Source organism: Onychomys torridus, chromosome 1, assembly GCF_903995425.1.
Source record: "Onychomys torridus chromosome 1, mOncTor1.1, whole genome shotgun sequence".
NCBI classification, from domain to species: domain Eukaryota; kingdom Metazoa; phylum Chordata; class Mammalia; order Rodentia; family Cricetidae; genus Onychomys; species Onychomys torridus.
The window spans coordinates 11093661-11231066 of NC_050443.1; the positions used below are offsets into that span (position 1 = coordinate 11093661).

Here is a 137406-nt window from a genome sequence, read left to right on the forward strand (position 1 = left end):
GTTAGTAGCCATTGATGATAATTTCTTTTTAACTTAAAAAATTTGAGATAGGGTCTCACCTAGCCCAGACTGGCTCCCAGTTCTCCGTGTAGCTAAGGACGACCTTGAACTTCAGATCCTTCTGCCTTCACCTCCCACGTGCTGGGACGATAGGCATGCACCACCTATGATTTATGCAATACTGAGGATTGTACCCAGGGCTTCATGCATGTTAGAAGAGCACTCTACCAAGTGAGCTAGTCTCAGCCCCTTGGTGATCTCTTTATGACAGCTGAAACCAGGCCCCCGTTCCTGCTCCCAGGAGACAGAAAACTGCAGCAGTGAATGGGATGACGCTGGTAACTACTGTTACACAGCAAAGAGCATTGTTTTGATTTTGCTATGTAGCTCAGGCTGGCATTTGAACCCATGGCAATCCTCCTCCTGCCTCAGACTTCTGAGTGCTGGGATCACAGGCACCTACTATCATGCCCAGCTAAGAGCAAACTTTTTCTTGCTATAAAACACTTTAGACCCAGACTTTAAGGGCCAAATGGTCTTAATTCTCAACTATGCCATTGCACATAAACAGTCAAGGACCATAAATAATCAGGAGTGTGGCTGCTTTATAATAGAGCATAATTTGATGAATATGAAAATGGGAATATTATGTAACTTTCATAGGAAACAATCTATTATTTTTCTTTTTTGCACCAGATGGATAATGTAGCAATGTAGTAGGTAGTAAGTCCAAGGTGGACGTCTCCCATAGTATAAGCTTCATCCTCACGCTTACCAGCCACATCAGTGTTTTCCTTTAGACTCTTCCAGCTGTAGGGCTGAGAATATGGCTTGTGATAGAATGCTTGCCTAACATGTATGAGGCCCTAGGTTGTATCCTCAGCAGCACACAAAAATATTGTAGCCAGTTCTCCCATTGTGCTGTAAGCCTGTATTTAAGACCTCCTCCCTCCAATAAACGGCATTCAGCATTCCAAAAAAAAAAAAAAAAAAAAGAAGGAGGGGGTCAAGATCATGATGGGGAAACCCACAGAGTCAGCTGACCGGTGCTAGTTGGAGCTCACTGACTCTGGACTGACAGCTCTGGAACCTGCATGGGACTGAACTAGACCCCGCTGTATGTGGGTGACAGTTGTGTGGCTCAATCTGTTTGTGGGGTCCCTGGCAGCAGGACCAGGACTTATCCCAGGTACATGAACTGGCTTTTTGGAGCCCATTCCCTGTGGTGGGATACCTTGCTCAGCCTTGATACAATGGGGAGGGGCTAGGCTCTTCTTCAATTTGGTATGCCAGACTTTGTTGACTACCATGGGAGGGAGGCCTTACCCACTCTGAGGAGTGGATGGGGGCAGAGTGGGAGGGAGGTGAGGAGGTGGGAAAAGGGGAGGGAGGGGGATCTGGGGTTGGTATGTAAAATGAAAAAAATTTTAATAAACATAAAAAAAAATATTGTAGCCAGGTATATGTACTGGAGAGGAAGGAGGTAGATTTACTGACAGTGAATTCCAGGATAATGGCTACATAGCAGGACCTTGTCTCAACACAAACAAAAGGAGAAAAAAAAAGGGGCTCAGGGTGTGGCTCAGTGGTAGAGCCCCTGCCTAGAGTCCCCCAGTGAGGGGCTGGGGTGTGGCTCAGTGGTAGAGCCCCTGCCTAGAACCCCCCAGTGAGGGGCTGGGGTGTGGCTCAGTGGTAGAGCCCCTGCCTAGAATCCCCCAGTGAGGGGCTGGGGGTATGGCTCAGTGGTAGAGCCCCTGCCTAGAGTCCCCCAGTGAGGGGCTGGGGTGTGGCTCAGTGGTAGAGCCCCTGCCTAGAATCCCCCAGTGAGAGGCTGGGGTGTGGCTCAGTGGTAGAGCCCCTGCCTAGAACCCCCCAGTGAGGGGCTGGGGTGTGACTCAGTGGTAGAGCCCCTGCCTAGAATCCCCCAGTGAGGGGCTGGGGTGTGACTCAGTGGTAGAACCCCTGCCTAGAATCCCCCAGTGAGGGGCTGGGGTGTGGCTCAGTGGTAGAGCCCCTGCCTAGAGTCCCCCAGTGAGGGGCTGGGGTGTGGCTCAGTGGTAGAGCCCCTGCCTAGAACCCCCCAGTGAGGGGCTGGGGCCACCCAGCAGTAGGAGAGCCCCTGCCTAGCATGCAAGAGCACCTAGGTTGGTTGCCCAGCATCAAGAAAGCAAGTCCCAAGCTGGGCATGGTGGTTCACACCAGTCTTGGGTCTGAGACAGTAGGACTGTGAATTCAAGAGCAAATCTGAGCACCAGGCAAGATGGCTCACACAGTAGTTTCAGCACTTGAAAGGAAGGGGATTGCTATGAATTCTAGGCTAGTCTCGGCTACCTAGAGCAAGACCCTGCCTCCAAAAATAAGCAGTCTCCCAAAAGAAGTTGTCATTTCAGGGTTCTGAATCAACTATTTTGTGCTCAAATCCTAGGTTTTCTGGACAGTTATATGACTCCAGGCAACTTATTTCCCGACTCTGGACTTGAGTTTCCCCAAACAGGATGTTGTGAGGGTTCACTAAGGACATAGTACAGTTGACCCTTGTCACAGCTCTTCCATGTGCCTGCACCATTCAAACCTCTAACTCCTTGTCGGGCTACATAGACCAGGCTAGCCTCTGCCTCCTGAGTGCTGAGATTAAAGGCGTGTGCCCCCCGTGCCCGGCTGTAACAACTGTGAATTTCTCATCTGGAGGTACAGATAAACACCAGCACAAACTTCAAATGGTTGTTGTGAACATGAAAACATCATTACATAATGGAACAGCGCTGGGTGCTGTTATCGAGGCTGAAGACAGCACAAGGAGCACGCACGGTGTTTCCTTTTTTCATTGTTTCAGTGTCAGGTAGCCCAGGCTGGTCTGACTCCATTCACAGTCAGTGAGGAGGACCTTGAACTCCTGATCCTACTGCCTCCACCTCCCAAGTGCTAGGATGACAGGTGTGTGCCACCATGCTAAGTTTTGTAGCCCAGGCTGGCCAAGAACTTCAAATCTGCCTGCATTGGCCTCTCAAAATGAAGTAAGGCCATTGTGCACAAGTTTCTAGGGTTCTGGGCAGATTGTGGGCTTCACAAAGCTGCTCTGGGATGATGTTGGTCCCTACTATGTATACCAGAATTGTCCTATGCTGTCTCTGCCGAGAGGGCTTGGGAGCTATTGACGGAATATTATATACCCACTCATCACCCCAGTAAGTGCTCTGGATATGTTCAGATGTCTGTGAAAGCAAATGGACATGGCAGTCATCAAGACAACCCTAGCCATGTCCTTACAAGTAAGTCTTGGTCCATTGAAGGAACAGTCACCTTGCCATGATATACCAGTGGCAGAGCTATCACAAGAACCTCAGACTTGAGAGTGAGAGGTGTCCTGGAAGAAACACCAATGCATCCTGGGGGTACTGGGGGACTTGGGTCCAGAAAAGGGGAGGCTGTGGGGACATGCAGAAACCCCCAAGATCTCACTACTAGGAGTCTTGTATTCTTCTGAGGAGACTGGGGAGCCACAGCAGGTGGAGTAGAATAGGAGCCTAGCAAGCAGAATGGGCACAACACCCACACTGCCCTGAGAGAAAGGACCCGACTTCCCTGCTTCACTCCACAGGGTAGGGAAGCAGGTAGAACCTGAAGGAACCTTGGGTTATCCTTAGTCCAGGGCCTCCTTGCAGCATGGACAACTGTCCAGTGTCTAGAAGATACAGTAAACACTCCAGTGGCTGCCACTTCTCTGGAGGAGGTAAACAGACCCAGCTCCAGGTACTGACAGCTCAGCTGGGTCCTTGAAGCCAACACTGTTTAGGAACACTGCAGTGGCACCCAAGAATGCACCGTCCCGTTGAAGCCCAGAAGGTGAACTGGTACAAGCCCCATTCAGGTGTTCCCAGTTACGAGTGTTGATGGCGATTGTCCCTCTTGGCAGTGGCCTCTATCAGCCAGCAGCAGCCTTATGGGAGTCTAAGGTGGAAGAAATCCCCTTGCAGGGCAGCCCCATGTGTTTGAGCCCGAGTGTCACGGGTGTGTGTGTGTGTGTGTGTGTGTGTGTGTGTGTGTGTGTGTGTGTGTGTGTGTGTGTAGACAACACTACACTCGGTTCCTCCCTCCTTTCTGCCTTGTGTGTGTTCTGGTGATCAGTTTAGACTGTGTGGCCTTGTGGCACAATGCAAACCCAGGTTGTCAGGGTTGCGCAGCAAATGCCTTCACCTTTAAGACAGGGCCGCTTGCAGCCCAGGTTAGTTTTGACTTATGAGCAGGGAACCACCGTGACTGGTTTATGCAGTACTGGGGATTAAACCCAGGGCATTGCTCATTCGAGGCAAGCAGTGTTTAAAATGCTAAGCAACAACCCATTCCCTGTCCTTTACCTCCAGGTCTCCCTCCCAGACCTGAGCCAGACCTGAGCCAGCTGCCCGTTCCAGGCAAGGAAGGCAGAGGAGGTGCTGTGGTTGAGCTTAAGTTAAACACCCATATGAATTTATTAAATCCAGACTGTGTTAAAGGGTGGCGGTCTGGGAGCGGGGTGGTCAGGGGATGAGGGACAAGATGATGGAGGACCACAGGCATCCCTCAGAGGAGCCCTGGCCCATTCCCCGCTTGGCCCACCCTCGGCGCCATATTGGCTTCACCATGATTCCCGATGGTGCTGGGCTGGCAGGGCGAGATGTCTGCAAACACACAGGAACAGACGGACAGACAAGACGACCGATGGTGCCTCCACATACATACAGCCAGCCCTGGCCTGCCTGGCCCCATCTCACACACTGGGCCCTGGCCCTAGGGGGCCTCCTGCCGCCCCAGCCCGAACTGTCCAGGAAGAGGGCGACAGGGAAGGGAGGTGAGGGGCCGGGGATGGGTGGTGGTGACCAGGAGCAGATGAGGAGGACCCGAGTAGCTAATCCTTTTTCTTGTCCTCTGCTGGCTTTGGAGGGGCTTCCTGGGGCTGGCTGACAGTGCAGGCCCCAGGAGTGGCTTTTGGGACTGTGGAGGCATCCTCTTGGGTGGCAGCCGTGCTGGACGCAGGTGTGAGAGCCCCTGCTGCAGTGGGCGCCTGGGCCCTAGATGCCCCTGCTGAGACATCCTCTCCACTCATACCGAACTCGTTCACACGGGTGGGGTCGACGCGGTAGATCCACCGTTGGTAGAGGTAGATGAAGAAAACCACATCTGGGGGAAGGGACTGTTGTGAGGACATGGCCCACCCACTGGAGAATGAGGCTCCTTCCTGCCCACTGCATCCCATGTCCCTGCATCCCCTGGGCCTCACCGTCCCGCAGGCAGCCAATCCGATACATGACAGGCATCTTGATGACAAAGGCGAACAAGTCATCAATGAAGGTGTTGAGGGCCTTGTAGGTGAGCATCCGCCATGGCAAGTGAGCCACAGACTTGAGCTTGTAGTTGATGAAGAGCTGGGGTGTCATGGTGATGAAACCTGAGGGAAGACAGGACTTCACCAGTCACCCCAGCTCACTCTGCCCCTCCAGCACAGCCTACCCCAGGCCTTGCGCTTGCTAGGCGAGCGCTCTACACTGAGCTCAATCCCACCCCGGCGTTTTCTTGCCAACAATTTTTGTTTTGTTTTGTTTTTTGAGACAGGGGCTTAGGCTATAGCCAGGAAGCCTTGACTTCAGAGAGTCTTCTACCTCAGCTCCCCAGGTTTAAGAGTGTCTAGGTGAGTCATCACACTCAGATCCTGTGTGGTCCCTCCTGGGGCCTCTAGGGACTCAGCCCCACCTAGGTGTACCCTTTCTTGTCTGCATTCCTCACTGTGAGTGCCTGGCTTCTCTTTGCAGTCTGGGGTCCCCGCAACACACACACTCCTCTCTCTGACCAGGGCAGAAGCCTCCTTAGGGCCTCCTACCCCATGCCTGCCCACACTGGACGGGCACTCCAGTGGCTCAAGTGGCTGTGCCTCCCTACTGGCCAGAGCCCCGGGCCAGAGCTGGCTGCAGTGCTCACTGTGGCACGAGAACAGGGGCCCTCGTGGCAGGGGAGAGGTGGCCTGCTCACCGAAGGTCAGCAGGAAGCCGTAGAGCATGCTGAGCACCCACGAGTACCAGCCCTTGTGCTCCAGGTACAGGAGGCTGTAGACGGCATAGCAGCCCAGCAGCGGGAAGAGGATCCACGACAGGTACCGGAACGCCATCTGTGGGGGCCACAGGACGGGCTGGGGCTGGCTCTGTAGGCCCTTGTCCTCATCCACCCACACCTGGTCCAGCAGGCTGGGCCAGGGGAATTTCCAGGTGGCTCTGGGAACTCTGGACTTGGCCAGGAGGTAGATGTGGCAGGCGGGGAACACAGGGCAAAGTGATACAGGCCTGGCAGTGACACCAGTAGGCAGGACCGATGGATGGCCCAGCCTCTCTCCTGAGTGTGGGTGCTTGGTGACCAACCCAGGGTCATGGGGTCACTCACATCATCATATACTTTGGTCGAAGACTCAATGTAGGTGGACTTGTCTTTGAAGGTTGGGCAGGGGAAGATTCCTGCCACTCTGTGCTCCCGGTCCAGCTGGAACGGGGAAGAAGGTCAAGGTCAGCTGGGACCTGGCTCCTGCCCTTCCCTAGCCAGAAATGGCCCCTGCCCTTCCTTACTCTTCCCAGTTCCCCTGCCCTAATATGACCCCAAAAAAATCCCCTGTTGCGAAAATCCCCTAGGTCCTGGGAGCCAGGCAGGCGTCGGGAAACCCCTAGAGACCTAGGCAGGGCCTGGCTGGGCAGGCGACCCCTTCCCACCCTACAAGTCACACAGCAATACAGTGCCCGACTCACCCGGACATCCATGACCTTGGTAATCTTCCAGAGGTCGATGAGGACCCCAATGAAGACGCTGACCTGCACCACGAAGTTGGTCTCGTTGTCTAGTATGTAGAGAAGAACCACAAAGGACTGGAAAACGCCAAAGAACACGGAGCGCACTGACAGGCCCTCCAGGGACTGACGGCTGTTCCAGAACTGGATGTCTGCAGAGGGTGTGGGCACAGGTGGTCAGCAACCAAAGCACAAGGCACACAGGACCTTCTCCATGTCACATGGGACAGAAACACCCTGCACTGTGGGTTGGTCCCTTCTTTTCTAGTGAGGACACTAAGGTGCGAAGGGTACAAGGCTAGCAACCCTGAGGTGTCCAGCCTTGCATGGTAGAACCTGGGCGGTCACCAGGTCAGTAACACGCAATGCCACCCTATCTCCCCTGGACAGGAAGATCCAGGGTACGTGCTTGGGGACCTTCTCTTCTGGCCTCCCACTCCAATTGTGGGCTATCCTTGGGGCATGGACAAATCCTGGTTTCTGGTCTCCATGTGGACACTTGGGGAACCCGAGTTGACAACATCCCTGTATATTTCCTGATCTCCCTGGCGTCCGGTTTCTAGAGGTCAAACTAGACCACAGGCACACAGGCCCCCTGGCATTTGTGACACAGGAGCATGGACCCTGGCCCACATGCCCAAACCTGGGGCTTAGCACAGCCCACTCACAAGGTCATCCATCCCCCAAATGGTGGGGAAGGGTCTGGAGGCCAAGTGGAGAGAACCCCTTCTTGGATCGGGGGGCACCTGGCACAGGGGCAAAGCCAAGCTCATGCCTGCTGTCATGACATGTGGCAGCACCTGCCCCTCACTCCTCTCGGGCAATGCTCTGTCAGTTTTGTTGTCTGGGGTTTGCTCTGTGGTGCTGGGGACAGAGCTAGCAGAGCACGGGGAAGCTCCCATGTAAGGCCTTCAGGAGAGGCCACACTGAGAAGCCTCCAGTTTGTCCACCATATTCCTCTGGATGGCAGCTTCCATTGTGCAGTGTCAGCATGATAGAGGTGCCCATCACTCCTGCCAATTCCAGGAGCTTCAGGGTACCTGCCACCCCCACACCGTGGGCCACAGGCCAGGAGGCTGACAGAGCAACTAGAACGGCTGTTCTAACAGAGCTGTGAGTTGCAGGCCAGCAGCAGCTTCATTCACTAAGCCTCTTTCTCCTCACCTGGAGGTGAACACAGTGATGGGCTGTTCCAGAGCTGGGTGGCTCCATGTTGGGGCCTCCCTGAGAGGCAGGGTACTGGGAGCAGCCCCGGGGCTTCCCTGTCTCTGGGCTTTGGAGTTCCCCGCCCTGCTTCCTGGTGTTACCACCCTGGCCCTGGCCCAGCAGCAGGCCCAGCCCCTCCCTCAGCTCTGTGCCTGGTCACTACCCCTCTCCAGCTGCGAGGCCTCTGGAGTGCAGGTGAGAGACCCCAGGCAGGGAGGAAACAGGAAGCAGACACTGCCTCTGCCAGGTGCCTTGATAGCCCGGCCCCATGCCTACCATTTTTGAAAGCCAGGAACTCAAAGACACTGTGGACGATGGAGACGATGATGGTGAGTGCCAGCAGATACGGGCTGGTCTCCAGCAGGGCCACCTGGGGAGGGGAGCTTATGAGCATTGCCCTGTCCTTGCTGTGGCATCTCGCTTCCAAGAACCATTCCCCACATGTCCCTTGGGGTCCCAGGCAGGACCTCTATAGACCTGCTCTAGGGCCACCAGAGACAGCGTTAAGGGCAAGAGGAAAGCAGGCCAGGGGAGGGCACTGGAGAGTGAGCTAACACTGGAGACAGAGATGGTGAGGTACGAGGGAGGAACAGGGAAGAACAGTGCGGAATGGCGTCCGCCTGTGGCCCAGCCCAGACAAGACAAGCCCAGCCCCAGAACACACGAGATGATGATAGAGGAGACACGAAGGGACTGAAAGGACACTGGGAGAAAGCAGAGGACTGAAGTCAGGGAGCCAGGTCACCAGGGTTGGGGGCCCACTTCCTGCCCACTGCTTGGAGGGGGGAGCCCAGGCAGTTGTGAAACCAGGTCTGGGGGAGCACTGGGTGGGAGTCTCCACTTCCCCTTGGCCCATGGCCACCCCACACACCTTCACTGAATCCTGTTCCTCGTCCGATTGTTCATACAGCTCATCACCTAAGAAGTTCCAAGGTGACTTGGTACTCTGTGCGGCATAGAGTTGCCAGCGCCACAGTGAAAGCGGGCAGAAAGAGACACGCAGTGGAAGGCTGGCCAGGCTCTCATTGATGGGGTAGTAGTCCTTCTGCAGGTTCCAGTAGTCATTGAAGTAGATGATGGGGTAGTAGTCGCCGCTCACGGCATCGAACTTCACATCTGTGGACACACAGGGTGGGTACTGCTCAGCCTGGCTGAGACACCATATAGCGTTTCTTGACTGCACCACTCACGAGGAGCAAAAGGCTCCTGAATCTCATGGAAAAAACGCAGTGGCAAAGGGTGTGGCCCTGAATGAAGGCCACTAAAGCTGTCTCTAGTACAGCTTACACTGGTGGCCATGTACCCCCAGCTCTACAGAGCGTGGTGAGAAACCAGGTGTGCACTGACACTCAGGGATAGGTCTGCAGCCTAACTCCCACCCACGGTGGCCAGGCCTTGGCTCATGAGGGCCGTGGGAGAGAGAGAACAGAGGCACAGTGCATCAGGAGAGTATACAACTACAAGGGTCTCAGATGGGGCCGGGGGAAGATAAGGCCACAGGCCTTGAGCTTTTGGCTGGGCTTACATTGGTCCAGCGGGGGTGGCACGCTGCCCTTCACCCATGGTGTGTGGTCATCCACAATGTTGATGGTGATGTTGGGGTGCCAATGTGAGATCACTTCCACAGGGCCATAGTCCTCAGCCCTCTGTGGGGAGACAGGAAATGTGGGGCTCAGGCAGGCGGCAGCCCCATAGCTGCCCTCCCAGGACAATGGGGCAGAAGAGCAGCCACCACAGCCACGGCTGGGAGGCTCATGAGATTGCCCATCACCTGACAGCAGACTGAGATCCACCCATCCTCCACCTTCTCACCAGAAGGCAGGAGATAGGTAGGCTGGTCATGTGCAGGAAAGCCCCCAGCCTAGAGAAAGCACCTTTGCCCCCCTTCTCATTGTGTGGCCCTACTCCACTCTGAAACCACGCCTCCTGCCCAAAACCATGGGGAAAGAAAGGTGAGCTCAGGTGCCTTCCAAGAAATGCCCTGGTTTGCTCAGCCCTCTATCTCCAGTGCCTGCTCTGTGCCAGCCACAGTGTCAATCTAGCCTCTCCATCTGCTGCCACTATAACTTGGAGCAAGGGTTCCTGTCTGAGACGGACTCCTGGCCAGATGCACCCCCTGTGCTAACCTTGTCTACAGTCTCCTGCTGTGCACCTGCCACATCCCTGGACTCCTTCCAGGGAAGGGCACAGAGGTGGCAGCCTCCTGGCCTAACCAAGGCTTGTTTGCAACTAGGTGACACCATGAGCCCCACCAGCCCCCTCTGCTTACCTTGATCATTTCGGGGTCAGCTTCTGTCTCTCCTGTTAGTAGGTTCTTGGTTTTCTGAAATCGCCTACGCTTGTATTTGTTGATCACTGTAGGCAGAGGAAGGTGGGTGAAGCCTGTGAATACTTAAGAGCCTGGATGCCAGAATGCTGTCCCATGGCAGCTGTGTCCTGGCTTCCTGCTACTGAAGACATCACTTGAGTAGCCCCAGCCACCCCCTAAATCTTGGGAACTACTACCCAACCTTTACAGAAAAGGACCACTTACAGTCACCTAGGCACAAAACAGAGCTTCCCTTCTCCAAAACTTGCCTGGTCGCCTCCTAGGCCAGCAGGGACACCTATCTGCTGGGACCCCACACCAGGCCATTTAGCCCTTCCTCAAGGCCCCTCCTGAACTGCAGTGCCACCTGTTTCTCTGAACAGCATTTCACTCTGCAATCAAGGCTGGCCTTAAGCTTGAACCACCACGCTGGCTCTGTCCTCTTCAAGGAGGCTCTGCAGTCCCTCTCCTGGACGGTGTAACTCCTCACAGCTCTCCATCTCTCTTTCTCTCTCTCTCTCTCTCTCTCTCTCTCTCTCTCTCTCTCTCTCTCACACACACACACACACACACACACACACACACACACACACACACACACCTGTCTCCTAGTTCACTCGTGTTCAGTGCCCTGGAAAGGCCACTGAGTACATGGCTACACATGGAGGAGTCAGAGAAGCATTCCAAAGAAGGCCTGGGGCCAGTGGGTAAGAAGCAAGCCTGAGAACTCTGACACTGTGAATCCCCAGCCACAAGTGGACTCACTTCCTCTTGCTAAGGTCAGGCAACCAGGGTTCCCGCCACCTTGCCCGAAATAAGAGCAAAGGGCTGACCACGCCCTCCCAACTTGGATGCCGCCAGCTCTGATTTATCTGAGAAGGAAAACTGGTGCCTTGCTGGACCTCGTGGTGCAAGCCAGTAATCCTAGTAGTTAATGGCTGGGAGGATCAGAGTAAGTCCAAGGCCAGCCCAAGCAGCTTAGTGAGACCTTCTCAAAATAAAAACCGCCTTTAATCTCAACATTCAAGAGGCAGAGGCAGGCAGAACTCTGTGAAGTTTAAGGTCAGCCTGGTGAGTTACAGGACAGCCAGCCAGGAAAACACAGAGACTCGGTCTCAAAGAATAATAACAGAAAACCAACAATTAACAAACAATTAAAACAATGATAAAATGGGCTTAAGATTGTCAGGGGTAGAATCCCCCAGTGAGGGGCTAGGGTGTGGCTCAGTGGTAGAGCCCCTGCCTAGAATCCCCCAGTGAGGGGCTGGGATGTGGCTCAATGGTAGAGCCCCTGACTAGAATCCCCCAGTGAGGGGCTGGGGTGTGGCTCAATGGTAGAGCCCCTGCCTAGAATCCCCCAGTGAGGGGCTGGGATGTGGCTCAGTGGTAGAGCCCCTGCCTAGCATCCCCCAGCGAGGGCCACTGTCACCTTCTTTCAGCAGTCCCATGCCCGACCTGCCCTTTCTTACTGTTTGCCTTCACTGAGGCAGTCTTGCTAAGAAGCCTAGGCTGGCTTCAAACTCAGCACTCTGCCTCAGCCCCTCAACTCCCTAGCTATGTTCCAGGCCTGCATCACACCTGGATTCACCTGCTCTCACAACAGGTTCCTGAGTGTCCCAGAGCCACTAACAGACGAGTGGGGCCAGTACTGTCTCATCAATGCCAATCCTCAGAGCATAGCGTTCACCCTACAGAACCGAGACTTTGCGTGTCACATTCCAGCCAGCGTCCACCAGGATCAGAAGGGAAACAACTTACTCCTGGACATGTGGACAGTAGCGAGCCGACGGTACAGGGCCTTCTGCCGGGGGTCTGGGTGGAAGCCACTCTTGGTGAAGTAGACATGGATATAGATGGAGCCATTCTGTTGTACACTCTGCAAAAGAAGGTAGCCAGTGGGTGAGAAACAGAAAATGCCAAGGCTGCTCATCACCTGCCTACAGCAGCTGCCACTTACTTCTGACTCTCCAGTAATATATTTCCCGAGGACTCAGGGCATAGAGTGCAGCTAACTGGTCCTGCCCCAAATGCTGGAGCAAGACAAACTGAAGGTCGGGTCCCAGCTGGACTGAACACTGAGAGCTGGCCCTGGCTTCCGTAAGCTCAGGCTTCCTTCACAGGACTCAGTGCCTCAGCTGTGGGATGCAGGCCATCCTGGCACTGCAGCTAGGCCTGCCCAGAGCACCCAGTCGAGGAACTTGCCCCTGGCTAGCCCTGCTCGAGCGCACCACCAAGCCATCTTGACACTCTGCCCCTGCACCGTGACAGGACCCTACCATGATCCTGCTTTGCTGATGAAACAGGCTGCAAGGGAGTCCCCAGGACTAGCTCACTGGTTCCCCCATCCTTTTCTGAACCTCAAGAAAGGGCCTGACCTTGAAAGTATAGCCAGTATTATCACTGGGGTCACAGAGACTGTGTCTGCTCAGTTCCAGCCACTCAGATGGGTGCGGCATCTCTCTTCCCCTATTCCCAAGCCTACTGGGCACAAAGGACAGGAGCTCTGCCATCCCGTGAGTTCCAGTTCTGCCTAGACAACTCAGCGTGCCCTTATCTCAACATGTAAAGTAAAAGAGGGGGGGTTGGGGATTTAGCTCAGTGGTAGAGCACTTGTCTAGCAAGCACAAGGCCCTGGGTTTGCTCCTCAGCTCTGAGAGGAAAAAAAAAAAAAAAAAAAAAAAAATGGGAGGCTGAGGTCAGGTAAGACAGCATATTCTTATAATCCATGTAGCTGGGATGTTGAGGCAGGAAGTTTAAGAGTTCAAAACCAGCTTCTGCTACACAGCAAGACTAGCTTGAACTACTCATGTAGTAGTTCAAAAATTAAAACCCACAGGCAGGGGACCTAGCTCACCTCTACAGTACTTACACGGTGTGTAAGACAGATGCTCTGGGCTCAACTGCCAACGATGAAGAAAGTTGCTGAATGTGTGTGTGCCTAGTCCTCTGCTAGACGGTGGTGGGACAGAGATTGTTAACTCAGTCTCACCCTCCTAGGTTTCAAGGCTTTGCAAGAAAGACCTATGCCAGACAGAAGACCCAGCCTGCCTAGCCTGAACTACAGAAGCCCAACAGGCTGTGAGACTGGAGAACATATTTAAACAAGCTAAGGAAGGCTTCCTGGAGGAGGCAGGCAACTAGATTCAGAGTCAGGGAGCCAAGCGAATCTCACACTAGCTGCTGACCTTGGGAAAGCCACCAAACCAAGCTACAGCTAACCCCAGTTTTGCCTATCACACAGACAGCAGACAACGGCAGTTACATGAGACAGTAACAGCTGCATTTTGTTCTGAGACAGGTCTTCCCATAATTCCCAGCCTGGTCTTGAACTCATGATAAATCTTCTGCCTCAGCTGTCCATGTTTCTGGGACTACAGGGGAGTGCTACCACCCCCAGCTGTAACTTCTCAATTTATGGGGGTACAGGGGGCCCTGGCACGGCAAATGTCCCATCATTATTTATTTGTATAACTTTGAAGCTATGCTGTTGGGCACCACTGTGCCGAGCAGGCCCTCAGGGACGGTTACTGATGGCTGGCTGGCTAAAGCTGGGATCACACACCACACTGGAGGTGGCTTTGGACCCAAGACAGGATGGGGTGGGGGTGGGGCTACCTGCGGGATGTCAAGCTCTGCAAAGTGCTCATAGCAGCCATCCGAGTTCTCTCCACTGGTCCAGTCACCGTACACCAGGTCATGCTGCTCCCAGAAGAGCGCCGAGGTGGCGTTGAAGTCTGTGAAATGCTCGTGCTCTGAGATGTACACATGCAGGTTCTGGGGAGAGCGGGGATGTAATGGGTGATGGATCTGCGGGCTGCACGTAGTGGAGACTGGGGAACTCAAGTTCTGCTTTTGTCATATGCTGGCTTGCCCCAGCCCGCCAAAAACAAACTGAAGCACGAGAGGAAGCAGGACCACCTCCTCAGAAGGGGAGGCACACTTGGTGAGCCCTCCCCGCTCGGCCCTCATCAGGATCTACTCTTCGGCATTGGCCTGGCCAACAGAGCCAAAGAGAACATGGACCTCAGAGGGGTTGACAGTGAGGGGTCTGGTGACTGTGCTGTTAGCTCAAGAACCTGGTTGATCCAGTCACCCTGTCACCCACAACCCAAGAGGCCAAACACGTTTCTGGAAGAAAACACGCAGGACCCTGTTGCAACAGGTGCACAACAAGCGGGAACACTGCTCATGAGCTCCCCAGAGTCCTGTTCTCTCAGCGTCTCTTGGGTGGCACGCGTCACCTACGCTGATGGGGTAGAGCATCCAAGTCCCACATGTCCACAGAGCTGAGAGGGCTGAGCCAGGAACTGTCCCGTCCTGCTGCCCTTAACACATCGCTCTCCCAGCCCCTCACGTGACTTCCCACCTAGCATTACCATTAGAGTGTCTTTGGGGAACAGGTTGCGGCTGGCGACACGTGGGGCTCCTCCAGGTCCTGCCTGGTCCTGAGGGGATGGCCCTCGGCGGAACCAGCTGCTGATGGCCCAGATGATGAAGATCCTGAGGAAGGAAACAGCGGCGGTAAGGCCCTATGCCGGCCTGCAGTGCACCAGCCTCCAAACCAGCCCAGCCCTGCTTGCTAAGGTCCGAGGCCGTTGAGAAGGGTGGTGAGGCTAGCGAAGGCAAGGTGCTCTCTGCAACACAGGCTCAAGAAGCCCCATGCAAGGAGGCTACCATCCACACAGGACCATCACCTTGACCCTCCAGGGCATCGTGTCATACACGGGCCATGGGGCTCAGCCACTCAGGCTCAAAGGTGGTACTCTAAGGTAGTCAGCTGCTCTGACCCTTAAGGAAGATCCAAAGATCTAGACTCTTCCCACTGTACTGAAAAAATCTTCAGTGCAATTACTTCCCATCCCAATGGCAGACTACAAAAGCTGCAGGTAGTGGGCTAGCTTTTTTAGCCACAGAAAACCAGTTTTGGCAGTGGTGGATTCCTTTTTGTGGTATTAAGAAATTGAACTAAGGCGTCTCACATGCTAGTCAAGTGCTCTACTGCTAAGCCACATCCCCAACACATCAGCCTTGCACCCAGCCCCTCACTGGGGGATTCTAGGCAGGGGCTCTACCACTGAGCCATACCCCAGCCCCTCACTGGGGGATTCTAGGCAGGGGCTCTACCACTGACCACACCCCAGCCCTCACTGGGGGATTCTAGGCAGGGGCTCCACCACTGAGCCACACCCCAGCCCCTCACTGGTGGGTTCTCAACTTTGGCAGTTAGCTGTATCCTCGGCGATTTTACTATTTTTCATTTGAGCCAGGTTCTTATTAAGGTGTTTGAGCTGGCCTTGAACTAGAGATTTCTTCACCTTGCATCACCTGGCCTGGGCAGTCAGACCTAGTTTGAACAACATTTTCAGACTCACTCTCCCAAGGAAAAGAACCAAAAAGGCTTGATAAAGCTAATTACCAACTGTGGTGCGCACCTGTGATTCGAACACTTGAGAAGTAGAGACAAGAGGAACAGGAGTTCAAAGTCATCCTTGACAACATGGTGAGCTCAAGGCCAGCCAGAGCTATGTGAGATACTGTGTACAATACAAAAACTGCTGTGGAATAATCCTTCTGTATGCTGTGAATATATATTACTCTCATTGGTTAATAAAAAACCAGCTGGGGGCTGGAGAGATGGCTCAGCGGTTAAGAGCATTGGCTGCTCTTCCAGAGGACCAGGTTCAATACCCAGCACCCATATGGCAACTCACAATTGTCTCTAACTCCAGTTCTAGGGGATTCTACACCTTCACACAGACATGAAAGCAAAATACCAATGCACATAAAATAAATAAATAAAAATAAAAAAGCTGGCCGGGTGGTGGTGGCGCTTGCCTGTAATCCCAGCACTCAGAAGGCAGAGACAGGTGGATCTCTGTGAGTTTGAGGCCAGCCTGGTCTACAGAGCTAGTCCAGGACAGCCTCCAAAGCTACAGAGAAACCCTGTCTCGAAAAACCAAAACAAAACAAAAAACAAACAAACAAAAGCCTCTGTGTGTTTATTTGGAATCTGGCGGTTGGGATAGGAAAACTCTGCCTACAAAGAACAACAACAACAAAAAAACCCAACAAAATAAAACACAACGGGTCAGACAGATGGTTGAGGAGCTGCCACAGACTCGCCTATGGCTATGTCTGTGAAGGACTGTCTTCATTATTAACAGATACAAGAGGGCCCACTGTGAGCAGTACCATCCCTAAGCTGGTGATCCTAGGCCATAAGAAAGTTATATCTAAGCATGTGAGTTAGCCAACAAGCAGTGTTCTTCTAGTTTCTGCTCCAGATCCCTGCCCTGACTTCCCTCAATGTAACTGAAGTATAAGCCAAATAAACCTCTTCTACCTTGAGGTGCTTTTATCAGGATATTTTATCTCAGCCACAGAAAAGTAACTAATACCTCTTATAACTCTAGAGCTGAAGGATGTCCTGCTTCAACTCCCAACTGCTCGGACTACAAGTGTACTGCCAACATCCACTCTCGGAGAGACTCAACCTTCTGTGAGCTTTGAAGTGGGCTGTGAAGAACCTGCACCTTCACCAAGTTGGAATGGCGTTACACTAATGAGCCCAGCACCCACACCATGAATGCTCTCCCCATGTTAGCTGCTCCAAGAGAGAAAGGCATGTGCTGCTCTCAGGGTGGAGCTCAGTGACAGAGGCTGTCCTGGTGTGCAAGGCCTTGGCCTTCAAACCCAGTGCTGCAAAAAACAAAAACCACTACACGGAAAAGTACTGTGAGTGAACGCTTGGTGGGTTGCTGTCTCCCAGCTGAGCCCCATTAGGGCAGGACTGGGCACAGGGACTTGCCTCTGCCTGCCGAAGCCAAGGAGCCCTAGAGTCCGGGGTCTCAGGGGCTGCAGCCCAGCTGAGCCACCTGCTCCCTGGTGCACAAAACTGACAAAGGTCTGGAACCAGTGCTCTCTGGGGACCCCTGCCACCTCCATGAGAAGCTCTCGCTTCAGTAACTACTCCGAAGGAGAGTTCGGGAGCAGCACGGCCCGCTCAGAGTCTGTGGGTTCTCAGCCCTCTATCCTTCTGTCCCCACGGGGAACAAGGCAGGCTGGAGAGATGGCTCAGAGGTGAATAGTACCGACTAGTCTTCCAGAGGTCCTGAGTTTCATAACCATCTGGACCTCTTCTGTGTACATAATAAATAAATCTTAAAAAAAAAAAAAAAAAAAGAGAGAGGCTGGAGAGATGGCTCAGAGGTTAAGAGCACTGACTGCTCTTCCAGAGGTCCTGAGTTCAATTCCCAGCATCCACATGGTGGCTCACAACCATCTGTAATGAGATCTGGTGCCCTCTTCTGGCTTGCAGGAATATATGCAAACAGAACACTGTAAATATAATAAATAAATCTTTAAAAAAAAAAAAAAAAGAAGGAAAATAAAAACATGCAATAAGCCAGGCGGTCGTGGTGCACGCCTGTAATCCCAGCACTCGGGAGGCAGAGGCAGGCGGATCTCTGAGTTCGAGGCCAGCCTGGGCTCCAAAGCTACAGAGAAACTCTTTGTCTCGAAAAAACAAAAAACAAAAAACCACCAACTCTTTCTCTCTGTCTGTCTGTCTGTCTCTCTCTCTCTCTCTCTCTTGGATAGGAGCTATAGTTCAGGAGATGGAACTAGTTTGGCATACCTAGGCTTTATATTCAATCCCCAGTACTGTCAAAAAGAAAAGCCAAGCCAGGAGAAGCGCGCGCGCACACACACACACTCACTATCTGTGAGTGAGAGTGGTCTCCCTCCACGCCTTCCCCTGCCCCACTCACTTTCTCAACTCCACTCCAGGACACACCAATGCAGGTGAAAGGTGAGTTTAAATCCATGAATATCACCCTACCACAGAGAGCCACGGTCACATAATCTGCTTCAGGAAGCTTTGTGCATTACTTAATTATCCCATAATCTTGGTTCTCATCTGTAAAACTGGCACCCAGGGCTAGAGCAATGACTCAGTGGTTAAGAGCACTGGCTACTCTTCCAGAGGACGTGAGTTCAAGTCCCAGCTCCCATAAGGTAGCTCACAACCATCCATAATCCCAGAGGATCTGACACCCTCATGTAGACATAAATAAAAGTAAGTTAAAAAAAAAAATCTGACCCAGGTGTGGTGATCCAGACCTTTCATCCTGGAGGCAGAGGCAGGTGGATGGAACTCTGAGTTCCAGACCAGGCAGTTACCAGGTGAGGTCCTGTCTCAGCAATAAAATAAAACTTCAACTCTAGGGCTTGTGCAGCCGATGGTTCAGGATGTAAAGTGTCTTCCTCTGCAAGCCTGGTGACCATGTAGGAGGAGAAACTAACTCTGGGAAGCTGTCCTCTGACCTCCACTCACCTCCACCACAGCGCACATCAGACACATCACATAGAAACAACACATGATGAAAAAACAGCCCGCCGCCAGCACTCAGGAGGCAGAGGCAGGCGGATCTCTTGTGAGTTTGAGGCCAGCCTGGTCTACAGAGCGAGTAGCAGGACAGGCTCCAAAGCTACACAGAGAAACCCTGTATCGAAAACCAAAAATAAAAAAAATAATAAAAACCACCTCTATGCCTAGCATATTTGGAGCCCTTAATTCCACCCACAGCAACACACACACACACACACACACACACACACACACACACACACACACGCCTTGAGATGGTCTGTGAGCAGCCACCCACACCCTCCTGCTGCCTGCTGCCACTAGTTCTGAGGAAGGAAATGAGCCTGCAGAGACTGGATCAGAGCCCCTCAGAGAAGGCAGCCTCAGGACCAATGCGCAGATTTCCAGATACAAACTCAATGAAAAGCACCGGGAGGGTGCAGGCCAGGCTGAGGAAATGAGGAACCCAAGTGAGCTGTCCTGTCCTGTCTGGTCGCTTGGAGCATGAAAGCAGTAAGTGAGCCAGAAATGATGGCACAGGTCCATGACCAGCACTCAGGGAGTGGAGGCAGGAGGACTACATCAGACATTGTCTGGATTGAGACAGAGGGAGAGGGAGAGAGGGAGGGGGAAGAGAGGGGAAGGGAGGGGGAAGGGGAAGAGGGAGGAACAAGGATGGGCATGTGGCTCAGGTGACAGAGTGTTTGCCTGGCATACAGAAAACTCTGGGTTTGTTCTCCAACACTGTATAAACTAGGGGGGAGGATGACAAGGAAGTATAATGGGGGCTAAATAGGATCAAAATACAATATATACATGTATGAAAATCTTATAGGCCGGGCGGTGGTGGTGCACGCCTTTAATCCCAGCATTCGGGAGGCAGAGCCAGGCGGATCTCTGCGAGTTCGAGGCCAGCCTGGGCTACCAAGTGAGTTCCAGAAAAGGCACAAAGCTACACAGAGAAACCCTGTCTTGAAAAACCAAAAGAAAAAAAAGAAAAAAATTATGGACAGACCACTATTATGTATAATTAATAAATGCTAATAAAATCTTTAACCTCAACACTTAGGAAACAGAGGCAGGGGGATCTCTAAGAGTGTGAGGCCAGTCTGGTCTATATAGTGAGTTCCAGACTTGTCTGTAAATAAATAATCAAATCTTTTTTTTGTTTTTTGTTTTTTTTTTTTTAAGATTTATATATTTATTATGTATACATCATATGTGACTACAGGCCAGAAGAGGGCACCAGATCTCATTACAGATGGTTGTGAGCCACCACGTGGGTGCTGGGAATTGAACTCAGGACCTCTGGAAGAACCTCCAGTGCTCTTAACCTCTGAGCCATCTCTCCAGCCCTTTTTTTTTTTTTGAAGCTGAGGGCCTTGCGTTTGCTAGGAAAAGCTCTCTACTGCTGAGCTAAATCCCCAACCTCCTTCTTTTCCCATTTTTGAGACAGGGTTTCTCTGTGTAGTTTTGGTGCCTGTCCTGGATCTCGCTCTGTAGACCAGGCTGGCCTCGAACACACAGAGATCCGCCTGCCTCTGCCTCCCGAGTGCTGGAATTAAAGGCCTGCACCACCATTGCCCAGCTGACTCCACATTTTCTTCCGACCTCTACATGCACACCATGGCACATATGCACATACACACACAATCAATCAAATGTGATCTTACAAAGATCTGCCTGCCCCTGTCTCCCAACAGCTGGGATTAAACTAATAAAAGGGGCCTAGCAGATGGCTCAGCAGGAGTGCTTCCCACCAAGCCTAAGAACCCAAGTTCAATACCTGGAATCTACATGGCAGAAAGAAAAAAAACTAATTCCCACAAGTTTCCTCTGACCTCTACACATGTGCTATGGTACATGTGCATCCACAACATGTATCCCCATGCAATGAATGAATGAAAGCGCAAATACACACACACACACACACACACACACACACACACACACACACACACACGAAATAAGAAAATCTGAAAGCACAGAGCAGAGAAGGGGAGAAAAAGAACAACTCAATACTGAATGAGAGATACAGCTCAACAGTTAAGGGCACTGGCTACTCCTGCAGAGGACCTGGGTTTGGTCTCCAGCACCACAAGATGGCTCATAACTATTCCTAACTCTAGTTCCAAGGGATCCTATGCCCTTTTCTGATCCCTGCAGGCACCAAGTGCACACACATGGTACCCACGGTACACATAGGCAAAACACTAATACATGTAACATAAATCTAAAAAAAAAAAAAAAAAAGACAAAGTTTCTCTGTGTAACAGCCAGGGCTGTTCTAGAACTCATGCTATATAGACCAGGCTGGCCTCAAACTCAGAGATCCACCTGCCTCTGCCTCCTAAGTGCTGGGATTAAAGGTATGCCTCACCATGGCCTGGAAACCTTTTAAAAAGAAAAAGGCAAGAAAGAAAAAGAAAAGAGAAGAGAAGAGAAGAGAACACTATGGGGACTGGCGAGACGGCTCAGTAGTCAAGAGCACTGGACGTGGGTCAGTTCCCAGCACCCCCATGGCAGCTCACAGCTGTCTGTGTAACTCCAGTTTCAGGGGATCCGACACCCTCACACAGACACAAACAAACATAATTAAAAATAAAAATAAAGCTGGCAGTGGTGGTGCATGCCTGTAATCCCAGCACTAGGGAGGCAGAGGCAGGTGGATCTCTGTGAGTTCAAGGCCAGCCTGGGCTACCAAGTGAGTTCCAGGACAGGCACCAAAACTACACAGGGAAACCCTATCTTGAAAAACCTAAAAAAATAAAAATTAAATTTAAAAATTAAAAAAAAAAAAAATCCTTTTAGAACCAAACATAGCCGGGCATAGAGATGTCTGCCTTTAATGAGATGGGGTGGAGGGTGATGCTGCTATATACTAACTGAAGCTCCCTGGCTCCTCTCAAAATTGTTGGTCAGTCCTCTATTCCAGACAACTGTGTTGCTCCTAATGTCTGTGAACATGGAGATCATCTGCTAGAGCTGCCTGAGCTCATACCTGTAATCCTGGCACTCAGGAGGCTGAGGCAGGAGGACAGTTATGTCTGTGGACTGCTAGAGTGAGACCCTGTTCCAAACCAACAACACACCTCTGCATCCCTACTACTCAGGGACTAAGCTTGTACTGTGCTCAGTCCCTGAGCAGCTGGGGTCCAGACGGACCACTGTAAGCAAGTTCCAGGCCAGCAGGGCTACATATTGAGACTCTCTCTAAATAACAAGACACAACACCTACTTTTACAGAGCCCCGGCTAACAAGAGATATTCCAAACTAAGTGAGAGGACACAGATGTGTGCTGTGCACTTCGGATGTCACTGCACAATAGGCCTGAGCAGCACTCACCAGCCGTGCCGTACACTGTGTTCTGCAAGGGCACAGACCATTTCTAAGTGCGAGGGAAAGTCTACTAAGACAGGTCCTCTGATGGCCTCTGTAAAATCTTCTCCCTTTCCGGTGCCCAGCAGGACTCCATCTCCCAAGATACAGAGTGGGTTTTCAGGCAGACTTTGCCCCAGGCTGGGCACCTCAGCATTTGGGAAGCTGAGGCAGGAGGATCAAAGGTTCAAGGACTTGGGCCAGGAGATGGCTCAGTGGGTAAAGAAAGGTGTGTACCATGAAGCTTGACCCCTTAGACCCACGTGGTAGAAGAAAAACTGACTCCAAGTTGCTCTCTGACATGCACATGTGCGCCATGTCACAGGCACACCTTCCCATGTCCTATAAAATTAGTAAATCAATGTAATAAAAGACTTCAAGCCAGGAGGCGGTGGCCCACACCTTTAATCTCAGCACTCAGGAGGCAGAGGCAAGCAGATCTCTTGTGAGTTCGAGGCCAGCCTGGTCTACAGATTGAGATTCAGGACAGGCTCCAAAGCTACACAGAGAAACCCTGTCTCAAAAAAAACAAAACAAAACAAAAAACCAAAAAAAAGTTCAAAGCTCTGCTTGGACTAAACAGCAAGTTCAAATCTAGCCTGGCAACTTAGTAAGACCCTGCCTTGAAATAAGGGGCTTGTGGTGTGGCTCAAGTACATACAAGGCCCTAGGTTCAACTCTTAATACTACCAAAAAGGATACCTTTCATCTCAGAACTCAGGAGGCAGAGGCAGGCAGATCTGTGAGTTCAAGGCCAGGCTGGTCTACAGAGTGAGCTCCAGGACAGCAAGAGCTATATAACAAAGACCCTGTCTGTCTCTAAACAAAACGGATCTACTTTAGATTTTTGGCTGAATGCTTTCCAGGAGGGCTCTTGAGGGCTCAGCAGCCAGCATTAAAGGTGGCTTCTGGGAAGAAACTATGAGAGGCTGGGGCTTATCCACAAGGTCCTTCTCTGGGCATGTAGGTCCCAAGGCCTCTGTGTGCATAACCTCTCCACCAATGCAGCAGTGTGCCATCCCTGGTCACCACTCCCTCTCCCCAGGTCTTGCTTTCTGCAGAGTGGGAGCCCCAAGCCCACCTGCTCACCTGAACAGCACGCCTTTGATGACCTGCCAGGCGTTGGGAGCTGGCTGGGGTGGGGGGTTCTGAGGCTGGGTCTCGGCTGGTGTGTCCCTCCCAATGCTGCCATTGCTGGTCACCTGTGGGGGGAACAAAGCGTAGGGTGAGGGGCTGATTTGGGTACCCTGAGCACAGAGGCTGAGCACACAGGGGCTTCGTCAATCTTCAGGGAAGGCACAACCAGGAGTGCCCAGGCAAAAGGGGCTCCAGAGGAAACTGTTCCCCAAGGACACCTGTCTTGGTGAGCCAAGACAGACCCCGCTATCAGCTCTGAGAAGCAGGCACTTAAGAGGGAACCTGTGGCCAGGCCTGCGGCTCAGGTGCTAAGGGCTCAATGACAGTACACTGGGGCAGGGACAGGGCAGCTGAGGGACAATCCAACAGTCCAAGCTGAGTGCTGTCCATGGAGGGCTGTCCTAGGATTCTGCAGGTGACATTAAAAGAGGTGGCTACCATGGAAGGCTGGGGCTGATTCACAAGGTCCTTCCTTGGGCATGTGGGTTCCGAGGCCCTGCTCTCCAGCTCTCCAGTGGCTACAGTCCAGCAGGAAAACAGACAGCCTGGCGCAGAACCTCCTCACTACATGAGCTGGTATACAAACATCCATCCCCATGCACCCAGCCCAACACCAAGGCTCAGAGAGGTTAAGACATTTGTCCGGGTTACTCAGGAGCAAGACAAGAGGGAGAAGGGATCAAGTGGGAATGATGTGGAAAGAACTGTCTGTCACCGGGCAGAGTAGCACATGCCTATAATCCCAGCACTTAAGAGGTAAAAGCAGAAGAACCAGGAGTTCAAAGCCAGCCTAGGCTATCTCAAAACAAGACCCTCTCTCAGAAGCCGAGGCACATCAGAGATATCTGGCAGCCAGGGGGCGTCCAGGCTTAGAAGCCTCTTTCTTTGGACACTGCTGGCTCCCCAGTCCTGTCCTTGTCAGCCTCTCCTGCCAGCTGCCCCACCCCCTATCAACCTTCAAAAGGCAGGACCTGAGGGCTGTAGAGATGCTCAGTAGGTCAGAGCACAGGCTACTCTTCCTGTGAACCCTGGTTCTCAGGTGGCTCACAACCACCCATAACTCCAGTTCCAGGGGATCACATACCCTTTTGTGACCTCCATGAGCACTAGGCACGCATGCAGTACAAATACATACATACATGCAGGCAAAGCGCTCAGATGCATAAAATGAAAAAAGTCAATCTTTAAAAAGAAGGTGGGGAAGCTGCACCACCATGAGCACTGTGGAGAATCAGCACCTGACCCGTACCTGTGAAGTCAACAGACACAGTGCCGTACTGTCCCTGGTCCACCCACACCCTCGGTCTCCAGGCTCCACTGCCCAGCCCTCTCCCCCAGGACCCTGAACTCCAGTCCTGCACATCTTTCCTATCACTCCCAGCCTTGGAGCAGAACAGGTGTCACCTGTTACTCTTATCCCCATCACCAGCAAGAGCCCTTCTTGTTATTACCCAAAGTGCACGACAGCACCGAGGTGGCAGGGAGGTTCAACTCTAGGGTTCAGTGGACCTCAGCTTCAGTCCTTGCCCCGGGGTTCTCGCCTGAGACACCTTAGGCATGTCCTGCCCTCTGCCCCAGGACAAACTTGTGAAAATACAAGTAGAATGAGTAGAAAAGCTTCCCTCGCCGGGGTGGTGGTGGCGCACGCCTGTAATCCCAGCACTCGGGAGGCCGAGCCAGGCGGATCTCTGTGAGTTCGAGGCCAGCCTGGGCTACAGAGCGAGACCCAAGCCAGGCACCAAAACTATAGAGAAACACTGTCTCAAAAAACAAAACAAGGGGCTGGAGAGATGAGGTTAAGAGCACTGGCTGCTCTTCCAGAGGTCCCGAGTTCAATTCCCAGCAACCACATGGTGGCTCACAGCCATCTGTAATGAGATCTGGTGCCCTCTTCTGGCCTGCAGGCCTACATGCAGAATGAACACTGTTTATATAATAAATAGAATAAATCCTAAAAAAAAAAAAAAAAAAAAAAAAAAAAAAAAAAAGAAAAAAAAGGGTTGGGGATTTAGCTCAGTGGTAGAGCACTTCGATCCTCAAAAGAAAAAGCTTCCCTCTCTAGGTTCCCAGACTGTTCTGCAAACCTACTGTGTGCCAGGCCCTGAGCTAGATGGCAGCCACTAAGCTGAGGGACTTGGTGGCCCAGGCTGCAGTGTCAAGACAGAAACACACCTGCAGAACAGCAAATAGTAAAGAAGCCATGTACAGGGCCACACGTCTGAAAAGCCAACACTCAGGAGGAAGAGGTCAAAGAATAAAAACAAAACTATCATCTAAGCACCTATCTATCATCTGTTTACCTCTACTCCTCTATCTTCTCCCTCCCTCCCTCCCTCTCTACCAACCTATGAGGCTTTCTCAAGGAACATATAGCAGTCCAGGGTCCAGCCCTTCCTGTGGTATACTCAATGCTCTCTCTAAAATATGTACCTAAGATGAACAGAAATACATTGTGGAGAAACAAGCAGGAGGACATGAGGTAGGAACCCACACAGACTGAGTCGACAACTCAGTGACCCCTAAGACTGGAGGGAAAGGTATGAGGGCCAGCAGGCCTGTCTAGCTACAAGGTGACAACCTTCCACCGGCCCTTACTGAGGAAGTTGAAGGAGGAACTCAGGTTTCCAGCAAGTCTGGATAGATTCAATCAGGAAGAGCGGTGGGGGCCAGGACAGGATTTGAAGTCACACCTGGCTGCTTCTCCCCACAGCAATCCAGCTGGGAAGCCACCCACAGACAAGCAGGCCAAAGTCACAAAGACCTTCCACGTGCTGCTGGGATGTGAGGAGATGAGCAGCTCTGAGCTACTGCCCACCAAGAATTCACTGAGCCCGGGGTGCCGGGGGGGGGGGGGGGGGGGGGCTCAAGACTCCCAAGCATGCACCAGACCCTGGGTCCCAATCCCAGGACTGGAGGGACAAGGAAGAGCCTTGAGTCATAAGACAGGAAAAGGCACATAGCTCACAACTGTCTGTAACCCCGGTTCTAGGGATCTAACACCCTCCTCTAGCCTACACATGAACCAGGGAACACACAAGTATGCAAGGAGGCTGGGCGGTGGTGGCGCATACCTGTAATCCCAGCACTCGGGAGGCAGAGGCAGGTGGATCTCATTGAGTTCTAGGCCAGCCTGGTCTCCAAAGCGAGTTCCAGGACAGGCGCAAAGTTACACAGAGAAACCCTGTCTCGAAAAACAAAACAAGTATGCAAGGAAATACTCATACACATGAAATTAAGTAAATATAAATATTTCTCTTTTTTTTTCTTCTTTTTTTGGGGGACAGGGTTGTTCTGTGTTTTTGGTTTTTTGAGACAGGGTTTCTCTGTGTAGTCCTGACTGTCCTAGAACTCACTTTGTAGCTCAGGCTGGCCTGGAACTCAGAGATCCACCTGCCTCTTTTTTCTATATGATTCTTTTATTCTATGAGGAGGTGGGGGCATATGCCACAGCATGTCTGTGGAAGTCAGAGGACAATCTGTGAGTCAGTTCTTTTGCCATGGGGTTCCAGGGGTCAAACTCAGGTGGTCTGCCTTAGCAATGTGTGCCTTTGCCCACTGTTCCACCTCACTGGGCTCTAAACAATTTTCAGGTGTGACTAGGCAATAGCAACAAGTACCCTTTTAAAACTTTTTTCCTTATGCATATGGGTGTTTTGCTTACGTGTATGTCCATGCATCATATGAATGCCCCATGCCTAAAGAAGCCAGATGAGGTCATCAGATCCTCTGGAACTGGACTTACAGATGGTTGTGAGCCACCAAGTGGGTGCTGGGAATCAAACCTAGTCCTCTGGAAGAGCAGCCAGTGCTCCTAACTGTTGAGTCACCAGAAAACTTCTTTCTCCTTCCTTCCTATCTATCTATCGCTAAACATTGCTTGTTTTTTTGTTGTTGTTTTTGTTTGAGAGAGGGTCTCTCTATGTAGCCCTGGCTGTCCTGGAACTCTCTATGTAGACTGGATTTCACTCTGTAGACTAGGTAGCCTCAAACTCAAGAGATCCTCCTGCCTCTGCCTCCTGAGTGCTGGGATTAAAGGATGTGTATCATACCCCTGGGTTTTGTTTTGTTTTTTAAGATCTTTATTTACTATGTATACAGTGTTCTATCTGCATGTCTGCCTGCACACCAGAAGAGGGCACCAGATCTCATTACAGATGGTTGTGAGCCACCATGTGGTTTCTGGGAATTGAACTCAGGACCTCTGGAAGAGCAACAAGTGCTCTTAACATCTGAGCCATCTCTCCAGCCCTGGGTTTTGTTCTTTAACTGTGTATGCACGCACGCACATGCACACACACGCACACACACACACACACACACACACGCACGCAGACACACACGCACACACACGCACGCACACACGCACGCACGCACGCACGCACGCACGCACGCACGGTATATGCATTTGAATGCAGGTGCCCCTGGAGGCTGCTGAACCTGAGCTGGAGTTATAGGCAGGGACTGTGAGTTGTCCACTCTGGATGGTGGGGACTGAACTGTGGTCTCTTGCAAAAGCAGTACCGTCTTCTTATTGGCTGAGCCAGCTCTCCAGTTCCTGAGAGATGTGCACTTCTGCAATCCCAGCACTCAGGAAGCAGATACAGGCAGATCTCTGCAGGTTTGAAGCCAACCTGGTCTACATGGTCAGTCAGAGCTACATAGAGAGCCCCTGTCTCAAAGAAGTAAACAGATGAGTAGTTAATTATCACTGTTGTATATGGTATGTGAAAGTGAACATGTATGTGACTTGCACAGAGTCTGAGTCTGAAAGACAAGTCTAGAGTTAACTCTCCCCAAGCCTTTATGTGGGCTCTAGAAACAAACACTGGTTGCCAGGCTTATATGGCCACCATCCTATCTATGGAACCATCTCCCCAGCCTCCCTAATCCAGTGTTTCTTTGTTTGTTTTTTTTTTTTTCGAGATAGGCTTTCTCCATGTAGTTTTGGTGCCTGTCCTGGAACTCACTTGGTAGCCCAGGCTGGCCTCAAACTCACAGAGATCCACCTGGCTCTGCCTCCAAGCGCTGGGATTAAAGGTGTGCGCCACCACCGCCCAACCCGATCCAGTGTTTTCAACTGCATCTAAACCAGGTGTGGCGGTGCATACCTGTATGCCAACTCTGAAGGAAAGGCTAGGGGACTGTCTTGAGTTTGAAGCCATCCTAGGTTACATACAAGTGCCTTTCTTTACAAAACAACAGTAAAGCTAGTTGGTGGTGTACGCCTTTAAACCCAGCGCTTGGGAGGCAAAGGCTGCCGGATCTCTGTGAGTTCAAGGCCAGCCTGGTCTACATAGTTCCAGAATAGCCTGAACTACATAATAGAGAGACCCTGTCTCAAAACAAACTAACAAAAACCAATAAACAGGGCTAGAGAGATGGTTGAGCAGAGGACTACTGGTTGCCAGTACCCACACGATGGCTCAGAACCATTCATAACCCATTCCAAAGGATCTGACATCTGCAGGCACCAGGCAAACATGTGGTGCATATGCATGCATGTAGGCAAAACACTCACACCCATAAAATAACTTCACCTAAAAAACAAACACGAAAACAAACTGCTTCTGTCCTGCACATTTCCAGACTATTTCCTGTCACATCCTCCTAACCAACACAATGCAGCAGCTACTTTCACAGGGTTTCCACCTCACTAGGAATGGAACATGAGGCATGCAGCTTACATGAAAACTATTCTATTCTAGGGACTTGGGCATTGAGATTCTGATACTGAAGAAGAGAATCCTGAAACCAACCCCTGTGGACACAAAGGGACAAACTGTGGCCTCACACTGCAGAATGTATCAAAAGTCACTACTCTCTCAGACAACTGTGAAGGCATCTAAGTTAGTCCTCAACAAAGAGGTGACCCTCCTGTGGCTCCCCTTGCCCTCAGACTCAAGGCCAAATCCCCACCAGAGCCTGGCATACCATGCCTCCCCACTTCTGTCTGTTCTCTCTCCCCCCACTACCTGTTTGGCCCCAAGGCTTAGCCAATCTGATGCCCTTCCTCACACCAGGTATCTTCTACCTCAGGGCCTTTGCATAAACTAATCCCATTCCATCAATGCTTTTCCTTTGCCTCTTTCAGGTTGTTGCTAAGGCGCTCCCTCCTGAGAAGTCTTCCTGAGACTATTTAAATGGCAGCTCTTCCACCTACCCATCACTCACTCCAAAGCACACCCAGCTGTCCAAGTCACCGCCATCTGAGGCCAGGTATACTTTTGTTACTGGGCCCCCCCCACAGTTCCCCACCTCTGACTGGGCACACAAGGTCCGGGAAAGCAGAGCCCATTTTGCCCTCAGCCGTGTCCCCGAGTCATAGGTCAGCTGAGGGAATGAGTGGCAGGGTTAGCCTATGCCGTGACACGGGCAGGGGAGGGTCCGGGGGAGGGTCCGCCTGCTCCATGCTAAGCCAGCAGGCTGGGGAAGAGTGAGAGAGAATGTGAACGCAGGAGGAAGGCACAGCTTCTGTTCTAGGCTCTGTGTGCCTGGGTTCCAAGACCCCTCCAGGAACCTTTGTACCTACCAGCCTAGGAAGCAGCTGTGACCATCAAGGCTGTACAGGACCATCCCTTCAAGGATCCACCATGACCACCCCAGACTCCAACTCAGCCTAGCCTCTGGCACAACCCCCATTCACTGCTGTGGAAGTGAGTCAGTGTGAAATACCTGCCAGGGATGGACTAGGGAGTGCAGCTCAGTGTGGAAGGTTTGCTATGTATGCAGGAACCCTGGGTTCCACTGCCTATACCATTAATAAAATAGAACAAACAGCCGGGCGGTGGTGGTGCACGCCTTTAATCCCAGCACTCAGGCAGAGGCAGGCGGATCTCTGAGTTCGAGGCCAGCCTGGGCTACACTGCTAGTTCTAGGACAGCCAGGACTGTTTCATAGAGAACCCTGACTCAAAAAACAACAAAAACAAACATAAACTTCCTCAAACTTAGCATCTCCTCTGTGCCCAGCCCTGAGCTGAGGGGGTTAGTGGTACAGTACTGACCAAGAAACTGGTGGGAAAGAGTCACAACGGAGTGGCTGGGCCAGTAGAGCCAGGCAAGGTCTGCAGTAGAGGCCACTCCACCAGGCAGCACAGGTGATTCTGCCTCCATCACCCTGCCCCCACCCCAAGAACATTTAGAAATTCCTAGAGACATTTTTGGTTGTCAAACTAAGAAGGCACATACATGCTACTGACAGTCTGCAAATATCAGGGGCAGTGCTAAGCATACTAAAGTGCATGGCACAGCCCCACATTGAAGGACTCACCTACTCAAAATGTCAATAACCAAGGTTAGTAAGCCTAGTCTAGGCCAGACAGTACTTGGGAGGCAGAGGCAGGCAGATCTCTTCGAGTTCAAGGCCAACCTGGTTTATAGAGTGAGTTCCAAGACAGGCTTTCCAAAGCTACAAAGAAACTCTGTCTTGAAAAACCAAAAAAACAAAACAACAAAAAAGCCTAGTCTTTTAATCCCAGCACTCGGGAGGCAGAGCCAGGTGGATCTTTGTGAATCCAAGGCCAGCCTGGGCTACAAAGCAACATCCAGGAAAGGCGCAAAGCTACACAGAGAAATGGGGGTGGGGTGGGGGGGGGGGGCTAGTCTAAGGTTAGGCATAGTGGGCACACTTTTAATCCCAGCACTTGGGAAACAGGGGCAGGCAGAAACTCTGAGTTCCAGCCCAGCCCATAAGACCCGGTCTCAAAAAGAGAAAAAGCCTGGTGGTGGTGGTACTCGCCTTTAGATCCAGAACTAAGGAGACAGAGGCAGGCAGAAGCAGATCTCAAGTTAAGAGGCCAGCCTGATCTACAGAGCAAGTTCCAGGACAGCCAGTACGACACAGAGAAACCCTGTCTCAAGGGGGGGGGGGGGGGGGGGTGGTGCTCACACAGAGAAACCTTGTTCTGAAGAACCAGAAAAGAAAAAGATAAAAAGAAAGCCTAGTCTAGTCCGAAAACAGTTCATGCCAGGTCTTGATCTGCTTGAAAGAAAGAGAGAGACAGACAGAAAGACAGAGAAAGAAAGAGAGAGAAAGGGAGGAAGGAAGGAAGGAGGAAGGAAGGAGGAAGGAAGTGTGTACTTTATCCTGGAGGCCAAAGGATGAGCACTAAAAGATTACCAGCTTGAGCTTGGATTAGTAACATGTGCCTGTCAGCCTAGTACTTGGGAGGCTGAAGCGAGTTCAGGGCCAGCCTGAACTTCCTAGGAAGACCCTGGCTCAGTAACAAACCAAAGATGTCGAGCAGAGATGGGAACCAGAGAGGTTCCAGGTGTGTCTGGAAGTGCAGCACACTACGGCTTGGTCTCTCATGCCACTGACACCCAATCATCGATAGAAACTGAGAGGAGCCAGGACCACAGTTCAGAGACTAGGTAGGAACTCCCTGCAGACCCAGTCAATGCATTCACTCTACCAACAATTCCCTGAGCAGCCTGCACCCCAGGTCGGGTTGGAAATGCCAGAAAGATTCAGTCTAGAGATGCTGGGCTCTACCTCACAATTTTCAGCGTGGTGTTTTCCCCCAAAGGAGTGTATCTGCCCCGCCTTGGAGATCCTGCAGCCCCTCATGCAGACTTCTGCCACTACTCTACTGTTAACGCTGCAGCTCCCACTCTCCCGACTGCAGGCACAAGGCCGGAGCCATCTTCACGGGCCACAAGGCTGGCCCTCCCACCCAACTCCTCCATTAACCACTGGGGAAATCAAGGCCCCAAGAAAGAAACTTGTCCAAGGTCACACCAAGTCAGCTTCACGCACGCGTCCCTTCCAGTCGGTACTCCTCAGCCCTGGGCTGCCTCCTACATGTCAGTGACATCCTGGTGGGTGGGTCGACAGCACCTTGCTGTCACTCCATCAATTCCCCCAGAAGCCTGCACGGAGCCTGAGTGAACTGGTGTGCTCCGAGGTCTCAGTTTAGTTTGAGTGGTAATGGGTTAGAAGGCAAATGCATCTGGACCAGCATCACTATTTGATCAGTTTAGGCTAAAAGCGTCCACCTCGGGACAGACCACCCACAGTCAGCTTTTTCTTGGAGCGGGTGCCAAAGTTAACCTGGGTGACCTTCTGCAAGTGCCTTCGTCTTGCTGTCCCTGGGATCCTTGTCTGTAAAATGGGTCTGTCGACCTCCGCAGCCCATGCCCTTTCTCGACCATAATTACCGTATTTCCCCAGAGCTGGAAAACTCCCAATCAACCAACCACTGCCCCGTATCTCAGGCACTGCAGAGTGGACCCGGAACACCAGACCACTCTAGGAATGGTACTGGAGCCTGGAATAGCAACAGCCGAGAACCTAGGACGCCTGGGTTTACAAGTCTGCGTCCCTCTGCTCCACTCTCTCCTCGGCTCGAGCTAGGAGTCTGGTGGACGCCCGGCGCGAGCCTGCAGGAGATGCTGGCGCGCAACAGGGCCGGGTTCCCGCCACCGACCGGCCTTCTGGGCGGCCGAGCGCTGCCTGGGCCCAATATTCAAGGTCCCTCTGGGGCATGGAGCCCCGGGTGCACCCGGTTCCTCCAAAAAGCACAGGACACTCCCCGCGGGAGTGCCCCCCGCTGGGGGAGAGCCCCCTCAGGCACCTCTCGGCCTCCGTACCTGACCAGAGCTGCCTCCCCCGGCCGCCACCACGGCGCTGCCGGCCCCGTCCGCCTCCTGCGCCGCCGCCATCTTCCCGCTCCGGGTCCCCGCCCCCGCCGCCAGCCCCGCCCCGTCCCCGACGACGCCAGCACGTTCGCGCGAGATTTCACACTTGGCCCGCCCGGCCCGGCTACCGTATCTGAATAAGCGCCTCAAGCCACGCCCCTTGAAAGGCCCAACCGGGCCACCGTACCGCGCTTCCGCCCTACCGTTCCAGCGCAGGGTATTTGTGTTTGTTTGTTTCTTGAAATCTAGCGGGGAGTGCTCTGAAGCGCTTTAAACTTCCTAGTCTAAAATGCTCTTCTCACAGGTTCTGTTTTTCACCCTGAGCCAAGTTGGCAGGTCTTTTCGGACTGTGGGGTCGTTCCTAGCAATCTGCCCCTCTTAGGCTCGCTGTTTCTTCGCGTAGACTACAGTCGCTGGTTCCTGAGCTTTCCGGCCACCGTAGGGAAGCAACCCTCTGGAGCCACGCCCCTCTCGGGAGGGAAGCCCATTATCGAGCCGTAGTTCTTGGACTCAGCCCGGTGTTCATTTCCTTGTCTGATGCGTTTTCCCTAATCTTAGCTTTCGTCATCAAGTCCCCCAAGGTGGTAGTTTCTCGGTGCATTCAGAGGCTCTATTTCAGGGTTCTTAACGACACCTGGAAATGAGACCCTAGCCACCTTTGGTCAGCTCGATGTGCTCTCTAATTGCGTCTGTGCTTTCCAGCAACCCTCGCCGCTTTGAACACCATTCCGTGGCTCAAACGAATTTATTTGTTTGTTTTGTTTTCTCAAGAGACAAGATTTCTTGTTTCCAGTATGTTTTCGATACAGGGGATTTCTCTGTGGCCCTGGCTACCTTGAAACTCTGTAGATCAAGCTGGCCTCGAACTCAGATTCTTATGCCTCTGCCTCCTGAGCGCCGGAATTAAAGGTGTGTGCCCCCACTACCTGGCACGAATTTCTTGCTCTCTCTCTCTCTTTCTGAAAGATAGGGTCTCATACTGTAGCTCAGGCTAGCTTGGAACTCACCATGGCCCAGGCTGGCCTCCACTCATGATCCTCCTGCCTCAGCCTCCGAAGTGCTAGGGATACAGATATGAACCATGATTTTAATAACCCTCCCTATTTATTCATTTTTCATTTATTTAGTTAGTTTTTTTGGTTTTTCGAGACAGGGTTTCTCAGTGTAGCCTTGACCATCCTGGAACTCACTTTGTAGACCAGGCTGGCCACGTACTCACAGAGATCCACCTGCCTCTGCCTCCCAAGTGCTGGGATTAAAGGCATGTGCCACCATTGCAGGGCAAAGTCTCTCAAATTTTATTAGCTACAAAGTCAGCAAATTATACTAGCTACAAAAATCTCTCAAATTTAGATTAGCTACTGTATCGGTGTGGGGTTCATGCTGGTCTGTGGAAAGAAGACGCAGGCACTCTTTTTATTATATTATTATTATCATTATTTTTATCAGCTCGATACAGTATAAATTCTTATCCTAATAGTAAAATGTTTCACTGATGTGGGCTGGAGAGATCGCTCAGAGGTTAAGAGCACCGACTGTTCTTCCTGAGGTCCTGAGTTCAATTCCCAGCAACCATCTGTAGTGAAATCTGGTGCCCTCTTCTGGCTTGCAGGAATACATGCAGGCCGAACACTGTAAACTTAATAAATACATACATTAAAAAAAATGTTTCGCTGATGCTTGCCCAGTAATTGAGTAAAACCAAAACTTATTATAAGTCACAGTCATCCTAGGGTCCCCCCTTGCTGTATATAGTCTCCCTGGTTCTGTGGGTTGCAGTCTAATTGTTCTTTGCTTTTTATCTAGAATCCATTTATGAGTGAGTACATACCATGTTTGTCCTTCTGGGTTTGGGTTACCTCACTCAGGATGATTTTTCTAGTTACATCCATTTGCCTGCAAACTTCATGATGTCATTGTTTTTCTCTGCTGAGTAGTACTCCATTGTGTATATGTACCACATTTTCTTAATCCATTCTTCAGTTGAAGGGCATCTAGGTTGTTTCCATGTTCTGGCTATTACAAATAATGCTGCTATGAACATAGTTGAGCATGTATCTTAGTGGTATGATTGAGCATTCCTTGGGTAGTTGCCCGAGAGTGGTATGGCTGGGTCTTGAGGTAGGTCGATTCCCAATTTTCTGAGAAACCGCCATACTGATTTCCACAGTGGTTGTACAAGTTTGCACTCCCACCAACAGTGGAGGAGTGTTCCCTTTGCTCTGCATCCTCTCCAACACAGACTGTCATTAGTGTTTTTGATCATAGCCATTCTGACAGGTGTAAGGTGGTATCTCAGAGTCCTTTTGATTTGCATTTCTCTGATGATTAAGGATGTTGAGCATTTCTTTAAATGTCTTTCAGCCATTTGAAATTCTTCTGTTGAGAATTCTCTGTTTAGCTCTGTAGCCCATTCCGTATTTTGATGTCTAGTTTCTTGAGTTCTTTATATACTGTGGAGATTACCCCTCTGTCAGATGTGGGGTTGGTGAAGGTCTTTTCCCACACAGAGGCATTCTAAGGATGCCTTTTCCAGATGCAGGGGGATAAGCCTCTGGTGGACTGACCCAGTGTCCTTAGCAAAGGGCTTGTACAATTCACACCTTTAGCAAGTCAATTTCCTTATACCATACCAACACCTCTTACCTAAGTTCCCCAAAGAGACAAAGCTAAATGCAAATTCTCAGTTAGGAGACCTCTTGGTTTGCCTGCCCCGAGCCAAGTTCTGCATAGACTTTGCACACTTAGGAAACTCCCTGAAACGATTGACATGTTTCAAACGGATGTACACTCCTGTTCTCAGACCACTGTACCCACTCACTGCCTGTTCCTTGCTTCCCTGCCATGTTCTCCCCTCTCTCCGGAGCCATAGGCCAAAAGAAACGCTTCAAATTACTTTTTGGTCATGGTGTTTTATCGCAACAACAGAAAAGTCACTAATACAGACTTCATGTGGAACTCGCTCTGTAGCCCAGGCTGGTCTCGAACTTAGAGATCTGCTTGCCTCTACCTCCCAAGTGCTGGGATCAAAAGTGTGCACCACCACCACCCTGCGATTTATTTATCTCTATTTTATGTGCATTGGTGTTTTCTCTTGCATGTGTGTAGGGTGTCCTATCCCTGTAACTGGAGTTACAAGCCGTTGTGAACTTCCATGTGGTTGCTGGGAATTGAACCTGGGTCCTCTGAAAGAGCAGCCAGTGCTCTTAACCTTTGACTGAACAAGAAAGGCAAACCAGATCCCCAGAGAGAGGACTACTACTACTACTTCTCCTCCTCCTCCTCCTCCTCCTCCTCCTCCTCCTCCTCCTCCTTTTTCTCTTCCTCCTCCTCCTCCTCTTTACCATTTCCTTCCTGCATTGCCTTAATTTTTCATCTATCTATCCAGCCTCAGTCTTACCTAGGTTCATACCAGGTATGGCTGGGGGTGAAACTCGATAGGGCTCCTAACCTTTGCAGGAGGCCCTGTGTTCCTTTTCTAGATCCACATCAAGCCGAGCATGGCGGGGTACACCTGTAATCCTGGAAATAGGAGGATCAGATGTTTAAGGCCATCCTCCACTACATGCAAGTTCTAGGTCAGTCTGAGGTACTAGAGTCCTTGTCTAGCAAAAAGAAGAAAGAAAAGAAAGATAGATCCACATCCTGCTCTTGACGGGCTAAATGACCTTGCCGGCTCTTTCCTCTTCTGCATCCCAGCTCCTCCTAACTATGAATTATGTTACCTGCCCCTCCCCCACCAACATGGTAACTGCCAAGACTTAGTAAGATCAAAAGTGTAAAGATAACGCTGGTGGGAGTTCACGTTCTGGGACTTACATAATGAAAGATGCCCTCTGACCTCCACACATGTGCTATTGACTCGTCCCCCAACACAATAAAATGTAAAAAGTAAGCAACTGCCATTTTACTCTCTGCCTGTTCTGCTCTTTCAGACCTCAGCTCTGTGGTAGACCTCTTCCTCTGGGAAGCCCACCAAATTCTCCAGTCTCCTCAGTCTCCCCACCTATACCTACTGAGTGCCGATATTCCCACTATTGAGCATGTGTACCTGCATTGCACAGGCCAGACCTGGGATTACGGTGGTCACTGATGTGTCCCCAGCACTGACTTAGGGATCATTGCTGAATCAAAAAACCAAGCTCTCTGAGTGCAGAAAGCGACTTACCTAAGGGTCACCACAATGACAAGAAGAAACCGTTAAAAAGTATACAGATGAAGCCAGGTGGTGGCTTCCCAATACTAGGGAGGCACAGGCAGGCAGATGAAGGCTGGAGCATTGGCTCAGTAGTTAGGCACACTGGATGCTCCTTGCCAGAGAACCCAGGTTCCAGGTTCAATTCTCAGCACCCACATGGTGTTCACAATCATCCATAACTACAGTTCTAGGGGACTTGATGCTCTCTTGTAACCTCCTTGGGTGCCAGGCATTTACATACACGCAGGCAAAACACTCAAACAAATAAAATTAAATTTAAAAATTTGTGCAGTTGGTACAGTGCCTGTCTAGCATGCATGGCACCCTGGGTTCAATATCAGCATTGCATAAAACCATACTTTAAAAAAATTTTTTATTTATTTATTTATTTATTTATTTATTTATTTATTTTGAGACAGGGTTTCTCTGTGTAGCTTTGTGCCTTTCCCTGCTCTCGCTTGGTAGACCACGCTGGCCTCGAACTCACAAAGATCCACCTGGCTCTGCCTCCCGAGTGCTGGGATTAAAGGCATGCGCCACCACCGCCCGGCCAGACTTTTTTTTTTTTTTTTTTTTAAGATCTATTTATTTATTACGTATACAATGTTCTGTTTGTGTGTGTCCCTGCAGGCCAGAAGAGGGCACCAGATCTCATTACAGATGGTTGTGAGCCACCATGTGGTTGCTGGGAATTGAACTCAGGACCTCTAGGAAGAACAACTAGTGTTCTTAACCTCTGAGCCATCTCTCCAGCCCCAAAACCAGACTTTTTGAACACCTGTAATCCCAGTACTCGGGAGGCAGAGGCAGGTGGATCTCTGTGAGTTCAATGCCAGCCTGGTCTACAGAGCGAGTTCCAGAACATCCAGGGCTATGCAGAGAAAAATGTGTCTCAAAACAAAACAAAACAACAACAACCAGATTTTTGTTATTGAAACAAGTTCTCACTATGTTGTAGAGGCTGGCCAGGAATTGTCACAAACTGAGGTTATAGGTCTCACAGTACCTGCACTCAGCACCGACTGGATTCAGAACGTTACATGAATCACAGAACCAACTCACTCTGTCCACCATTAGGGGGCACCCAACTCCACCAGGAATAGTGTTTTCAGATTCTAAAGAAGGGAGACTGGCCCACCTCCTTCAGGAGACAGTACTCAAGATCCAGAGTCCTAAGTCTAAGAAAGGAGAAATCTAGGGTTCAGATCACTCAGTTCTTAGAGAGGAAGAATCGGGGCGCCTGGACAGTGGGGTCCTAAACAGAGGCAGTTGGGGATCTGAGAAAGGAATTTGGGGGTGGCACCGGGATTGGCTGAGAGAACTGGCCTGGGCAGTGGTTCCCTTTGGCTTGAGTCTGTGGGAAACACTGGACAGAGCAGGAATTGTTCCCCCTGTGTCTCCCCTCCCAGGCACCCCCAGAGCTTGGCAGCCTTAGTTCTTCCCAGGCCCTGGGGACTTGGGAGCCTTCCACTGCCCCTCCTTCCCAGTCCCTGTTTTCTACTGGACTCACAGCTGCCCAGCCCCAGGACCTGGGAAAATTGCCCCGGGAGTATTGAAAGACTGGCCGTAGGTTATTGCCGAACAGATAGAAAGAAATCCAGGCCATGGGTCCTCTCCGGAACCAACAGCACCACCTATGGGACACAAGAGTAAGGTTCACAGACCTGTCCTCAGTCCATATGGAGTAAGGCAGGAGGACCTGGCTGCCAGTAAGACCCTATCTTGGGTTAAAAAAAACAAAAAAACTAACAAATGAAGCATATGACAAAGTAATAATCATCAAAGCAGTTTCAACTATTGGCTTGTTTTGTTTTGTTTTCCAAGACAGGGTTTCTCTGTGTAGCCCCTGGCTGTCCTGGAACTCACTCTGTAGCCCAGACTAGCCTCGAATTCACAGAGATCCCCCTGCCTCTGCCTCCCAAGTGCTGGGATTAAAGGTGTACGCCACCACTGCGGCTGGCTTCTCTCTCTCTCTCTCTCTCTCTCTCTCGACCAAGCTGGCTTCCAACTCAGAGATCTACCTGCCTCAGGCCCCCAGGTGCTGGGATTGTAGATGCGTGCCACCATGCCTAACCCCGTCGGCTCTTTGCCAGAGGTCATGTAAGCATGACTGGCTGTTCTCTGCTGTGTCCTGTCCCCAGACTAGCAAGGGTCTTAGTAAAGCGCATATGAGGTTAATATGTTGGAATTGTCAGAGGGCCCAGGCTTCCATGTGTGTCCTCCTGGGCCGTTGGCAGCTTAGGAGGGCCTGTCCTCTGTGCCAGGCTTCCGTTTGGACAACTTGTTTCCATGCCTTTTCTGTTTGCCAGTACTCTGGCTTGAACTGAGGACCCTCACCCAGGCTAAACAAGAGCCATAGCCATGATCTTTTTTCTTTTCTTTTTCTGTTTATTTTGTTTTTCAAGACAGGGTTTCTCTGAGCAACAGCCCCAGCTGTCCTGGAATTCACTCTGTAGACCAGGCTGCCCTCGAACTCACAGAGATCCGCCTGCCTCCACCTCCTGAGTACTGGGATTTTTTGTTTGTTTGTTTGTTTTGCTTTTTCGAGACAGGGTTTCTCTGTGTGCCTTTCCTGGAACTCACTTGGTAGCCCAGGCTGGCCTTGAACTCACAGAGATCCGCCTGGCTCTGCCTCCCGAGTGCTGGGATTACAGGCGTGCGCCACCACTGCCCGGCTGAATACTGGGTTAAAGGAGCGCACCATCGCTGCACGGCCAGTCCTGAGCTATGATTATTGTGAATATAAGCTGATGCGTGAGTGAGCATGTGCTGTGCACACACACACCACACCTGTGGAGGCCAGAAGACAACTTTGTGAAGTGATTCTCTCCTCCCACCTTGATGTGGGCGCTGGGGAGAGACCACCTGTACTCACTGAGCCGCCTTAACCAGCCCTTTTTGTTTGTCATCTTGGTTTTGTTTGGTTTTGAAATAGGGTCTCCAGTAGCCCAGGCTGGTTTGAAACTCACTGTATAGTGGAGAATGACCTTGAATTTCTCATTTCCTTGCCTCCACCTCAGGACTTTGGCAGTGTTGTAAATATAGGCTCCAGCTGCTACATCCAGATATTTTGGGGATATTTGTGTGTGTGTGTGTGTGTGTGTGTGTTGTTGTTGTTGTTGTTGTTGTATGTATGTATGTATGTTTTGAGACAAATCTTACAGTACCCCTAGGCTGGCCTTAAAAAATCTTGCTGTGTATTAAAAAAAAAAGTGGGGGGGAGCAGGGTGTGGTGGTGCACACCTTTGATCCTAGCACTTCGGAGGCACAGACAGGGATCTCTGTGAGTTCAAGGCCAGCCTGGTCTACAGAGTGAGTTCTGGGACAGTCAGAGCTACATAGAGAGACCCTGTCTCAAGAAACAAACAAATAAATAAATAAACAAATGTGATTTTAAAAGAAAACTAAGGGCTGGAGAGATGGCTTAGAATTTAAGAGCACTGCCTGCTCTTCCAGAGGACCTGAGTTCAATTCCCAGCACCCACATGGTGGCTCACAACCATCTGTAATGAGATCTAGCGCCCTCTTCTGTGTACATAATAAATAAATAAATCTTAAGAAGAAGAAGAGGAGGAGGAGGAGGAGGAGAAGACTAAAACTCGTTATGTAGCACCCGACTTAGACTTGCTATGGTCCTCCTGCCTCAGGTCTGAAGTGCTAGGGTTGCAGGTTCAAACCCACATGTCTGCCTAGTAGTCACCCCTTCATTCCAATGGACCAGGTTTGGAGTTAAAGTCACAGACATTGGGGTGCTCACCAAATGTTCAGAATGCAGGATGCTAACCATCTCGTCATAAAACCATACCCACCAAACATCACTAGATTCCATAGGCCCTCTATCTTGGCTCTGGGAGCCTCAGAAAAAAAGCCACACCAAAGTCAATCACCTGGGATTGATTTATTCTTTCACTGAAAGAATTCAGTCTGGAGTTGGGAACAGGAAGATGAGAGCTGCTGGGGCAGGGGAACGTAGGACCATCCTGGTCAGGTGATGGGAGCAACGAGGTCCAGTGCCCGCTCCTTCCATCCCCTAACGTGGGGTTTCCATGACATTACTCGCCCTTTAGGAGAGTAAGGAGCTGGTCTGTAAAAATGCCTGCGTAAGTGCTCATGGCCGCTGAGCTTTTGCTGTACATGTCCCTGGAGAGAAAGCACAGCGGGGTTAGAGGAAGAACCTGGAAACGGAGACAAGCTAGGGTTTGGACCTCTGCATTTGAGAAGAGAGATGGCGCCTGTATTCCTTGTCTGAGAGAGAAAGCTGGGGTCTGGACCCCTTGGTGTGAAGGAGGGCTGGGCATGGTCCCTGAGTCTGAGGGAAGAAGGCAGGGTTCTAAACTCCTGTCTGAGGGAGCATGCTGGGCTCTGTCTCCACTGGGCAGGACGCACCTGAGTTTCTCATCCACACTGGTCAGGTATGTTTTCTGGTACAGGTCTTCAGCAGCCGCCTTAGCAAAGGTCCAGTAACCGGAGATGGACTCCTGCATCTTGTCCAGCAGAGCTGGGCTGCCTGGGTCATCTTGCTGGAGCTGCTGGGACCCTTGGACTTCTGTGGGAAACATGAGGTGATAGTTGGACTGGAAGCATTGTGAGGAAGAAGAGGAAAGTGGAGAGATGTTTGACGATGACCCCACCCCTTCCTCACTGACCCCCCACTACCACCACCTTGCAGCCCCACTCACCATATCCCAACACCAGGAGAACAAGGCAGAGAGCCAGGAGGAACCGAGAGCCCATGCTGTCTGTGACCTGGTGCACTGAGGACAGTGGTGTGTTAGACAGGAAGGAGCAGGTTGCTAGGTCCTATTCCCTGGGGTCAGGTGGGGACCCTGGTCTGTCCCTACCCCTGCCCAACAAGGACTTTAAGCCTGTTGATTCAGAAGAGGTGTCTTCTGGAATTCTATTTACACAGGGTTTCTCTGTGTAAGTCTTAGTTGTCCTGGAACTCAGTCTGTAGCCCAGGCTGGCCTTGAACTCACAGAGATCTATCTAGCTCTGCCTCCTGAGTGCTGGGATTAAAGGCATGCACTGCCACCGCCGCCACCACCCAGGTTCTTTTTTTTTTTTTTAACGTATATGAAGCCAGGCACTGTGGCATATGACTTTAATTCCAGTAATTGGGAGGCAGAGGAAGGTGGATCTCGGTGAGTTCAAGTCCAGCTTAGTCTACATAGTGAGTTCCAGGACAGCCAGAGCTATATGGAATGAGGCCCTGTCTGGAAGAAAACCAAACAACAATAATAAAATAGATGCCGGGCGGTGGTGGCGCACGCCTTTAATCCCAGCACTCGGGAGGCAGAGCCAGGCGGATCTCTGTGAGTTCGAGGCCAGCCTGGAGTAAGTTCCAGGAAAGGCGCAAAGCTACACAGGGAGACCCTGTCTCCAAAAAACAAAAACAAAAAAATAAAATAAAATAGATGTATATGGTGTTTGGCTTGCATGTATATAATTGCATACAATACCGAGTAGGTGCCTAGTGCCTGCAGAGGCCAAAAAAGGAACTGGATCCCCTGAAACTGGAGTTAGAGAGGTTTGTGAGGCACCATGTGGGTGCCATGAATCAAACCCAGGTCCTCTGCAAGAGCAGCAAGTGCTCTTCACCACTGCGCCATCTCTCCAATGCCCGCCCCCCTTTCTTTTCAACACAAAGTCTCATATAGCCCAGGCTGGCCTCAAATTGACTAAGTACCTTAGGATAACATTGAACACTAAGATGCCCCCCCTGCCTCCACCTCTAAAGTGCCAGGATCTCAGGTGTGTGCCGCCATACCCAGCTTCGTGCGGTTCTGGGAACTGAATCGAGGTCCCTGAGCATGTCTCACTTTACTCACAGAGCTACAACTCCAGTTCTGCCCTCTAGATTTTGGCAATATCTGCCCTTTTCTTTCCTTTTCTAACAAGAAAACAAAAATAAGAAACATTCTTTCCAAGCAGATCAGGCTGGCATTGAACTCACAGCAGTCCCCTGCCTCTGCAGTGCTGAGATTGCATGGAGCACAGTGTCAGGGAATATTTTTTCCCAAGTAGTAGCGATGCCACTGAGAGCCTTCTACATGCTAGTGTGTGCAGTCAAGGAAAGAGAGAAACATCTCTCTGTTCCGTTCATCATTCATTTTTTCTCTCGGGAAGGCTGTGTGAGGCTTAGTAGGAAATATAAACAAACCCTTTTTTTTTTTTTTTTTTTTTTGAGACAGGGTTTCTCTGTGTAGCCTTTTCTGGATCTTGCTCTGTAGAACAGGCTGGCCTCAAACTCACAAAGATCCACTGGGCATTCAGTGTGGATGGTTTAGCGGGTAACAGCATCTGCCACCAAGCCTGAGGACCTGAGTTCAATCCCTGGAACCCACATAGGGGAGGGAGAGAACCACCTCCTGCAAATTGTTCTTTGACCGCTACACATGTGCCATGGCGCGTGCACACACGCCACACACGAACACTCAAATAAAAAAACAAAATATAAGAACAAGTAGCCACAGAGGTTAAGAGCACTGACTGCTCACAACCATCTGTAATGAGATCTGGTGCCCTCTTCTGTGTACATAATAAATAAATAAATCTTAAAAAACAAAACAAAAAAAAAAGAACAAGTAGCCAGGCAATAGTGGTGCACACCTTTAATCTCAGCACTCGGGAGGCAGAGGCAGGAGGATCTCTGTGAGTTCGAGGCCAGCCTGGTCTACAGAGTGAGATCCAGGACAGCCAGAGCTACACAGAGAAACCCTGTTTCAGAAGGAGAGAGAGGGAGGGAGGGAAGGAGGGAGGGAGGGAGGGAGGGAGGGAGGGAGGGAGAGCACAGACATCCTGGGACAGAGGTCACACCTACACTGTGATTCCAGTGTCCCTACAGCCTTGAGGTTCCCTCTGGCTTTTCTCAGCAGCCCCCTCCCATTTCCTGTGGTTTGTATAACTATGGCACAAAGTCATCACCCATACTTTGGGAACGGAAAACTGAGAGACGAACAGGCAGAAATCAGGGCTGCAGAGATGGATCAGCAGTTACGAGCACTGGCTGCTCTTCCAGAGGACCCAGGGTTCAATTCCCAGCACCCACAAAACTGTCTGTAACCCCAGTTCCAAGGAATCCAACGTTCTCTTCTGTGGGGAGCCAAGGCTGCACATGGAGCACAGACAAACATGGAAGCAAAACATCTATACACATAAATAAACAAAAGATGTTTTTAATAAGAGGTAGAGGGCTGGGTGGTGGTGGCACACGCCTTTAATCCCAGCACTCGGGTGGGAGGCAGGGAAAGGTGGATCTCTGTGAGTTCGAGGCCAGCCTGGGCTACCAAGTGAGTTCCAGGAAAGGCGCACAGAGAAACCCTGTCTCGAAAAAGCAAAACAAAAAACAAAAACAAAAACAAAAATAAGAGGTAGAGATGAAACCTGGGAAAAGGGCCAAGCTAAACAAATAGACTACAAATCTAAACTCCGTGGTGTTAGTCAGGCACACCAGAGCATGCCTCGCCTCACCAGACTGAGGCAGGAGGATAAAAAGTTCAAGGCTAGCCTGAGCTACAACACAGTGAAAGACCTTCTCTCAACTAAAATAAAATAAAATAAAAATCCATCCATTTCATGATTCCAAGACAGACCTCTAACAAGATGACACCGGTAATTCGGTAATTTCTGATTTAGGAATCTTTGCCCTCCCCAGTGTTCCTCTCTTACCTGAATGTAACGGGCAGGTTGGGACTGTCCTCTCTGACTCCAGTGGGCTGGCAGGCTTTATAGCTTTGGAGGGCCCCCTCCCTCCAAATCAGTCAGGTCCTCTGTCCTAGGCCAAAGTCCTGGCCAACAGAGCCGCTGAGGGGGTGGGGTGGCAGGGCTGGCAGGACAGTGGCCAGTGACTTTCCTGCCACGTCAAACCACAGGGAAGCCCCGTTCTGAAAAAGCTACCCAGAAGCTGGGCAGAGCTGTGACCGACCTCAAGTTCTCTCAAAAGACCGAGGCAGGAGGATCAGGAATTCAGTTCAAGAGCCACTCACTGGGCGATTAGCAAGATTTTATCTGAAAGCAAAAAAGGCTCTGTTTTGGTTTTATTCACACAGGGTCTCAGGCTACCCCGGAACTCTCTGTGTAGTGGAGGCTGTCCTTGAGCTCCCCATCTTCCAGGTGCTGAGGTTACAGGTTTGTAGCACCACGCCCAGCTCAAAATGACAAAGAAAGCCAGTCAGAGCAACACGGTCAGTAAGTCCCAGGACAGCCGGGGCTACACCGTGAGGTCCTATATATGAAGGTCAGAAGACTTCCGGGAAGCTGGCCCATTGTGTAAAGGAGCTTGCTACCTCAGTCCCCAAAAAGAATGGAGAGAACAACTCCTGAAAGTTGTCTTCTGACCTCTACGTGTACACATGGCACGGCACATACTTGTATGAGCAACACACACACACACACACACAAATAAATGTGATTTTTAGCAGTTCATTGCCTTAACCATTCAGCTACTTTGTCACCCCTAAATATATGTAATTTTTGTTTTGTTTTGCTTTTTCGAGACAGGGTTTCTCTGTATAGCCCTGACTGTCCTGGATCTCCCTCTGTAGACCAGGCTGACCCCGAACTCACAGAGATCCACCTGCCTCTGCCTCCCGAGAACTGGGATTAAAGGCGCGTGTGCCACCACCAGAGCCTGGCATAAATGTAATTTTTAAAAGAGGGCACTTACCTGGTGTGTATGAGGCCCTGGGTTCAATTCTTAGAATCTCCCCCACTGCCTCCCCCAGAAGAAAGAGAGACAAGCCCCCAATTCCTGAGAGAGATGGCTGGATAAGGTGGAGGGGCTTTTGGATTTGGGGAACCACTTGGAATAGGGTTTAAGGTCTGCACGGTCAAAGAAGTGAGGGACACTGTGAGGATAAGGTTCCTCTGACCTGCGTCAGCCTTCAAGACTTTGCCTCCTGGATCTGAGCAGGCGCCTGAAAGTCTCCTGTTCCCTTCTAGCCGGAACCGCGTGGGGAGGGAGGGGGTTGTCACCTTGGCCCCTTCCTCTAGAGCTTTCCTAGTATCCTCCCCTGCCAGGTGACAGCGTTTCCACTTATTAACTCCTAGATATGACGAGGGGTGACCTCTGGCCTCAAGAGGAGCTTCTCAGCAGGTGATACAGAGTAGGAACAAACAGCTTTATTGTGGGTGCTGGGAGAGGGGAGGGGGGAAGGAGGGAGGTGGGGGGAGGTGTGGCGCTTTAACCCTGAGTCCGGTCTCTGCAGAGCATCTGGGGACACAGGTTGAGGGTCTTGTTCAGGAGGTGGTCTCTGGAGCTTTGCAGCCAGGCCTGAGTGCGGGGACCCAGGTCTTTCAAATGGTCTTCATAGTAGGTCTGCACAAAGCCCTGGACAGCCCCAGGGCCCCTGTGTAAAGAGGACATCTTAGTTGACACCCTAGAAGCCACAGGGGTATGGCCCATTTATTTCTGACCTTCTTCAGACTCAAGACTCCAGACTCTTAACTTCCCTCAGACCCCAGGGGTCCAGACCCCAGCCCTCCTCCCTCAGACCAAGGGTCTAGCCACTGGCTCTCTTTCCTCTAACTCTGGTGTTCCTCCCAGCCGAGTACCGGAACTCTCTCACCAGAACCACTGCCATCTGTCCCTGGTCCTGGTCACCAGTGGGTTCACTATCTCCATCACCCTGGCCCTGACCAGGTCCCAGCGGCTGTTCTCAGGGCCAGGGGTGGGGATCAGGCTTTCTGTAGTCATGGATGCTGGGGAAATCACAGAGGCGCTTGAGTGAGCCAGGATCCCAGAACCCCATTCCTCTCTCCCTGCGTGTAACTCACCTTTGAACCCAGGCACCCATGCCACCCATCATCATAGGTCACACCTGACTTGCCCTGTTCTAGACTCAGTTTCCCTTCCTGTAGAAAGGGGCACAATGACTTCCCATGTGAGGAAGCAAGCGACAGGAAAGTGCCTTGTGTCTTGCACACCCTAGCCCATCCCTGGCCAGCAGCTGGGCCCCTGACACCATTGCCCTTACTCCCACCGTTGGGCCATCTCCCCTTCCCCACCGCTGGCGCCTCCCTTGGTTCTCTGTCTCCTGAGATTTTCTTGCTCAGTCTGCAGCTCCACTTCCCACCTGGTGCCTCTCTCCTCTAACCACCTAACCCTACTGCCCAAGGATGACCCCTGACCTGGAACAGCCACTACTCCTCCCAGGATTTCACATACGACTAGAGGCTGCCTCCATGCATGGGGGAGCAAAAGCCCATTTAAATTCATCCTCTACCATGGACAATGTTCCCAGCTTTACTTTTAGTCTCTCTGGGTCACAGTTCTCTTCCTTACACACACACACACACACACACACACACACACACACACACACACCTTGCTCTAGCACCCACACCTAAATACTCACCCGAAGATACTAGCACGCACACAAGCATAGGTGCTCATTCTTATGCTTGTGTCTTTTGTTTTAACCTCATTTGTTTGTTTTTTTTTGAGGCAGGGTCTCTCTGTGTAACACTGACTGTCCTGGAACTCATTCTGTAGACCAGGCTAGCTTCAAACTCGCAGGGATCCACCTGCCTCTGCCTCCTGAGTGTTAGGATTAAAGATGTACACCACCATGCCCGACCTGTTTAAACATTTTTTTTTTAAGACTTATTTTTATTTTCTGTATGCGGATGTAAGCCAGTGCGCTACCTAGGGAGGCCAAAGGCATCAGATCCTCTGGAACTGGGGTTGCAGGCAGTTGTGAGCCTGGGAACGGGACTCCAGTCCTTTGCAAGAGCAGCACATGCCCTTAACCACTAAGCCATCCCTCAAGCCTCGTATGCATGCATGCATGCATGTGTGTGTATGTATGTATGTGTGTATATATGTATGTATGGAGACAAGTCTCTTGTAGTCCTGGCTGGCCTCATGTAGCCTAGGATAACTTCTGATCTTGACCCCACCTCCAAAGTGGTGTGCTTACAGGTGTGTGCTCCCATCCTGGTTCATGCAGTGCTGGGGCTGGAACCCAGGGCTTCCTGATACTATCTAAGCACTCCACCAACTAAGCCACATCCCCAGCTTGTCCTGCAACTTCCTTTTTTTTTTTTTTTTTTAAACTGAGGATCAAACCAGGGCCTCGTGCTTGCGCTCTATCACTGAGCTAAATCCCCAACCCATCCTGTAACTTCCTATGTAGCTGAGGCTAGCTTTGAACTCCTGATCCTCCTGCCTCCACCTCCCCAGTGCTGGGGTTCCGGGCATGTACCACCATACCCAGACCACACACCATGTACTCTAGTACCAAGACACTTATGTCACCTGCTGTCAGAAGCCTCACCTGTGACTTCACCACTCCAAGACAGTCTCCCACTCTGTGAAAGGGGCACTAGGCTAAGCATATGAGGAGTACACAGGCACACCATCAGCACTAGAAGCATGTATATTTATTTTTATTTTCATTTTATGTGCATTGGTGTTTTGCCTGCATGTATGCTTGTATGAGGGTGTCAGATCCTGGAGTTACAGACAGTTGTGAGCTGCCATGCTATTGAACTCAGGTCCTAGAAAAGCAGCCAGTGCTCTTAACTACTGAGCCATCTCTCCAGCCCTGAAGCAAACGTATTTTAAGACAGGGTCTCACTGTATAACCCTGGCTGTCCTGCAATTCACTGTGTAGCCCAGGCTGGCCTCAAACTCCCAGGGATTCACCTGCGTCTGTCTGAGTGCTGGGATTAACGGTGTGCATCACCACCACCACCATCTGGCAGTCCCCATTTTCTGTATTTTTAAAGATTATCACTAAACTGTCAGGAGGACTCCCAACCTTCAATCCTCCTGCTTCAGCCTTTGAATAATTGGGATTACAGACCTGTACCAACATACTCTGCTCATGAGATACAATTTTAAATGCATGCACAAAATAAACTACTGTGTGTGAACACACTAGAAACAGCCTCCTCTGTAGCCACACACTTAGAACTTTCATACATGTGCCTTGTAGAAAGCCATACACACATACATGCCCAAGAAGTATCGAACACCTGTAATTCTAGTGCTGCTTAGGAGGGAGAATCGGGAGGATCAGGGGTTCAAGGCCAGTCTGGGCTACCTGAGATCCTGTCTCAAAACAAAACAAAAAACCACCACAAATACATAGTACCAGACAACAACAACAGAAGGCATACATGTGCCCATCATGGGACATGTACATTTGTCACAACAGCAGCTGGGATTGAGTGGCTAAGGATAAGGCTTTGCCGGGAGAGTTCTTGTCTTGCATGCACAAGGTCTTGAATTTGATGCCCGGCACCACATAAACCAGGTGTGGTGGGGCATGCCTGCAATCTGAACAGGCAAGAGTGTTAGGAATTCAAGGTCATCCTTAGCAGTATCGAGAGTTCAAACCCAGCTCCATCCGTGTGTGTGTGTGTGTGTGTGTGTGTGTGTGTGTGTGTGTGTGTGTGTGTGTCTCGCTCCTCTTACATGGCCACTGACCCATTTGATGAAACCACAGTCACGCCCCACCCAGAGGACCCCCACCTCCAGCAAGCCCCCCTCTCCTCACCTACAAGGCAGGCCAGGAGCAGCACGGAGAGGCAAAGGGAGGGCAGGGCCTGCAGCCTGCATCCCAGGAAGGACATTTCTGGGGACTTGACCCTCTGTCCTCTGTGCTCCACTCCGTACACTGGGGAAGAGACAGGCAGCCCTGGGAAGAGACCTCCCTCTGTCAGTCACCTCCCCACGTCTCTTGGCAGGACTTCAAGAGATGGGCCTGGTGGCGGTGACAGTCAAAGGCCATGCCCGTCCGCCTGATGGCTCTTCCCGCCCTCCCTGGCCTGACAGGAGCTCCCACACTAAACTGGATTAAAATCCTGACGCCACCAGACTTTCCCTGGACTCACTTTCTCCCTTTGGGCATCGAGGCCACCATCTATCCTTGAGAAATTGGAGTGTGTGGCGGGGAGCGGGGGCGGGGGGAGGGAGGGTTGTTCTGATTTATTTTGAGACAGCGTCTCCTGTAGCCCAGGCTGTCCTGGAACTCAATATATTGCCACGAGTGATCTGGAATCCTTATCCTCCTGCCTCTACCTCCCACATGTTGGAGTTACTGGCATGTGCCACCACACCTGGCTCTCCTTTGTACTTTTTATTTTGTAACAAGGTCTCACTAAGCAGCCCAAGCAGAACTTGGAATCTGGTCCTCCTGCCTCAGTATCTGGGATCACTGGGATTACAGTCCTTCTCCTTCGTCCGTGTGCGGCTTGGATTTTGAGCTCTTTTAGTTAACTTTTTTTTTTTTTCCTAGACAAGGTTTCTCTGCATAGTCCTTGCTGTCCTGGAACTCGCTCTGTAGACCAGGCTGTCCTGGAACTCACAGAGATCTGCCTGTCTCTGCCTCCCCAGCACTGGGATTAAGGGTGTGTGCCCCAATGCCTGGCAATATTTTTAAAGTGTATTTTTACTCATGTGTGTGTGTGTGTGTGTGTGTTGGGGGTATGTGTATGTGAGTGCAGGTGCCCACAAAGGCCAGAGGTGTCAGATTTCCCTGGAACGGGATGTAAGCCGCCTGATGTGGATGCTGGGAGTCGGATTCAGGTCCTCTGGAAGATACTCAGCCATCCCAGTGGCAATTTAATTGTTTTTAAGTATGTTTATTCTTTTGTGTGTGTTGTGTGTCTGTGTGTGTATTGTGTGTGTGTCTGTGTGTCTCTGTGTGTGTGTTTCTGTGTCTCTGTGTGTTGTGTGTGTCTGTGTATATGTTGTGTGCGTGTGTCTGTGTGTGTTGTGTGTGTGTCTGTGTGTATGTTGTGTGTGTGTGTCTGTGTGTCTGTGTGTGTTGTGTGTGTCTGTGTGTGTTGTGTGTCTGTGGGTCTGTCCATGCCACTGAACACATGTGGAGGCCCAAGGACAACTTTAGCTTTCCGGAGTTGGTCTCTCCTTCCACCATGTGAATCCCAGGGATCAAGCTCAGCAGTGAGGCTTGGCCACAGGTGCCTTTATCTGCGGGGCCATCTTGTCTCCTCTTCTTTCTTCTCTGCCTCCCCCTTCCTCTCTCTGAATGAGGAAGGTCTCGTTAGGACCCTTTTGCCTCAGCCTCTTGAGTTCTATGGTTTCAAGGGTGAACCACATTGATGAAACAACAATTAAATGTGTTCCATGCAAGATTTGGGAATTTCACCAGATAACTCCTTAAACATTACCTATTCATCTGAAGTTGAAATGTAATTGAGTACCCTGTGGCTTCCTGTTTGTTTGTTTATTGTTTATTGAGACAGGTTCTCAGGACAACCTTGACTGGCCTTGTATTTCTGATCCTCCAGCCTCTACCTTCCCAGCGCTGGGATGACATGCCATCACATGCCCAGCACATGTTGTTTCCATGCAGCAAATCTTCTGACCGGAATCTCAACTGCAGCCTGAGCAGCTGTACAGAGCAACCCTGCCCCAGATGCCTGCAGAGAGCTGACCTGTCGGTCACACCGGTAGCTGCTGGGCACATGTCAGCTTCTCTAGGACAGTTTAAAAAAAAAAAAAAAAAAGTCACGCAGAGCTGCTCTTTGCCATGATGCAAACATTTTAGGAATAGACTTTGGGGTTGGTTGCAAAACTGCTGACCTAAACACCTGTAAGTGGCTGAAATGGTCAATTTTATGTTCTGTGGTTTGGTTTTATTTTTTTCCACAATAATAAAAAAAGAAAACAGAAGTGCAAACCCAGCCACCACAGACCCCCTTGTCTGGTTATGGAGAGGACCTCTTGCTGGACGGACATGGTTGTTCTGGTGATGCATTCCTGACGTCCCAGAACTTGAGAAGCTGAGGCAGGAGGATTGTTGATTTGAGCTGGGGTAACATAGGAAGACCCTGCTGGCCACAAGAGCAAGAGGGGTGTGGAGTTCATAGCCAAACGCCGCCTGTTTTCAGCACTGAGACAGAGGAAGTTGCTTAACTCCTGTAGGCTGACTGCTTCTTGCTGGAAAGTGATTGGATCATTACCTGGCTTGGAGGATGGCCTGAGACAGGACAGGGCATCAGGAGATGTGCAACCACAGTGTAACTAACAGACAGTTGCTATGTATTTATTCATTTTTGAAAAAAAAAATTAGATTTGATAGCCAGGCATGGTGGCACAGGCCTTTAATTCCAGCACCCAGGAAGCAGAGGCAGGAGGATAGCTATAGCTATAAATCACCACACCAGGCTTTGATATATTTATTGTTTTTTGTTTTTGTTTGTTTGTTTGTTTGTTTTTAAGCTGAGGATGGAACCCAGGGCCTTGCGCTTTCTAGGCAAGCGCTCTACCTACCACTGAGCTAAATCCCCAACCCTACCACACCTAATTTTGTGCTGGCCTGAGGATATAAGGCAAGGCCAAATGTGTATGTTAAGCAAGTACTCTACCAACTGAGCTGCACATGACGATCCATCTTTATTTGGCAAGTGCTTCCTTACACACACTGTGCACCAGGCCCAGAGTGAATGGCTTTGGCATACCCCAGCAGTTAGAGATCTTCCCCCACTGTTAAGAACTGAATCCAGGATTTTGTACTTAGACAGGGGCTCTACCACTGAGCCACACCCCAGCCCCTCACTGGGGGATTCTAGGCAGGGGCTCTACCACTGAGCCACACCCCAGCCCCTCACTGGGGGATTCTAGGCAGGGGCTCCACCACTGAGCCATACCCCAGTCTCTCACTGGAGGATTCTAGGCAGGGGCTCTACCACTGAGTCATGCTCCTACCCAGCATTCTTTTTTCACACATGTGGAAACTGAGACTGTGTTTTTGGTTGGGTCTGAATCTAGTTGTCTTTCATCATTGAACCATGCTGGGACAACCTATGACCCTCCCCATACAAACCCTACAGCCCAAGAGGGAGCCTAAGGCAGCAGGGCTGGGGTTGGGGAAGGTCTTTGTCCTCTGCCCTTAATCCAAAGTCAGCACACAGGTTGGCTGTGTGCTGTTTGCTGTTTGGTTCCTGCAATGTTTGCTCACCCCAGGGACAGGAACAGACTGAAGGTCGTCCAGGGTGGACATCAGGGGCAACTGAAAACAATGTGCTGGGGAGGAGAAAGAATGGGGATTAGGGAAGGGGGTGGGACAGGACCTGACATGACTTTGTCAATCTGAGGATTTAGGAGCATCCCTGAGACCCAAACAGTCCTTCAAATGGCCAAGCATGCCAGTAAACAGAAACCCTCCTTTTATCTCTCATTTTGGCTTTTGAGACACAGTCACACTGTAGCCAGGCTGGTCTCAAGCTCCCGGTGATCCTCCTGCTGCTGAAACCTTCCAGGTCCCTACTCTGCTCTCCTCTTGGTCCTCCGATCTCATCATGATTGGGAATCCCTGCTCTTCTCTTACTGTTGAGTGCTCAAATCCTCACTCTTCTTACTCAACTTTCGGGGATTTCTAACTTCTCCAGCTGGACGCTTGGGGTTATGGCAGGGAAATTTGAAGTGAAAGGATGTTTGAGGGGCTGGGGTGTGGTCAGTGGTAGAGCCCCTGCCTAGAATCCCCCAGTGAGGGGCTGGGGTGTGGCTCAGTGGTAGAGCCCCTGCCTAGAATCCCCCAGTGAGGGGCTGGGGTGTGGCTCAGTGGTGGAGCCCCTGCCTAGAATCCCCCAGTGAGGGGCTGGGGTGTGGCTCAGTGGCGGAGCCCCTGCCTAGAATCCCCCAGTGAGGGGCTGGTGTGTGGCTCAGTGGTAGAGCCCCTGCCTAGAATCCCCCAGTGAGGGGCTGGGGTGTGGCTCAGTGGTGGAGCACCTGCCCAGCATTGTGTCAGGCCCTGGGTTTTTTGTGAACAGAGTGTTAAGACAGGCCTAGCATGGTGGCACATACCTACAATCACAAGACTCAGGAGGCTGAGGCAGGATGCTCTTGAGTGAGGCCTGCCTGGTCTACAAAGCCTTCTTGAGCCATGTATTGAAACCCCTTCTGAAAAAATACTAAAGCAAACAAAAACAAAACAAAAAACCCAAAGCCAAAAAAAAAAAAAAAAAAAATATGACGTGTTTAAATTAAGCAATCACTGCTTTGACCAAATATTATTCAACACTGGCACTGTGGTCAGCTCTAGGTGGGCAATGGCTTGGGATTCATTGGCCACAAACAGTCTTGGCCCTGTTATCAGGAGGTTCATGGTACAAGTTCCCAGAAGATAACCACCCAGAGTTGTCAGAGATGCAGTGCAGAAGCCTGGCCCAGCATAGAGTCTCAGAGGGCTTCCTGGAGGAGACACAGGCATCAAGGCCTGGTAGCTGAGCACTGTGTTTATCTTTCTGGCTCTCATCTATGCCTTTCCCATTCCCTGCTACTTTGTTTTCTATTTCCCTTCATTATTTATGTACAGTTTAATGAGTGCCTACTCTTTGCAGGGATAAACCAAACCCAGCCGTATGCAGGTTACACTGAACCAGAAGAGGGTAAACCCGTGGTCACGCCGGGCTGTGCATTCAGTCCAATTCCCTGCTGTCTGGCTGTGCGACCATGCACCAGCAACTTTACCTCCCCGAGTCTCGCTCACAGGACATGATAGGGTTCTCAAGAAGATTCATTGGGGAAATATAAAGTTAAAACAACGCAGACAAGGGTGTGGAGCTGGAGAGATGACTCAGCGGTTAAGAGCACTGGCTGTTCTTCCAGAGGACCTGGGTTCAATTTCCAGCACCCACACGGCAGCACACAACCTTGTCCAGTTGGAGGGGAGGTGATGCCCTCTTCTGGCTTCTGTGGTGCACATGCATACATGCATACAAAACACCCACACATGTAAAAATAAATAAGGTAAACAGACTATGCAACTCAGTCTCTGTGCTGCTCCTCAGCTCCGCCCCCACTCAAAACACTACAGAGAGAGTTCGTTCACTCTAGGCTTTTTATTGGTGTGGGATGAGGGACCTGCCACATCACGTGGACGCCCTTGCTGCAAGATGGCCCGCCAGGAGCTCAGGCAAACGTGGATTTGAACTTCTCCTTCACTTTGTCGAATGTCTCTGAAAACCAGGTCCTTTGGAGAGAGATGAAGACATGGTCACTGTTTTCTGTGCCTTCCAAGGGGCCCAGACCCCTGCTTCCTAGTGTCCCTTTCCTCAATCCCACCTGCATTGTCTGTGGGATGAAAATTCTGGGTCGGGTGGGTCAGTACCCTGTCTGTTTCCTTACATAGACCAGAGCAGTATGTGTGTGTGTGTGTGTGTGTGTGTTGAGATAAGGTCTCATGAAGCCAGGCTAGTCTCAACCTTGATATGTAGCTAAGGATGACCTTGAACTTCTGATCCTCCTGCCTCTACCTCCCAGATGCCAGGCTGCCGGGTGTGTACCTTCATGCCTGGTTTTATGTGGTGCTGGGGACCAAATCCTGGGCTTCATGTATTTGAGACAAGTACTCTACCAACTGAGCCACATGCTCAGCCCAGACTGAGCATCATGAAATCAAAAGTCACAAAACTTTCTCTTTCATAGCCAGCCACCGTGTGAGAAGTGGTGAGCAGGTGTGTATAGAGGACAAAGGCTAACCTCAGGTGCTGGTCCTCAGGTAGCATCTCCCTGGCCTAGGCTAGGATGGCCAGCCAGCCCCAGGGATCTGCCTCTGCATCAGTGGGGTTAAAAGCATGTCACCATACTTCACTTACACTTTTTTTTTGTGTGTAGTTTTTCGAGACAAGGTTTCTCTGTAGCTTTGGAGGCTGTCCTGGATCTCGCTTTGTAGACCAGGCTAGCCTCGAACTCAGAGATCCACCTGCCTCTGCCTCCCAAGTGCTGGGATTACAGGTGTGCGCCGCCGCCGCCACCACCACCACCACCCGGCATGACTAACTTTTTAAAATGTGGATTCTGGGTATCAAATTCAGGTCCTCAGGCTGGAGAGATAGCTCAGAGGTTAAGAGCACTGGCTGCTCTTTCAGAGGTCCTGAGTTCAATTCCCAGCAACCACATGGTGGCTCACAACCATCTGTAATGAGATCTGGCGCCCTCTTCTGTATACATAATAAATAAATAAATAAATAAATATATCTTTAAAAAAAAAATTCAGGTCCTCACAGGCATTGATACTGAATGATCTTCCCTCAGCCTCCCCCCATCTTCTTATTTTTAGTTAGCATTTATTTTTTTAATCTCGTTTTGTGGGGTTGGGAATTTAGCTCAGTGGTAGAGCACTTGCCTAGCAAGCGCAAGGCCCTGGGTTTGGTCTTCAGCTCTCAGGGAAAAAAAAATCTTGTTTTGTTTTTTGCTGGGATTAAAAGTATGTGCTACTACCTCCTACAAAGCCTGCCATCTCTTGCTTCCCGCCTACCCCTCCTCTGGCCTGTGCTTGCCTACCTGTCACCACCCTTTTCCCGCCCCCCTCCTTGGCCCAAGTTACTCCCCTTGTCTGGAAGGCCATTCTCTCTTGTCTATAGATCTTCCTGCCCCAGGGCCTTTGCACCCCCCCCCCAAAAAAAACTTCCTTGCCAAGTTGAGGCCTGGCTGGATATTTGTAATCAAACTCAGACCTCACTTTAAACCAATGATTTGTCTACTTGCCAAAATGAGCAGAAATTGGCTAACCAACCTGTTTACAACATACCAGCCGCCTCTGGAGGCACCTTCATTTCCCACTCAAAATCGCCCCCTCTTTTTTTTTTTTTTTTTTGTTTTCTTTTGTGTCTGTTTTGAGGCAGAGTCTTGCCCTGTGGCCCAGGCTGGTGTCAAGCTCCCTATTGTCTTCCCTTAGCCTCCCAAGTTGCTACGGTGTTCTTTGTTTTTTTTTGAGACAAGGTTTCTCTGAGCATCTCTATAGACTAGGCTGGCCTTGATCTCACAGATATCAGCCTGCCTCTGCCTCCCGAGTGCTGGGGTTAAAGGTATGTGCCACCAGGGACCGGGTAGTAGCTGGGAGTCTAAACCCAGCGTCCCTAATCTTCCTTCTCTAGTTGTTTCTTGGGCTAGTCTGAAGCCTCTGGCCTGCACAGCTCCCATCCCAGCTCTCCTGCTTTCTGTCCCTGTCTCCGAGACTGTGGTCATGTCCCGTTTCAGGAACACATCGGGAGAGCTCAGGGTCTAAGGTAGCCTGTCAGCTCCCAAGTTTAGGCCCTTCACTAACACCTCTAACAGCTGGCTAGGAGTTACACGGCCTGTCCCCAGACTCCAGGCATCTTGAGACCTAGCTCTATGACCTCAGGGACAGTGTCAATCACTCCTCTGGTGCTCAGTTTCCCCACTTGGTCAGTGTTGGACTGTCCACTAGAGCTTTCACATAGGCACCCCCAGGACCCGCCCGTCCCATGAAAGGTCCTAACCGGGTCTTGGTCAGGATCCCCTTTTGTTTGATGTGTTCAATGGCTGCCCGGGTCTTGTCTTCCAAAGCGTTCCCAAACTCTTTCAGCTTATCCGGTAAGTTCTCAAATGCGCTGGACAAGTCAGGGGTCGCCTGGGCGGGGGCAGGGCCTGCAGCGAGAGGGTTGTAAGCAAACCCTTAGCACGGGGGAGGGTGGGAGTGACCCACCGGATTCAGGACTTTGGACACTGGTCTTTTACTGCACTATCCACCTCCACCATCTACGCTCCACCCCTTCTAGGAAGATCAGCCAATCCCAGAGCGGGGATGCTGCGTCATCGGTAGCTAGGGCTCTTCTGGACAGACTAGACTCCTGCAGTCCCACCTTGACAGGTGGGCTGGGGGAGCCATGTGAGGGCGGTAGTGGAACGCAGACAAAGAAATGGACCTCAGAGCTCTAGCGAGGGACCTCTTCTAAGTCTTGCGGTCCCCAGGCCCACGACCAGTTCCACACTTCAAAGCCCCTTTCTTACCTTCCAAAGCCATGGCCAAGACCACAATCAGGACAGGAAGTGAGATGAAGAGCCTCATGGTGGCTGGAGGGGCACCCTGGAGGCAGATAGGGGGACATCACTAGCACCCACCCCCCTACCCCCACCACCATGATCCCCCACCCCAATCCCTTGGCTGTAGGAAGTAGGGAGCATGTTCCCCATGCACCAACCTGGATCTAAGGATCTGTTAGGAGGAGGGCAGGGGTGGGAGGATCTTGCACAGGGGTTTAACAGGTCGGGGAGGGGGCGGAGCAGGCTCATCGCCCTCCCCCTGAGCCTCCCCCTTGCCGGGGTGCCCACCTACTTTTTTCTTTTTCTTTCTTTCTTTCTTTCTTTCTTTCTTTCTTTCTTTCTTTTTTTTTGACATAGGATCTTTGGCTGGCCTCGGACTTGTGACCCTCCTGCCTCTGCCTCTCTAGTGAGTGATGATTACAGGCATGCGACCACAACCGGTCCATCCTCTTCGGCCATACTGTCGGACGTTGGGAGCCAGGCCTCACCCAGGCCCATCATTTAGGCCTAAGACTTGTCACTGGTCAGCACCCTCGCTCCCACTCAGGGAATACACTGTTCTCACCTGCTCTCTGAGGGGTCTTAGAAGCAACTCTGCCCACTCCCAAATCTCACCCCCAGCTCACACTGCATCCTCAGGTTAGCTCTCTCTGCTCTGCCCTTTCCTTACCCGCAAGCCTCAGCTCAGCCTCTCTGTCAGGATGCTGGGGGCTGGCTCTCACCTCCCTTCACTTCCCATGCCTTTGCATCTGGGCACCCCAGACCTCTTCTGATGCCCTCTGGGGTCTTAACTTGTCATCCCCTAATTCCCCTTCTTTACCAGTTGCCTCTTCAGAAGAGTCTAAACTGCAGAGCCTGTTAGCTTGCAAAGCTCCACAGGCCCCTCAACTGGCCCAACCCCCCCCCCCTGCCCCCAAGACACTATTAGCTCTTGGTAGGCCTCCCAGGCCCCTCCTGGCCCCAAACCTGCCTCCCCGCCCCCTCCCTCCACCACATCCTTTCCCTGAGGCTGGAGTCCAAGGCCTTCCCCTTCCTCCCCACTCCCAGAGGTCATTGACCGCCAGTGACCCCCTGGCAGCTGGTGGCTGTGGGCCCCAGACACAAGGTTGGCTGGCCGGTTGCCCCTGCAACCCACGTGTTAGTTCTAGGGAGGGGGCACAACAGGGGGATGGTTGTGAAAGGGGTGGAATAGACTGACCCTGGCTGGGTTGCAACATCTTTGGGGCCAGCTCACAGCTTCCAGTCCCTGTGGGCGCCAGGCCTGACCCTCTTGCTTCCTGAACTGAACACTGCTCAGTCCTCAAGCACCCATCTGAATAATGTAACAGATTGATTTCCCTCTACTCCACCCCGGTGCTTCCAATTCCACCCTCTCCTAGCAACAGGGCCTCCTGTGCCCCAGGTAGAGCAACGGAGTACAGCTAAAGTCATTAAACTACTAGTCAATCAACTCCAACTTTGGTTTTTGAGACAGGGTTTGTGTAGCCCTGGCTGTCCTGGAGCTCACTCTGTAGACCAGGCTGGCCTTGCCCCACCTCTGGGTCTGATCAGGGCTGTGGGGAGTTGGAGATGGGGGAGTCTCTCTACTCTTGGTAGTACATTCCTGCAGGCCCATCCCTTGGGAAGTAGAGGTGGGCAGATGAGGAGTTCAAGGACAGCCTTGGTTATATAGTGAGTCTGAGGCAAGCCTGGGCTACATGAGAGCCTGATTCCAAGACAGCCACAAACAGGGTTGAGGAGGGTGTGGCTTGCATGTAGGAAAGCCTGGAAGCCATCTGTAGCACTGCATACAACTGGGGGTGACAGTGCATGAGTTCATGTCTATCCAGCGCTGAGGAGTTGGAGGCAGGAAGATCAGGGGTTCAAGGTCATCTTTGGCTACACAGACAATAGCTCTGGGTACCCTGAGGCCTTGTTTCACACAGACAAAACCAAAAATCTGTCGGTAGAACTCAGAACTGAACTCTCAGCTAGATCTGGTGGCACAAACCTGTCATTCCAAAGTTTAGGGCTGAGGCAGGAGGATTCAGCACTCCAGGCTCAACCTGTAGCAAAGAAAACCAAAACAATTCAGGTCTTTAGTGGAAGACCGTGCTGAGTGGTCTCCCCTCATTCTGAGCTCTGAGAGTGTGTTTCTAGCCCCTGGGCATGAAGTGTGGCTGCCCTGAGCTCTGCTACTCAGCCCACTGACCCTTCTTCTCACTGGCACCCGTGAATCATCTGTGGGAGTAGTGCCCGCCTCCAGATAATGCTGTTTGGTGCCAGGAAAAGCTCCAGGCTCCGGGTGTGCCAGAGGCAGTGGGGGACTGAAGCCCTGGTCTGACCCAAGAGACAGAGAGCTCAAGCCGTGGCCTGCCCCTGTTGGTGGGAGCCCTGCTAGGTTCCTGAGAACTGAGGGGGTGGGAGTGGAAGCCAGCCAGGGGCTCGCCAGCTCCCACCCGGACCCTTTAAGTGCCAGCTCCCAATCGGAACAGACACACATAGGGACATGTCCGCAGTTTCAACTCACTCCCCATAGGCTTCCTTCCAAAAGGCGAACAGCACAGGTGAGGGGAGCGGGTGGGCTTGGGGCCCGACCCAGAGGAAGCTAACGTCAGTGTAAAGGGAACGGCGGGGAATGCGGGAGAGCCACAGGGCAGGGAGGAACAACCAAAGACCCAGAGCAAAAGAAACTGCGGGAGGCCTAGATAACAAGAGAGAGGCTCAGGAAAACAGGAAGCCAGAAAAGGAAGCCTCAAAGGAACAGAGAGGAGACAAAGCCAGGAGAGCGAATCAGATAAGACAGCAGCGGAGGAGGAGGGAGGGCCGGAGTAAACACAGCTTGGCAGCTCTGCTCCGACGCGAGGGTTCTCAGCATCACGGTGGAGCAGGTGTTTAAGTTGGGAAAAGTCGCCCAGCGGAGATAGGGTGGTGCACACTTGTTTTCTTAGTTCCCACGGAGGCTGAGGACAAAGATTCAAATACCCAAGGCCTGCCTGGGCTATCGGTCACTCAGTTGAGACCCGATCTCAGAATAAAAAAGAAGGGTTTAATATAGACAAGTGGAAGAACCCCTGCCCAGAATCCCTCAGTGAGGGGGTCAGGCAGATGTAGGCAGGGCCTTTGTTTGCTAGCGCTCGTCTCTGCCAGGTATGGCAGCCTGTGAGCTGACCAGGGGCATGCAGTGCTCTTTCGGGACGCTGCCACACTAGAAATTCAACTGCACAGATGCTTTAAGAGGGTGGGGGGCTGGACAGTGGTCGTGCACACCTTTGATCCCAGCACTTGGGAGGCAGAGGCAAGGCAGATCTCGGTGAGTTTGAGGCCAGCCTGGTCAACAAAGGGAGTTCCATCCAGAACAGCCAGCCAGCACTGTTACATAGAGAAACGCAGTCTTTAAAAAAAAAAAAAGAGGGGGGGGGGCTAGGGTGTGGCCCAGCAGGAGAGCACCTGCCTAGAATCCCCCAGTGAGGGCCTTGGGGGTATGGCTCAGTGGTAGAGCACCTGCCTCGAATCCCCCAATGAGGGCCTGGGGGGTATGGCTCAGTGGTAGAGCCCCTGCCTAGAATCCCCCAGTGAGGGGCTGGGGTGTGGCTCAGTGGTAGAGCCCCTGCCTAGAATCCCCCAGTGAGGGGCTGGGGTGTGAGTAGAGGCCCTGCCTAAAATCCTCCAGTGGGGGGTTGGGGGGGTCGGCTGGAGGTGTGGCTCAGTGGTAGAGCACCTTCAAGTCCTAGGCTTAATCTCTATTGCTTCAGAACCAGAACAAACCAAACTAGAGCCGAAACAAAGGCACCCCCCCCCCCCTACCCTACAGGCAGCAACAGTGTCACGGCATGTATGTCTAATAGGAAGCAGAAAAGATAAATTGAGACGGAAGTTGTAAGGAATCATTCGCAGAGACCCAGCAGGTGCTAGGAGAATCTTTATTAAGCAAGGGCCACCAGAGGGCCAGAATGGTACTGGGGACAGGGCCACCTGCTGGCCGTGGGTGTCACCCCAGCGGGTAGGAGAGGGACATTTATTGACTCTCCTGTGGCACTGAAGAGGGGGGAATGGGGTTGGCGGCCACGGAGGCCTGTATCTTCTCCACCAGGTTTGCCCACTGGCGCTGCATATCTTCCACCAGCGGCTCGAACCAGCCCTTGAGGCGGGCCTGGAAGATCTCGGCTTGCAGGCGCATCTGCTGGGCCTGCTCCTCCACCTTGGCGCGCACCTCTTCCATCTGCTCGCGCACCTCCTCCAAGCGGTCACGGGCCTGGTTGCCCACCTCCTCCAGCCGCCCTCGGATGCGGGCACCCAAAGCCTGGGCGCGATCTTGCAGGGGCTTGCCGGCCCCAGCGCCGAGGTTGGCTGTGCGCTGGCGACCCTGCTCCACCAACGGCCCCAAGCGCTCACGGATGGCGCCCACACCCCGCTCCGCGCCTTCGCGTGCCCCGGCCTTGTACACCGCCAAGCGCTTCTGCAGATCCTCCGCATCCCGCATCAGGCGCTTGCGCAATTTGCGCAGGTGCGTGGAGAGGCGTGCCCGCAGCTCCTCTGTGCTCTGGCCCAGCATGGTCTGCACCTCGTTTCGGTACTGCCCAAGTCGGTTGCGTAGGTCCTCCATATCTGCCCCGAGACGGGACTGGGCTGCCTGCACCTCTTTGGCCAGCCTGGCCCGTGTCTCCTCCGCCATCGGGCCCAGTTGTTCCTCCAGCTCCTTTTTGTAAGCCTTCAGTTCCGTCATGGTGTCCTCCATCAGTACCCTGCAGGTCCGGAGGAAACACACAGGGGAGATGAGGACCAAGATAGAAGGGCCCAAAAGAGAGGGGTGAGGTGGGCAAGAAACTGGGACGGAAGATATGGTGACCCTCGCTTGTATTCTCAGAAGCTGAGGAAGCTGAGGCAGGAGAATTGCAGGGCCTTTGAAGCCAGCTTGAATTGGGATCCTGTCTCAAAAGGCCAAAAACCAGTGGACCAAACAAATAAATAAATGCCCATTAATCCCAGCACCAGAAGGCTAAATGAGGCAGAAGGATATAGAGTTCAAGGCCAACCTAGGCTACACAATCCAGAAGGGGGTAGGTGACCAGACAGTCAGAGCCCCGGGGCCTGAATGTTTGGTGGGTGCAGAGGGTGAAGGGACAGGGGCCGGGCACTCACGTCAGTTCCTGAGTGACTTGGGAACTCTGCAGTTCTTCCTGGACCTGGTCAGACAGTGTCTGCACCCAGCGCAGATAATCCCAGAAGCGGCCCAGGGCCAGCTCCCAGGGTTGGCCGCTCTGCCATGCCAGCCGATCAGTCACCTCTGGCTCCAGCTCTGGCTCTCCCTCAGCCAGGCATCCTGTGCAGAGTAAGTTCAAGGCTGGGTCAGGACCTACAGTGCTCTTGCGTGTCTTTGCAGTAACAGTGGGTCCCGGTGGTTCTGTTACCACAAGCATGCATTATCTTGGTATCTCATATAGTACAGAGCAGAGAACCACCAGGCAGGTATGGAGTTAGAAAATACATACCAAAAAAAATTACATCTTTTTAAAAATTACATCTATTACATATCTTTGTGTGTGTGTGTGTGTGTGTGTGCGCGCGTGCGCGCGCGCGCGCCCTTTGGAGATCAGAAGATTAACCAGAGAAAACCGGCTCTCTCCTTCCACTATATTGGTCCTGGAGATGATAGGTCTTCAGGTTTGGTGGCAAGCACCTTTTCCCCTGAGCCATCTCGAAAGCCAATCCCTTCATTTTATGGGTAGGGGAAATCAAGGCCTAATGAGAACAGCTGTTCTGGGCTGTTGCATCTCAGAGAGGCCTCAGAACTGTCCCAGTGCCAGCCCGCCAGAGACCCAGGGCTAGACTGGAGTCCAGAGAGGAGCGGAGAAGCCACCAGACAAGCCCTCGTCCATACCTGCCAGCAGTGTGACCACCAGCACGGCCCACAGAGCCTTCATCTTCTCGATTGTGATTGGCCAGTCTGGGGGAAGGAGAAATTGTCTTTGAACAGCTAGGGGGTACTCCGCCCACCCAGAGAGCCCCACCCTACCTCCCTTCTCAGATCTGAGACCTTAGCCAATCACAAACATTTCCCAAAGAGAGCGCCGGCACTTCTCAAAGGTCTAGTTACTTCCCCTCCTGTGTTCGCTATCTGCATCCTCGGGGTGGATCCGCTGCCAAAAATTCCAGCTCCCTCTCCCAGGGTTCAAATTCCACTTCACCAAGACACAGCGGGTAGTCCAATTTACATTCCTCTTTCTACCTTCCTGGCCAGGCCCTGCTTTCCATTTTGGTGCTAATTTAACGCTCATTTAATCATCCTCCAGCCCTGCGAGATGGTGTCCTCACGTAACCCCAGAACTCACGCCGCTGAGGCGTGAGGATCGTCAGTTTGAGGCTAGCCCGGGTTACTTGGGGAATGATTGAAACCAGTAGGTGTTTATACAAACGCAGCCTAAGGCTCATTCCCGGTTCCCTTGCCAAAGGACGGTCCCACCTTCTAGTTGGGCTGGATGTGGAGCACCTTACTCGTGGAGGTGGCCCTTCCAGCTCCTCCATCTGTCCTGACTTGGGCAAAGACTAGTCACCTCATGTCCTTAGTTTGTCCCCAGGTGCCTCTGTCGTGTTTCCTGCTTTTCCAATTCTTGCCCCTGTTTCCTAGACACCAGGGGATCCCAAGATTCCCAGTCTACATCTTCCCACCGCCCCTGGGTGAGTCCCCAGCCCAGCGTGTCTTACCAGCTCCTTCAGAAACAAGTCCTTAGCCTCCGGGGGCTGAGCAAGACTCTGGATCCCAGGCTCGTCCAATTATAGGGCTCCCCCTGCCCCGCCCCCTCCTCAGGGCTAGGGCGGGCTGGGCCAGCCCCTTGTCACGAGGCGGATTGTTTCCCCCCCCCTTCCCAGCAGGGCAGAGGAAAGAGGTGGAGTTTGGAGGCCTTGTGACCCCCACACCCCAACAAGGGAGCTGACACTTTATCGAATAATCCAGGCATCTTTCTCCAAGTGGGGTGCTGGCGCCCAGAGTGCTCCTCCCCCACTTTCCTTGTGGGGTCCGGTGCACTTAAGAGGAAAGGGTTGGAGGCTTAAATAGAAACTGGAGGGTGTGGGGGGCCGTGCGGTGTCTGTTAAGAGGCTAGGCTACTGGGGTGAGTTTTAACCTTGGCCCCCCTCTGTTCATTCCTCAGGCACAGGTGAACTCCTGTCCCCAGGCTGGGAAAATTCCAGTTCCTTCAGCAGCTGTTGCGTGGAGGCTTCCACTGGGTTTGCAGCAGTTGAGGCAAGCCCCGGGAGTCCGCACTCAGTGCTTTAGTCCTCTCAGGGGCCAGATGTGTGACCTTGGAGTGGGGGCTCCCTCCCAGAGCAGCTTTGTCTTCTTGGTTGGTTTTTCTTTTTTGGAGACAGGATCCTCAGGCTGGCCTCAGTCACAAAGACCCTTTTGCCTCTGCCGCAGCGAGTTAGGACTGCGGTGTCTGCCACTGCTTGTACATTTGGCTTTTCCTGAGCACTTTCTTTGCCCGTTAAATCAGAAGAGTACTTATATTTGGTGACATGTGCCCAGCCACTTGGGGAGGCAGGAGGATACGCAGAGCTCGGGTAGCCAGAGTGAGCTTAGGCAACAGAACAAAGCCCATGCTAACAATCGAGAAAGCAGCTGCACTGGGCTGTCTCCATTGGGGCCAAGGCTCACACACCACCAGTTGCCAGCACTGTCAGGCCCACCAGATCCCCATCCCCCCCCCCCCCCCCCCCGTTGCCCAGAGAGGGTGGCAGGAGGGAAGCCATACAGTAAGGTTTGGCATTGGACTGGGCAGGCACTGAGTCTGCAGGATGGCAACAGGGGATCTCCTTATTCCAAGAAGGGTACAGGGGGCCTGGCCAAGCCTAGGCCTGTCAGTTTTGGTTTCAGAGAACACTGGCCACAAGTGGGTGTGGTGAGATGATTTCCATGGGTTATTAATGGTCAGCTCCATGGCCAGCTAACACCCCTAGACCACACAGGAGAAAGGGTTTTGGTGTTCTCTACAGGGACATCAACCGGTGTTTTTGCACTGCAAAAGACAACACTTCCAGTAGGGTGCCAGAAGCACCTGTGGCCTCAGCCACCAAGGCAGGAGCCAGTTTGAGGCAGTTTACGGCACACCCCATCAGAATGGAAAGCACTCTGGTGACCCAGCACCTGCCTGACACGGGAGGCCCAGTTGCATCTCACTTCCTTTGTTCCAGTCTGGGAAGGTCCAACGGCCCCTTCCTCTCTGTATTGTGCTTTATTTCTTCCAGGAACTTGGTTTCTTCCTGAAGTTTCCAAGACCTCTGACCTTCCCACCCGGAGAAAGTCGCCACAAGCTACCATCTCAGCCCTTTTTGGAACAGGGAGGCTCCAGAGCCCCATCTCCCTGCCCCCACCCTGTTTGTAGAGACAAAGTCCTCTGCCACCAGGGCCAGGCCGCACAGGGGCGAGTGACCTGGAGCCACCCTCCTGCTGAGGGCAGGCCTGTGATGTCCCCGCCGCTGCGCTCCAGGGTGTGACGCTGACCCAGGCCTCCCCTACACTGATCCCGTGCACCCAGGACGCTCGGCGCCCCCTGCTGGCAGCCGCGCTCAGCAAGTGGAGAAAACCTAGGCCTCTCAGATCCTTTTTTTTTCCACGTGTATTTTTCGTTTTTTAAGTTTTTTCTGTAAAATGTCCCGGTTCTTCCATAACTTATAAACATGATTTCTATGGAGGGGCGGAGGGGAAAGTGACCGGCGGCCGGGGCGCTCCTCTGCTGCCCTCGGGAGGGCAGGGACGTCACATCACGTCTTTCATCCCAGAGCCTGCCAGCCGCCTCTGACGGGGCACTCAAAATCGAGTGCCCTTCCGATTCCAGAACTCCCTCCGGGACCCCAGGCCCCCTGGACACTGTCCCCTGGCGCTGGGGATCCTCGGGCGTGGGGTGGGTCCCCTCCTTCCCGCTGCCCCGACCCCAGGAGGGAGGGAGGAGGGGAGGGCGGCCGGCCCAGTGGTGGTCTGCGGAGGAAGGGCCAGAGGGCTCAGCCGATGGTGAGGCCAAAGCCGCACAGGAACTTATTCTTGCGGTGGTTCAGGAAGGCGCAGAGGGACAGTGTCAGGGGAAGAGGTGGCAGCTTCTTCTCCAGCGTGGCGCCCACAATCCAGTTACTGTTCACAGAGCCTGTGGGCCAAGAGTGGGGTAGAGAGACTGGGTGGGTCAGTGTGCCTGGTCACCTCTATGGGTGGCCACAGCAGACCTTTAAGTGCATGCCCTGTCACATGTCAATCAGCTCCTTCGGCCTGCTCCTCTACAGCTCTGGGGACCCCTGGTCTCAGCCATCCCAGGTAAAGGGACAGAATGACTGGGACAAGGGCAGCAGGGCTGGACTCAGTTGGCTCTTAACTGCAGGGGGCTGTGGTGATGGGGTCACAAGCAGACCCCATCATCAACCATCATCATGGGCCCCAAAGTGAACTATGGCCGCCCTAAACCAAGTTTGAAAAGACTGGGTCACTACCCAGAATGAGGTTCTGGGCCTGCAGGGCACTTTCTAGCTCCTTGTGGGTGGGGCACGTAAGAAAGCAAGCTGAGGAGGCACAAGGAGCAAGCCAGTAAGCAGCACCTCTGCAGCAGTCCGCATCAGCTGCTGCCCCATTTCTCTCAGTGACAGGAGTGTGACCTGAGTCTTTACCCCCCAAGTTGTTCCGTCACAGCAACAGAACCAAACCTAAGTAAGGCAAGAGTGAACGGCGAGGGCCAGAAGCTCCCATGTTGCCTTTCATTCAGTGCAAAAGGGGTGAGCTTGCTAGATGAGCTGGGATTTAAAGTGTGGCTCCCGAGGTCCACTATGTAGGCCAGGGTGGGCCCTGAGTAACTTAGAGGTGTACAAAGGCCCCCAGCACACAGGCAGCTGAGTCACCTCTGGTCTGTGCTCCAGGAGGGAAATTGAAGCCTTCCTTACCTTTGAAGAGGAAGTTGGCCTTGGGCAGGTCCAGCTGGTACCCAAAGGAGGCACTGGTGTCCTGCATCCTGGTGCTGGCCTCAAACTCTACACCCACCTGCAGCTGAGGGAGGGAGGGCCCGGCACACATGTGAGCTGCCCAGTGGGCTGGCTCCTGGGTACACCAACAGGACCAGCAAACGTAGGCACCCCTTCAGCTCACCTGGTCACTGGCTTTGTGGTAATAAGTCGCGTGCATGCCTGCCTGGCCCAGTGTTACTGTTGCCAACCAGTTGTTCACTAGGAGAGCAGAGATGGATGAGGGCTGGGTATCAAGGGGATGCGGGCATCTGGAAACCCACAGCCCCTCCCTCGGACCACAAGTGCGCCCCAGGCTCACGTGTGTATTTCCCAGCTAGAGACATTACAGTGCCCTCTTCTCCAGGCCGCCGGTGGTAGACGAGCTCTCCCCCCAGGGCCAGACACGGTGTGATGCTCTGGAGATAGTGAGCCACCAGGATTCCTACAGGAGGAAGGGGCGTCAGACTCCAGGATCGTGACCAGGCCTGGTTTTACATCAATACAGGGGCTCCTCCCGCTAAACCTCACTACAGTTCACGCCATTCTGTACAAACAGCCAACAGGCTCCCTAAGGCAGCAGAGAGGAGAGTGTAATCTCAGTACCTGGGAGACAGGAGTTCCAGGCCAGCCAGGGATACACTATGATCCCCTTTGCAGAGGAGCATCTGGCAGGAGAGCGGCAGGGCAGTCCTGTGCCAGGACTGAGTCCCCACAAGACGTGGGAGGGGGGCCCAGAGTCCTAGCCAGGGCCTGGGTGTGCTCTGAGAAGTGTGACCGTGGCTAGGACAGAATCAACCCAATTCCAGCACACCTCTGACCACCATTATCAACCAACCAATTGAGAGGAAACTGAGAGCCACAGTCCTGAGTGGCCATCTATACACAGCAACTTCAAAGCAGAATCCCCTCCTCCACAGCTGTAGGGGCTATTGGGAATAAGTACTAACCCCTCCCTAGGTGGTCTCTAATAATCCTTAACTTTGGGGTGCCACTGTCCCCTACAAGTCATTTTCTACGAACAGCCTCTTCTATCTCCTGCATAGGCACAGCCTCTCCAACAGACCCCACAGCACACCCAGGGGCGAGGGGTTCTCCCAAAGCTTTCTCCTGGGAACCTGCCATAGCTCTCCAGTGCCCTAGGAAGATCTGAGGCCCTCACATTACCTGTGGTGCCCTATGGGTTGGCCCCAGCTGGCTAAACATCTACAAGGCATGCTCTAGACCTGACCCCCTTTAGTGTGCCAACTGCAGGCACCGTCATGGGCCACCTGGCTGACCTGTCCTACCCAGCCCTCTCCTAATGGGCCGAATCTGCAGTCTCTGGATTACAGCACTTCCTCTTAGGAGTCTGTAACTTTACTCCTCCAGGCAGGAGCCCAGCGTGTAGCCCTTTGGCCTCAGCCTAGGATGTAGTCAGATTATAGGACCACCATAGCCCAACTCTGGCTTTACTCTGGCTTAAACTTTTCTTTCTTCAGATTGATTTTATGTTTATTACGGGTGTTTTGTCTGCACGTGTCCCTGCAACATGCACACCTGGTACTCACCGAGGCCAGAATAGGTTATCAAATTGCTTGGAACTGGAGTTACAGGCAGTTATGAGCTGACATGTAGATACTGAGAATTTAACCTGGGTCCTCTAGAAAATCAGCCAGTGCTGGCCAGTTCTGAGTCTCTTAAAAAAAGGGTCTCATGCCAAGTGCAACCTTAATCCCAACACATTCGACAGAGGCAGGTGGATTTCTGTGAGTTTGAGGTCAGTCTGGGCTACATAAAGAGAGCTCGATTCAAAGGATCTTGCCAGCTCTGGCCAGCCTCAAACTTGTGGTGATCCTTCTGCTTTGGTCCCAGGTGGCTGGGGATTGCCACTGCATTCTACTCAAGATTTCACCCCGACCCCACGAGTTGTGAAAGCATGTACACGAAGGGGCTCGTGCAAGTGTACATGTGTGTACAGGCTAGAAGACAACTTGTGGAGCTGGTTTCCTTTCCTGTTGTCACAGGGATCAAACCCAGGCATTGCCAGCAAGTGCTGTCACCTGCCAAGCCTCCCTGTTGGCCCACCTTGTTCTTCAACCCTAAATGGCCTAGAGCTTTTGAGAATCCTCCTGCCCAGCCCCCCAAGTGCCAGGCTGACGTTGGACTTGGGAAAGTGCTGGGATTTGGGGTGTGTCCCCGCTACCTGCTTTGCAGGGCTCTGTGCATGCTAGGCAAGCATGCAGGTACTCTACTATAGAGCCTTATCCCAGCCCTCTTAAGTTTCTGTGGTGTTGTAAATGGACAGAGTCCATGTCTCAAGCATGTGCAATGACCCTGAGCCACACTCCAGCCCTGTGAGTCCTGATTCTTGATCTCCTCTACTGAGGCCAAAAGCCCAGAAGCTTTAAATGAATTTCCGGTGGGTACCAGCCCAGAGGAAGAAGCCCTGGCCTAGAATCCCCCAGAGTGTTGGGGGATGTGGTACAGTGGTGGAGAGCCGGCCTGGCACACTGGGGCCTCGGCTTCCAGCTTCAGCACTGCAAATACATAAACGAGTCTCATGAAGCCTGGCACTCCAGAAGTGATCAACAAAATCATGTTCTTCAAGCAAACGGATGAACCAAAGTGTCCTAAGGGACTAGAATCATCCAAATTGAGAAGGCAGGATTAGTAAGAGCCAAGGTAAGAGCAGGCCTCACGAAGGCAGGCTGGAAGGTCTCACCAGGTCCCAGTCTGATCAAAGCTGACAGCTTTTTCTTTTGTTCTTTTTTCAACAGGGTTTCTGTGTGTAGCCATGGCTGTCCTGATCTCGCTCTGTAGACCAGGCTGGCCTCGAACTCACAGAGATTCTCCTGGCTCTGCCTCATGGGTGCTGGGATGAAAGGTGTGCGCCACCACCGCCCAGCAAGGAGCAATGTTAACTCACTTCCAATGGGACTCATCCTAGCAGTAACAAATACATCTTCCTGTAGTGGGTAGCTGTTCCAGCTTTGAGCTGAAAGTACTACCCCCAGTGAGGCTTCCAGTAACTGTCACGCCTACCTATGACCAGCCCCTGAGGCAGGGCCGAGACGGGAGCCATGAAGACCAGAGGTCTGGATGTGCAGGCTTTCTCGGTTCCTGGTAATCCTGGATGCAGGATGGTATAGACCGAGCAGATTTCTCCCGAGAAGACCGCTGGACTGCACTTCACCCCTCCCGGATCCTGTAACCTATCCCTTTACTTGTGGTAAGAAAACCCCAAATAAACCTCCCTTTTAACCACCTGGAGTTGCCTTGATACTTCCACCCTGATTACAAATGCTTGGGGGTAAAACACCTATTTGCCAGGTATGGTGGCACACTCTAATCCTGCCACTCAGGAGACAGGCAGCCAGAGCTCTGTTGAGTTCCAGGCCAGCCCTCAAGAAGAAAGTAATTTCTCTCATGGTGCTGGGACTAGAACCCGGGATCTTGCAAGCGCTCTATCATCAAGCCATACCCTGCGCACCTCACTGCTGAATGTGGGCAGGTGTTAAGCCACACCCCAGTCTTCACGTGTCATCTTCACGGGCTATTTATATGGAGGTCCCTGCTGGGATGGGCACTCTCCAGAGAGGTGGACCCAGTTCTGTTCACTCTCTCATCACCAGGGCCCCAATACGCCGTATGGGGCAGGCTCGGAACACTGGCATTCCATGGGCGGGCAGACAGGCAAGCAACCTCAAGTGCACAGACACACATGCTGCCACACCGCAGATGAAGTTCAAAACAAAATGAAAGGAAGAGCATGTACCCTGCCCAAAAGGGTTCCAACCCTGACCTTTGACCACCTCCCAGTCCTGGGATTACAGGTGACTGCACCTGACCTTTGATTTTGCTTTTATTCTTTTCTTTTTTTGAGGCAGTGACTGCCCTTCCTTAGCCTTGCAAGTGTTGGGACCACAGGCTTGTCTCAAGTCATTCCTACCCTGCCACCTCTCAGAGGGGAGCATGGGAGACTCCAAGAGACAAAGTCACCTGCCTTCTTGGGAAAGGGGAGCTGGATGAAGGCCTCATGACCACCCGTAAGCCCCACCCACCTCTTACCTGAACCCACCAAGACATCTGGGTTGCCTAGGGTGACTGCGGCTGTGAAGTCGGAACCCCGGTACTCCCCATCCACCTGCCAGTTCACGAACTTCGACTGCTGGGTCTGTGGGCGAAGGGTAGTGTGAGGACCACGCACGAGGGAGCATCTGGGAGCGTGACAGGCCACACCATGTAGGACCCACCTGGATGGCCATCTTGGACCTGAGGCCTGGGCTCAGCTGATGGATGATCTGTGCGTTGAGGCTGCCACTGTTGTCCATGTCACCCACCAGCACGGGGAACGCCTAGGGGGGCAGAGGGCAGCTTAGAGGTCAGAGGCGGTAAGCCTGAGCAGAAGCCTGGACTCTGGGCACCACACTGGCATCCCTCCTGCTCAGTCGGCGCTGGCTCACTTGGGTCCCTTCAGCAACACAGACGCCCGGGACCTCCTGGATGGTGAACCCAACACTTCTGTCACTGCTGTTTTTTTTTAAGTTTTCCAAGACAGGGGTTCTCCCTGTAGCCCTGGCTGTCCTGGCACTTGCCCTGTAGACCGGACTGGCCTTGAACTCACAGAGATCCACCGCCTCTGCCTCTCAAGTGCAGGGATTCAGGGCGTGTGCTACCACCGCCCGGCTGCTGCTTCTTTTTGAGATAGGGTTTCCTGTAGCTCAGAGCTGCCTCACAGAACAATCTTAATTAAAGTTTCTATTGCTGAGATAAAAGACCAGCACCAAAAGCTAACAGGGAAGAAAAGCTAACTTCAGCTTACAGCTCCACACCACAGTGAAGGTCAGGGCAGGAAGTCAGGGCAGGAGCTGAGGTCACAGACGGGTGCTCCTCACTGGTTTGCTTATTAGCCTTTCTCAGAGTGCCCAGGACCACCAGCCCGGGGAAAGCACCGCCACAGTGAGCTGGACCCTCTCACATCCCCACTCACGAATGTGCCCTGTAGGTCAATCTAGAGGTGGCATGTTCTCCACTCAAGTTCCTCTTCCCAGGTGACTTAAACTAGCCAGCACACTAGCTGCGTGGCACAGGGTGTCTGTGACCTCCTGAGTGCTAGATTAAAGGTCTGGGCCACCAGCCTGCTCTTTGTTGTATGTTTGTTTGCTTATTTATGGAAGTCGGTCTTGTGTGTGTGGTCTGGGCTGTCCCGCAACTCATCCTTCTGCCACAGCCTCCCCAAGTGCTAGGGCGACAAGCACGTGGCAGGATACTCAGCTGGGCTTGAGTTCGTTTTTGTAGATGGGCTCTGCTTCCTGACTGACCACACACCCTTCATGGCAGTCTCCAGTCCCGTTCCTGGTGCCACGTCTTTTCTGCCACAAGCGCACACTTCTTCTCCAACTATTACAGGCCATTTGCTTCCCATACCTGGGGACTTCCGTCCCCAGGCTACGTCACAGTCCAGCTTTGACTCTGAGATAACCACCCCCGCCACTCTTCAAAACACACCTCAAGGGGCCAATGAGATGGCTCAGTAAGAAGGCTGTCCTCAAGTCTGAGGACATGGGTTTAATCCCCAAGACACACAAGGTGAAACCAAAGAAATGACTCTTGGAAAGCTGTCCTCTGCCCTCACAGGCCTTCCCACACACAAATAAATGTGGGGCAGAGCGCAGCTCACACTTTTTCTGCCTCACAACACTAGGAGCCTGCCACAGATGGGCGGTGCCAAGCAGGTCTCCTCGCTACTCTAAGGCAGTTGCAGGAGGCATTCATTCCTTGACAGTGGTTGGACCTTGTTCATCTGCTGCAGGTGGAATAATAGAGTGGCAGCACACACCTTTAATCCCAGCACTTGGGAGACAGAGGCAAGAGAGCCTGAGTTGGACACTAGCCTGGTTTCCAGAGTTCTAATCCAGCCAGGGCTTGACAGGTAAGAGCTCTCCTACATGCAAGTGTGGCTGCTCATGCCCGTCGCTCCAACACCGCAGAGACGGTGGGTCCTGTGAGCTGCCCGGCCAGCCAGTCCAGCATCAATGGTGAGCTTCAGATCAGATGTTCTGTTTTGGCCCTTGCAAATGCAAACGTGGGAACAGGCACCTGCACACAGGCACACTTTACTACACAAAAAGTGCACAGGAAGTGCCGAGGAGACAGCTCAGTGGGTAAGAGAGCTTGTCCAGCATGCCCTGGGTTTGATCCTCAGCACTTGGGGATGGAAAGACTGATCATCCTAAGCCATAGCTCAAGCCCAGGCGGGGCATGAGACTGTTTCCAAAAACGAAAAACACAACAGGTAACATAAGCGGAATCAGTACCAGTTTCTAGACCTCCTGAAACCTCCACACCCCACCATCCACCCCCTGCCAGGACAGCTTGAGCAGCACACCCGAACCCACCTGACCCTGTTTTCCTCCTGTGTCAAACCTTCCGTGGCTCTCCAGCGCCCCCTAGAGGGCCTCCAAGCACAGACTTTGACATTCCAGGTCCTATACCTGGCTCCCAGCATCAGGGCCATAACTGGGTCTTGGACTTCCTCCGCCACCCACCCACCAAAGCCAGCCAGGACCAGACAAAAAACGGTGTTAGGGATGCTGCTGCGGGAAGGGATCGCCTATGTCCCGACACCTCCTCCCTCCAAGGCCCCCGAGCCTGTCACTTGTCCATTTATTCCCCTAATGGAAGAATTTGCAGGAAGAACGACCAAAAGGAACCTTACCTCTGTGGGACTCAGCTGCTTTGTCCCCACGTACGTGACCCCAAAGTGGTAATTGGACTCCCCAATTGTGCCGAGGGCTACTGTGTGGGTCACCTGGGAGGAGAGAGTGAGTTGTGGGGTCTTGGCAAGGCTGGCTTATCCACTTGATGGTTCAAAGACAGAGTTTTGGGGATGAAAACTAGGGGTGTGGGGCTGGGGAGTGAAAAGTGGCAAGCCACACTTAGCAGCATCAATGCCCAGGGTACCAACCCAGGGGATAAACAAAACAAACACCAGGCCTGACCTGAGGAGATTAAGAGGCTACTGGGGAGACAGGTGGGGCTAGGGGTGCACCCCTGCTTGAGGTTGCAGGGTAAGAGGCACCTTTGAATGCTGGTCCCCTAAACCCAAACTCTCCCACTCCCCTTGAATAGTCATCCTGGAATGCATGAGAGTCTTACTGTTCATTCCCTTTTATGTTTTGATACAGGGGCATGCCAAGGCTGGTGTGGGGCAGGATCTTCCTGCTTCAACCTCTGCCAGCGCAGGGATCAGAAGCATGTGCCACTGGAATGCTGTTACCTAAATCTTGTTACATACCCAAAAGCCCAGTCCTTTAAGAGAGTGAGGGGATCCGCTATGAGCTCTGGAGGGTCCAGGCGCCAGAAAGACTTACCTGGAAACGGTTACTCAACCCTTTGTTGACTGTAAGTTTGACACCCTCCATCTGAACTGGAAACAGCTCTGCAGGAGAGAGATGCTGTCACCCCAAATTCTCCCCTCCTTTCCTCCCATCCCCAGCTCTCTCCAGAGACCCACATCTCACAAAACATCCCTCCACTAAAGGAAACTCTGCCTAGTGAACGGGCTAGGCCCCCTGGCTGTTTCTAAAACCCAGTGCAATCCCCTGAATTTAGCCACCTCACTTTCTTGCCAAATTCCTCATCCCTACAATGGGAATCCTTACCACACGGAACTGTTGCAAGTATTTAATAAGTTAACACACATTTTTATATCAACGATAAAAAGTGAATCTCTCTTAGGATCAAAATGATCCTGGGCCGGGATCCAGAGCCCTTGGGTGGCACCCCTCATAGGATCACTGGGGAACACCTTGCTGACACTGTGACCTTGGGCCATAATTCCTTTCCTGATCAAACTAAGGAGTCCGGCGGGGTTGGTCCCGCGGCTCTCAGTGCCCAGGGAGTTCACCAACTGATCGCAGTTCCGAAAGCCCAGGGTCAAGGCCCCACCGTCCCAGCCCATCCTCAACTCCTAACATTCTGTTCAATGCTTGCAACGATGCGCGCCAATCCTCCGGGGGTCCTTCCCCTTCCCCCCGGCCACCGGGCCCGGCACCCCTCACCCTTGCACTTCCGGTGGCACTCCTCGAACGTGCCCGGGTTGGGAAGGCAGCCGCAGCCCCCATCGTCCGAGGCCCCCGCAGCGCCGCTGGCCGCAGCCCCGGGAGTCCGTTCCGAGCCGCGGCCCGCGCTCGACCCAGCGCCCAGGCCGCCCCCGAGCGGCGGCAGCGTGAAGCCCGGCGGCGAAGGCGGCGGCGGCGGCAGCCCGACGAGGGACGGCGTAGGAGGCGGCGGTGGCCCCGCGGGAGGCGAGCTAGCAGCCAGCACGTTCCCCATGGTATCTGCGAGGGGGAAGGTCAGGGGGCAGAGGTCAGGGGCCACACACAGAAACACACACACACCCGGATGCGAACTCAGCCACCTCCCACCCAACTCGGACCCGGTTCTCACTGGCGGCGGCGGCGGCGCCTGTTCCCGGCCTGGGCTCCGCTCCTACCCCGTGCGCTACGCGCAACCGAACCCACTGCCGCCGCCGCGGCTGTCTCCCCGCCCCATGGAGCCCATTGGTTCATTGTCTTCTGGGCCCCGCCCATTACCCTAAAAGCAGGACTTTTTATTGGAGTTTTGGCAGGAAGTACCACCCATCTCGCTGAAACAGCCATTTCTATTGGTTGTTATTCGCGGCTTCCTCGCCTTTCCCATTGGCTCGCACATTCCGCGCCCATTGGTTCGCGACGCCGCGGGTCTGGAGCTGTTCCACTATTTGTCGATACCGTACGCTTTGCAACGCCTACTTGTACACTGCCCCACCATCCTCCTGGAGGAACGGAGCCCCGCCCTAGCAAATGCCGTGACCATTGGTGAGTTTTGGCTCATCCCGCATGCTGATTGGCTACAGTATGTCTAGTAGGCCGCCCTCGGTGACGTTCATGTCAGCGATCTCATTGGCTCAGGTGCCAGGGTCAAAGGACATGGGTAGAGGTGCGTTGCGCTGCAGACGCTGCTAGGCAGCAAGGTCAGGTCTCGCGCCCCACCAGGCACCGCGGTGGAGGGGCTGGGTCGCCGAGTGGAAAGCCGGAAGTGCTGCCCCTTCCCACAGTGCCTCGGGAAAGTCTCAAATCGGTTCTGTGAAAACTGGCCTGCATCTACGTACCCACAATGCCAGCTCCCCCTCCTCCCATGCAACAGCTGCCTTGAGCCCACCCCTTTTGTTACCCATCATGCCGTCTGCTCCCGCGTCACTGTGGCTTCTATCTTTGGCCCATTCATTCCTTTCCCATTACCCAGCATTCAGTACCCCATTCATTGCGCTTCTTTTCCTCGACTCGCTTTAGCCCATTTCTGCGTGTTCACTTGCACCATCCTTCCGGCCTTTCTCTAAGTAACCGTCTTGTCTTGGAATCGTTTGCCTCCTGGCTATTACCCATTATACCCACAGCCCCGGTTTCTTATCTCTTTGCCTCTGGCTCACTCACTTAGCTACATTACCCATTACGCTTTAGGGGCTTTGTTAAAAATATTTAAGCGCTCTACCACTGAGCTAAATCCCAACCCCAGACCGATTTTTTTTATTACCCCCCCCCACTCCCCTGCACGCCCCAACTCACTATGTAATTCCAACCCGGCCCTGAATTGTAGGCGACCTTTCTGCCTCAGCCTCTCAAGTGCCCTTAACCTATTATTTGCCATTGACTTACTAAACCTAAGCCTCTCCTGGCTGGTGGCTGGTATCTTCATGTCTGTTTCCAGGACTCTGAGCTGTGAATCACGAGGCAGCTGTTGCAGCCATTCCTTTGAATAGTGTGCATGTTAGACACTCTTGCACCCCTATCGTTTTGTTTTCGTTGATGTGGCTTGCTTATTACTATTATCAATTTCTGGTATCTTTGGTCTTTGGGGGGAATCTATCTTGAAGCTCCATCCCTTACTCATTTCCCTCCTGTCCTAGTCCACTCCCTTCACTTCTCACAGAAAACACAAGACTTTATCAAAGTACAAACTCATATTTTGTAGGAAATGCTTACAAAATAACATTGCCCAACCTCCCAACCCAGATGCCCAGTTGCCCCATCTCACACACACCCGGCCCCCTAAAGAGGGATGTGTAATTCTCTCACTGGGTAGGGATTAAAAGGTTTCAGTAGTCTTTAAGATAAGAGGAAATCTCTCAAACTTGGGGTGGCAAGGCACACTTGCATTAGGCTCTCCCCTCCAGCCCTGGGCCTGGGCTTCATGCTCTGGAGACAGGAATTGGGGTACCGTGTGATGAGGGGAGGCTGTGAACCCTGAGATTCCTGCCTGCAGGAGTGGGTGGAGATGGGGAGGTCCTACCTCACACTGGGGAGTCCGCTCCTTTTCATCTTTGGGGAGGAGGATGGGGAGGGATCTGGTGAGCTTCTGCTGCCTGGAGGGCTCAGGTCTGAGCAGCAGGGAGCCCCTGGTCCCATTCTTGCAGACCTGTGGGCACTCTATTGCCTGAGGACAAGTCCAAGGTCTTCTTTGGGATTGTCTGGGTAGTTGAGATATAGGTGGGCAGTGAGTGGCATGGTCAGAGGGGCACAGTCTCAGAAGTCCTTGAGGGGTCAGAGGTGGTGCAGAGGTCTGAGCTCCCTGCCTCAGGAGATAAAATTTCCAGGTTTCCAGTCATGCAGGTGTATCTGGGTCAGAAATCCTAAGTTGGAGGTCATGGCAGAGCCACTAAAGAAGACATAGGTGGATTGCAGGGGTGGTAGCTGACCCTGGCTTGGCTGGAAGTCAGTGTCCTAGATCACTGGTGGAAAGCTGAGGGGTCAAGGGTGAAAGGTGAGAGGTCAGAGCCCCTGTGCCTCACACATACATGGCCCGTGACACAAAAAAGTCTTTTCCCTGGTAGGAATCAGTGGGGCTGGAGTAGGACAGGGCATCATAAATAGGGTTGATTTTATCCAGGAAGTCTTCCTCCTCGTCTTCCTCGTCTTCCAGACCCAGGGAAACCCTCTCAACCGGGGGTCCTGTAGGCACCAGAAGAGAAGGTCCCAGGCCCGTGGCCCCTAAAAGCAGGGGCCCTGACCGCTCTTCCAGGGTGGGCAGCTCGTGATACCGAGGCATATCCTAGAAGTGGAGAACAAGCAGGAACTCAAGGTCACCTCAGGCTCAGGACAGTGTCCGATCTGCCCCTTGGCCCAAGATTCCAGCCATCCTTGCCCCATGCCGAACAGACTCAACTACCCCATCATCCTTTCTCCCTGGATCGAACTGCTTGATGTGGACACCCATACCCAGCACTGACTTCCTCACTCCGTCAATCCTCTTCCCCGATCCCTGAACCCAAATCCTTACACAAGGTCATTTGACCTCTACTGTGGTCTGTCTCTCTGTTTTCTTTTTTGAGACTGGGTCTGCTATGCTATGTAGCCCTGGCTGCCCTGGAACTCACTCTGTAGACCAGATTGGCCTAGAACTCTGAGGTCTGTCTCCTGAGTGCTGAAACTAAAGGCATGTGCCACCACCACTCAGCCTCTTTGTTTTTTCAGACTAGATCTCCTGTATAGAAGCACCGAACATCCTATGTAGCCAGACTGACCTTGAACTTCTGTTTTTGTTTTTGTTTTGAGCTGAGGATCGAACTCAGGGCCTTACGCTTGCTAGGCAAGCACTCTACCACTGAGCTAAATCCCCAACCCGATCTTGAACTTCTGATTTCCCTGTTCTTCTTCTTCTTCTTTGGGAACAGACCTCTACATAGCCCTGACTGTTATGGTGGACCAGGTTGGCCTGGAACTCACAAACATCTGCCTGCCTCCCTCCCGAGTGTTCGAAGCACAGGTCTAGGACCACAATTACAAAGTGCTTGGGATTGAACCCAGGGCATTGTGTATGCTGGGCAAACTGTACCAACCCAGTTATAGCCCAGCCTGACTCCAATCTTTTGGTCTGTTTGGAGACAAGGTCTCAAGTAGCTCAGGGCGTTCTTAATTAAATTCACTTTGTAGCCAGGGATGACCTTGAAGTCCTGATCCTCCTGCCTTTATCTCCTTAGTATTGGGACAATGCACTATTGCGATCAGCCTGACTTTTTTTTTTTTTTTTTTTTTAAATCAAGGTCTCACTGTGTGGCGTAGGTTGGGCTCAGACAGTGTTAATCCTGCCTCAGACTCCCAAGTATTGAGATTACAGGTGTATATCCCCACACCAGGCTCAGCTTCAATCCTTTCTCTCCATTGTTGAAAATATTTTCCAACGTGTGTGTGTGTGTGTGTGTGTGTGTGTGTGTGTGTGTGTGTGTACGCACAAGGCCAGAAAAAGGTATCTGACCCTCAATGCTAGAGTCCCAGACAATTCAGACTCCAGCTCTGGTCCTCGGGACCGCAAGGCAGGCCAAGGCCTCAATCCTGCTGCTCTGCTCTTCCTGGCTTTTCTGAAACCAAGTCTCACTCTAACTCATGCTAGCCTCAACTCACTCTGCAGCGCAGGCTGATTGAACCCACCAAATTCTCGGTGATTCTCCTGCCTCAGCTTCGGCATCACAGGCAGGAACTACCAACTGACCTCAGTCTTCATTTAACCTTAGTGCTAATCAAGTTTTAAACCTCAAGCTGCTTCGGCCTCCTTTCCTGACTCCGACCATCCAGGGGACCCCAGAGGAATGAACGTGTTCATCATAGAGGGGACCCCAGGGGAATCCTGTCTCCACCATGGAGGGGACTCCAATGAAATGGCTCTATGATGGTATCTCTGTTGCAGGCACAGACCCTGGGCTACTCAGATGCTCTAAGTCACTGCACTCAATCCCGCCTTGACCCTTGACCCTTAACCCGGCCCTAAACCCACTATGGTTTACCCGGAAACTCCCACCTGATCAGCACAGGAGACGCCGGCGTCGAAGTATGGAGTCTTCATTGAGCTGTGCTCCGAGGGCCCCAGAGTGAAAAGTTGGGAGGGCTGTAGCATGACGTAAGGGTAAATCAGGACCCCTCACAGTGGCCTTTCCCAACCAACCCTGTCCCAGCCCAATAGCCCCCTTCTGGGCTGGACCCCAGGAAGGAAAAGTGGGAAGGGAGGCAGGGTAGCTTGGGCTCCAGAAGATCATCTCACCATCTCTGGTTCCTCCAACTTGGCCTTGGGGGTCGGTGGCTTATAAGAGGGAGGTCCTTCCAGTCTGCAGGGTCAGGGGTAGGAGTCAGATCAAGGGATGTTAGCGTCCAAGCCCCTCCCCACCTTGTTTCTTTTCTTTACAGGAAGTCCAGCCACTTGCTGGATCAGTGTCAACATGCTGGTTTTTCCTGTGGTTTTCAGCACCACCCTGCCCCCACCCCAGTGCTCTGATGGGAGTCAAACTGAGCGAGAATCAGTCCTGGCATCCCAGACCCTCTGGGAAGAACTCTCATTCAAAGAAGTGAGCCAGGTGCGTGGCACACACCTGTAATCCCAGCACTAAGGAAGGGCTCTGAGTTTAAGGCCAATTCTATCTACATGAGAAGTTCCAGGCCAACGAGTGCCACACAGTGGGACCCTGTTTCAAAAACAAACCAATGTACATGGAGCCTGGGGAATGCTACTCAAAGGTGTCCTCTGCTCTCTCTGTGTACAAACATATGTTCAGTAACACATACTTGATTAAGTGTGTATCCACACACACAGAGGTAAAAACACAATGGGGCTGGTAAGACGGTTTAGTGAGTGAAGGGACTTGTCACCAAACCTGATGACTTGAGCATTCACACACACACACACACACACACACACACACACACACACACACACACACACACGCTCAAGATAACCATGGGCTAAACTTCTAAAAGGAGGTTGGAAAGATGCTCAGTGGGCAAGAGCACAGGCTGTTCTTCCAAAGGACCTGTGTTGAGATCCTAGCACCCACATTAGGGGTTCACAACAGCCTATAACTCAAGCTCTCAGATTCAAGGTCTTCTGGCCTCTGAGGGCACACACACACAAAGACAGTCACATAGACACACACACACACAGAGACAGACAGACAGACACACACACAAAGAAGAAAATCTTTTTTTTTTTCTCTCATTTTTTTTAAAGATTTATTTATTATGAATACAGTGTTCTTCCCCCATTATGCCTCATGCCAGAAGAGGGCACCAGATCTCATTCTAGATAGTTGTGAGCCACCATGTGGTTGGTAGCTGGGAATTGAACTCACGATCTCTGGAAGAGCAGCCAGTGCTCTTAACCACTGAGCCATCTCTCCAGCCCTTCTTTTTTTGTTTTCAAGACATTTCTCTATGTAACCCTCCTGTCTTGGGATTTGCTCTGTAGACCAGGCTGGCCTTGAACTCACAGAGATCCACCTGCCTCTGCCTCCTGAGTGCTGCCATTAAAGGTGTGCGCCACCATCCAACTAAGTAAATAAAAAAAAAAAAAGCAAAGCAAAAATAAACAAGGCAAGCACATAGGCTCAGCAGATAAAGGTCTTGAAAACTGAATTTAAGATGTGCAGTGGTGGCACACACCTTTAATCCCAGCACTCAGGAAAAGAGGAAGAGGCAGGCGGTCTCTGAGTTCGATGCCAGCCTCCTAGTCTACAGAGCAAATTGCAGGACAGCCAAAGCTAAACAGAGAAACACTGTCTCGAAAAACAAACAAACAAACAAAAACAAAAAAGGACCTTTGGCTTCCACACCCAGGCCAAGGCCAAGGCATGTATAGTCCATGTGCACAAACACACAGTAATACCAATTTTATAAAATGTAAACAATGAGCCAGGCATGGAGCTGCACTCCTTTACTCTCAGAACTTAGAAGGCAGCGGTAGGAGGATCTCTGCCAGTTTGAGGTCAGTCTGGTCCATAGTATAGCACCCTATCTCAAGGAAAAATGAAGGTCTGGAGAGGTGGCTCCTGAAGAGCACTCGTTGCTTTTTCAAAGGACCCAGGTTCAATTCCTGAGACCCACATGGCAACTCATGACCCTCTAGAGTACCAGGCACACATACAGAGTGCAGACATACATCCAAGCAAACACACAGAGAAAATAAAAAAAATATATATATTTTTTCAAACAGCCCTGGCTGTCCTGGAACTCTCTTTGTAGACCGGGCTGGTCTTGAACTCAGAAATCTGCTTACCTCTGCCTCTCGAATGCTGGGATTAAAAGTGTGCACCAACACCACCTGGTTGATTGCTTTATTTATTTTTAATAAATACTGTAGGGATGAAACTCAAGTTTTTTTTTGTTTTTTTTGAGACAGGGTTTTTCTGTGTAGCTTTGCGCCTTTCCTGGAACTTACTCTGTAGACCAGGCTGGCCTCGAACTCACAGAGATCTGCCTGGCTCTGTCTCCTACTGGGATTAAAGGTGTGCGCCACCACCACCCAGCGAAACTCAAGTTCTTACTACCTGACTCATCTCCCTGGCTCCTGTACAACCTTTGTTCTTTTTTGTATTGCTAGTTATTTTTATTTATTTATTTATTTTTTTTGGGTATTGATGTTTTTTGAGACAATGTCATGTAACAGAGGGGGCATGACCTTGAACTTCTGATCCTCCAGCTTCTACCTTCCAAGTGCTGGAACCCACACTTAGCAGCTGAAGCTCAGGGGAAGGTGGAGCAACAAGACGGTGGGAGCCTGGGCTCTGATGACATCTTAGAGACAGCTTTTAATACCCATACTTACTGAGGAAGAGAAAAATCTTTCCTCACCACCCCATGTAAGAACCCAGTCATTTATGGTGGTGTCTCTGTCCCACACTGCCTTTATGATTTTCTTCTTCAGTCCCCAACCTGTGCTCCCCAACTCTGACATCCCTCCTCCCAGCCACTTCTCAGGATCCCATCACTTACTCTTCTTCCTCATCAGTCCCCTGAAGCCTCTGCTCCTTCTGCTGCTGTCGGCAGATGAGGATGCCTGTGGCAGCCACTGCAGTGGCAATGATGGTGGCGATGATGCCTCCGATGATGCCGCCTGTGGCCCCTGCTCCCGCTGTGCTGGGTGACTCTGTTAGGACAAAGGCAGCACAGGGCTCATTAAGAGGAACTCAGAGCTGCTGCTTTCAGCCCCGTTCCTCATATACCACATATGCCAGACTTTTTAAATGACTGTTTAGAGACAGAGTCTCACTGTGTAGCCCAGGCTGAACCCACACCTCTGCCTTCCTGCCTTGTTTCCTTTGGCTGTACAGGAAACTAAATGCAGGGCCTCAAGTATGCTAGGCAAGCACTCTATGCCTGAGCGTGTCCTCTGCCTGTCCACTCAACCATGGCCAGGGGCTTTGCTCCATCCAACTGCCCCTGTGCTCCTGATTCAGGAACATCTGATCTGTGTAGATGGGAAGAGATCTCAAGTGAACTAAATGCACAAAGTCCCCATCCTCATGCTCAGGGTCTTAGGGTAGCCCAGGCTGGCCTTGGCCAACAGCAAATGAGCAGATGCCATCTAATGTCAAGCTGCAACTGGACTCACTACAGAGTGGGGAGGGGAACAAGGATGTGACAGAATGCCGGACCCACAAAGCCAGGCAGACAGGGCTTATCTGTGAAGGGGGATTTTGAGTCCTCTGGGTGTACTGCAGAGAAATAGCCCGTGCAAAGGTCCTGGGACAGCCTCAGGATGTTTTTAAGGAACAAGGAGAGCCAGTTGTGACGGTTATAGAGTGCTATAATTCCAGCACTCAAGAGGCTGAAGCAGGATTGCTGAGAGTATGAACCAGTCGAGGCTACACAGTGAGTTCCAGGATAGTCAGAGCCACATAGCCAAGACTGTCTCAAACAAAACAACCTCCACACGCAAGGGAGAAGCAGGGAAGAGGTTCAAGTCCATCCTTGGCAGCGAGCATTTGAAGACTGTCTTGTAAAATACAAAATACAAACAGGACCAGCAAGGGGACTGTGGTATTGGGACAGAGTGAAAGGCAAGAGAGGAAGGATATGGAGGCTGTGGTGTCAGGAGCAGAACCTGTGGTTATTACAGGAACGTCATGTTTTCTGGCCCATCAGGAGAGCTCACACGACTTCCAATTCCCAATTGTTCAGTGTGCGCCTCCTAACAGAGGAGTTCCTGGAGCAAGGGCCCGTTTCCTCTCTAGACACGTAGCCCTGGGTCGGACACGTAGCTGGCATGGAAGAGGGGATCGGTGTGCAAGCAGAAGTCAAGCAGATTGCCCGCCCTGCCCTCGGTGGCTGAGAATGTGGAGCCCCCGCCCCATGCCCAGGACAGACAAGGAAGCAAAGCCCTAGAGGTGTCACTAATATAGTTAGTTAATGTGTTTCCCAAACTTGGAGAGGAAGTGACCCAGTTAGCAGCCGCTCTCCTGCTGGGCATCCTCCAGAAGGTTCCAGTGTGTGTGCAGGGGCGGGGTTAGGGGTGAGCCAGCTAGAGCGCACCACACGACCATCTCAAACACTCAGTCCTTCCTGTCATTGTTGCTGGCTGGCCACGTTCCCACAGGACAGGGCTCTGTGATCTAGGCCAATTTTGTGTCCCCAGCATGGCGGACACAGGCTTGGCATTCTGGGATCTATGACTACTGGTTGAGGAAGTGCATGTATCCAGGCCTCCTGGCTACTCCACCCACCTGGAAGGTGTCATCTGATCCTAGTGTCCCAAGGGGCCACAGATGTTGGGGGAATAAGCTCACCTCCTTCTCCCAGGGGCAGATGCTTTTGGGACCCTTGGAGTCAGATTGCTAGCTGGAGGAATATGTATGTCTGTATGTATGTATGTTGTGTGTGTGTGCATGCATGTGTGCATGCGTGTGTGCGCAGTATATATGTGCTGTGTATGTGGTATGAGTGTGGTGAGGCCTCTCAGGATTCCCGCAGGACCAAACCCCAATAGGAGGGTGGGAGACAGCCACCCAGGACAGGCCACTTTGAGGACATCAAGGTGGGACCATCTGGGTATCGCCAACACCTGGCACCTACCTCTCTAGCCTCAAGGTCCTCAAATACAGAGAGAAGCAGCTTTCTATTCCTAGGACCCCCCACAACAGGGAAAGGAGACCTCTGTGGGACCCCCACCCCCACCCCACAGATCATTAGAACTCAGAGTCAAGGTAGCTAGCCTTTCCTTCCTGAGGAAACTCAGCTCTGGAGCCAGTTTGCTTACCCACCTGTCCTGGGATCCAAGGGTTCAAACCCCCTTCCCCACACTCATGCCTCAGAGCCTCCAAGTCAGGGACCCATTCTAAATCCTAGCAGCTTCAGGGGAGCTTGGGCACACGTGGTGTGACATCTCCCAATCTGGGTCCCCACCAAGTTTTCTTTCAAAGGCTCGATACTTAGTGGTCACTGTCCCACCCACTCATTCCCCAGGACACAAAGAGAGGGGTCTGATGGATCACAAAACACCCCCAAGTTTTTCTGACAAGGCATTTATTAGCTCCTGAGTGTTTCGGGGCCAGGGCCAGGCTGGGGCCGAAAGCAAGCTCTGAGGAGTCCTGAGTGTGCACCATGGCGCTCTTGGGGTTCACGAGGGCCTGGAGATAGTCTGGTGTGTGGTTCCACTTGTCCGCCATTCAGAAACGGGGAGGTGGCCTTCCAACTCCAGTGTGCCCCAGAAGAACCAGTCCAACCGGTCCCTAGCCATCCCGTTGCTGGCTGGCGTTGGTGTGGTTGGCAGTGGGGGTGGGAATTGACTTCTCTAAGTGTCCAGTGTCGACATTGTGGGGTCACACGTAAACTGCCCGCCGAGAAATGAGGGAGCCATCGAGATGAGATTCCATGTCGTCCTTAGGTGACTCATGTGGAGGTAGCATGAGGCCTTCCTCTGCCTTCGCCTCTTCTTCCTCCTCCTCTTCCTCTTCCCTGCCATCCGGCCTCATGGGCTCGGGGGATGCTGACCTCCAGAAGACAGGACCCCCGTTCCCAAACACCTGAGTCTTTGGATCATAGGATCCTCTGTCGCCATCATTTCCGCCTCCTCCAGGGCTCTTCCGCCTCCTCCTCCCCCTCAGCAGGATGAAGGCCAGGAACCCCCCAGCCAGAAGTAGCACCAGCAATGTTCCCCCCACGGCCCCCCACACCAGCGGACCCACATCTCGAGAGGCCTGGGGGGTGTCTGAGGAGAAAGGAAGGAGAGAGAAAAAGAAGGAGAGGGAGTCAAGTGGACACATCTGAGGGAGGGGATGGGGGACCCAGGACACGGGTTAGTGACCAGAGCTTAGGGGTGACTACTTGGGAGAGGGAGGAGGAAGGCGAGGAGGAAGAGGAAGGGGCGTGCATGACCCTTCACTTCAGGGTGGGCACCAGACATGGAGAGGCTGCCAGCTGATGCTGCCCAGATAACTAGCTGTACCTACACGCTCTCAGAACTGAGGGCTGCAGCTAGGTGTGGTGGCACAGGACTGCCATCCGAGTCCTTGTGAGAGCGAGGCAAGAGGATCATGCCATCAGGCCACCCTGGGCCACACAGTGAGACCGTCCCCAAAGTTCTGAGAAGGGGGAAGTGTTGGTGGGCTGAGGATGCTGGTCAGCAGTAGAATGTTTGCCTATGGTCACCAAGTGAGGAACTGGGGTGTGGCTCAGTGGTAGAGCCCCTGCCTAGAATCCCCCAGTGAGGGGCTGGGGTATGGCTCAGTGGTAGAGCCCCTGCCTAGAATCCCCCAGTGAGGGGCTGGAGTGTGGCTCAGTGGTAGAGCCCCTGCCTAGAATCCCCCAGTGAGGGGCTGGGGTGTGGCTCAGTGGTAGAGCCCCTGCCTAGAATCCCCCAGTGAGGGGCTGGGGTGTGGCTCAGTGGTAGAGCCCCTGCCTAGAATCCCCCAGTGAGGGGCTGGAGTGTGGCTCAGTGGTAGAGCCCCTGCCTAGAATCCCCCAGTGAGGGGCTGGGGTGTGGCTCAGTGGTAGAGCCCCTGCCTAGAATCCCCCAGTGAGGGGCTGGAGTGTGGCTCAGTGGTAGAGCCCCTGCCTAGAATCCCCCAGTGAGGGGCTGGGGTGTGACTCAGTGGTAGAGCCCCTGCCTAGAATCCCCCAGTGAGGGGCTGGAGTGTGGCTCAGTGGTAGAGCCCCTGCCTAGAATCCCCCAGTGAGGGGCTGGGGTGTGGCTCAGTGGTGGAGCCCCTGCCTAGAATCCCCCAGTGAGGGGCTGGGGTGTGGTCAGTGGTGGAGCATTTGTGTGCTTAGCATGTTCGAGGCCCTGTACCCCATCTCCAGTGTTACACCGAACACCCAGAACTAAGCCCACTTCTGTGACGTGCAGCTGCACCGGCTGGGGAAGCTCAGGTAAGATCCACATTTGAGGCTAGTCTGTCTCCACCTATCCCTCAAGACAACACAAGACAATAGAGCCAGTAACATGTAATCAGGGAGGGGTCCCAGCCCTTTGTCTACAGAGGTGCAGAATGAGAGGCAGGTGTATGGAGAGACCCTCTGTTCCCTCCCACGTAGGCCTGGAATGTGGGGGTGGGAGGAGGTAGTGGGAGGGCTCAAACATCTCCCCCATCTCACACAGCTCTTCCTAGCGTCCCTGCATCTTTCCTGGCTATCTCATGCTCCCCTCCTACAGCCCCACCCACCTGTGGGGAAAATCAACTGGAAGCCTGGCCACCCACCCGCGGGACTCTTGCAATACAAGAGTCCTGTGGGCTGTCATAACGGCTCTCAGCCCACTAAAGGAGGTAGAAATGGGGGCCCTGAGGCTCCGCACCAGCAAGCCTGCTGCTGGCCAGGTGTGAAAGCTGCTTGGCCTCAGTAACCAGTGAGCACTCCGACACCTGCTCACTAGTGACCTATGGTCTGTGTTGGCCAAGCAAGGCTTTTCTGCCAACATTTTCAATTTTCTTTCACAGCACTGGGAATGGAACACACTCTTGTTCATGCCGAAACGGTGCTCCACCACTGAGCCATACCCCAGCCCCTCACTGGGGGATTCTAGGCAGGGGCTCTACCTGTTAGCTACTCTCCTAGTCACAGTGTTAGGATTTGGTTTTGTTTTTTGAGAGGATTCCATGTATCTCAAGTCATCCTCAACTTCCTAATCTTTTTATCTCCACCTCTCAAGTGCTGAAATTACAGGGCTGGATTACCACACCCAGTTTCTGAGTAATGTTCTTAAATAGTATCATGCTGGACTGTTATTGCTTGCTTTTGATCCCAACATGCCGGAAGCAGAGGCAGGCAGATCTCTGAGTTCAAGGCCAGCCTGGTATACATAATGAGTTCCCCACCACCTAGGGCTACACAGTACCACGCTGCCTCAAAACAAACAACAAAAAACAAAATCAAGTAAACAAAACAATAAAAACATACACAAAAAGTAATAGTTTTGGGAGCTGTGTGCAAGTTCTATGCAAACAGAACATTATTCTATATAAGGACCCGCACCTGCAGGGGAGGGTGAGTGGGGAGTGGTCTCTGAAAGGAGACTTTGACAGTACATGTCTCTAAGCACTGCACAGAGGCAGGAAGCCTCTCTGCACACTGGTCAGTGGGTCCCTCAGTCTTCTTCACTGGAAATGTGGGTGTACTCATGAAGTGGCAGAGGAGCTGTGGAGCGTGGGCTGCAGAGAGGTCTGCCATGTGGCATAGCGTGTCCACTTGGGTTTTCATTGTTGCGAATCCAAAACTATGCCCTAGTGAGACTGTGAGTGTGTGGGAGCTACGGGTATGTGCCTGGGAGCGAAGCTCTGAGTCAGTACTTGGGAGAGCAGCTGGACCCAGAAATCTAGTTTCCCTGGTGCGATTGGACCTCTCCAACTACTGCCAAATGGATTTATTTCCTTCCTTTCTTCCTCTTTTGTAAAGATATGGCTGGCTTGGAACCTGTGCTGGTGTCCAGGCTGGCCTCAAACTCAAATAAATCCTCCTGCCTCTGTCTCCCAGGTGCTGTGATTACTGGGCCTCACCACCACACTCAGCTTGTTTGCTTTTCTCAGACAGGGCCTCAGGCTGCACAGACTGGCTCTAGACTCACTAAGTAGTCAATGCTGGCCTTGAACATCTGACTCTCCTGTCCCTATCTACCTTTCTGAATGCTAGAGTCATAGGTGTATGCCAACACGCCGGGCCCAGCTACTGGATTTCTAGGGTGCTCAGTGTGCCTGCGTCTGTAGGTGTAAAATTTTGGGCTTGTCTTCAAGATGATGTCATTACATATGGTGGTGTCATATGGCAGTTTGCTCAGAAAATAAACTCAAAGGTTACAGGAAGTCCCAGTGATGAGACACAAGGCTGCTCTGCTCCCTCTCAAGTGTGTATACATAAGAGGGAAGGAAGGCCGAGGGACCCTCAGACCTCCTGAGCTGCCCGGCTGAGACGGAGACAGACAAGCTGAGCTGCCTGCAGGCTGTGCAGTGCATTCCAGGCTCCCAGCTCTGCAAGCCGTCACTCATGCTGAGGTGGGCTTTGGGGATGCAGCCATCTTGTGCCATTTCTGCTTCTGTAAGGAACCTCAGTACAATTCCTGGGCTCACACTGACCTGTCACGGATTTCCTATTTGGGTTGAGTAGATGTTTGATCCTATCTTTCCAGGAATAGTGTCCCGCAACAGGATGGGTCTGGGACTACTTTTATGGGAGTCAAGGGGGACTTTTTTATACTGCAGCTTTTCTTTGGGTTGTCCAAGATTTCTCTCTCTCTCTTCAAGATTTTATTTTATTTCTCTCTCTCTCTCTCTCTCTCTCTCTCTCTGTGTGTGTGTGTGTGTGTGTGTGTGTGTGTGTGTAGACACACGAACACGTACGTGAGTGTAAGTGCCCAATGGAGCCAGAGGCATCAGATCTCCCTGAAGCTGGAGTTAAGAGGCAATTGTTAACAAGCCCCCCAATATGGTGGCTGTGAACCCAAGATGGTCTCTGCAAGAGCAAGCCACACTTAACCACTGAGCCATCTCTCCAGTCCACCAACCATTCTCTCCATACTCGGGTTTAAGAGTATCTGACTGGACAGTGGACTATTTATTAAGCAAGGCCCAGACTAAGTAAGCCAGGCACAGCAGTGCATACCCTCACCTCAGCACTTCGGAGGGAGGAATGGACGATTCGGAGTCAGATAGCCTGGGCTACATACCAACCATACCAACCCTGTCTCAAAATATGAGAAAGGAACATACATAATATATACCTGGTTCTCGGGTGTGTCCCAGTGACACTGGTTCTGACGATATAAGCTTACATCTGGGTGACGACTGGATTGCCACTTGATGCCCTGCTGTCTTTGCGTGCATAAGCAAGCAGGCTGTGGCTAGATGAGACCGGAGGAGCTGCACCCCCAGGTCCCTGAGATGAGAGAAGCCTCTTTTAATAAAGAAGACTGCTTCAAGCAGATCTCTGTAAGTTCAAGGCCAGCCTCGTCTACAAAGCAAGTTCCAGGACAGCCAGGGCTACACAGAGAAACCCTGTCTCAAAACAACCAACAAAAGAACCCTTGTGGTCAAGAGGAAACCTCAATGGGTTGGGGATTTAGCTCAGTGGTAGAGCGCTTGCCTAGCAAGCCCAAGGCCCTGAGTTCAATCCTCAGCTCAAAAGAAGAGAGGAAACCTCAATATGAATTGCTTAGCAGATGATCTAGTGACTCAGAAACTCTGTAATGGAGTTTCTGTATGCAGAGGTATCTTCTGGAATGTTCTTCAGATACGTGAGGAAGGATGCTTCTGTATGTGAACTGTGGCACCGTTTGACAGTATTTTCCTCCAAGGACATGTCCCAAGGGTTCAGAGCTGATGAGCAAGGCAAGTTGGTGTTATTACAGGCAAGTCAGCTTGTTTTTGGGTGTCCGGGCAAAGCTGTGTGTGTCTCAGCAAGGGTGTGTTCTCAAGAAGGGTGTGCCCAGCTACATCACAGGGCCAGGCAATGTCTTTCACTTTCTCTATAAGCGATTTGTTGTATTTCTGAGGGGTTCAGGTCCTGCCTGGTAGGGTCATTATTTCAGATTTCATGTATTTGTATAGGCAAACTGTGTGTGGTACCTACTATGGTGCTTCTAAGTCTTCTTTTGTTTCAATACTGAGGATTAAACTTAAGGTTTCCAACATGACAGTCAAGTTGAGCCACACCCCCAGCCCCTCACTGGGGGATTCTAGGCAGGGGCTCTACCACTGAGCCATACCCCAGCCCCTCACTGGGGGATTCTAGGCAGGGGCTCTACCACTGAGTCACACCCCAGCCCCTCACTGGGGGATTCTAGGCAGGGGCTCTACCACTGAACCACACCCCAGCCCCTCACTGGGGGATTCTAGGCAGGGGCTCCACCACTGAGCCATTTTCCTAGGCCTTTTCTTGTATTTTATTTCATGATTGATTTTATGATTTGATTATGGCTTTGTTCTGTAGCTCAGGCTGGCTGGCCCCTGGTTCCTGTGGCATGTTACAGGCCCTAACCAGTGTCGCTCTTTCTCGGGTGTGTCCCAGTGACACCGGTTCTGACGATATAAGCTTACATCTGGGTGACGACTGGATTGCCAGGTTTCAAGAGAACTCTCGGCCTTGGGTTCATCTCCAGCTTGTGGGTCTTGGCTGTGGTTCTCATGACTGAGCAAGCTATTTCTTGCTCGGTGTGGGTCTGTACATCAGTAGTCACAAGAACCAGGTACGCTAACACTAACATGGTCTTCTTGTCCACTCCCAGGGACAAAGATCTACAAAGTCCTTAGGCTCTGCTCCCACCACAGACTCGAGCCTGCCTGCTGGTTCTCTTTTCTCACTGAACTTTGGGGCTTCCTTTCTTTGAAACAGGCTACCCTCACAGTAATCCTCCTGCCTCAGTCTCTTGAATAAATGCTGGAGCTATTAGACATACACCATACCCAGCTTAGACCTTGGCTTTTAAGATACCTCAGTGCAGACTTCCACTTTGTAATTCTCTGGTCACCCCCTAGTTATAGCCTATGGTCACAGCCCGTGGTCACATGCTACACTTGCAGGCCAGGATGGAGAAGCTGAACTATACATGCATCTGTGCAGACAGAGGCGGGTCTAACTCCCTCTCATCCTAGGCAGCATCAGTGACAACCCAAAGTGGACCCAGCCCCAAAGGGGGAAACCACAGGCTTATATTCAAATGCCAAGACCTCCTTACCTCGGACCAGGATGACCTGCTCAGCACGGCCTGTCCCCACAGCATTGGTGGCTGTACAGATGAAGGTAGTGTTGACCAATCGATCCACAGAGTGGACAAGTAGCTGGGAACCCTGGACAACTGCGGAGGCTGGGAAGACGCCCGAGGTCCTAAGGGTGTGGGGTGAGATGAGCAGCCTAGCAGGCACCCAGGGAGAGCAGGCTGCCCCGAGACTAAAACCATCAGACCAGGGTTCTAGACCCCAGCCCTCCTCCCTCAGACCCAAGGTTCTAGACCCCAGCCCTCCTCCCTCAGACCCAGCCTAGATTCATGTCACTCACGTGCTCCAGTCATAGCCTGTGGGCTCTGGGTTGCTGCGTACGTTACAGGTCAGGATGGCTTCACTGCGGCCGAGGTACCAGTTGTCATCATAGCCAGAGATGGACACTTCAGGAGGATCTGAGAGGAAGGGATGGCTGACTCAGAGGCAAAGGGGACTCCAGAGCTGGGGAGAAGTTAGCACCACAGATGGCAGGAAACGCACCAGTCATAATGAACTGGGGTTAGCAGGCCACACTGTGTATGCTCTGGAAAGTGTGAACCCCACCCAGGAAGGCACCTACATGTCAGCTCAGGCAGGGTTAAGAAAACAACTACCGGGGTTGCAGAGATGGCTCAGCAGTTAGGAGCACCAGCTGCTCTTCCAGAGGACCCAGGTTCAATTCCCAGCACCCATATGGCAGCTCACAACTGTCGATAACTCCAGTTTCAGGGGATCCTACACCTTTACCCAGACATACATGCAGGCAAAACATGAATGTACATGAAATAAAAATAATTAAAAACAAAACAACTACAGGTGTGTGTGTGTGTGTGTGTGTGTGTGTGTGTGTGTGCGCGCGCGCGCGTGTGCCCCATCTGACATGCCTAGGGTAGACCACATGGGCGACAGTATACTTAGACAGTTTGGGTCAGCCAGTGTAGACATAAAGGAAGTCAGGGTAGACCAGCTTACACTGAGGGTCCTAGGATGAATATGGCTGGAAGGAGCCAGGTAGGGACTCTGTCTCATTGTGGAGGGCACAATATCCCACTGGGATCCTGGGTCAGTTGCCACAGTGAGTTGAGAGGGCAGTGGAGATACTAGGTTTGAGTGGGATGGTTCATGCGTATAATCCTAGCACTGAGGAGGTGGATGCAGGAGGATCAGGAGGAGTGCAAGGCTATCCTTAGCTACGCAGAGCTCAAGGTTAGACTTGGGTACGAGACCTCTCTTAAAGAAACAAAGACTGGGAGATGGCTCAGCACTTCAGAGTGCTTACTGCTCTTAAAGAGAATTCCGTTCCCAGCACCCACATCAGGCAATCACAACTGCCCGTGACTGCAGCTCTAGGAGCATCTAACATCTCTCTCTGGCCTACACTCATGTGCATAGGCATAGATACATAGAAAGAATTATAGTTTTTTGTTTTTTTTTTTTTAAGATTTTTTTTGTTTATTAATGTCTACAGTGTTCTGTCTGCAGGCTAGAAGAAGGCATCAGATCTCATTACAGATGGTTGTGGTTGCTAGGAATTGAACTCAGGACCTTTGGAAGAGCAGCCAGTGCTTTTAACTGCTGAGCCATCTCTCCAGCCCACAAAGAATTATAAATAGTAAGTCTTTAAGAAACAAAACAGCCTAGAACACACCTTTAATCCCAGCACTTGGGAGGCAGAGGCAGGTGGATCTTTGAGTTCAGGGACAGCCTGGTCTACAGAGTGAGTTCCAGGACAGCCAGGACTATGCAGAGAAACCCTGTCTTGAAAAATCAAAACCAAACCAACTAACCAACCAACCAAAACAAACAAACAAAAACAAAGCAAAACTGCTGTACATATTTGTACGTGCTTTTAATCCCAGCACTCAGGAGACAGAGGCAGGTGTATTTGTCTCTGTGAGTTGGAGGATAGCCTGGTCTACATAGAAAGTTCTGGGCCAGCCAGGACTACATAGTAAGACCCTGCCTCAAAACAAAACACACCTGCAAAGGGTAGAATTCCAGCTTTTGTGTGGAGTGTGCTGGGGATGTCTCTCTAGATGAAACTGACGGTTGTTACTATAGGCAGTTTCTGGAGAAGCTAGCCTGGGACACTTTGGGAAGGCTGGGGAGCCCACAGTCCCTAGAGACCAAAGGAAATAACACTGGGAAGCAGCAGTCAGTAGGAGGCCCTAGTGGAGGCAATTTAAACGGAGGTGGGGCGGGGGTGGAAGATGTGGGAAGGTGGGGATGTATGTGCTTGCCTAGCATGCCCAAGGCTTTATGCTCCACTCCCAGCAGCTCATGGGACCAGGTATAGTGGTCCACATCTATAATCCCAGCACTCCAGAAGTGGTGATTCAGCCAGGCCAACAGCCAAGTGGAGACTGGGGCTTACAGGCACAGGCTGCGGAGTACGGATGAACAGGTCATCCTCAGCCGTCTGGGGAGTCTGAGGCTAAACCAGGCTATGTGAAACTCCGTCTCCAATAGTGAATCAATGAGTGAATAAAGTATGTCAGTTGTGTCGGGGTGGGCAGCGTGGACTGTGGTCCAGGGCAGTTGATGAAGACCGCCACCTAGTGTCCCTGGAAGCCAGAAATGACACTGGGCTGTGTCGGGAAGTCGGGGGATAGGTGCGGATACTGTTTACAGGCAAACCCAGTCTGGGAGGTGGGACAGTTCATGTGTTACAGTCTTCTATTTTCTTGTTCATCTCACATCTCATCGACTGGGAAGAAAGTGAACCTATGGGCTCTCAATGCCTTCTCAGCTTATCCTTCATTCCAGGGCAGGCAGGTAGGCAGGAGCTCACAGAAGCCAGTGTAGGCCCGGTGTGGTGGTGAACACCTTTAAATCTCAGTACTTGGGAGACCTGCAGGCAGGGGGAGTTGCAGGCCAGTCTGGTTTACAAAGAAGAATCCCAGTGTAGATTATGGGGTCTGCATATACATGAGGCCCTCAGAATCTAGTACAGACAGTAGGCAAGGTCTGGCTGGTGTGAACTGATGTACTCAGGGTCAGCATGGACAGCAAGACTGAGGGGAAACCACCCCCTGCCACACTCACAGCGCACGGAGAGGGTCACCGGCAGCAGGTGTGGCTCCTCAAAGCTCTCATGTTCCACTCTGCACGTGACCTTGATGCCATCCGCTTGGCCCACCGGCACCAAGGAGTATCGGCTGATGACAGTGACGGTGCCAGACCATGGTCCCGGCTCCTGAGTATCTCTGGCCTCTCCACCCAGGGGTGAGATCCAGGTGATCCGGGCAGGTGGGCGGCCGCCCGTGGAGACACAGCGGGCAACAGGCACGGACTCAGGGCCAAAAGTGACCTCCTGGGCTTCAGCATGATTCTCAGGCTGGGCTAGGGAGAGGACAAAAAAGAGGTGTGGCTCAGGACTTGCATTCACTCAACAAAGACCTGAACAGTGACCGTGGAGCACGGGGCCACACAGTCAAGCTCTGCTGCCCTGGTTCAGAGCCCAGCTCACCTGCCTAGCATGTGCACAGCTTTAGGCAGGCTGTTTTCCCTAGTGTCACAGTAACTAAAGTCGCCACAGCATGGGACTGATGCATGGGTCAAAGAACATACCCAGTGCTTAAGATCTGTCTGGCACACATCATCCTAGCCTATGTAATAGAGACATATTTCTTTTGAGACTGGGTCTCACCTTGGCTGACTTTGAGATCCCAGAGATCCACCTGCCTCTGCCTGAGTGCTGAGATTAAAAGTGTGCGCCACCAAGTGTGTGTTGGACATTTTACAATATCCTCACTTCTGTATCAGAAAGACGCACAGGCAAAGGCTGGTAGTGCAAACCTGCGATCCCACCGTTGAGAAGGCTGAGGCAGGAGAATGGTGAGTTTGAGGCTGGCTTAAGGTACACAGTCAGACTTTGAATTAATACTAAAAAGTAAGTGGGGTACAGTGAGTGGTGCACACCAGCACTGGGAAGTGGAGGCAAGAGGGTCAGCCGTGCAAGGTCAGCCTCAGCCACGTAAGCTCTAGGCCAGCCTGGGCTATGATAGTCTTTGCATAAACAAACAAACAAACAAAACAACAATGGTACTAAAATTAATAAATAAAATGAAAAGCAGAGACAGAGTACAACAGCCTGGAAAAAAATGAAAATTCTTTAGCTGAGTCAAATATTTTTCAAATCTAGCACTTTTAATCCCTGTACTCAAGAGGCAGAGGCTGGCAGATCTCTGTGAGTTCAAGGCCAGCCTGGTCTACAGAGCGAGATCCAGGACAGCCAGGGCTACACATGCCTGGAATCCCCCAGTAAGGGTGGGTGAGGGGCTCAGTGGTGGAGCTCTTAGCCAGGATGCCGAGGCCCTGGGTTCCATCCCCCAGAAGCAGAAGGGAGAAAACAAAGTGCCTGTTTCTTTTCCTGTGACCACACTGTCCTGTGCTTCCACAAGGGGATAAAAACAACAGAGATCCCCAACTGCTCATTACGTTTGCCCTTTGACCTTATCCCCCGGAAAACACGGGAAAAACCTCCAAGGGAGATAGCAAGGCACACTCCCCTTGTGTCTCTTAGCCAGTATTGTCCATGGAGCCAGGACTCATGGGTCTCCTGCCTCCAAGTGGACCCGCCCACCTGAGCAGGTGTCCCCCGAGCTATCCATCCCCTCCCTTCTCCCATCCCCACTGTCTCCCCCTGACCACCAAAGGCCATCGATCCATCAGGCCCTCCTGTCCATCAGTGCCCACAGGGATGTTCTGTTGGGAAGCTCCTCTTGACTGTGGAGCCTAGCTATGGTGCACAGTCCTAGGATGGAGGTTCTATACCCTCCAGACCTCATCCCAAATAGAGGTTAACTTCCTCAATGGGACTCTTCTGGTCTCTGTGGCCCCCACGTCATGGCCTGAACACAGACAGAGGTGGCTGTACCCACAGTGCCTGTAGGCAGATTCTAAAGCTTGCCTGCCCCCCCTTCCCACCCCTTCTTCCCTCTTTCAGTTTATTGATGGAACCCGGGACCTTGTGAACGATAGCCAAGGCTTTGCCACTGAGCCGCTTCCTGCTCCTTCTCTTCTCCCTCACCCTTCCCTTCCCTCTCTCTCCCTCCCTGTCACTTCTGTTTCATTTTGCAGCACAGCCTAGGGACACACAGCCGAGGACCCTGTGCACACCAGTTAAGCACTCCAGTTTTCCTTTTATTTATTTTTTCCATGTTGAAGTAGGGTCTGGCTATGTAGCCCAGGCTAGCCTCAACCTTGTGATTCTGCTCCAGCCTTGGAGAACAGGCACATGCCTCCACAACCAGCTTGAAGCATTTCTCAACTATCATCTTGTTCAAGCTACTGTACAAGAGCAGAGAGCTTTCTGAGGTGTGGGAGAAGGGCTTTGCAGTGTGTGTGTGTGTGTGTGTGTGTGTGTGTGTGTGTGTGTGTCTTTTTTTTTGAGATAGGATCTCACGTAGCCCAGCTGGCCTCAACTCACTTTATACACCTAAAGGTGACCATCACCTTCAATTGTCTTAATTCTATCTTCCAAGTATCGGGGATGCAGGTGTGTACCATCATCCCTAGTTTCATGAGGTGCTGGAGATCGAACCCAGGGCTTTGTGCATCATAGGAAAGCACTCTACCACTGCCAGACAGGTGCTCTGTTACAGAGCCACGCCCCCAGCCCCTCACTGGGGATTCTAGGGAAACAGTCGATTATAGAACTTCATTCACAGCAAGAACTTTTTTTCCTTTTGTTTTTCTGAGAAAGTGTAGCCTTGGCTGTCCTAGAACTCACTTTGTAGACCAGGCTGGCCTCAAACTCTCAGTGAAATCCCATCTTGAAAAACAAAACAAAACAAAAATTGATTTTGAGAATGGGTCTCAAGTTGCCCAGGCTGGCCTTCAACTCTCTCTGTAGCTTGCTTCAGCCCCGAGTTTATGGAGTGACAGGTCTGCTCCCCGAGAACTGGCAAGAGCAATGGAAGTAGCTCCTTCTGTTCCAGAATGTGCAGGGAGGTTTCCAACCTGGGGCAATATGGTGTCTGGAGGGTTGGATGCTGTGGCTTGCACGGGATTTTCCACCTTTAGTGAGAAATCTCTGCTACCGTGCCAACTGCTGTGTCAGGCCAGCAAGCTGGGAGCCCTTCCATTTTTATTTCTTGTGCATGGGTGTTGTGCCTGCACGCCACATGTCTGCAGGACCATAGAGAAGAGGGTGAGGATCCCCCAGAAGTGGAGTTGTAGATGACTGAGCTGCCATGTGGGCTGGGAATCATGGGTCTTATGGAATAGGAGCCAGTACTCCTTTCTTTGTTTCCGAGACAGGGTTTCTCTGTGTAATTTTGGTGCCTGTCCTGGATCTCGATCTGTAGACCAGGCTGGCCTGGAACTCACAGAGATTCTCCTGCCTCTGCCTCCCGAGTGCTGGGATGAAAAGTGTGGGCCACCACCGCCCGGGCACCGAGCCATCTTTTCGGCCCCACGGGAGTCTTTTCTGGTCCTCGGTTCCCCTAGCCCAGGAACAATAGTGCAAACCTCCTAAGATTTCCCCTATTTTGCCTCCTCCGTCTCCTGCACTGCCTCACCCGAGGTCAAGGCAAAGCAACCCTAAGGCCTACTCCCTGCCTCCCTCCTCTCCAATCCCCCGACCCAGTCACATCTTTTTATTCAAACAAGTTGTCCTGAGCTCTCTGTGACACCCAGGACTCTTCCTCAAGTTACAGCTCTGTGCTCGCTCAGAACCCCATGGCTCTTATTCTCAGGACAAAACCAGAGTGGAGTGTCACAGGCCAAATACCTACGGTCCCAGTCCTGAGGCAACTGGGCTGCTTCGACTCTGAGGCCTGACTCAAGGGGAAAAATGCTGTTGTCTACTTGGTAAACAGAGTCAGCAACTAGCACTCAGTAGGTGCTTAATAAGCATTTGTCAAAGATAGGTGTCGGGGTTGGGGATTTAGCAAGCACAAAGCCCTGGGTTCGGTCCTCAGCTGGGGGGGGGGGGGGGGGATAGGTGTCTTGGCACGCTCCCATAATCCTAGCACTCGATGATGGAGGCAGGAGGATTTAGATTTCAAGCCAGCCTGGGCTATCTTTCTTAAAAGGAAGGAAGATGGGCTGGATTGATGGCTCAGTGGTTAAGAGCACTGGCTGCTCTTCTAGGACCCGAGTTCAATTCCCAGCCACCACATGGCAGCTCACAACTGTCTGTAACTCCAGTTCCAGGGGATCTGACATCTTCACACCAATGCATATCAAAGTTAAATTATTTAAAAAATAATAAAAAGAAAGGAAAATGGAGAACACTGGAGCTAAGTTGGTAGCATGCTTGCCGAGTTCAAAGTGCTGCTGTCCCCAGCACCAAATGAACTTGGTGTGATGGCCAAGTCCTTAATCCCAGTGCTCGGAGGGGGGAGGCGGAGGATCAAGTTTTCCCGCTCATCCCTGGTCAAACAGACACTGGAGACTGGAGCTGGTCAAAAAACGGCTCAGCAAGAAAGGTGATTGCTGCCAAGCTTGACTGCTTGATAACCTGAGTTTGATCCCCAGGACTCCCAAGGTGTAAGGAGAGAACTGACTCCCCAGAGTTGTCTTCTGACCTCCAAACACTGCCGGGGACACACATATATGCACATATGTACGCACCTAATTTTAAAAAATAAAGTAAAAAAAGTTTGAGGCCAGCCTTAACTACATGAGTTCCCATTCTCAATAAAACAAACCTCAACAGACCCAAATAAGACATTTGCAAACACATTAAGGACGGCCCACCTGAAAGCCGAGGCAGGGAGAAATAGCCAAGGGAAGGGTTCTCCTCATACTGTCCCCGCACTCACCTATGACTCTGAGCCAGGTCACCCCCCTTCGGGTGCCGTTGGGGAAGGTGGCAAATTCGCAGGTATAATTGCCCTCGTCCTCCACCCTCAGTCCCCGGAAGGCCAGCGTGGCATCCCGCAGGTCTGCGTTTGTGTCCTCTTTCGCTCTGACAAAGGACAGACGGTCCTTGGTGAACTGAGGGTTGGGAAAGTCCACGCCGAAGGATGGGTGGAAGGCGGCCACGACCGCAGCATCCAGGCGCTGCCACGTCACCTGAGAGACGCGCTCCGACGTGGGGGGGAGCAGGTGGCATGGTAACTCCACGGTGCCTCCCAGGCGGCCCCGAACCTCTGGGAGCACTCGTACCCGTACATCTTGGGCTCCTAGGGAGAAAGGGAAGAGGTCAGTCACGTGGGGGAGGGAACAAGCCAGCGGTCTCCAGGACAGGCAGTGCCAAGGCAGAGATGAGACAGGGTCTCAATATATAGCTCAGGCTGGCCTGGAACTCACTGAGATCTGCCTGCCTCTGCCTCTCAGTGCTAAGATTAAATTGTGCGCTACCACAGCTGACCCACCTTGTCTTTTTACTCTTTTTTTTTTTTTAAGTTTATTTTTAGTTTATGTGATGGGTGTTTTGCCTGCATGAATGTCTGTGCACCATGGCCAGAAGGGGGCATAAGAGTCCATGGAACTGGGGTTGGAGGCGGTTCTGAGCTGCTTTGCGTGTGCTGAGAATCGAACCTGTATTCTTTGGACAAGAGGACAGTGCTCTCAACAGTTGAGCCATCTCTTCAGCTACTCATCTTTTGAGACGGGGTTTCTGATTGGCCTGCTGTTGGGCCCTGACCCCCATTCCTTGGGTAGCTGCTGCCTGGCTCGCTGACCTTCATCAGATGTCCTCCCTATGCTGACTTCCTGCCGGCTTCCTTCCTCCAGCTAAGCGCAGGTTCCTTGTTTAGTGTACTCTGCATAGTTGAGAAAACAGCTTCGGGTGTGAGATAGTGAAACTTTTGTAGCAAACTTCTGCCCTCCTGGGTTCTCCCACTGTGCTGTGAGCCTCTTCCCTCCTTCAATGAAGGGCATTCTCCTGAGAAGAATGACCCGGTGTCGTGTCTTGAGTTCATCCTCAGCCCCCGCTGGGACATGGTGAACCGGTTGTAGTGCGGTCGCCACAGCCTGCGGCTCAGTGATTCGGCTAGGCTGGCCAACAAATCCCAGCGGATCCCGTTTCAGCCTCCCCAGTGCTGGGATTCCAAATGTTCACCGTTACATCTATGTAGAGCTGTACATTAGGTACAGCTTTTTACAGAAAAGTGCTGAGGCTCATACTCTGGTCTTCATACTAACGTAGAAAGTACTTTGTCCATCGATCCCCCGCTCTGTTCTCTGCCTACCTTTACAGCATTAGCGAGTACACGCAGGGCCTCACACATGCTAGGTAAGCGTTTCTACCCCTGGAGATACAGCCCTTCTCCCTGAGGCTTCACACATGTCTACAATGTAGTTACAGTCACCCTCAGGCCTCCTCATCCTCTGTGGCTCCTGCTGAACCCCTTTCTTGCCAACGGGTCTCCCTCTGACTTCCAGTTTTGTTTTGTGATCCGTGGCGTCTAATGCTTTCCAGTGCTTTGCAGGGGCTTTCAACTGGAATGAGAAGCAAGCCTGAGGCTCAAGAAAATGCCCCCCCTCCTTCAGCAACCATTAACTGCCAATATCTCATCTCCTTGAGGATGGGGTCTCACCAGACCCTTCGCCTATTTCCTCATTTTATTTATTTATTTTTGTTCTTTTTGAGAACATAGACCTGGCTGTGCTTGAACTCACAGAGATCCAGCTGCATCTGCCTCCAGAAATCCTGAGATTAAAGGTGTGCACCACTGTGCCTGGCTTTATTTTTACTTAAACATTAAAAAAAAAATTTAATGTTTTGGTGGTGGTGCATGCCTTTAATCCCAGCACTCCAGAGGCAGAGACAAGGGATCTCTGTGAGTTTGAGGCCAGCTTGGTCTACAAAGTGAGTTCCAAGACAGCCAAGGCCAGAGAAACTGTCTCAAAAAACAAAACAAACAAATTATTTGAGGTGTATGGGTGTTTTTGCCTGCATGTATATCTGTGCACGTGTGTGTGCCTGGTGCCTGTGGAGGCCAGAAGAGGATCCCTCGGAACTAGGGTTACTGTGAACTACCATGTGGATGTTTAGACTAGAACTCGGGTCCTCTGGAAGAGCAGCCAGTGCTCTTAACCACCAAGCCAACTCTCCAGCCCCTATCTGCTCACATTTAAAAAAATACTTTTTATTTCATGTTATGTGTCACATGCTCGCATCAATATATGGTGCGTGCGTGCAGGTACCCATGGAGGCCTGAAGAGGGAGATCCCTCGGGGTCAGAGTTTCAGGGGGTTGTACTAGAACCGGAACAAGTCCTCTGCATTACTGTTGAGCCATCTTGCCAGCACCTGTCTCCCCACAAGGAAGCCTGTGTCTCAGCTCTGGGAGGAAGTACTCCACGATGACCCAGGGCACAATAATGTGTGGGTTTAAATCCAGGCTCTTAACATCCGTACCTCAGTTTCCCAGCTCGTAATGAGGACATAATGACAGTGTCGCACCCTCCAGAAGTGTTATGAGGACTAAGGAATGCCTGAAGAGCACTTTAGCTTAAGTCCACAGGAAACTTGAACTTGGTAAACAAACAAAGAGGCCGGATAATTACAAGTGGCCACTGACAGTGAGCCTGGGGTGAGGGACTCAATGACACAGCCCATGACTTGTGTCCATGAGCAACTGCTCACAACCCTCTGTCGAGAGCTGGGTAGAGCTGCCCTCTTGCACAGTGGTGAGTGTGTACAGTCCTGGCCTCCTCACATGCAAGAACTGAGGGGAACTGCTTTTAATCCCAGCACAGGGGAAGGGGAGGTAGATGGATTTCCGTGAGTTTGAGGCCAGCCTGGGCCACACAGTGAGTTCTAGGCCAGCCAGGGAGACATAGCTAGACTCTGTCTCAAATATATACATGTGTGTGTGTGTGTGTGTGTGTGTGTGTGTGTGTGTGTGTGTGACTGGAGATGGCTTAGAGGTCAAGAGCACCTGTTGCTCTTGCAGAGGACCTGGGTTGGGTTCCCAGTACCCACATGGTGGCTCACAAGCATCCACAACTCCAGCTCTTCCTCGGTCACTTTGCACATATAGTGCAGAGACAGGAAGGTAGGCACAACACCAAAACATTTAAAATCATCTTTAAAAAAAGAAGAATCCAGGGGGCCCCGATGAGGAAATCTGGAAGAACACCATGCTGTGGACAGACAGTGCCAGGGAAGATGGACAAGTGGCAACCAGTGATGGCTTTAAGAGCCACAGCATCCCCATAAACGCCTCACCACTCAAACCCAGACCACCTTGACCAAAAGGGCTTCATCCTCTGCAGCAGATCAATGTGGGCTGGGGAGAGGACAGCTCAGGACAGCCCCTGCCTAGAATCCCCCAGTGAGGGGCTGGGGTGTGGCTCAGTGGTAGAGCCCCTGCCTAGAATCCCCCAGTGAGGGGCTGGGGTGTGGTTCAGTGGCGGAGCCATTGCCTAGAATCCCCCAGTGAGGGGCTGGGGTGACTCAGTGGTAGAGCCCCTGCCTAGAATCCCCCAGTGAGGGGCTGGGGGCGTGGCTCAGTGGTGAGCACTTGCCTAGAATCCCCCAGTAAGGGGATGGGGGCGTGGCTCAGGAGTAAGGGCACCTGCATAACACATGGGAAGCCCTGGGTTCCAGCCCTATCACGGAGGGGAGGCAGGAGCGGGAGTAAGCTTTAGAAGAATTGCAACACAGATAGATGTGAGCTTCCTGCTGGTTGCTGCTTCCAGGCTGGATGACCTTTTCAAGCCCCAGTTCTTCCATGTGTAAAATAGAGGCGTTTAGTCCACCCTGCAGGGTCTCCTGGGACAATTCCAGTAAAAGATCTGACACTCTCTGCAGGCCAGGTCACAGGGCCAGTGCCTGTCCCCACAGGCCCCATCTGGCAGGGTGTACATGTGCCTCAGCCTAGGCACAGGTTTTACTTTGCTTATTTAGACAGCTCTGGTTGGCCTGGAATTCACATCAATCCTCCTGCTTCACCCTCCTGAGCACTGGGATTACACATCCTTGAAAATGTGAATTAGAGCAAGCAGTAGTATGTTTAGCTGGACAGAAAGCACATTAGAGACAGCAAAATGGGCTTTTTTAAAAAGTGTCAGCAAGGGGCTGGTGAGATGGCTCAGTGGGTAAAGGTGATTGCTGCCAAGACTGAAGACCCGAGTTCAATCCCTGAGGTCTACATAGCGGATGAAGAAAACATACACCTGTATTGTGGTCCTCTCTCTTACACACACACACACACACACACACACACACACACACACACACACACACCAAATAAACACTAAAAGTTGGGGAACCAGGCTCAGTGGCCTTCAGTTTTAATTCCAGCACAAAGGAGTCGGAGGCATGAGGATTATGAATTTGAGGCCAGTGAGTTCCAGGTTAACCTGTGTTACACAGGGAGCCCTGTCTCAAATCAATAATAAATGAAAAAATACAAATAACAAAAATCTTACTGCCTCAAGACCTCCAGACTAAGCATCTAATTCTAAATAAAAGAACAGGCTGGGGGATGGAGGCGCACACCTTAATCCCAGCACTCAGGAGGCAGAGGCAGGTGAATCACAGTGACGTTTGAGGCCAGCCTGGTCTACAGAGTGAGTTCCGGGACAGCCAAGGCTACATAGAGAAGAAACCTTGTCTCAGAAAACAAACAAACAATCAAACCAACCCACAAAATAACAAAAAAAGAACAGGATGTTCAGCCCCCTGTGTGATGAACAGGTTTTTTTTTTTTTTTTTTTTTTTAATTATTACATTTATTTATTTGTGGGCAGGGGTGGGTGTGCCATCTCACAGAGGTGGTAGTCGATTCTCCCTTTCCACCTCTGGGTCTCAGTGGCAGCAAGCACCTTCACCTGCTGGGCCATCTCCTCGGCCCCTGTTCTGCTTGTTTTTGAGATGGGGGTCTGGCTACACGGTCCAGGCTGGCAAGGAACTCAAGATCTTGGGGTCACCTGCTTACGCCAGCACCCCCACCCCGAGTAGCCCATCTGTAAGTCCTATCTCTGTAGGATCCATCTCTGAAATGTATCTTCAGTCAGACCATGAGAGGGTGATGCCTCAGGGTCCCCACTGTAGCTCAATCCACCAGCCACTTCCTGCTGGGGTCGCGCCCTAGGTGACCTTTCCAGCTGTGTCTCCACATGAGGCTAGAGATACTATGGGGGCTGGTACCCATCTTCTCTGCTTGGAGCCTTCTCCTTTCTCCCTCGGAACCCTGCGTGGATCACACCCACCCCTATCCTGGGGCCCCTCTCTCTCTGTCGCCCCTCTCCCATCCTCTGGCCCAGACAAGTCCCGCCTCAGGGCCTGTGCTCTTCCTTGCTCAGCAGGTCAACATGGCTTCCTCCTTAGTGTGATAAGCTCGGATCACCGAACTGATAACAAGGATTCTTAACTTGTTCCCTCGCCCCAACAAGGCACCAACCACCTATTTCCCTAGCAGAGCCGTGAGGGGAAGAGGTCATTCATCCATCCCTGTATCCCAGAGCCTAGAACAGGGCCTGGTACTCCGAAGGTAAATGTGCTGGATAATGACCTGATGGACAATGTGCTATGGGTATGATACTGTTATGGAAGCACACACCTGTGACCCCAGCCTCGTTAAGACTGATACAGGAAGAGCTTCCGAAGGCAACATCCGGTCTTACCAACAGCAAACCACGCTAGGACACACACAAGTGTGTCTGAATTAGAATGTGTGGGCTTTTGGGGGGCACGGGGAGTGTAAACATGGGGGAAGGCACAGGACAAAGTTTAGAAGGATCAGCGGCAATTAAGAAAAGGCTTCTGGGTCAGGGTAGGGCTGTGTTGATGGAGAAGGATCTAGATGGAAGATCCCCAAGCAGGAATGTGAGGGATTGGTGGGGTCTTGGAATTTGAAGACTATGGGGTGAGGAGGATGCAGAGATTCTGTGTGTCGGGTGGGGAGGCAGGGGAGATGAAGTCATGAAATCTGGAAGATGCGTTGCCCGGTGCTAAAAACACATCTCTCCTGGCTGGAAGGTGGCGGCACAGGCCTTTAATCCCAGCACTTGGGATAGAGACAAGTGGATCTCTGAGTTTGAGACCAGCCTGGTCTACAGGATGAGTTCCAGGACAGCCAGGGATCCACAGAGAAACCCTGCTTTGAAAAACTAAAAAAGAAAAAAGAAAAAGAGAGAGAAACACACCTCCTGCAGACTGCATGGCAGGTGGCTGTGGTGTGACCTTGTAGGGACACCGCCAAAACCACACCTCAGAGATAGTGGTCAGAAAATGGCCCGTGGGAACACTTGCTTCTCTCTGCTTTCCTCAGCAGGGTTTTCTGGTGAGCGCTCTATGGAGTGTCAGCTAGGTCCTCAAACACACTTCCTTTCCCTAAGGACTGGAAGAGCAGGCTTCCTGCAGGCCAGAGGGAAAGCCTGTAGTTGAGCGATAACTCAGCGGAAGGTGGGAGCTGGGGGTCTCACAGCCCGAGGGAGGAGGACTGGATCCTATACTTCAGGTCTGAAGGAGGAAGGTTGGGGAGGAGCAAGGGGGGGGGATCTGGAACCTCGGGTCTTGGGGAAGAGAGCTTGAGTCTGGACCCCGGACTTCTTAATGTCCTGCCTGGCTGGCCCCTGCACACCTATAAAACCTGGAGTGTCCTGCTCTCAACCATGGCAGGGTGGGGCGGGCCTGGAGTAAACCCTTCAAGGCCAGAGTGCTTGGAGCACTGGCATCAGCTGCTGCCTCAGCCACCTGGTTAATTAATTAATTACGTTAATCATAGTTCCCACCCCCATGGCAGACATCCCGAGCCTGTCTAAGGGAGGTGAGATTGTAACCACTGCTGCCAGGATACATGGCCTGGGCTGTGTCTGGATCTCTATGTAGGCCTCAGTTTTAACACTGGGGGAGGGGGGGGTTTAACGAGGCCCCTCTGGCCCCTTGGATACACAGCCTTCCTTTGCTACAGGGGCTCAGCTCCCAGAGGAATTCCCCTGTGGAAATACAGACTCATGGGGGAAGTTCTCAAAGGCTCTTCCTGGCTGAGTCCTAGGACAGACCTGCCAAGAGAGTGGACACCTCAGTGTGCATTCCAATCCCAGGAGACTATGGCCTCTGCCTATGAACAAGTCCTTCTTCTTGGATCTGTTCCTTCTGCCCCTGTTCCTTGGCTTCTCATTCCCCAAAGTACCAGACTCCTGCCTATTTATCTAAATATTAATAATATATAGAGACTATCTATCCATCCATCCATCCATCCATAGATAGACAGACAGAGATGGGGAGCCCTATGTAGCCCTAGCTGCCCTGGAATTTTCTTAATTAGACCATGCTGCCTTTAAACTCAGAACTCACAGAGATCTGCCTGCCTCTGCCTCCTGAGTGCTGGGATTAAAGGCATGAGCCACTCCGACATACACAAAACAACAATTTTTTTCCTCTTTGATACAGGGTCTCTTGTAGTAGGCTGGACTGAATTTAATTATGTAGCCAAAGATGACCTTAAACTTCTGATGTTCTGGTCTCTACTTTCCATTTTTGGGATTATAGGTGCTCATTACCACCGGTGATTCATTCAGTGCTGGGGATCGAACCTCTATCTTCGTGCATGTTAGGCAAGCACTCTACCGCCTGGGCCACATCCCCAGCTTGTTTGTGCCCCTCTCGTTTTCTGGGAAAAGGTCTCAGGTGACCGTGGCTGGCCTCAATCTCACTACGTAGCCATGTAATCTTGAACTCCTGTTCGGGTTACAGCTACCATTCCTGCTTTAGGAGGTGCTGAGGATGGAACCCAGGGCTCCATGCAAGCTAAGTGAGCACTACCATCTGAGCCCCAGCCCAGCCCATCTCTCTCTTCTTTTCCTTCCTCAGCTCTGTAGCCAAGGCTGGCCCTGGGGCTCAAGATTCTGCTGCCTCAGCCTCCCCCATGCTGGCAATAAGATTACAGGCATGCTTCCTGTAACCACTCAGGGTTTTTGTTTTTTGTTTTTTTGAGACAGGGTCTTTTGATGTAGCTCAGCCTGCAATCCTCCTGCCTCAGCCCTCTTCGAGTGCTGGAGTTACAGGTGTATGGTCACCACTCCTGACTTAAGGTTTCTGTTCCTGTGACCTGGGACCTCCGTGTCCTTGTGTGTCCAGCACCCACACCTCTCCACATCTCCTGACACACTTTCTCACTGCCTGGGCCATCTCTCTGGGTCCCTTTCCTCCTCCTCCCCCTCCTGCTCTGTTTCTCAGCATTGCTAGGACATTAAAAATGTAACAGCATCCCAGGCGGGGGCAGGGGAGCTGGCCTTTGTGCAAGACGTCCTGTCCCTCCGGTGTCTAGACTCCCTGTGGCCCCTCCACACTGGCTGGCCTTGGGACTGGCCTGTGCTCTGACCTCTCTGGGTCACAGGATCTCCACAGCCCCTTGGCTGGGGTCTTTTGGTCTTTCTCTCCTGACACCAGACCTCTCTACTCTTCTGGTGTCCCTGCCTACACCCTGGCCCGCTCTGCCCTATCTTGCACATCCTCCTTCATTCTTCGTGCATGACTCCATCCTGAGGTCCGATTCCCTCGTTCCCTCCCTCTCTTGGCTCCTGTCCCTGTCCCCCCATTTCTCTCCCGCTCAGTCCTCCTTCCCTAACGAGAAGAGACAGCCCGGCCTGCAGTCCCCCCTCTCCTCCCCTCCCCCACAGCTGTGTGGGGCTGCCTGGCAGACATGGATGAGCTGAGAGTTGGGGAGGAGGGGGAGGAGGAGCAGGCTCAGGCAGGAGGTCCAGGTGGTGAAAGCCCCATTCCCTGAGGAGGCCGGGAGGGAGGGAGGGGGAGGACGAAGCGCTAGGACCAGGGGACAGAGACGGAGTCAAAAACCGAACAGAGAGGAGAGATGAAAGACGGGAAGAGGAAGGGAAAATGGAAAGAGGAGTGCACGGAAGGGGGAGAAGAAAAATGAGGAGAGAGAGCGGGAATGAGGAAGTGGAGGCAGGAGCGGAGTGGGCGGGTAGGAAGGGCCAAGGTCCCCTCGGGAGCTTTCTCCAGGTATGCCCAGCACCTGGGAACCCCCAGACGTCCAGCAGGGAAGGGGCCTTGGGTCTAGGAAGCACTTTGGGAAACCTGCCCAGCAAGGCCACTGGACTGCTAGCTTTCAAAGGCCTGCAAGGGACAGAGTGGCCCCTGGAAAAGAGCCTGCCTTTTCTGTTTCCTCCTTTGATGGCTGGGAAGAGGAACAAGGTTTGCTTTGGGCTTCTGTGGAACCTTCTGTGAGCTCACACGCAAATCAACGCTTGGCTTGGAGGGTACGGTGGGTTTTGAGAATTCACCCAGAGTGGCAAGTTCTGATCCCATCTGTCCCTGACAGAGGCAGGGAGCTTGGAGGTCAGGGCCGATGACCTCGAAGGAGGTATCAGGAAGGAAACGAGGCCAAAGGAGTGATGGGCATTCTCCTAAAGACCCCTCGGATCGCCCCTTTCTGAGGAAACCCTCCAGAAATTCTCCGCCACCCCCGCACCCCTTATCCAGAGTTTTGCAGTTAGGAAGAAACAACCTGGTCACCTGCCGGGGGCGGGGCAGGTCAGCACACCTGTTCCCCGCCCCACCCCCAGCCTCCTCCCGGGGCCTCTCCCCTCCAGGGGTGGGGGTGGAAGGGGCGAGTGCCGTCCAGAGGAGACTCCTCCCAGTTACCTCGCTAAGTGCAGCGAGGACAAAGGCGTGACCAGAGAGATAAGGTCCCGAAACCGGGAGCGGGGACTCGGGAGCGCTGCCGCCCCGCCCCGCCCCTCCCAAACTAGGTGAAAGCCACACCGGAAAACTTCCCCAGGGACGTCGCCGCTCGGCGCTCACAGGGCAAGGGGGAAGGGGAGGAGAACGCCAAACCTCGGCCTCCACTCCACCTGGGACACAGCCGAGGAGTCCCCAGTTCCCGGCAGAGCCCTTTAGCCTTTGGTTATATTTGGGGGCCAAAGATCAGAGTCCCTGCTCATTAAATTCCATTACCTACAGTTGAATCCGAAACTGCCGAGACAGTGCCTCTGGCCCCCAATTGTCCCTGGACCCCCAACGAACAGTGTTCTTTGCCCACAGTTAAGCCCAAGACCCACAAGTTTGAACCCCCTTCGTCCCCAATTCCACCTAGACCCGGGTTAGGACAGTCTTCTGAGCTCTCTAATTTCTCCAGAACCGGGTGGTCAGTGCCCGTAAACTCCCTGCGGCCTGAGGCTTGCACTCAGGACTCACATCCTCCCCCCGCAGTGCCCCCCACTCCCCACCTCGGTCTAGGGAACCTCGACCGTGGGTCCCCTCGCGCCCAATTCTCCCCGGGCCTCAGACGCCCAACCTAGCCAGAAGGAGAGGAAAACGGGGGGCGGGTGCCGTCCCTCCTCACCATCACGACCCTCCGGCTAGTGTGAGTGGGGGGAACATTCTTCACATTCCTGAGGGGGGAGCAGAGACGGAAATCCAGATTCCGGATAAGTGGTCGGCGCAGGATGGGGTGGATTTAACCCCTTCCACCCCGAGGGAGGTGGAGGGGGACAGACAAACCCGGGTCAGAATGGGCACTTGTGATTCAGGGGGGGTGCAGAGAGGGAGGTTAGGAGACTCGGAGACGGAGGAGGGTGTGTTGAGGGAATCTCTGGATCAGTAAGGCCAGCCGGGAAGGGAGCACGAGGGAAGGGCCCTCGGGAGCGGGGAGTGAGGTGGGGACGATGCCCGGGCTCCCTCCGCGCTGAGGACGGAGGACGGCATCCGCGCGTTTTCACCTGTTTCCTGGAGCAGGAGCAGAAGCAGCGGCAACAACGGCAGCGTCGGTGACAATCTGGACGGCGGGAGGACTGCGGCCCGGGCCATGGGGGGCCCGGGGAGGGACTGGGCCCGGGCAGGGGGTGCCTAGGGACCACTCCGCGTTCACGATCGGCTGTGAGGGCGGTCAGGGGCCTGAAGTGTCCGGCTCCAGGCCGGCTCCCGCCGCTCGCGGCTCCCCGGGTCAGTTCTTTTGGCCCAGCTTCCCTCGCCTGGCTCTCAGGATCCGCGCCCCCCGGCCCCTCGCTTAGCTCCAGCGGGCCGGACTCGTGACGTCACAGGCCCCGCCCCTCCTCACCGAGCCGACCCTGGGATTCAGGCCCCGCCCCCTCCCGGAGCTATGACCCCGCCCCTCCCAAGTCCCACACCTGTCCGGACCCGCGATTCTATCTCCGCCCTCTCCTGGGATTTAGCACCGCCCCTTTTGGCAATGTGACCACGCCCTTTGTCAGCGAGCCACGCCCCCACAAACCCCGGGAAGACCCACTGCGCCCCCTACTGGTCATTCTACTCTAGCGATGCGGTCACACCCCCCTTCTAAACTTCCGGTCGGCTGCCACCAGCAGAAGCCACGCCTCCCCGCCCAGACCACGCCCCACTGCCCTCTGGTTAGCCTGAGTATGTGGGCTCTCATAGGGCCTCCCTCCTGAGGCCCCGCCCCCGACGAGGCCACACCCCCTTCCCCTAGTGCTGCTGCTGGCGTGGGTCGAGGTCGCTTCTCAGTGCCCTGGGTCCTGTGTCGCCGCGTCATTTCTTTCCACATTTCTCTTCTCCGTCTCCCTCAGCATCTCGGAGTCTCCCTCTGCGTGCCCGTGTTTCTCTGTCGTTCTGCTTCTGGGATTTCTTTGTCTACCCGTGTGCCTGTGTCATTGGCCCCCGTGTCTCGGTGCATTCCTTTGACTGTGTGCGTCTGCCTGTCTACATCTCGCTGCGTCCCCGTCGTCTTCTGTTTTCTGTCTCATAGATTTCTGTGTCACTCTTAACGTTTCTTCTGTCCTTACATCTGGCCTCTGCGTCCCTCCCACCCAGTATCTTTGTTATACCACAGTCTCCCGCTAGGGGGCAGCACAGACCAACCCGGCGGGCCGAGCCCCGCTGGGTGGGGCTGGACCAGTCGGTCCGGCCTCTGACCCCACCGGTCCCTCCCGGTGTCCTTGTCCCACTTTCTCTATCTCACCAGCTTCCTCTGGTCTTAGTGGCTGGTTTGACTTGCCTCCTTTGTCTCTTCCTAGACGCTCCACTCCTCCACTCCCCCACCTGCCTCTTCACATTCCCAGGGCCGCTGAGGGGAGCTGATGAGAAAGTCCATTTGGAGGAGCGAGGGAGGAGAGGAGGAGGCGGGGCAGCGGGGGACCTGCAAGAGAGCCACCTGGCTGGGATAGGGTCCCTTCTCCAGCCTGCCACAGAACTGGGTTCCCTCACTCAAAAGGCACGGCCCAAGGAGTGGAGGCTGAGTCTGACCTACTTGTTAAGGATTCTGTTTGTTTGTTTGTTTGCTGGCTTGCTTGCTTATTATTTTGTGTGCTTGCAAGCCATGCCTGCTTTTGAAGGTCAGAGGACAACTTGTTTTGGGTTGATTCTTCCATCAGGTGGGAGCCAGAGCCCCAACTCTGCTGGTCAGATTTGGTGGCAAATGCCTTTACCTGCCAAGCCCTTCCACCCACCTTAGCTTTGTTTTTATGAAACAAAGTCCCGTGTAGTCCTGGCTGGCTCCCAACTAGCTATGTAGCTGAGGATGACAAGGCTGGGGTCACAGGCGTAAGCTGCCACTGCTGGCTAGTGGAGTGAGTGTTCGGGACTGGACTGTGAGCTAGCTAGCACTCTCCAAACCAGCTGCCACCATACCCCTTTAACAATACTATTAATAAAGGCTGTTAACTTCCACTGTCTACCAACTCAACTAAGCCTGCTGCAAATAATGCCACCAATCAAAACCTGGGGGAGGTGGGGAAACCGAGTCATGGGAAGGGGAAATGACTTGTTCCCAAAGTCAGAGTTACACAAAAGGCAGGTCCAGAAAGGACATTATTCAGAATTCCTTTGTCTTTGTCCATCGCTCACAAGACTTGCAGGAAGAGGTTAGGCATGGTGCTGCACACCTTTAATCCCAGCACTCAGGAGGCAGAGGCAGGCGGATCTCTGTGAGTTCCAGGCCAGCCTGGGCTACAGAGCCAGTTCTGATCAGCCAGGGCTGCATAGAGAGACTGTCTCAAAAAGAAGCAACCCAATAAGGGACCGGGTGATGGCGACACACATCTTTAATCCCAGCACTTGGGAGGCAGAGGCAGGCAGATCTTTGTAAACTTGAGGCCAGCCTTTCTACAGAGCGAGTTCCAAGACAGCCAGAGCTGCACAAAGAAACCCTGACTCAAACCACTGCCCCCAACAACAAAAAGAATCCCAATAAGAGGACACTATTGTAATGATCTCCATGGGTGAAAGGTAAACTGAGACACAGGACCTTTCCAAACCACCAGCCGAAAAGCAGCAGAATGAAGTGTAAATCTGCACTGTTGGTGTTTTTAGTAAAGACGTGACATGACCTCCAGATACCATGTCTGGCTTGGGACAAGTGTGACATGAGGCCAGCTGTGTGAACAGTAGACACAGAATAATTGCAGTCTAGATATCGGTGACTTTTTTTTTTTTTTTCTGTGATAGAGTCACACTATGCAGCCCTAGATGGCCTGAAACTCCCTATGTAGACCAAACTGGCCTTGAACTCACAGAGATCCACCTGCCTCTGCCTCTGAGTGCAGGGATTAAAAGTATGTTCAACATGCACAGAGCCTTGGTGACTTCTGTTTTTGAGATTAATTTCATGTACAGGAGTGTTTTGCCTACATGTATGTGTGTGTACCACATGTGTTCCTGGTGCCTATGGAGGCCAGAAGAGCATCAGATCCCCTGGAACTGGAGTTAGGGATAGTTGTAAACTTCTCTGTGGGTGCTGGGACATAATCCCCAGTCCTCTACAAGAAAAACAACAAACGCTCCGAACCTCTTGGCCATCAGTGGCATTTGTGTGTGTGTGTGTGTGTGTGTGTGTGTGTGTGTGTGCGTGTGTGGTGTGTGTGGTGTGTGGTGTGTGTGTGTGTGGTGTGTGTGTGGGGTGTGTGTGTGGTGTGTGTGTGTGGTGTGTGTGTGTGGTGTGTGTGGTGTGTGTGGTGTGTGTGGTGTGTGTGTGTGTGTGTGTGTGTGGTGTGTTTGTGTGTGTGCGTGTGTGGTGTGTGTGTGTGGTGTGTGTGTGTGTGTGTGTGTGTGGTGTGTGTGGTGTGTGTGGTGTGTGTGGTGTGTGTGTGTGTGTGTGGTGTGTTTGTGTGTGTGCGTGTGTGGTGTGTGTGTGTGGTGTGTGTGTGTGTGTGTGTGGTGTGTGTGTGTGTGTGTGTGTGTGGTGTGTGTGTGGTGTGTGGTGTGTGTGTGTGTGGTGTGTTTGTGTGTGTGCGTGTGTGGTGTGTGTGGTGTGTGGTGTGTGTGTGTGGTGTGTGTGGTGTGTGGTGTGTGTGTGTGTGGTGTGTGTGTGGGGTGTGTGTGTGGTGTGTGTGGTGTGTGTGTGTGTGTGTGTGTGTGTGTGGTGTGTGTGTGTGTGTGTGTGGTGTGGTGTGTGTGTGTGGTGTGTGTGTGGTGTGTGGTGTGTGTGTGTGTGTGTGTGTGTGTGTGTGTGTGTGTGTGTGGTGTGTGTGTGTGTGGTGTGTGTGTGTGTGGTGTGTGTGTGTGTGGTGTGTGTGTGTGGTGTGATATGTTTGTGGTGTGTGTGTGGTGTGTGTGTGTGTGGTGTGTGTGTGTGTGTGTGTGGTGTGTGTGTTTGTGTGTGTGCGTGTGTGTGCGTGTGTGGTGTGTGTGGTGTGTGTGTATGTTTGGGAGAGACTTATGTGCCACAGCATGTGGTCAAGTTGCAGGAGTCAGTTATCTCCTTCAGTTTTGTGGCTCTCCAGGGATTGATTTCGGGTCATCAGGCTTGGTAGCAAGTACGTTTACCTGCTGAGCCATCTTACAGGTCCTGGATCATGACCTCCGTACCCCCTCACTGTCTCTTCTCCTCATGGTGGGGAGGACATGCTTGGAGGTCAGAGGACAGATTTAGGGAGTTGATCCTCTCCTATCGTGGTCCCAGAAACCAAACTAAGATGGTCATGGTGAAGCTTTCACCTTGCTGACCATCTCTGACTTTCTGAAGCCCTTTTGTCCCGACTCAGCTAAAGATGGAGGAGGTCTGGAGTGTTAGCCTTAGCTCACTATTGACTTTGCAAAATCCCGCCTCCTGCTCTCTTTCTCTCGTGAGTCAAAGAGGCCATGCGTCGGACGTCTTTTTTTCCCTTTGCACCTGCTCTTCTGGACTGCCACCAAATGCGCTTGGCTTTCTCCTGGCTGGTTTTTGTGGGTAGGGCCGGCTCAGGAAGGAAGCCGGAGAACTGCAGGCTGGAGTGTGGAGCTCCCAGATTACATACCTATGAGGCATACTTAAGACTTGCTAAAGATCGGCTTGGTTTGTTGACAAAGGACTGGGTGGGTCTCATGCCTGTGAAATCAGCTTCCAGGGTCAAGGAGTCCCAGAGGTAGCATTTGACTCAAGAGCCATAGCCCTGCTAGGCACAAAGCCAAAGGCTTCCTGTTCCAAGGGACTTACCTGCCCAGCAACCCTGCTCTTGTGCGCAGAGGAAGCAGCAGCCACCCACCATTGGCCAACCACAGCATTTGAACCCCTCATGCCCCTCCCGCCAATCAGTGGTATTGTCTCATTGACGGAAGCGAATTTCAGCTCCTGGATCCAACTATGACTGAAGATAATTTTGTCTTTGAACTACCCAGTAATACATCTAACTTTTAAAATTTATTTATTTATTTATTTTGATGGGGGAAGGTGGTGTTACTTTTTAGACAGGGTCTTTTTTCTTTTTCTTTTCTTTCTTTCTTTCTTTGTTTTTTTTTTTTCCCGAGACAGTGTTTCCCTGTGTAGCTTTGTGCCTGTCCTGGAACTTGCTCTGTAGACCAGGCTGGCCTCGAACTCACAGGGATCCGCCTGGCTCTGCCTCCCGAGTGCTGGGATTAAAGGCGTGTGCCACCGCCACCACCTCCCGGCTTTAGACAGGGTCTTAATCAGTAGCCTTGGATGGCTTGGAACTCCAAGGAACTCTAGTTACAGCCGCTCCAGGCTAACCTCAGGTTTGCAGTAAGCCACCTGCTTCTGCCTCTCAAATGCTTGATTCCCAGCATGCACCACTGTATTTGGTTTTCTTTGTTTTCCCGAGACAGGGTCTCATTACATCACAGCCTTGGCTGGACTCAATCTGACAGTATTCTTCCTGCCTTGCCTCAGTGTCCCACTGAGAATACAGGTGTGAACCACCGTGCCTATCTGGACTTGAATCAAAATCCACCCCCCACATTTGTTTTTTGTTTATTTAGCATTGTGTGTGCTTGCGCCCTGTGGCGCTTGTGTAGAAGACATAAGGCAGCTTGTGTGAGGTGGTTCTCCTTCCACTAAATGGGATCTGAACTCAGGTTTCGGGGTTTGGGGACAAGTGCCCCTACCTGCTGGGCAGCTAATGAGCCTTCCCTGCTTTGTCCCAGCATTCTATAGCATGAGGCAGGAGGATGGAGCTGGAGGCCAGCTTGGGCTACTTGAAACCTTGACACAAACAAGCCAGCCAGCAAACAGACAAATCTGCTATCTTCAACTCTGCCATACAGAGGACAAGAGAGCTCTGCCCACAGGGACAGAGATGTGAGGGACAGGAACAGATCCTGGGAGCTGTGGACAGGAGGAGTCCTCCCCTAAGCCAGCTCCACTTCCCAGGGTTTCAGTCACCCATGGTCAGACTCAGTCCAAAATGTTCAATGGAACATTCCAGTTATAAATAATTCATAGATTTAAAATAGCTTTCATTTTAAACAATTATTTATTTAGTTAGGTTTTCTTTTCTTTCTTCTTGAGAAATTTTCTATTTTAAACAATTTTTAACAATGCTATGCACTATGTTGTTATATTTATTCTATTTGTGTGCATATGCATGTGCATGTGTGGTTGTGTACATGTGTGTACGTGTGTGTATGTGTGTGTGTGTATGTAAGCCAGAAGACAACTTCAGGTGTTCCTCAGACACTATCAGTCATAAACAAAATATATTTTACTGTTAATTATGTATATGTGTCCGTGTGTGGGTACGGCATGTTGAGTGCAGGTGACTGCAGAGGCCAGAAGAGGGCGCCAGATGCCCTGGAGCTGAAGTTAGAGGTGATTGTGAACTGCCTGATGTGGGTACTGGGAAAAGAGCCCCAGTCCTCTGCAAGAGCAGTAAACACCCATAACCATCCAGCCACCTCTCTAGCCCCAACCTTTTGTTTTTTTTGAAACAGAGTCTCTCACTGATCTGGAATCTTGCCAAACAGGATGGACTAATTGGCAAGCCAGCCAACCTGTCTCTGCTACAGAAGCACTGGGATTATGTTCAGCTTGTTATGTGGGGATCTAGGAACTGAATTCATATTCACATGCATGCCAAATAAAGTTTATTTTCTGAGTTGCTTCCCTAGCCCTCCATTTTACTAATGACTATTCACCTTTCTTCTATTCTTTCTTTCCTCAATTAACTTATTGAGACAGGCTCTCACACTGTAGCTCAGGCTGGGCTTGAACTAATGGCCATCCTCCTGCCTCAGCTTCCTGAGGGCTAGGATTATGTGAGCCATCACACTTGGCCTTATTAGTAGCTACTAATTTCTTACTGATATTAGTTTATAAAGTGAGATTTATCATAAGTGTATGTATATAAGAGAAAAACAGTATACATAATGCTTGGTGGTTTCTATGTTTCTGGAATTCACTGGTGTTGTGGGACAAATCCCTTATCCAAAGGGGAAGGTGTCTACTGTATTAAAAATATGAACTGCCGGGACGTGGTGGCCCACGCCTTTAATCCCAGCACTCGGAAGGCAGAGGCAGGTGGATCTCTGTGAGTTTGAGGCCAGCCTGGGCTACAGAGTGAGTTCCAGGACAGCCAGGACTACATACCCTTGTAATCCCAGAATTTGTGAAGTAGAGGCAGGCGGGTCTGGATTGTAGGGCCATCTTTAGCTACACGGTGTGAGTTCAAAGCTGGCCTGGGCTATGTGACCCAAGTCATCAGACTTAGTAGCAGGTGCCCTCACTCACTAAGACATCTTACTAGGTCCAGTTTACCTTCTTCTTTTGTGACAGTCTTGGTTTGCAGTCCCAGCCAGCCTGGAACTCACTACGTAGGCCAGGCTGGCCTCAAACTCAAACCCAACTGCTTCAGCATCCCAACTGCCCAGATGACAGGCAGCTGTCACCACACGAGGCCTCCGTCCTTCTCTCCAGGCCTTCTCCAAAGGCCTGTCGTTTGCACGCTCTGCCCCAGGTCCGCTTTGCATTCCTTGTGTGAACCCTGCTTCCCCAGGGATCCCCAGCTCCTCCAGGAAGGGGAGAGGATATTTCTAGTCTTAGCTTCGGCTCCCTAGGGACTCTGGGAATTTTTCCTTAGGGGGACAGGCCCTCACTCCTAAGCAGGCACTGGGCACTGGTGCACAGTGTCCAGGCTGGCACCTGGACCCCTGAAATCACTCTTCCAGTGAGTCTGCTGTCAAGCTGGCTGTCTCTCAGTCTCTCACGTTCTCTTAGCCTCCGTCTCTTGCTGTTCTCCTTGACATCAGAATTTTCCTGAGGGGGTGTGAGCAGGCAGACAGCCAGCAGTAGTTGGGGGGGGGGACATGCCTGCATCGTCCCTTCGCCTTTACAACGCCCCCTGTCCCCCAAAGAGGACCTGGTCATGGGGAGGTATCCATGTGACAGGCAGCATTTATTTCAGAATCCAGTGTCCACAGTAGATGGGCTGGGGGCGAGGGCAGGGATGGGGTGGGTTGAGGACTCCAGTGTCAGACTACACAGCGGGGTATCAGGTGGGGGGGACAGTGCCCAAGCAAGGGAGACAGGAGGTAAAAATAGCCCCGGTCTGCCGACCCTCAGCGCTGTGTCCCAGGCCGGGCCCTGGGCTTGGGTCCAGGAGCTATTCTGGGGCCTGGGAGAGTTACATTCCCTGGAGGAAGGCCCCCTCCCAACCCCCCCACCCTCCCTCTTTCCCTCCCTGAGGCTGCTGGCCACCATGGGTCCCTGCCCAGCAGGCAGAGGAAGGAAGGGAGGGCCGAGGAAGGAGGCGGAGGCGTGCTCAGAGCCGGTCCTCCGATGGTGCCCACAGGTCCAGATCCAGAGATTGCCAAGATCCTTGGCCTCAGCACTGCTGACAGAACAGGCAGCTCAGCCTGAGCCCATGCGGCTGGCCCTGTGCTCAGCTGGTTCCCCAACAGACAACCCAGCCATCACTCACCTCATCTCCAAAACCTCCGCTGCCACCTCTGCCTCCTACGGAGGGCCCACCCATGAGAAGGCCCGTCTGCTCTGGACGATCCGAGCCTGAGTGGCTCATCTCTGGTTCCCTGGAGGGTCTGGGGAGGACAGTGGCATGGTGGAATGGTCACTGCTAGACACAGAACTGGGAGTAGGGTAGGGCGGCAACGGGATTGGGTTTGGCGGTAGGAGGTAGGGGGAGGCTGCTGAGGTTGGAGATGGGTTTGAAGCGAGGCTAGCTCTAGAGAGTGGTCCAGGACACCTATGGGCAGAAGCTGAGGATGCTGGGGGAGGTTGGAGATGAGATCAGGTGGGGATAGGTTTGGCTGGTTACTGGTGAGGGTTGTAGGAAGACTGTACAGGAAGTGGGTTTGAGGCTAGACACAGACATGGGGTTGCTGGGATGTGGCTATGGTGGAGAAAGACCGCATCTGGAAGTGTGGTTGAAGGAGCAAGGCGGGGTGTGGCTAGCCTCTGGGCGGAAACAGTCCCGTGCGGGACTTTGGATAGGACAAAGTCTAGACTGGAGGTGAAGCTGGACTTGGTGGCACAGGGCTCTTGATTTCCCAGCACATGGGAGGTTAAAGCAGGAGGATTGAAAGTTCAAGGCCAACCTGGACAACTCAATGTAACCTGGTCTTGGAATAGTCAAGAGGGGACTGGATACATGTAAAGAACCTGCCTAGAGTCCCCAGTGAGGGGCTGGGGTGTGGCTCAGTGGTAGAACCCCTGCCTAGAATCCCCCAGTGAGGGGCTGGGGTGTGGTCAGTGGTAGAGCCCCTGCCTAGAATCCCCCAGTGAGGGACTGGGGTGTGGCTCAGTGGAGGAGCCCCTGCCTAGAATCCCCCAGTGAGGGGCTGGGGGTGTGGCTCAGTGGTAGAGCCCCTGCCTAGAATCCCCCAGTGAGGGTCTGGGGGTGTGGCTCAGTGGTAGAGCCCCTGCCTAGAATCCCCCAGTGAGGGGCTGGGGTGTGGTCAGTGGTAGAGCCCCTGCCTAGAATCCCCCAGTGAGGGGCTGGGGTGTGGCTCAGTGGTAGATCTCCTGCCTAGAATCCCCCAGTGAGGGGCTGGGGTGTGGTCAGTGGTAGAGCCCCTGCCTAGAATCCCCCAGTGAGGGGCTGGGGTGTGGCTCAGTGGTGAGCCCCTGCCTAGAATCCCCCAGTGAGGGGCTGGGGTGTGTCTCAGTGGTAGAGCCCCTGCCTAGAATCCCCAGTGAGGGGCTGGAGGTGTGGCTCAGTGGTAGAGCCCCTGCCTAGAATCCCCCAGTGCGCTGGCTAGTTTTATGTCAATTTAACGTAGGCTAGAGTTATTTGAGAAGAGAGACCTCAACTGAGAAAATACCTCCACAAGATCAAGCATGTAGGCATTTTCTTTTCTTTTTTCTTTTTCTGACTTTTCAATACAGGGTTTCACTGTGTTTTTGTTTTGTTTTGTTTTTTAAAATGGGGTTTCTCTGTGTAGCCCAGGCTGGCCTCGAACTCAGAGATCTGCCTGCCTCTGCCTCCCGAGAGCTGGAATGAAAGGTGTGCACCACCACTGTCCTGCTAGGGGAATGGCTCAGGGACAAGGCCTTGTTTAGTATACATAGTCCGGGTTCCAGCTCCAGCACTTCAGACAGACTAGAGCCCAAGTTACACAGAGGCCTGTGATGGACGTCGTCATGAGCAGGTCTGGTTGGAGGAGATTGAGGGTGGGATTCTGGGTGGTAGGCAAGGCTATCCTTGAGTTGCGGATGGGTGAAGCTAGGCTGGGCAGGCTGGGTGGCTGATGGCCTTGGGACTCCCTTAGCAACGGGGCTAGAAGGCCGAGGGCAGGATGTGGGTGAGGTTGCAAAAGCACACTTACGGAGCCGCCTTCTCCGAGTGCCGGCAGCAGCCGGGGCGCCCCTTGCGTCTCATGCAGTAGAAAGCAGCCACCACGAGCAACAGAAGACCCACGCTGACCGCTACAGCCATGACAGCCACGCCAGCCTGCGCAGTCTGGGGGGCCACTGCGCAGAGAGGATGACAGAGAGGCACTCAGCTCTCGAGATCAGGGCTGTCTGCAGGGTCACCCGGCACCTCCCCTCTTGGTTACCCACCAGAGCCAAAGTGGAAGACGTGGCCTATCTTGCCATGGATGTTAGATGCATCACAGGACACCCCCTCCTTGCTCAGGGCACTGGTCACTTTCACCTTCAGCAAGCTGCTGGTCCAGCCTTTGCCCTCAAAGGGCGGTTCTGCTGGCTGTGGAGGCTTGGGTCAGGCCAGGCCCCTTGGGATCAAGGGCTGGGGGTGTAGGCTGAGGTGGCGTGTAGGGGATATGAAGCTTGGATCGATGAGGGTCAGGGTCCCCTGTGGAACTTGGGGTAGGCTCAGAGTGGCAAGGAATGCCCCTTACAGTATCGCCTCGCTGACTCCAGGTGAGTTTGGGCTCTGGGTAGCCTCGGGCGGAACAGACCAGCATGACTTCGTCTCCTTCCATCCAGCTGTTCCCCGATATGGGCTTTATCTCGTTGGGTTTTAACTCTGGTGCCCCTGTGGGTGGTGGGGACCATAGCAGAGTGACTGGAAGGCAGATTGGCAGGGAACGGAGAGAGGCACGGGGTGGGGGGAGGGCAGAGTGCTCGTAGTACAAGCTTGAGGGCCTGAATTTACTCCCCAGCACCCAGGTAAAAGTGGGCACAGCAGCACTGGGGTAGGGGATTGAGAGGCAGGAGGATTCCTGGAGTCGCCACAACAGCCCATCAGTGAGCTCCAGGTCTCAAAGAAGGTGGAGGGGTTGGCAGAGTGGCTTGGCCTGACAACCTGAGTTCCTTCCTTGGAAATGACTGGGCAGGACAGAAGAACCGACTCCTGCAGGTTGTTCTCTGACCACCACACACTGTCCCCAACAAATAGACCAAAACCAGCTGTGCACAGCGGTGTACACCCTGAACCCCAGCACTTGGGAGGCAGAGGAAGGCAGATCTCAGTGAGTTTGAGGTCAGTCTGGTCTAAGTAGTGATTCCAGGAAGGCCAGAACTACACAGAGAGAGAGCCCTGTCTCAGAACACACACACACACACACACACACACACACACACACACACACACACAGGGACGCACACAGACACACAAACACACACACGAACACACACACACGGGGACACACACAGACACACAAACACACACACAGACACACGAACACACACACACACACACGGGGACACACACAGACACACAAACACACACACAGACACACGAACACACACACGGACACACACACACGGGGACACACACATACTTGGACACACACACACACGAACACAAACACAGACACACGAACACACACACGGACACACACATACACACAGGGACACACACGACACACACATACAGGGACATACACAGACACACGAACACACAGACACATGAACACACACACACGGGGACACACACAGACACACAAACACACACACACACACACACACACACACGGGGACACACACATACGTGGACACACACACACACACGGGGACACACACACACACGGGAACACACACACACACACGTGGACACACACACACACACGGGGACACACACACACACACGGGGACACACACACACACACACGGGGGGGACACACACACACACGGGGACACACACACACACACACGGGGACACACACACACACACACACACGGGGACACACACACGGGGACACACACACACACGGGGACACACACCTACGTGGACACACACACACACACGAACACAAACACAGACACACACACACACACACACACGAACACACACACACGGGGACACACACTGAAGAAAGACAACTAAAGAAGGAGACTGCCCACATGAGGTGCCCAACAATCCAAACCTTGGACCACCAGCTGGAAACTCTGTGTCCGGCTCAGGAGGGGGACTGTGGGTGTAGAGGCTTCACATGTGTAGGTACCAGCCGAGTCAAAGGTAACAGAGCTCAGAGAGAGCACGGGGCCATCTGCGAGGGTCACAGAATCCTAGGGAAGGGGTAGGAGAAGTCCAGAAGGGCCACAAGAGTTTGAGAGGCTGAGGGGGAGTGCCCAAGGCCCCCAGAGCTTCTTCCTCCTGTTACCTTGGCCCAGCGCACAGTAGGGGCAGGCAGGCCTCTGGCTGAGCAGTTCACCACTGTGCGGCTGCTGTTCAGGAATACGTAGAGCTCCTCAGGCACACTCAACTCCAAGGGATCCAGATCTGCAGGAGGGAAAACATGCTCACATTCCCCAGCCCTTGCCACTCAGCCAGGGCCTCTAGGGGGCTATCAGGAGCAGACAACTCCATATTGCATTTTCTCATTCTCCCCAATACCATGACATCTTTACTTTCCATCCTGGCCCTTCAGCCAAGAGCTAGGAGACCAGCTCTAAAGACTGCACTATCTGACCTTCTATCTGAGGCTTTACAGTGCTGAGCACACATCAGGCAAGTGCTCACCACTGAGCCACACCCCAACCCCTCATTAGGGGATTCTAGGCAGGGGCTCTACCACTGATCCACACTCCAGCCCCTCACTGGGGGATTCTAGACAGGGGCTCCACCACTGAGCCACACCCCAGCCCCTCACTGGGGGATTCTAGGCAGGGGCTCTACCACTGAGCCACACCCCAGCCCCTCACTGGGGGATTCTAGGCAGGGGCTCCACCACTGAGCCACACCCCAGCCCCTCACTGGGGGATTCTAGGCAGGGGCTCTACCACTGAGCCACACCCCCATCCCCTCACTGGGGGATTCTAGGCAGGGGCTCCACCACTGAGCCACACCCCAGCCCCTCACTGGGGGAGTCTAGGCAGGGGCTCTACCACTGACCACACCCCAGCCCCTCACTGGGGGAGTCTAGGCAGGGGCTCTACCACTGAGCCACACCCCAGCCCCTCACTGGGGGATTCTAGGTAGGGGCTCTACCACTGAGCCACACCCCAGCCCCTCACTGGGGGATTCTAGGCAGGGGCTCTACCACTGAGCCACACCCCAGCCCCTCACTGGGGGACTCTAGGCAGGGGCTCTACCACTGAGCCACACCCCAGCCCCTCACTGGGGGACTCTAGGCAGGGGCTCTACCACTGAGCCACACCCCAGCCCCTCACTGGGGGACTCTAGGCAGGGGCTCTGCTTCACCGCTGTGCCTCCAGCTCTCTATCCCAGGCTTTTGCTTAAGCTGAGATTTTTACTCTCTGCTCTGTACCACCCTCATCCCACCTCCATAAAAAAATCGATGGGCTTGGTCCAGCAAAGATGTCTCAGAGACTAGACACTTGCCACTAAGCCAGACAACCTGATGTCACTCCTCTAGACCCAAATGATGGAAGGCAATGACAGACTCCTGCAAGTTGTCCCCTGACCTCCACATGCACAGGTGCACATATGTACAAATAAATAAAACGTGAGGATCGTTTAAAATTATCAGATAACTTGATGGGATCATGGCTGAGTACAAACACGGGAGGTAGAGCGTTTGTCTAGCATGGATCAAGCCCTAAGTACAAATGCCAGCATCTCAAAACACAACACAATTCTGGCTGGGTTTGGTGATTCCGCGCCTGTAATCCCAACACTTGGGAAGCTGAGGCTGGAAGATCTGAGTTTCAGGACAACCTAGGTTACATATCAAGACATTGTTACAGAAAAAAAGATTTGTGTGTTTCTGCCGCAAGAAGGATCACCCTACTTCCGTTCATCTGACCCCCCCTCTCAGTCATTACCATCTCTCTACTAATCTTTCCCTCACTTTCTCTCTCTCTCTTTTTTGGTTTTTCAAAACAGAGTTTCTCTATGTGGCCCTGGCTGTCCTGGAACTCACTCTGTAGCCCAGGCTGGCCGTGAAGTTAGAGATCCACCTGCCTCTGCCTCCCGAGTGCTGGGATTAAAGGCGTGCGCCACCACCGCCCGGTTTATTCCTCAGTTTTTAAAACTTGTATTTTTATTATTTATTGTGCATGCATGAGTCTCATGGCACATGGATGGAGGTCAGAGGATAGCTTACTGAAGATGATTCTCTCTCTCCTTCATGTGAGACCCAAGAATCAAACTTGGATCATTGGGCTTGGTGGCAAGCTCCTTGGCTTCCTGAGCCCGCTTGTCAGCCCTGCTCCTCACTTTTGTTTTCTCGGTCCATCCTCCAGCGAGCAGTCCAAGGGATGTTTTCAGTGAACACACTGGTCCATCTTCCTCTCTGGCTTAATATCCTGCTATGGCTCCCAAGTACTCGGGGCATCGTGGCCAAATTACCACAGCCTACAAGAGCCTGCCCAGTCTTTGCCTCTCTCTCTGCTTGGTCACAGAGGCCCTGATTTTAGGTTTAGTTTTCTCAAGAATACCAAGTTTGTCCCTAGGGCCTTTGCACTGGCTCACCCTGCCTGTGGCAGAGGCAGAGGCACTGTGAGTTTCTCATACCCTTCTTCAGTTTCTTATCCACGTGTTCCCTTCTCTAGGAGGCCTCCCTGTCCCATAGCGGTGGACACCCGGATCTCGGGTCTCGCTTCCAACACCAACAACTGATTTCCCCAGCTGCTGTGAGGGCTGGCAGCTGGCAGCCCTCAGCTGTCTGCCCTCTGTGGGAATGCCCTCAATGGCAGGGAGCCCCTCACCCAAGGTCATGCCCCCTTCCCTGCACAACACATAGACAGTCAGGCCCAGCTCCTTCACGCTAATTGGGGACAACTGTGGAGTCCCCCACCCCAAGACCTGTGTAAACCACAGTCAACCCTCCACTCTGCCCATTCTTGCTGCTTCTGAATACACAGGTCACAAGAGATTTCCCATAAACATGCTACCTGTAGCCCTGGTGGCGGGGAACATGTCTAGGGAACTCAGGCTGTGACAATACTTTGTCACCTAGCACCTCTGTCTTATCAGCTACTGCTCTAAGACATCCTAATGTGACTAAAAAGGGTTTGGACCAGCACTTGGCTTCTGTCTCTGCTACTGTAGTGGGGCTACATAGTGAGTTCAAGGCCACTAGCATCATGGGACTCTGTCTCAATTAAAACAAAATAACCAAACATAGGCTGTGGAGAGAGCTTAACAGGTACAATATTTGCTCTTCAAGCATGAGGACCAGACTCCTAGAGCCCTGCAGAGAATCCCCCAGTGAGGGGCTGGAGGTGTGGCTCAGCGGTAGAGCCCCTGCCTAGAATCCCCAGTGAGGGTCTGGGGTGTGGCTCAGTGGTAGAGCCCCTGCCTAGAATCCCCCAGTGAGGGGCTGGGGTGTGGCTCAGTGGTAGAGCCCCTGTCTAGAATCCCCCAGTGAGGGGCTGGAGGTGTGGCTCAGCGGTAGAGCCCCTGCCTAGGATCCCCCAGTGAGGGGCTGGGGTGTGGCTCAGCGGTAGAGCCCCTGCCTAGAATCCCCCAGTGAGGCACTTGCCTTGAATCCCCAGATTGCACATAAAAGACTGGGTGTAGCTGTGCATGCTCATTCTCAGCACTAAGGAGGCAAAGACAGAAAGATCTCTGGGGGCATGCTGGCTGCTGGCTTAATCAGAGAGCTCTAGGCCAATGAAGAGATCCTTCTCAAAAAATAAAGTGTTGATCCTGAGAAAGGACAGCTAAGGTTGACCTCTAGCCTCGATACACTCATGGGCAGACACGTGTGCGCTTCACACACACACACACACACACACACACACACACACACAGAACACTTTCTTCCTAGCAAAGTGATTGCAAAAACTGCTTAGAAGCCCAGGGTCGAGCTAGGTTTGAAATCAGTGGGCATAATCTTGAGGGGTTAGTGAGGAAGAAAGGAGCCTGGGGTGTGCTGGAGCCGCAGCCTCGTAGGGGAGAAGCCAGTGGATGGTGAAGCTGCTCAGGCTCCAAATGGGAAAGAGTCGGTGTGTGCTCTGGAATTAGCACTCTGGAGAAGCTGGGAGGAGCAAGGGTAGGGACCCCAAGGGAGAGGAACTGGTGGAAGCCTGGCCCTTCCCTGCCCTCCCTGCCCGCAAAGCTCTCACAGGCCACATGCAGCTCTAGGATCTTGACGAGCTCCACTTCCTCGTCGGCATCATAATCCTCCACTCGGCAGCCATAGACGCCACTCTGGTCCCGATGCACCCTCTCCAGGGTCAAGTTCCCCCTGAGGTTGACATTTAGCTGTTCTTCCTGGGTGCCCTGAGGAAGCAGATGGGACATAAGAATGAGAAGCTGTTCTGGGGGTAACTGGGGTGGAGTCAGGGGTCACCTAGCTGATGTCATACTTGAATAGAGCCTGTTCAAGCCAAAGGTCAGGGGTCACACTGGTTGTCATAGCCTCCAAACCATCTCAAGTCAGGGTCAGAGGTCCTTCAGATCAAGGGTCCTTGCCAAGCTAAACACCCTCGGGGTCAAAATTAGGATTGGGGTTGTGGTGTGGCTCAGTGGTAGAGCCCCTGCCTAGAGTCCCCCAGTGAGGGGCTGAGGGTGTGTCTCAGTGGTAGAGCCCCTGCCTAGAATCCCCCAGTGAGGGGCTGAGGGTGTGTCTCAGTGGTAGAGCCCCTGCCTAGAGTCCCCCAGTGAGGGGCTGGAGTGTGGTTCAGTGGTAGATCTCCTGCCTAGAATCCCCCAGTGAGGGGCTGGGGTGTGGCTCAGTGGTAGAGCCTCTGCCTAGAATCCCCCAGTGAGGGGCTGCGGTGTGGCTCAGTGGTAGAGCCCCTGCGTAGAATCCCCCAGTGAGGGGCTGGGGTGTGGCTCAGTGGTAGAGCCCCTGTCTAGAATCCCCCAGTGAGGGGCTGGGGTGTGGCTCAGTGGTGGAGCATCTGCCTAGAATCCCCCAGTGAAGAGCAGTGGAGAGCAGTTGTGTAGCGTGTGACAGGCCCTGGGTTCTATCTCCCACATCACTGAAGATAAACAAAAGTTTCATGAGGTTAGTATAACACAGAGTCAGGTGGGGTCCAGTGGGACCACAGTGAGTTACCTGCATGCGGAAAAAGGAATACTCCGGGCTTGGGCTGCCATCACCCTGGCAGAGCAGCTGGACCGCGTCACCCTCACGTACCCAGCCCTCCGTGGTGGATGGACTTCCCACCCAGAACTCCACGTGCTCTGTGGGATCTGTGGGAAGACAGGAAGTAAGGTCATGTGTCAAGAGGAAGAGTCAGTCCTACTTTTAAGGGGTGAGATACAGTATCTAAAGCTTAGAAGTTTTATTCTTTTTTTAATTTTTTTTTTTTTTTTTTTTTGGTTTTTCGAGACAGGGTTTCTCTGTGTAGCTTTGCGCCTTTCCTGGATCTTGCTCTATAGACCAGGCTGGCCTCGAACTCACAGAGATCCGCCTGCCTCTGACTCCCAAGTGCTGGGATTAAAGGCGTGCGCTACCACTGCCCGGCTTTTAATATATTTTTAAGATTTATGTTTTATTTGTATGTGTGTGTGTGTGTGTGTGTGTGTGTGTGTGAGAGAGAGAGAGAGAGAGAGAGAGAGAGAGAGAGAGAGAGAGAGAGATCTGTCTTATTCCTTTCCTTTGATTTGGAGATAGGCTCCCTCTCTGTAGCTCAGCTCGATTTTGTGCTCTCCAGTGCTGAGATGACAAGGTACATATCACCTCACCTGCTAGGTCCAGACTCGCTCTCCGAACACACCAAAGGTCAGACGTCTAGGTAAACTGACGTAATGACTCAATGGTCAGAGGTCAGTGTACAATTTGAGATTTAAGACTATATGTGACATGGAGACCCAATTCAGTGGGAGAAGGTGGAGCAACCATGGGGTACAGGGCCCTCTGCTGAAGTCAGTATGATTGTTTGGGGTACTAATTGAGGCCAGGGGTCAAAGTTTACAGCCCACTCCAGCATCATTGCAACACGAGGTAAGAAGGAAGTATGAGGACACAGATTGCAATCGGGGCCTGGGAGTCAGGCCTTGCAGGGATAGGATCTTAGGTCAGGGGCTGGGGGGTCATGGGACTCACAGTGCAGCGTGAGCCGGAAGTTAGGGCTGTCCAGGCGGCCATGTTGGCCTGAGGGCAACTTGTAGTGTGAGGCGCAGTGGAAGTTGGCATCCCGATCCTCCTTGTAGACCCTCAGGTAGAGGGTGCTGGTCAGGGAATACAGGCCCGAGGCCTCCCGGACGGTGCGGCTGGTCATGTAGCCCTCTGTGAGGGAGGTAGGCAGCAGGAGGAGGTGAGCTCACCCCGCCACCAGCCCCCACCCCAAACCCCCCTGCCACGGGCTCCCGATGGCTCACTTGCGTTCATCTCCATGGGCACATCCAGACGCTGCCCATTCCGGTACCACGAGATCCGAGGCACCGGGTTTCCGTTGGGGCTGCTGCAGGTGGCAATCTGGGAAAGATACGGGCGTGGCCCGGGCTTGGTGCCAGGACTCTGAAACCTGGCTCTCTTTTCCCCAGATCTCCCCTTTAGATGTGTCCACTGGGCTCTGTCTCTCCAGGAGAGGAGACAGAGGTCCCTGACTCAGGATCCTCCCAGGGCCCTGTGAGCTGGCTCAGCCGGGAAGTGTGCTTTGTGAGGGACTTCCAAAGTTAGAAGTATAAGGAGGGACTGACTGCTCCTAAAAGTTGTCTTCTGGGAGGTGGGGGGCGGGAAGAGGGGGATCTTTGATTGGTGTGTAAAATGAATGAAAAAATTTTCTTAATTTAAAAAAAAAAAAAAAAGAAAGAAAAGTTGTCCTCTGATTTACATTGTGGGTTGCGTGTGCCCCCTCTCCCCAATAGTTAATTAAAAACCTGGACCAGGCGTGGCGACACACAACTCTTAATTCCAGCTCTCAAGAGGCTGAGACAGGAACATCAGTTTGACACTAGCCTGTGCTACATAGTGAGTGAGTTCCAGGCCAGCCTGAGCCTCACGAGACCCGACTTCCCACAACCCCAAGCCAAAGCCAGGAGTGTAACCGTAGCCCTTGAATCACTAAGCGCAGAGGCAGGAAGATCAGGCCTTCAGAGCCAACCCTAGGCCACACAGCAGGTCTGAGGTGGTGCTGGGCTATGAGACACTGTTGCAAACCAGACAAGGCAAGAAATAAACAGAACTGTGCGATGGCACCCGCCTGGGAAGTCAGTGCTTGGAAGGCAGAAGAGGCTACATAGAAAGTGTCAGGACAGCCTGTGCTACATACGGTCAACCTCCCAAACAAAAACAAAACAAGGAAAATAGCCGGCGGTGGTGGCGCACGCCTGGAATCCCAGCACTCAGGAGGCAGAAGCTGGTGGATCTCTGTGAGTTCGAGGCCAGCCTGGTCTACAGAGCTGGTCAAGGACAGGCTCTACAGACAAAGCTACACAGAGAAACCCTGTCTCGGAAACAAAACAAAACAAACAAACCAAAAAAAAAAAAAAAAAAAAAAATCAAGGAAAATATCCAAGATAGAGAGCACCTGGCCGGCACGCTCAAAGCTCTGAGTTCAATCTCCCACACCACAAAACAAAACAAAACAATAGCAAAGGTCTTGGGGCTCCTCAGGCACCGCTCCCAGCTCCAGCCCGCATTACCTCCTGGGCAAACTGTTCCATCACAGACAGCGTCCCTGCGTTGGGAATCACCTGCGTAGCCTCGGGGGTTGCTGTTGGAGAGATGCTCACGTCAGGAGCGCCTTCTCTGATTATCCCTCCCACTTCATCCCTACCCCACGGGCCCCTTGGGATAATTGTGGGGACACTCACTAAACACACGGACACTCGAGGTGGCCTCGGAGGTGCCCGCTGGCCCAGCCTTCACCACGCACACGTAGTCCCGCTCATCGCCCACGTGGGCATTCGCTATCTCCAGGCGCCCCTTGGAGTCCAGCTTGTAGGGGGGACTGCGGCCCCGAGAGCTGTGGACTGTGCGCAGGAGCTCTGAGCCCTGTGGCTCCACAGAAGCCAAGTGGTGTCGGGACCCGGAAGCATCAACCTGTGGGTATGGACAGGGGACAGTCCTAGCTTGGGTTGTGAGTCCTCCTTCTCTACTGTCTCCCTCGAAGATCCTTTTCCCTTCTGGGCCTAGGGAAAGAACCTAGTGGCTCCCACATGCTAAGGAATCACTCTACCACTGAGCCACACCCCAGCCCCTCACTGGGGGATTCTAGGCAGGGGCTCTCCCACTGAGCCACATCCCCAGCCCCTCACTGGGGGATTCTAGGCAGGGCCTCTACCACTGAGCCACACCCCAGCCCCTCACTGGGGGATTCTAGGCAGGGGCTCTACCACTGAGCCACGCCCCAGCCCCTCACTGGGGGATTCTAGGCAGGGGTTCTGCCACTGAGCCACACCCCAGCCCCTCACTGGGGGATTCTAGGCAGGGGCTCTACCACTGAGCCACACCCCAGCCCCTCACTGGGGGATTCTAGGCAGGGGCTCTACCACTGAGCCACACCCCAGCCCCTCACTGGGGGATTCTAGGCAGGGGCTCTACCAATTACACTCTCATCCCTTTTTTTATTTTTGGAAATAGGGATTCTCTCTCTGTAGACCAGGCTGGCCTTGAACTCAAGGATCCACCTGCTTCTGCCTCTGGAGTACTGGAATTAAAGGTGGGGACCACCTTGCCTGGCCATCCTTCTTTTTTAAACTTTTAAAAAAAGTGTTCATTTTATCATTTATATATGTGTATATGTGTCTCTCTGTGTGTTTGCACATGAGTGCGGTATATCCATGGAGGCCAGAAGAGGGCAAGGAACCCTCTGGAGCTAGACTTACAGGGAGTCGTGAGTATGAGTACTGAGAAGTGAACTCAGGTCCTCAGGAAAAGGCCCAAGTGCCATTAAGTGCTTACCCATGGAGTAAGTGTTCATCTGTGAAGTGGAAATGTGGCTTTTGATGGCTTCATGTGGGGTAAGCACGGACCCATGGGGCAAGCATTTACTCCAGCCCCTCAATCTTCTCTAATTTTTACATAGGGATAGGGTCTAACTTCATAGCGCAGGCAGACCTTGAACTTTCCATCCTCCTGGTCTGCTGGGATTACAGGCCTCAGCCACCTGTCATTTCTCATCCCTCTGTTCCCATCCCTGCCCTCTCCTAAGCCCCAAGGTATTCCCCACCTTCCTGGGTCCCTCACCTCCCTGCTCTGCTGTTCCCACATCTCCTGGTCTCTCCTTCCCTCTTGTCTCTGCTCTGTGGGGCCACTCACTCCAGAGCCACGTTCTGAAGGGGAACCACTTCCTCAGGGCCAGGCTCTGCCCTGCTCAGACACCTGGCACTTTGCAGAGTCCCCTGCCTCCCTAGGTCTGTAAATGGAAATGTGGCTCCATGCGAGGGTCTTCCGGCCAGAGGGCCAGAGGATCCATCCACGGAGGCAGAGCTAATGGGTACTGCTGTGAGCAGGCCACTAGACCCTCCTCCCCCTCCTCTCCACGTTGTCCCTAGCTCCCAGCCACAGAGCACTCACAAGGAACCATTCCAGCACGTAATGCTCAGGGTGCTCCCGAGGAGTACAGTCCAGGGTGATGAGCTCTCCTTCCATCACCTCCACCAGAGGGGGTACAGACACGTGCACCTCAGCTTGGGCGCCTGCAGGATGGTGCAGCATCACATGTCTACATGATGCCACCAACAGGGAGAGCCCTCCTCCAGACCCCAGCCTCCTCCCTCAGACGGGAAAGATCTAGCTCACAGCTCTCCTCCCTTAGACACAGAGGCCCAGACCCTTGCCTCCTCCTTCCGACCGGGGTCCAGGCTCCAACCCCCCCTCCCTCCTTGGTTCTCCAGTCTGGGTCCCACCAGCGTCTCTCCAACCCTTCTTTTTAGAGTCTTGCTGTGTAGCCTTGGCTACCTGTAATTTGCGAGTTATTTGATGAATCAGGCTGGCCTCGAACTCACAGGGAGCTACAGCTGCCTCTGCCTCTTGAGTGCTGGGATTAAAGTCCTGTGCCACACAAGGCCAGCCTTTCCTACTTCTATGGATTAAGGTCATGCCTTTTCCAGCACTCCAGGTCTTGCTTCTCCTACCCAGTATAGCAAATGTGCCCTCAAGGAAGGGCCAAGCCTGACTCTTCCCTAGGCCTCTAGCACTCAGGGCAGGACTTGGCCTGGGGCTGAAGAACAGGTCTTTCTCCATCTTTGTTTCCGTTTCTTGATCCCATCCTATTTTCTCCGGTAGCTCCTGGGGGCCCTTCTGCTCTCTGATGTGTGGGGGCTAGGGTGCGGGCTGCAGCTGGGCCAGAAGCTGGATGGGTGTGTGGGAGTTGCAAGGGGGGACAGGGCTGGGCAGGTTTCAGGAATGTGGGAGGGCCAGGCTGGCTGAGACCTGCCCGGCTTGGCGCCAGAGCCCCCTATCTGCCCCCCCCCTGACAACACCCCCTCCCATCTCTTTACAAGAGAAGCTTGAAAAGGGTAAGGTGAGTCACCTGGGCAGGGGGTGAGGCGGGATCCTGAAAGGGAAAGAGCTGAGGAGTTGAGAATACAGTAGCCTGAGGCACAGGAGGCAGGATGGTGGAAACAAGCATCTCTGGATCCTAGGGACCTGGGAACTCGGGTCTTGGACTCCTGTCAGGGTCTGGTGGGTAGCACAGTTCTTGCTGGGAACCTACCCTCTGGGATGGCATTTTGGCATCATTCCCCCCACCCCCCCAGCCTGGCGCAGGCCCACTCCTGGGTTCCCACTATATACCACACTTGTGCCAGGAGCCTGGGTTCCCAGGCACCCACCTCTGGCCCCAGCCTGTCCCAGGGGAGCTGATGTGGGGCCAGGCTGGTACCCGGAGTTGGGTGTGAGCTGCAAACAGCCAAGGCAAGCAGATAGATATCCTCTATCCTCCCTTTTCACCCTGTTCCCAGTGTCCCCAGCTCCTCTGTTCCTCCTGCCCTCTCACCACATGCAGGTGTGTGGATTTATCAGGGGCCCCAGGAAAGGAACCCTTTCAGTCGGAAACACTGTTCCACGTTCTCGGCCAGGCTTGGTGCTCCCGGCCCTTTCTGAGAGGTGGGTCCTTTAGAGACAGCCTAAACTCTGAATTGAGGGGAAGCCCCACATCATAGGAAGTGCCTTAGCCGCGGCGTCCCCCAACTTCCCTGAGCAAGCTCAAACTTAATCGCTTAAGAGATCAGCTCTGGGAAGATCTTACTCTTCAGTAACGCTAGCAGAAGCTACTTTACTAAGCAGGAGGGCGGGGTGGGGGGTGAGGGGCTAGTGAGCCCAGAGCCCAGATTCCAGGTACCCAAGGTTACTAGGGGTCGCAAGTCTTAGATTCCAGAGTTCCCAGAGAGCCGGGAAGAGACAGCTAGTTGTCTCAGGTTGTGTCTGTTCCAGCACTGGGGTCTCCTCAGCTCTCGGATCAGGTACCTCCCAAGGCCTCCCGCCCTCCTCCCTGGTGGGGAATCCCTAGATTGTGCTCCTTGGGGAGATGGAAGCTTGTTCTCCTTGTCTTCCCGGGGACCCCAGGAGCCAGCCCCACAAACCCCAACACCAAGTCTCAGCTCTGCCCTCAGCCCCGAGCCATACCTGAGTGGCCCACCAGCAGGAGGGCGAGCCACAGCAGCCCGGCGCGGGCGTCTGGGGGCTCCATGTTCCTCCCTGCGGTGGTGGCGGCGGTGACTGAGCCCGGGTGAGGCTCTCGGCCGCCGTGAGGCTGGCAGCGGAGGCCACGCCCAGGGCCACGCCCACGCTCCCCCCGATCCCCAGGCCGGGCGCAAGGCCAAGACCTCCCACTGCCCAGAGAGGACCTCCCACCCGCGCGCGCGGGGACCCGCCAGCCCCGCCAGCCCGCCGCGCGCGCGCCACTCCTATCCAACCCATGCCCGCGGCTGCCCTCCGTGGTCAGGGGGAGCCTGACCGACCAGTCTAGCCAGGGCCCACAGCTGGGATCTGAGGGACACCGCGGGGACCCTCAGTCCCTTCCTTCCTGGCCACCTTCGGGGCCTTGCCACTCATTTCCACGGTGGCAAGTGCCGGCCCCCCCCCCCCCCCTCCTTAGCCCTCCCCCCGCCCCCTGGCTGCAGGTGGATCTTTTCCCTCGTTTGTTTGTTTTTTGAGACAGGTGTCACACTCTAGCTCAGGCTGGCCTGGAGCTCGTGGCCATCCTTTTGCCTCAGTTTCCCAAGTGCTGGGGATAACAAGGGTGCCCATCGCCTCTAGTGTGCTGAACTGTCGGTGTTTACCAACGGCTCCTGGTACCATTAGTTGTCTGCGCTGGCCTGCATGACTGGCTCTTCCCAGGGTGCCCTAGGCTGCCCTCCCCTTTAGAGCCACCTTGCTGGGAAGCGTCCGTCCTCTGACTGAGCAGTGACCTGGAACTGGTCGGGGCAATCTTCTCTTTAATGGATTGTCAATTCCCAGGTCCCTCTTAGGCCTCTTTGGTGATGGGGTGAGGATGGGGAGCCCCTCCCTCTGCTCTGCTCTCCCTGACTCCCTCACATCCCCCCATCCAGGGAATCCAAGGAATGTCACCCCCCTTCCTCCTTCCTTCTCTCCCCGCCATTCCCTCCCCACCTTGGGGGGAGGGGAGCAGACGTGGGTTGGCTGGGGCAGGTGAGTGGAGGAGGGAAGAGGAGGTCTGGCCACTGGGGCCGCTGGACGGAAGAGAGGGTCACAGGTCAAAGTAAGGGATCACAGATCACTCTTCTCCAGGGTCGTGCAAGCCAAGTTAGCCCGGAACAAAATCCCAAGAATGCTGGGTGGGGGCTGGGTAAGGAGGGCTCTTCCCTGCAGAGACGCTAGCCTGGGTAAGGATGGGCGAGGGGCGGGGTTGTGGGGTTGTCACTGGTCATGCTGTGAGCAGCCCTCCTCCCCAGTCCCCCCTCAGTCTGAGGAAGGCCAGCGGTGAGCTTAGGGGCCCCTGGAACCAAGGTTTCACTCATCATCTCAGAAGAAAGGCTTCTGTTATAGGTACTGGCCCGGCTCTCAAAGCCGTTTTCCATTCCTGTCACACAGGACAGTAATTGTGAACCTGGGAAAAGTGACCTTTGCATGGGACTGCCTTTGTCTCCTCCTGCGGAAGTCTACCTTCAACCCTCTCCTGTCCCTGCAAATCTCCGGAGGCCCTGTCAGCCCCCATACTCTGGGATGCATCTCCCCTCCATTCTCCTCCACCTGACTCCCAGCCACCCTGAAGGCTGAGGCTGCCCTACATCCCATCCCCCGCCCCACACCGGGCAAGAGAGGGTTGTAAAGTGCACACTTCAAGGCTCACAGGAAAATGCCCTCCTCCGCAGCTAACCGGGCATAGGGGCCCACTCTAATAATCCTTACTCTCAAGAGATGGAAGCCGGAGGATTCGGAGTTCAAGACCAGCCAGGCCTCACAGAAACAAAATCAGGATCAAGGAACGGTGTTCTCGGCGGTTTAGCTTTCATGAAGACTGGAGCTCCCCAACACCTCATTAACCAGGCATCATGGCACACATGGCTATCCCTGCACTTGGGAGGTAGAGGCAGGAGGATCAGAAGTTAAGTCATCCTTGGCTACATTGAGTTTTAGGACATCGGTGTGTGGTGGTGAACACCTTTAGTCCCAGCATTCTGGAGTCAGAGGCAGGAGAATCTCTGGTTTCCTGATCAGCCTGGTCAGTGTACACCTCGAGTTCCAGGACAGCCAAGGCTTCACAGGAAGACCTGTCTCAAAACCAACCAACCAACCAACAAATAAAATAAAGCAAGAAGAGTTTGAGGACAGCCTGTGCTACATAAGGTTCTTTCTCAAAAACAAAACAAAAGTACCAAAGTGTTAGAGAGCTAGCTCAGCGGTTAAGAGCCACATACTGCTCTCACGGAGGCCCAAGTTCGGATCCTGGTACCCACGTCCAATCAGGTGGCTCATAACAGCCTGTCACTCCATTTCCAGGGAGA

General features: G+C 52.7%; 8 protein-coding genes across 13 annotated transcripts; all 8 read right to left on the reverse strand.

Annotated features, from left to right (window-relative positions):
• Nucleotides 1-4436: 4436 nt before the first annotated feature.
• On the reverse strand, nt 4437-32877 carry Clptm1 (CLPTM1 regulator of GABA type A receptor forward trafficking). Its single transcript, XM_036182741.1, has 14 exons — nt 32789-32877; nt 23151-23263; nt 14691-14814; nt 13930-14088; nt 12073-12190; nt 10276-10361; nt 9532-9652; nt 8878-9122; nt 8283-8376; nt 6762-6952; nt 6406-6501; nt 6001-6136; nt 5255-5422; nt 4437-5154 (listed from the first exon to the last, which is right to left on the reverse strand). The coding sequence occupies exons 1-14, from the start codon at nt 32858-32860 to the stop codon at nt 4883-4885; spliced, it is 1995 nt and encodes a 664-aa protein (XP_036038634.1). The 5' UTR covers nt 32861-32877; the 3' UTR covers nt 4437-4882.
• Nucleotides 32878-40943: 8066 nt separating this feature from the next.
• Apoc2 (apolipoprotein C2) lies at nt 40944-44778 on the reverse strand. The gene is made up of 4 exons (XM_036183554.1): nt 44703-44778; nt 41714-41788; nt 41421-41580; nt 40944-41174 (listed from the first exon to the last, which is right to left on the reverse strand). The coding sequence occupies exons 2-4, from the start codon at nt 41766-41768 to the stop codon at nt 41087-41089; spliced, it is 303 nt and encodes a 100-aa protein (XP_036039447.1). The 5' UTR covers nt 41769-41788; nt 44703-44778; the 3' UTR covers nt 40944-41086.
• A 1437-nt stretch (nt 44779-46215) lies between these two features.
• Nucleotides 46216-49613, reverse strand: Apoc4 (apolipoprotein C4). Its single transcript, XM_036183542.1, has 3 exons — nt 49538-49613; nt 46601-46733; nt 46216-46381 (listed from the first exon to the last, which is right to left on the reverse strand). Exons 1-3 carry the CDS (start codon nt 49611-49613, stop codon nt 46216-46218), a joined length of 375 nt encoding a protein of 124 aa, XP_036039435.1.
• Nucleotides 49614-54829: 5216 nt separating this feature from the next.
• Nucleotides 54830-58696, reverse strand: Apoc1 (apolipoprotein C1). Of its 3 annotated transcripts, none has more exons than XM_036183576.1 (4): nt 58616-58696; nt 57763-57838; nt 57252-57399; nt 54830-54979 (listed from the first exon to the last, which is right to left on the reverse strand). In XM_036183576.1, exons 2-4 carry the CDS (start codon nt 57818-57820, stop codon nt 54919-54921), a joined length of 267 nt encoding a protein of 88 aa, XP_036039469.1. In that variant the 5' UTR covers nt 57821-57838; nt 58616-58696; the 3' UTR covers nt 54830-54918. The 3 variants fall into 3 exon arrangements, with proteins under 3 accessions (XP_036039469.1, XP_036039477.1, XP_036039460.1); XM_036183584.1 differs by lacking the exon at nt 58616-58696 and adding an exon at nt 58466-58604; XM_036183567.1 differs by lacking the exon at nt 58616-58696 and adding an exon at nt 57954-58034.
• Nucleotides 58697-61678: 2982 nt separating this feature from the next.
• Nucleotides 61679-64653, reverse strand: Apoe (apolipoprotein E). Its single transcript, XM_036183371.1, has 4 exons — nt 64480-64653; nt 63656-63721; nt 62917-63097; nt 61679-62519 (listed from the first exon to the last, which is right to left on the reverse strand). Exons 2-4 carry the CDS (start codon nt 63696-63698, stop codon nt 61793-61795), a joined length of 951 nt encoding a protein of 316 aa, XP_036039264.1. The 5' UTR covers nt 63699-63721; nt 64480-64653; the 3' UTR covers nt 61679-61792.
• Nucleotides 64654-66371: 1718 nt separating this feature from the next.
• On the reverse strand, nt 66372-76273 carry Tomm40 (translocase of outer mitochondrial membrane 40). 2 transcript variants are annotated; one of them, XM_036183274.1, is made up of 10 exons: nt 76183-76273; nt 75795-76073; nt 75105-75172; nt 74450-74542; nt 71985-72086; nt 71800-71905; nt 68072-68194; nt 67895-67971; nt 67693-67795; nt 66372-66911 (listed from the first exon to the last, which is right to left on the reverse strand). In XM_036183274.1, exons 2-10 carry the CDS (start codon nt 76066-76068, stop codon nt 66772-66774), a joined length of 1086 nt encoding a protein of 361 aa, XP_036039167.1. In that variant the 5' UTR covers nt 76069-76073; nt 76183-76273; the 3' UTR covers nt 66372-66771. The 2 variants fall into 2 exon arrangements, with proteins under 2 accessions (XP_036039167.1, XP_036039170.1); XM_036183277.1 differs by having other exon boundaries at nt 76172-76273.
• A 1425-nt stretch (nt 76274-77698) lies between these two features.
• Nectin2 (nectin cell adhesion molecule 2) lies at nt 77699-111659 on the reverse strand. 2 transcript variants are annotated; one of them, XM_036182959.1, is made up of 9 exons: nt 111307-111659; nt 100486-100848; nt 95759-96055; nt 93012-93129; nt 92692-92840; nt 83526-83679; nt 80806-80869; nt 80566-80652; nt 77699-78822 (listed from the first exon to the last, which is right to left on the reverse strand). In XM_036182959.1, exons 1-9 carry the CDS (start codon nt 111392-111394, stop codon nt 78559-78561), a joined length of 1584 nt encoding a protein of 527 aa, XP_036038852.1. In that variant the 5' UTR covers nt 111395-111659; the 3' UTR covers nt 77699-78558. The 2 variants fall into 2 exon arrangements, with proteins under 2 accessions (XP_036038852.1, XP_036038854.1); XM_036182961.1 differs by lacking the exons at nt 77699-78822; nt 80566-80652; nt 80806-80869; nt 83526-83679 and adding an exon at nt 86045-86739.
• Nucleotides 111660-119144: 7485 nt separating this feature from the next.
• On the reverse strand, nt 119145-135223 carry Bcam (basal cell adhesion molecule (Lutheran blood group)). Of its 2 annotated transcripts, none has more exons than XM_036182871.1 (15): nt 135065-135223; nt 133013-133134; nt 131308-131536; nt 131137-131207; nt 129871-129967; nt 129596-129778; nt 128603-128739; nt 127665-127821; nt 123794-123912; nt 123557-123698; nt 122087-122223; nt 121788-121932; nt 121553-121697; nt 119689-119806; nt 119145-119598 (listed from the first exon to the last, which is right to left on the reverse strand). In XM_036182871.1, the coding sequence occupies exons 1-15, from the start codon at nt 135126-135128 to the stop codon at nt 119593-119595; spliced, it is 1872 nt and encodes a 623-aa protein (XP_036038764.1). In that variant the 5' UTR covers nt 135129-135223; the 3' UTR covers nt 119145-119592. The 2 variants fall into 2 exon arrangements, with proteins under 2 accessions (XP_036038764.1, XP_036038756.1); XM_036182863.1 differs by having other exon boundaries at nt 119458-119601.
• Between the last annotated feature and the right edge of the window lie 2183 nt (nt 135224-137406).

Excerpts from the sequence above, each read along its gene's own strand:
- Clptm1 (XM_036182741.1), bottom strand. The coding sequence starts at position 32,860 with ATGGCGGCGGCGCAGGAGGCGGACGGGGCCGGCAGCGCCGTGGTGGCG. Across the intron at positions 9,653-10,275 it reads CTGACCCCGAAATGATCAAG|AGGGCTGAGGACTATGGCCC; the intron begins GTAAGCAGAGGG and ends GTCTCCCCACAG. Across the intron at positions 6,953-8,282 it reads GTTCCTGGCTTTCAAAAATG|ACATCCAGTTCTGGAACAGC; the intron begins GTAGGCATGGGG and ends CACCCTCTGCAG.
- Apoc2 (XM_036183554.1), bottom strand. The coding sequence starts at position 41,768 with ATGGGCTCTCGGTTCCTCCTGGCTCTCTGCCTTGTTCTCCTGGTGTTG. Across the intron at positions 41,581-41,713 it reads TCTCCTGGTGTTGGGATATG|AAGTCCAAGGGTCCCAGCAG; the intron begins GTGAGTGGGGCT and ends TGTTTCCCACAG. Across the intron at positions 41,175-41,420 it reads AGTGTGGATGAGAAACTCAG|GGACATGTACAGCAAAAGCT; the intron begins GTGCGTCCTGCC and ends CTTTCTCTCCAG.
- Apoc4 (XM_036183542.1), bottom strand. The coding sequence starts at position 49,613 with ATGTCCTTCCTGGGATGCAGGCTGCAGGCCCTGCCCTCCCTTTGCCTC. Across the intron at positions 46,734-49,537 it reads GCTCCTGGCCTGCCTTGTAG|CATCCATGACTACAGAAAGC; the intron begins GTGAGGAGAGGG and ends TGATTTCCCCAG. Across the intron at positions 46,382-46,600 it reads GACAGATGGCAGTGGTTCTG|GGGCCCTGGGGCTGTCCAGG; the intron begins GTGAGAGAGTTC and ends CTCTTTACACAG.
- Apoc1 (XM_036183576.1), bottom strand. The coding sequence starts at position 57,820 with ATGAGGCTCTTCATCTCACTTCCTGTCCTGATTGTGGTCTTGGCCATG. Across the intron at positions 57,400-57,762 it reads CTTGGCCATGGCTTTGGAAG|GCCCTGCCCCCGCCCAGGCG; the intron begins GTAAGAAAGGGG and ends CTCTCGCTGCAG. Across the intron at positions 54,980-57,251 it reads GGGATCCTGACCAAGACCCG|GACCTGGTTTTCAGAGACAT; the intron begins GTTAGGACCTTT and ends CTCTCTCCAAAG.
- Apoe (XM_036183371.1), bottom strand. The coding sequence starts at position 63,698 with ATGAAGGCTCTGTGGGCCGTGCTGGTGGTCACACTGCTGGCAG. Across the intron at positions 63,098-63,655 it reads GGTGGTCACACTGCTGGCAG|GATGCCTGGCTGAGGGAGAG; the intron begins GTATGGACGAGG and ends TACTCTGCACAG. Across the intron at positions 62,520-62,916 it reads CAAGTCACTCAGGAACTGAC|GGTACTGATGGAGGACACCA; the intron begins GTGAGTGCCCGG and ends CCGGACCTGCAG.
- Tomm40 (XM_036183274.1), bottom strand. The coding sequence starts at position 76,068 with ATGGGGAACGTGCTGGCTGCTAGCTCGCCTCCCGCGGGGCCACCGCCG. Across the intron at positions 68,195-71,799 it reads AGATGTCTTGGTGGGTTCAG|GAATCCTGGTGGCTCACTAT; the intron begins GTAAGAGGTGGG and ends TTCCTCCTGTAG. Across the intron at positions 66,912-67,692 it reads GGCCAACTTCCTCTTCAAAG|GCTCTGTGAACAGTAACTGG; the intron begins GTAAGGAAGGCT and ends CTTGGCCCACAG.
- Nectin2 (XM_036182959.1), bottom strand. The coding sequence starts at position 111,394 with ATGGCCCGGGCCGCAGTCCTCCCGCCGTCCAGATTGTCACCGACGCTG. Across the intron at positions 93,130-95,758 it reads GGTGACCCTCTCCGTGCGCT|ATCCTCCTGAAGTGTCCATC; the intron begins GTGAGTGTGGCA and ends CCTTCCTCTCAG. Across the intron at positions 83,680-92,691 it reads GCAGGTCATCCTGGTCCGAG|AGTCACCCAGCACAGCGGGA; the intron begins GTAAGGAGGTCT and ends TTGTCCTAACAG.
- Bcam (XM_036182863.1), bottom strand. The coding sequence starts at position 135,128 with ATGGAGCCCCCAGACGCCCGCGCCGGGCTGCTGTGGCTCGCCCTCCTG. Across the intron at positions 122,224-123,556 it reads TTTCCAGCTGGTGGTCCAAG|GGGCACCAGAGTTAAAACCC; the intron begins GTTTGGATTGTT and ends CACCACCCACAG. Across the intron at positions 119,807-121,552 it reads CACTCGGAGAAGGCGGCTCC|ACCCTCCAGGGAACCAGAGA; the intron begins GTAAGTGTGCTT and ends TGTCCTCCCCAG.